Here is a 113,836-nt window from a genome sequence, read left to right as displayed (position 1 = left end):
ATAGTATGATGCTCAGGGCCCCATGAAATATCTTTAAGAACAAGGGAATGATCGGTTGACTTGCGGAGTTCCGCCAGTTCACCGTCATCCTTCTGGCTTCGAGCCAAGTCTTTTAGGTTAATTTCGCAGGGGAGTCGGAGGGACTCTACCCGCGACAAAGCGTCTGCGACTACATTCTCCGGGCCCTTCACATGCTCAATGCGTGAAGTGTACTGCGCAATGTAAGACAGCTGACGCAGCTGACGCGGAGAGGCTTTCTCGGGACGCTGTAAAAACGCGTACAATAGAGGCTTGTGATCTGTCACAATTTTAAACTCGCGCGCTTCAAGCAGGTACGAGAAATATTTGATAGCCTCATAGATCGCAGTTAATTCCCTATCGTATGCGCTACAATTCTGCTGTGCAGGGGTTAATTTCATCGAGAAGAAGGCGAGGGGCTCCCAGGCCGGGCATGTGTTCCCAAGAGGATGATTCCTCTGTTCAAGGACCGCGCCTATTGCAAAATCTGACGCATCGGTCACAAGCCTAAGCTCTGCCCCAGCACGGGGGTGCACAAGAAGGGTAGCCTGGGCAAAATCTTCTTTGATTTTGCCAAAGGCACGCTCCGCCTCGCTATTCCATGGAACTTCTCTCTTATCATTCCTCTTTGAATCAGAGAGGTAGGCATTTAAGGGTGCCTGAGTGGCGGCTGCCTTAGAAATATTGCGGTGATAAAAATTTATCATGCCCAAGAACCTCCTAAGGTCCACAATGGTCTTGGGTTTGGGGAAGTTCAAAATTGCCTCCACTTTTGATGCCGTGGGGCGAATGCCCTTGGCATTTACGAGATATCCTAGGAATTCTAGCTCCTGAACTGCGAAAACGCATTTGTCAACATTTAACCTGAGATGGTATTTTCGCAAGCGGTCGAACACCGTGCGTAAATGAGAATCATGTTCTTCCATCGAAGACGAAGCAATAAGAATGTCGTCTATATACAGAAAGACAAAGTCCAGATCCCCCAGCGCTCGATTAATGTAGCGCTGGAAGGACTGACTGGCGTTTCTGAGACCAAAGGTCATATACAGAAATTCAAACAGCCCGAAAGGGGTTGTAATAGCAGTCTTTTGCACATCTTCAGGGGCAACCGGAATTTGGTTAAACGCCTTGTGCAAATCTAGAGAGGTGAAGACTGATTTCCCCGCCAGATTATTTGAATAATCATGCAAGTATGGGGTCGGATATCTATCCGGAACGGTGATGGCATTGAGCTGCCTATAGTCACCGCAGACACGCCATGAGCCATCCTTTTTCTGCACCATGTGCATTGGACTGGCCCAGGGACTACTGGAGGGACGACAAATGCCGTTCTCACACCACTGTTTAAATTCCGGTTTAGCAGCAGTAAGTTTGTCCGACGCCAAACGACGCGGACGCGAAGATACAGGAGGCCCCTTCGTCAGGATGTGATGATACACTTCCGACGAGGAGGGTGGCAACGGGTTAGAACAACCCGTGATCTCCGGATATTCAGCTAAGATCGCAGAATGCTAGGATTTAGCTGCGCTAGTATGCACAGACTTTACAAAAGAAGCGTGATATCTTCCAAAGGAAGTCACGTTAGTTGCCTTATCGACCAGACAATGACTTTTTAAGTCGACAGAGATACCATAATGGTGAAGCAAATCCGCACCTATGATAGCGGTGGGAACGTTGGCAATACAAAAATTCCAACGGATCACTCGTCTGAGGCCAAGATCCAATACACGGAATGATTCGCCAAAAGTGTCGATCCGAGAATCATTGGCAGCGAGTAATTTCAATTGAGCAGGCTTGCAGCGTATCTTTGGATCTGCCGGAAGCAGTGATATGTCTGCGCCTGTGTCAATTAAAAATTCTTGACCAGAAATTCGGTCATGAATGTGGAGACGACGAGATTCCCTATATCCCCTACCAACGGTCTCCATGCGGGAGGGAGAATTTAGTTTTTTGACGCTGAGAATTCAGCGAACTTAGGGCATCCAGGTCTACAGGACGTAGGATTGTGCGGGTAACGCGCATGCGCTAAACACAACGCACCTTTCCTGGATGAAGAAGTAGAGAGTGAATTTGATGGAGATTTACTCCGGAATGGTCGCGGATGCAACGGCGAACGCGCATTAGCGCGAGCGCGGCCTGGATCTCTACTGCGCCCAGAAGGGGCGTATAATTTCGAAATAATCGATTTTAATAACGTTTCAATTCTGTGAAACTGGTTGTCCGATGATCTCGAGGGAACCGATGTGTCCTGAGAACACGAGGGAAGTGAAGTGTCCTGAATGGCAACACTCACCTTGGGCAACTCGCCTGACATTGCAACTAACTTGTCAGCTAATTCTGCCACTTTATCCAAATCGGTAAAACCAGTGGCAACCAGGATTTCACGCTGATGCTCAGTCAGCTGCTCTAGAAAAATTTGTTTGAGCACCGTATCGGTGCATTTACATGCGGCATTCAATTGGCGTAATTGCCTCAAAATCTGTGAGGGACGACAGTCTACGTTGACTTGCCCTCGAAGAAGTTTTCTAAGGTTCTCTTCATCTGAGGGAGCATAAACCTTGATAAGTCTCGCTTTTGCCCTCGAAAACATGTCAGAGTAAGGGGGTTCCTGCAAAACAATGTTGCTGATGTTGGCCATACCATCATCATCGAGGGACATGGCTAGATAATCAAACTTCGCCGTTTCAGAATAAACGCCAGCACGGCGCAACGACGCTTCAATCTGGTGAAACCAGAGAACAGGATTCTTCCTCGAGAAGGGAGGAATTTTAGGAATCTTAGCTACTGCGACCTGGGTAACCCCTTCAGACCCTCCCCTTTGGGAATTTACTGCTGAATTTACCCCTGACATAGAGGCTTTAAGAGCCGCTAATTCGCGACACACGTCTGCTAGCTGCGATGCGAGCAGAGTGGACGCATCGTTTTCGGAATCGGAACCTGACATGGTTATCGCAAATGCAACAGGACCTAACCTTACCTTACGCGCGAGCGTATTACAACCTGTCTAATGTCGCGCACAAGCGCGTTACAAATATTTGTGCTATTGAATTTATCGCGATAAAAACGCGAACTGGCAAAGCCAAATAATGGAATTTGCTTCGAAAGCGTTAATGAAACACTAGAATGAACGCGGACTCTAAAAAGATCGCGTAGAACGCACGAACTGTCACGCGATTCTCTAACCTAACCTCTTGGAACACCGCGAGCACACGCGCGCGGTTCACGAAACACGAGGACCGTGTACACATGTACACCGGTTAGACGCAGTTCAATGTTTTTTTATGCAGCAACGCACGCACACAGTCACTAGGCGCCGGTGTCGATGTACAGTACGGCTGATGACACCTCAAGGACAATCTCGCCAAATAGCAGGAACGATGTCGAGGTGTTGACAACAAACGTTGTCCTTGGCCGCAACAATGGCGGCTAACAGCTTGGTAACAGGCAGCGTGACGATGTTCATCAACAAGGCTGACTTTGAAGCCCAAGCTGGCTGAAAACGGTGAAACGACGAAAATGGCCGTCTGACTCAACCGTTGGTAGAATTACCCGCTGAAACAGAGTTTTTTGCCAAATAGCACGGCAGTTTTCTCACCAAAAAAATGCAAGATTTTCGCCGGCGCTCTTCCGTCCCGTTAAACGTCTGGATCCGAAGAACCAGGGGCGACGATGAAACGCTGCACACCTGTTGTAGGACCGGAATGGCCAGCCACGTGTTGTAGAATGCCGAGGAACCTCTTCTGCGGCGTATCGACGATGGAAACGTCGGAAGGCGGTCCTCGTAGACACGTTAATCGACGGATGTCGAATTCAGCTCCTCCAAGGAATTCCTCGATGTCCAGGTGTCGATGCAGACCTCCAGGAACACTCTCTTCGGCATGCTATGCACGATTCCACGAGACACAGAAACAGTGTCAAAATGGCCGACAACTGATCACGTCGGGGTCACCAATGTGGGAATGCGGTATGCAGTTACCAGTGTATGCTAACCACGGTAGGAAGGATGATGATTTTCAGAAGGAATTGGGAGAGTCCCACATACCTCTCCACGTGTTGGATGTGAAGGAAATTGAGAGTTACAACGAGGCTCAGTCACCAGTGTTTATTAACGATGACGGTCAATATAATCATCAGTCAGAACTATGACTGAGAACACACAATAGCATCAGAATGATGCAGGAGCAAACGCGTTTATAAAACTTGGCTAACACGCTGGAGTACACGCAGACAATGTTGAGCACGTCTGTACTCATTGAACGTTCGAACAGAAGAGAGCGAGCGTTCGCTGCGCTCAGCAATTTCGGCGGAAAGCCGCGAGTGCGCAGGCGCGGTACCCCACCAAGGATCGGGGTAAAGCCGAGCCCACACGTCGGTGTAGAAGACACTGTATCGTGTTAGCAACGCGCCCGCGCGCTACACTCACCAGCGTACCTTTACTATATCCGTGTGCGCTGCTTGTGCGCTTATGCCAGCCACAATCTATTTTTAGCACTTGCCATGTTGTATTGCTTTACGGCGGAAGCGAAACTGAAATTCGGCTGTCGAGCCGTCGAGCGTATGAATCGCAATCTGGAGCTAGCATTCGAGTCCCCGTGCAGCGGGGATTTTTTTTTTATTTTTATTTTTCATTACTTTTTTAATTACATATTTTAACCTTCCAAAAAAATAAAAATGTAAAAACTATGTTCAAAATATATATTCATTTTAAATAGAAACGTTTTGTTACTGTCATAATTGCATTAATAAAAATTGGTATATGATCGAGAACAGGTTGATGGTATTTATTTGGGCTGATTGGAGAATACGAAAATGCAGGAAGTATTTTTTAGTTTATGGATCAATTTGTAGATTTATTAGTTGTCAAACAAATAATAAAATAAATTGTATAATATATATAAATTGATTTTATACTAGCATACACAAGTTTATTTATTAAAAAATACAGTCATAACTATAATTATAATAGAATTTCATAAAATGTATATTGAGGTTATTGCAAACTCATCTTTTTTCGCAATGATGCTCTAATTTCATTGCTTCTCTCGAATGTCCATTTCCTTCCGAGACAGTGGCGTTTTTAGGTGTAAATAAAAAATGTTGATATAATTATATCAATTTTAAAAAATGTATCATAATTAAACTACAATTATTCTAATAACGTGGAATGTAGTACATATTAAGTTTTAGTTACCCGGATTTTCTTCTTCGACGTTAAGCACTCTTTACTGCTTCTCGTAATTTACGTATATGCAACATTAGGGTGGACCTTATTTTTCGACCATGAAATTTTTTTGGTCCCGTAAACCAGAATTGTGACAAATGTTGAGAAAATGGTCTGGAAAAATTTTGGGGCCGTTTGGATCATGGGAAAATGAGTTTTTAATGGAAAATGAGAATTTTTTAAATCATGACATAAATAGACGTTATGATATATCGTTGAATTTGTCTTTTTTCTCTTTAAGAATCCATATATAGCATAAACAGTTGTTGATAGAAAAAACATCCGTGACCTTGAAAACTTTAAATAATGACTTTGAAAAAATTTTTTTTCTTTGATGCTATATCCACCTCCTTATATATATACTAAAACTTTTGTTTGAAGAGTTTTTTCATATATGTATACATAACTGACAGAGATATTATATATAAATAAATTCATTAATACGCTCCAATCTACAAAGGAACAAGAAAGCGAGCTAATAAAAACGTGGTAAAAATAGTTCTAAAATCGGAAAAAGAAGTTATCATGAATAATAAGTAGTCTGACTGAAACATGGACTGAAGGTGGTCAATGATACCGCTGAACGGGGCGTTAAACTAATGGAGGATCATAATAAAATTTTATCTAGAAACAAAGAGGAGAAATAACATATGTATTGTCACGTTAACCTTTTTCCGACGAGCGGTTTGACCCGCGGAAGCCGGTTACCTTCGGGCCTTACAGGCGCTGAGACCAGGCCGCGTGCGAGCCGAGTGCACGCGGTCCGCCCGAGACAATACGAGACTCGAAGATTCGACGATTTCCTCACGAAAGCTAAAGGTTCGGGCGCCAGGCACCGCAAGGATGCCACACGAAACGCAAAGCACTGCTCGAGCTCGGAGAAGCCGAGGTCGAGAGCCGAATCTTCGAGATACGCGGATCGAAAATGACGTCGCGACTGGGCCAGATGGTTCGAACACGGGATGACTAGGACAGCCCTCTCGGCAGGACGGATCTCACAGGGAATCGAATAATCCGACTACGATATGGTCTCGAGCTATTTATTGCAGCAGTCGTTGGTTTACAAAATTAGCGGCCACGTGGCCGAGACCCGAGAGCCCGCGCTCTTCGTACAAGATAGCGAAAAGATGGTCGTTCGCCGCGCGGTTGTCCTACCGATTTCGCTCGCAACGATACAGCTGGCAATGACCGTCGTTTCGTTCGCAAGGAACTTCGGAAACGCGAGGCGCAGATGACCGGCGGACTGCGAGACTGCCGCGATGACTTCCGCACGTGAATCGCCCCGACGCGTACGTTATCGGTTACGCGATCGAACGCCGACGGACAGAATACGCGCTTCGACCGGAGACACAGGATTCGAGAAACGCAAATATACCGAATTGAATTACTCTCACGAACGCGACTCCTCGTAAGACACTCTTTCGCACGCAAGTTACAGAGGAAAACTCTCTCGAAATATTCCCGAACAATCTCAAAGCATCCCGAGATGAATGCGAGCGAATTATCGAGGACGGAACGGGAAGCGTTCGTCCTCGCACGACGGAGGTCGAGCCGGCGCGCAACGAAAATACCGAATGGATCACAAGTGCGACTTACCGTTTCTCGTGCTGTTTGTCGTTCCGATTCACTTGAACGGCTCCCGATAGAGCGTACAGCAAGCCTGGGCTCGGGTGGACGTAGTCCTAGGCGCACGGAAACCCTCAACAGGACACGCAATCTCTCGCGACGCAAGTATTACTTTTGTGGTACGCAACGCGTTTTCAATGGCAGACACGTGTGTGGTCTACGATAGCCAGCGCGACAGTGATCCATCGATTTTCGGCCGCCTAGCGGATCGAACGCGGTTCCCCCCACTCGACCGCTTTTCCGAATTGCCTATGGCGTGTTTCCACGGCGTGACTCGACGGCACAGGAGCGTACCCTCTTCGCGCCCTAGGGCCCCGGGAGATCACGAAATTGGTCAAGGAGCCTATCGCTCGACTTGACCAGCGGAGGGGCTTCCTCTTCTTGGCTACGAGGGCACCGACCCCGGGGCAGCTCTCCCTTGATGGGGCGAGACGACGTCAGGGTGTTCCGTCGGTCCGTATCGGACGAGATGTTCGCAAGCTGTTGTCCTGGCGGCGCCTCCGGTTTGCTTGCCGAGTGTCCTCGCACCAAGCTCTAATTTCTCGAAACGGCCATTCGCTTTTCCGTCGGGCGCTTCCTGGCCTTGGGGCGATTGTTCATTTCCCGTGACAATTCGGACGGTCGGTGGTTCCTTCTGCGCGTTCCATATACGGCCCTGAAACTTGCCGTCCTCGGCACGCGCGACAGATGTCATTAGGAGGTCCTCGATAATATCGGGATCTCTTAAAGGAGCGCTCTCGAATCCTGTCTCGGTACGTGTCCCGTTAGAGGGCGGTCCGGTCCTTTATCGCTCTCGAAAATATGCGCGGAATTAACGGAGAAGGGACGTCGCAAACGTTGCAACGTCACAGTATACTATAGATACTGTGATGGAATGTCGAAAGCAGTATCCTGACGCCACAAAGCAGAATTTGTCAAAGGATTTGTAAATATTTTTTAATATAGCGAGAAACACCTGATCAATCCCTACATGATGAATTGCATTTTTAAGAGGCATTGAAGACTGCTTATTAACTGAGAGTTATTAAATTTTTCATTTTCCTCAGTGCCGTCAAGTTTTTTCATAGAGTCATTGAAGTTTCCATTTTTCTTGGAGTTATTAAATTTTTCATTTTCCTCAGCGTCATTAAGTTCTTTATTTTTCTTGGAGTCATTGAAAAGTCTCTCTTTGTCATTTATGCGCTGTCGTAAAAAAAGTTCTGGTATGTTGCTAGTCTAAAAATATGATCAATGCTATTTTTCAGTTTCTCTAATAAATCTGCATTTGTCGAATTTTTGCGTGTTTTTCAGTTTGTGTAATTAACATTTTGTGTAATTAACATTTTGAAGCAAAAAATCGGGAAAAAATCTCAATTATCAATTTCAATTAAATGCAATTATATGATTAAATTAATGCAAGTAAATGGGAAAAATTGACCGAAAATTGAATGGCGCAACGGCTGTTTAAATAATTCGCCGTGGAGTGGAGTGGAACATTGTAACATGATACGGGTCGGGTCGGGTGTATCGGTGTAAAATAACAGAATATTTTTTAAGAATTATTATTTTATATTAAAACGTTTGTAGCTCATTGCAACGTCGACCGATTTTGACGAAATTTTCAGAATATGTTTAATTGACACAGATTTACAAAATGTATTTTTTAAATTTTCAATGTCGGCCCATATAAAGCTGTTGTAAAATTCAACTTTTAGTAAGTAAGTAAATACGTATTTATTTATTTATTTCAGCCTCGTGGCCCAGAAATTGGTCTTGGATTATAATTCTCGAAGCCATTCATCCCTCTATTTATCCGTTCATCCGTTCCTCCACCCATCCATCCATATCCCATGCCACATCAGATACCTTATTGTCTATGTTGATCTATCATCTATCCCAATGTCTCCCCGCTAATCCTGCCTCCCTCTTGATTATCCCTTGTGATTAATTCTTTCCTTTTTTTCTCTATACTCCTAAACCCATTCTACAATTTCTCCCACTCTTTTCTCCTGTACTATCTTTTCTATACCTATGTTAATTCTTTCTACCCCTTCACAGTCTTCTGCCAGGTGTTTTAGTTTCCCCAAGTGTCTCTCATTTTTTCTACAATTCCGATCAGTTGCTATTTTTGAAAAAATTATTGTCACATCCTGTACTAAACTAATTGTTCTAGCTTCCCAAAAAGTTCAAATCGTATAGTACAATATTAAAAAAGTTATCATTTTTAGAGCGTCCGAAAATTTTTGCGAGTCACAGTATGTACATATATCGCACAGAACACAATTCTTCTTTCTATTAAATCGCATTTCTTAGGTCAAACAATTGCGTTTTGTAATGTATAATAACATGTAATAATAAAGTAAAATGTGATAACGTTAAAAATTACTTAATATACACCAGCAGTAAAATCAATAAGTATAACTTTCCTCCTCACAGCAGAAACGTCGAAAAAATTTTGACAATGATGTCCCACAATAAAAAAATCTGAAAAAAATTGACGACACTGCCTGCTGTAGTACTTTATCAAGGAACCAAACAGTAGAATAGCATGTTTTCATATTTTCTAGAAATCTGCATTTTTCCGATTTTTGGGGGGTTTTTCATTGTTTACGACCACAGTTTGCAACCAAAAAATCTGAAAAAATTCTATAAAATGCGTCTTAGGATCCAAAATATGTAACATTTTTTTAGAATTTTAGAACGTATTTGAAACCGGAAAATTGCGCTCGACTGTGCAACAGACCTAACGGTTCTGGAGAACCGATTACACTGTCCAACACCAAAGTTTTCAATATACTGTTGGGTCCTTCTTATAGAGTTTTTTGCGCTGATTCCGAATCTGTCCTTAATTTTTCTCCTATACGCACAGTTTTTGAAAAACATGGCTTTGAAAAAAAAAACATATTTTTCAACTTTAAACAAATATTGTGGTTATTATAAAAGATATTGAATTGTTCTTTACAGCAAAAGATTCTGTAGACTTTCCCGAATACAGTGATATCCAATATTAATACATTATGATCGTTTAAACATGTTTAAACAATGATTAAAGACAGAGAGACACTACTTTTGCACCAATTTTTGAGGATATTTTTCAATTTATCTCAAAAAATTAGGGTCCAGCGGAAAATCGAACTATACCACGCGATAGAGCAGACTTTTATCTTGAGAAACCACCCTTTCAAGTTTGTAACGTCGACGTTTTTTTCGAACCAGAAAACAAAATAACTTCGCCCGACATGAGTCACAAGTGGCGCGGCGAGGCGGCCTTCGTCGCCGATTTTCACTTTTGGCCCACTGCAGTCCGCGGGGGTTGCTCATCACTGATTTAAATAAATAAATTTATATATTTTTCTATTTGTGAATTATATAATTCTAATAATTTATTGTGAAAATAATTGTTTAAATAAATGAAAACAAATAACAAATTTCTATAGATTATAAAAATCTATTTATTTTAACAATAAATTATAGAAATAACAATTCAAATAATGAATATGGATACAAATTATAAAAATTTATCTATTTAAACAATTATTTTAAATTATTAAAATGGTATTTCAAACAATAAATATAGAAACACATTATAAAAATTTATTTATTTATAAATTGTTTAAATAATAAATATTAGGTCGAACACAATATAGAATACAGAATGACAAAGAACCGAAATCCGGAACCGAAATGCTGAACCGAAATACATAATATCGGTTCTCCAAAATCGTAACCGTAACCGATATAAGCCAGAACTGCCAGCCAGTACCGATATTCTCGTAACAGTTATAAGTGTTATAACATAACATCATTTCGGTTCTTAATAACTATTTCAATCAGAACCGAAAAATAACAGTTTAAACAGTTATTTTCATAACCGTTCCAATCCCTGTCTGTAGGAAATTACCACTATTTTAATATACTATACGATTTGAACTTTTTTTGGAAACTAGAGCAATTAGTTTACTGCAGGATGTGAAAAGAAGTTTTTTAAAAAATTGCAATTGATCAGAATTGTAGAAAAAATACTAAAAGTTGCGTTTTACAACTTTTTAATGTGGGTCTATCTATACTTCAAATTTAAAAAATACGTTTTATAGATTTGTGTCAATTAAACATATTCTGAAAATTTCAGGGTAACCCTAAAGTTATTCTTCTAAATTTTCGTAGAAAAAATTGGTTTTCAATTTGGTTTAATTAATAATAACTGTGCCAAATAATATGAAAAAAATTGGAGACAGTAAGTACTTCCTCACATTAAATTAATTTCCAAGATGGTCGCTTTTCAGCTTCGATATAAAATCTGTGTTTCTTCGAAATCTTCCGGCTTTTTTATTTTTTACAACTAGAGTTTGCAACAAAAGCTCGGGAAAAATTAAAATACTTCTATGAATATAATTTATATTATTAGAGATTTGTATATTAGTTACATATTTTATATAAAACAATATAAATTGTATGTCCTAATCCTGGCCAATGATGATGTAGGATCTGATCCAGTCTAAAGATGATGTAGGATCTGATCTAGGCTAAAGATGATGTAGGATCTGTTCTAGGCTAAAGATGATGTAGGATCTGATCCAGGCTAAAGATGATGTAGGATCTGATCCAGGCTATAGATGATGTAGGATCTTGTCCATGCTAAAGATGATGTAGGATCTTGTCCATGCTAAAGATGATGTAGAAGCTGATCCAGGCTAAGTACTAGAGTAGGGGGCAGCACTATATGGGCACGGCCAAAACCCGGGCGTGAGCACTCTCATATACTCTCTGTTAATAGCATCTCGTCGGTGTCTTAAGTCTGTGAAAATAGTGTTCTATTGGTAACATTGGGTGTTGACACTGAATGGTAACGGGGCGTTAGCACACCGATACCGATGGAAATGGGGCGTTAGCGCACCGATACCGACGGACACCAAAATGCATTGGGTGTCAGGTCTATTCCTATATCTCGTCTGTGATACTATGACGACTATGACGTTCGCAATGTACACCTCTGTTGGTCGCGTTGCAACATGTTAGGTGGATTTTTAATTGTTAATAACTAAATAACAAAGCGGAAAACGCATTTTTTAACTTCCCGATTTCATAGGCAAGTTATTGTAATGACCCCGAAAATCGAAAATCGATTTTTTAGCAGATCTTCACGTTTCATGGTCTCATTGCAGTCATTTTAGACTATTTTCAGCAAAATGTTCGTGTGTGTGTGTGTGTGTGTGTGTGTGTGTGTGTGTGTGTGTGCGCGCGCGCGTATGTCCGTTTCTATGTAATCAAATTTTTCGTTAACGTTTTCAGAAAAAATAACAACGCGATCAGGATGATGAATGATGCAATCGATGTGCCCCGCTGTAACTTAGAGCTGATTAGATTTTGGTCCATTTTGGTCAAGTAGTTTTTTAGTTTTTTTAATTTTTTTCGAAAGAAGTTCATTCAACAATGCAATTTATACGAGAGAACGGAAAGTTTCCACCGAAGAAATAAACGTAATTACACAAAAAATTTTTTTTTGTACCTTATGATGATGTTTCTGCTTACAATAATCGAAAATTATCCCAATGCAAGAGTGAGTTAATCATCTCTACTCCCGAGAACACATTTTCAAAGAATATCGATGAAAGTACAAAAAAAAATTTATATTACAATCTTTAAAAAAACAATCGGTTCAAAACGAATTATTAACTGAGATTAAATTGAAAATTAATATAAACTATATGATAATTATTAATAACATTGATGTTGAAAACGGATTGGTTAATGGAGCACACACAGACATGCGGAATATTAAAATATATTACTTTCCAAGAAAATACTAAAATTCCGTCTATATTGTGGTTAGATTTTCAATTGGCCAGAGTAGGAGTGAAAGTAAGAACTCGTTATCGTGATTATATGAAAAATGCAAATATTGATCAAAATTTAACACCAATAATAAAAAAAACGAATCAAGTAAATATGTCGAGTGAGGAAAAATATCAAATCGCACGTAGTCAATTTCCAGTGGTTCCTGCTGAAGCGATTACGATTCATATGAAACAGGTGTGTTTCGTCGTCGTTCGGCTTCCTCGCGTTCGGGCTCCTTGGTGTTGAACAGCTCGCCGACCCAGGGTTCTAAACGACAAGTGGAGTGACGACGCGAGGAACGGAGTCGGTACGGGTGAAATAACTGAGACGAGTCGGTTGCGGGTAAATACATTATACTCGCTGCCTTTTGGACGCGTAAGCTACGGTGCCTCAGGATACGGTGCCTCAGCATACAGTGCGCGATGGTAATGCTACGGTGCCCGTGACTTTAGAACGTGTGACCGTGAGAGTGCTACCTTAACCTGTATGTGGCGTAGGACGCAGGCAGGATGGACGGGAGTAGAGTTAGATCACGACTGACGTCGTGATCTCCCTGCCTAGGCCGGGTTGTCGTGGTCCTTCGATGTCCGTGACGCACGGGTCATCGAAGTTCCTCCGGACAGTCGTTCAGGGAGTTCGGTCAAGGTGACGCACCTTGTCTGGCTCGACTGGCCTCGTGGGCGACTCGCCTCACGAGGGTGACTTTCTAGGCGGTTCTTAGGCGACGTCGAAGGGTGACGCACCACTTCTAGTTCGGCCGATTTCGTGGACGACGCGTCTCACGAAATATACCGGTGACGCACCGGGTATGTTCGAGGTGGAGTACAACTCGCACCAGCGGAGCGACAGAGTAACTGGACAGGAGGTTCTCCGACGAGGTCAGAGGGTGACGCACCGCTTCTTGTTCGTCGGCTCTCGGAGGCGACGCGCCTAACGAAAGTGACCGGTGACGCACCGGGTGTTCGAGGTGGAGCACGGCTCGCACCAGCGGACGGACAGGACAACAGGATTTCTTCGACGAAGCCGAAGGGGTGACACACCACTTCTTGTTCGTCGACTCTCGGAGGCAACGCGCCTAGCGAAAGAGACCGGTGACGCACCGGGTGTTCGAGGTAGAGCACGGCTCGTACCAGCGGAACCAGGATGCCGATAACGGCGGAGACGTGGACAACGGTTACAGGTAGAATACTCAGAGCACTGGAATATCGCACGAGGTGATTCCCGGATGGCTACTGGTAGACTCAGGTGCTTCTAGTCTGTTCGCGACGGCTTTTATAGGGACGTATACCTTCTTCTGAACAGTATTTTGGAAGTTTGATTTGGATTCCCGTTGGAATACGGGCCTGGGTGCGGGGTACGTGCGGTACAGGCGGTGTTGTTGTTATGACAGGAGGCCGGTGGTACGTTACTAGATTCGCGTCGTCGTGTATAACCGGTGGAGGTGTGACAGGGGTTTGTTCGTAACAGGCCTACGTTATGTAGGTCTGTTACACATAAAAGTCAGGGACAAACATACGAGAAAGTATGTTTGGATTTTAAAAAATCAGAAAGGCGAACTTTACAAATGTTGTATGTAGCACTGAGCAGAGTTTCAAAATTGAGCGGTTTATATATTTTGGGACAATTTAAATTAACAGTATCGAAGAAAACCAAGATCAATACTGCAAACCCGGCTAACGATGAATTGTATCGTTTGCGAAAAACTAAACAATTAAAATTATCATTCAATAACACTGTCCAACAAATTTCAACTTTTTAAAAGTATTTCGATTCCCACTATGCGATTCTTATAGAGTTTTCCGCGCTGATTCCGAATCTGGTTTTAATTTTTTTCCTATACGTCCAGTTTTTGAGAAAATGGAGTTTAAAAAAAAGACATATTTTTCAACTTTAAACAAATATTGCGATGTTATTATAAAAGATATTGAATTGTTCTTTACAGCAAAAGATTCTGTAGACTTTCCCGAATACAGTGATATCCAATACTAATACATTATGATTGTTTAAACATGTTTAAACAATGATTAAAGACGGAGATGCACCACTTTTGCACCAATTTTTGCGGATATTTTCGAATTTATCTCAAAAAATAAGGGTCCAGAGAAAAATTGAACTATACCACGCGAAAGAGCAGACTTTTATCTTGAGAAACCCCCCTGTGAAGTTTGCATGGTCGACGTTTTTTTTCGAACCAGAAAGCAAAATATCTTCGCCCGACATGAGTAGTCACCAGTGGCGCTCACCACCAGAACGGTCGTTCGCCGCTCCGTATCCCGTCGCTGCGCCGTATCCCGTCCCGAGCGCCACTGACGGAAACTCATGTCGCGCGAAGATATTTTGCTTTCTGGTTCGAAAAAAACGTCGACCATGCACGCTTCACAGGGGGGTTTCTCAAGATAAAAGTCTGCTCTTTCGCGTGGTATAGTTCAATTTTTCTCTGGACCCTTATTTTTTGAGATAAATTCGAAAATATCCGCAAAAATTGGTGCAAAAGTGGTGCATCTCCGTCTTTAATCATTGTTTAAACATTGTTTAAACATGTTTAAACAATCATAATGTATTAGTATTGGATATCACTGTATTCGAGAAAGCCTACAGAATCTTTTGCTGTAAAGAACAATTCAATATCTTTTATAATAACATCGCAATATTTGTTTAAAGTTTAAAAATATGTCTTTTTTTTAAACTCCATTTTCTCAAAAACTGGACGTATAGGAAAAAAATTAAAACCAGATTCGGAATCAGCGCGGAAAACTCTACAGGAATCGCATAGTGGGAATCGAAATACTTTTTGGCTGTTGGACAGTGTAATTTGGTCAATGAAAACGGATTAATAGTTATATGTATATCAAAATATTGGTACTTTGACAAGTAAATTAATTCATATAAATAAAGATTCATGGTTTCAGCGAAGCGATATATTAATTTTTAGTGAAACATTAACGAAAACCGATGATGAGTTGAATATTTTAAATTATGATATATTACTCCTATCCGACATTGACAACAACAACCGCGGATTAATTTGTTATGGAAAAACAGAATTATTAATAGAAAAATTATTTGTTGAACAGGAATTTAGTTCAAATGTGCATGTAGAACTGTTTACTTTTACAATCAGAAATTATTATATAATAAGTGGTTATAAATCACCAAAAGCTACTAATTCTATGTTTGGTAGCGTTGTACAACGAATAATGAATAAAATTACAATTGAAAGTGAAAACATTTTGATAGGTGATTTCAATTACAATATATTAAATTGCAAGGATAATGGTAATAATTATTTGATTAATCTTTTGAACAAGTACAATTTAAAAACTAAATTACCATCCAATAGTATAACGACCAATTTGAATACGCAAATGGATATCATTTTCTCAAATGTTGATGATATAGATTGCGGTGTTTATGAAACATATTTCAGCTATCATAAGCCCATTTATGCAATCCTCGATAAGAAGGTTGTCAAATATGAAAAAAGAAAAGAATCTAGAGAAAACAGATGTAACAATCACAAATCAAAAAATGAATTCTGAAAATTTTACAATTTTTGATGAATGTATAATGATCTCGGACCAGCATATCGAGCAAAATAATCATGAATATGCAGTGCCTGCAGAATGTTTCCTCAATGATGGTTATAACTATGCTTTAGAAACAGCCGAATGTAAAGAAGTCATAAAACCTGATTGTTATTTACAAGATAAACATATTAATTTATTTCACGACATTATGAACAGAAAACTAAACGAGCGTGGAATATACAATTTTGCTCAAGATACTGGTTACGTTCGAGCTTTTTTGAGTAATTTACAAGAGATCCCAGAACATGAGACGAATATTCCGATAATATACACTGGTGAAATTGGAAAAAAGGTAGTAGGACATTGGATTTGCACAAGATCTGATGGTAACGGCAATGTACACATTTATGATAGTTTTAATGCTAATCATTTGAACCATGATGTAATAGATTATTTGAATGCCCTTTACAAATATAATAGGAAATATATATTTCACAAAGTACAATATCAAAACAATGCGTTTGATTGTGGAGCATTTGCAATTTATTTTGCAACATTACTCTGCTATAACAAGGAACCAAGCGAGCAACGAGCATACGATGTTGGTTTAATGCGACGCCATATAGCAAACATTTCGATAAGTAGAAAACTATTGAATTTCCCTGAAAACGTATAATCTTCTTAAAACGTACACTTAATAATGATAATAATATACTGCAACTAACGAATCGGGAAGTTCTTTGTGTGGCTCGTGGAGAGTCATACACCAAATCAAAAAAAACATTAATAGCTATAGGTACTACTAGCCATGCGTACCACTAACCCTTTCGCAAGAGCAGTCCTATCCGCGAGCTCGCGAAGCGAGCGAGTAAAAACAACCCTACTCGCGAGCGAGCGAAGCGAGCGAGCAACAATAACCCTCTAGTTTATACTTCATTTTCGTCTTATATTATCGTCGAGAACCATCCCTTAAATTTTCTCCCACCTGTAGTCGAACACCCTGTATACAGGGTGTCCCAGAACAAGTGTCGTTCCTTGAAATGGGAGGTTCCTGAGACCATTCTAAGGGACATTTTCCTTTGCACCAATGTCAACTGCGGCTTTGTTTAGGAGTTATTAACGAAAAACACGGACCAATCAGAGCGCGCCCTGGGCCGCCACGCCGTCACGATGCGATGTCACGGCGTACCGCGACACTCGCTTGCCGGCGCGGCTTGGCGCGCCGGGCCAGGGCGCGCTTTGATTGGTCCGCGTTTTTCGTTAATAACTCCTAAACAAAGCCGCAGTTGACATTGGTGCAAAGGAAAATGTCTCTTAGAATGGTCTCAGGAACCTCCCATTTCAAGGAACGACACTTGATCTGGGACACCCTGTATACAGGCTACTTTTCCGGCAAGATTGTAGGAGCATGATCTACAAGTGAAAATACGAAAAAAAATGTTATATGACGTTTATTTATAAACGCTTTATTACAATATTATAGGCAAATATTGAATGTAGCCTGAATAGGTGCGGAGCAGCAGATTTAAAGCTGAATAATACGGAAGGTAGATTGTGTTTACTTTGCCTGTACTTACGACATATTTCTTAACGTACAAGGATTGTCATCACAGTTTTGTGATTCCTTACAATTCTTTATGTAACAAGTTTGCGCCATTTTTCTAAATTTTAATTTTTTCCAGCATCCCGATATCACAGAATTGTAATTGGCACAGATTGCATCGTCTGTATAATATAATTAAAGAAATCACAAAGTATCATGTCCATTACTTTTGAACTAACTTTTCATAGACAGAATTTACTTATCTAAAATATTTAAATCAGATTTTAACATCATATTGATGATTTTCATCCATTGAAAACAAATATCACCATTTTTATTCTTGATTTTCGTCTCATATTGTCTTGAAGAATCGCCCGTTAAAGGTGAGCGCATACTAGGGGGTCTCGGGAAGGCCGCGGATCGTCTCGGGAAGGCCAAAGCCACCGATGGACGACCATGCGGCAAGGGAGCAGGGCTACCTGCTGTGCGTGGCAGAAAAAAAGGTCTCCGTGGGCTCCCTACCTCTTTTAGGGAAAGGGACCATTCTTTCAGAGAGCCCTGCTCCCTGCTGTGGAGCCGTCGGCCCGCTAGAGATTTCTTCCCGCGTGGACGTTCATCGTCGGCTTTGGCCTTCCCGAGACCATCCGCGGCCTTCCCGCGACCCTCTAGTATGCGCTCACCTTAAATTTTCTCTCACATGTTGCCGATATACAGGGTGTCCCAAACTAAGTGTAAGTCCCGGAAATGGGAGATTCCTGAGACCATTCTAAGAGACATTTTCCTTTGCACCAATGTCAACTGCGGCTTTGTTTAGGAGTTATTAACGAAAAACACGGACCAATCAGAGCGCGCCCTGGGCCTCCGCGCCGCGCCGCGCCGGCAAGCGAGTGTCGGTGGTACGCCGTGACATCGCAACGAACAAGAGTTTCTCGATTATGTGAATGCTCTCCGATTTCAATGAGCTTTGGATATGTGGTCAAGATCATTATTTTGAACAACATTTCTCTTTAGACTTTTTGGCGATCGGCTTTAGTTTACGAGATTATCGCGAGAAACTTTACTTGTAAATTTATTATGGATGTTCATGATAGCGGACACGGACTGCTAATGTCTCCGAAACTAAAGCCGACCGTCAACCATTTCAAAGGAAAAAGATATTTAAAACGTCGAGTTTTATAACATTATTTCAAGGTCATTGAAATCGATGAAGACCCGGATCATCCTTACCCGACTTACGGCAACTTTACCCGAACGAGAAAAGAGGCAGAAACTGATTGTTTTAAAAACTTACTTATTCAGCCGTAAATCCATTTGCTGCTTCGACATGTGTGTCAATGGGTCAGTCGGTGACGAACTGCACAGGTGTCTTCAGGTATACGACAGTACCGCAATCCAAGGGGCGTACAGCCAAGTCAACGAACTGCACAGGCGGTGGTAGAAGGCCTAAGGGATGCGCGGTCAAGTCGACGATCCAGAATTTCACTTTCACTTTCGAATCGATAAATAATTCGTATGTTTATTTCACACAGATGCCTTGAAATTTCTCCACACTCACAATCACTGTTCACATTTGTCAACACATAGTTATGCACTAATAATAATTGCCATATCCCTTGTACTGCTGCACAAATCACAACAATCAGGTAATGCAATCACTAGACCGCGGATTTCATGCATTTGTAGCAAACATGAGTAGGTGCATTTTAATACAGTAGAGAGATTAAAATAATTTCAAAACACCATAGTATTATTTTCAACTTCTTCAAATGATCACAGTGAGAATCAAATATCTGTCTGGCTCCTGTCCCTTGTAATAGCGGCAGCCAACATTAATTTTGCATAAAGATCCGCAGTCTAGTGATTAGTTTAAATATCAATATCAAAAACACAGCTAATAGCAACCGTTAGCTTTGAATTGACAAGTCTTTGGAGATGTGCTCTCTACCGCGGCTCTAACGACACTGATTTTCCGCAACATTTTTCTAAAGAATTTAGGAAGGGCATTTAGAGTGTCGAAATTCGAAATGCACGCTGTAGCACGTTTACGAAAACGACGGGACGGTTAGACGAAAAACAGAATGCTAGAAGGACCGCTGTAAGATTTATGGCAAACACATGTTTAGTTTTTCCTGCAGATTGGGATGCAGAGTCAATGGGTAACCGCGCGATCGAAAACGTCATCCGTCCTTTTACCCAGCAAGGGGTAAAAATGTCAGGTCAGCGTAGAGAGCGTCCCTATTGTCCTATACCTTCCTTAAGAAACTTTCTAAAAGGACAGACGACGTTTTCGAATGGTTACCCATCGACTCTGCGTACCAATCTGCAGGAAAAACTAAACATGTGTTTGCCATAAATCTTACATCGGTCCTTCTAGCATTCTGGTTTTCGTCTAACCGTCCCGTCGTTTTCATAAACGTGCTACAGCGTGCATTTCGAATTTCGACACTCTAAATGCCCTTCCTAAATTCTTTAGAAAAATGTTGCGGAAAATCAGTGTCGTTAGAGCCGCGGTAGAGAGCACATCTCCAAAGACTTGTCAATTCAAAGCTAACGGTTAGTATTAGCTGTGTTTTTGATATTGATATATAAACTAATCACTAGACTGCGGATCTTTATGCAAAATTAATGTTGGCTGCCGCTATTACAAGGGACAGGAGCCAGACAGATATTTGATTCTCACTGTGATCATTTTAAGAAGTTGAAAATAATACTATGGTGTTTTGAAATTATTTTAATCTCTCTACTGTATTAAAATGCACCTACTCATGTTTGCTACAAATGCATGAAATCCGCGGTCTAGTGATTGCATTACCTGATTGTTGTGATTTGTGCAGCAGTACAAGGGATATGGCAATTATTATTAGTGCATAACTATGTGTTGACAAATGTGAACAGTGATTGTGAGTGTGGAGAAATTTCAAGGCATCTATGTGAAATAAACATACGAATTATTTATCGATTCGAAAGTGAAAGTGAAATTCTGGATCATCGACTTGACCGCGCATCCCTTAGGCCTTCTACCACCGTCTGTGCAGTTCGTTGACTTGGCTGTACGCCCCTTGGATTGCGGTACTGTCGTATACCTGAAGACACCTGTGCAGTTCGTCACCAACTGACCCATTGACACACATTTCGAAGCAGCAAATGGATGTACGGCTGAATAAGTAAGTTTTTGAAACAATCAGTTTCTGCCTCTTTTCTCGTTCGGGTAAAGTTGCCGTAAGTCGGGTAAGGATGATCCGGGTCTTCATCGATTTCAATGGCCTTGAAATAATGTTATAAAACTCGACGTTTTAAATATCTTTTTCCTTTGAAATGGTTGACGGTCGGCTTTAGTTTCGGAAACATTAGCAGGCCGTGTCCGCTATCATGAACACCCATAATAAATTTACAAGTGAAGTTTCTCGCGATAATCTCGTAAACTAAAGCCTACAGCCACAAATTCTAAAGAGAAATGTTGTTCAGAATAATGGTCTTGACCACATATCCAAAGCTCATTGAAATCGGAGAGCATTCACATAATCGAGAAACTCTTGTTCGTTGCGATGTCACGGCGTACCACCGACACTCGCTTGCCGGCGCGGCGCACAGTGGTTCCAAATCCCCAAAAGCTGGCCAAAACCCCTAAACGTACTTCAATTTTTCCAAAAATTGGTATCCCATGGTTTTCGGGTCCGTTGATTACGAATCTGAACTCAAAATTCGAAAAAACAAAATGGCGGCTCCAATATGGCGAACGCATACGTTAAAAAATTGTTAGTTCTGTTCAAAAATTAGTATACTATGGTTTTCGGGTCCGCTGATTACAAATCTGAACTCAAAATTCGAAAAAACAAAATGGCGGCTCCAATATGGCGAACGCATACGTTAAAAAATTGTTAGTTCTGTTCAAAAATTAGTATACTATGGTTTTCGGGTCCGCTGATTACAAATCTGAACTCAAAATTCGAAAAAACAAAATGGCGGATCCAATATGGCGAACGCATACGTTAAAAAATTGTTACTTCTGTTCAAAAATTGGCATTCCGAGGTGTATCGTACGTATTGCGACCACAAAGCACAAGAAGATGCTCGGAAACTCATTTGAGTTGCATACGATAATGCATCATCTGAAAAATTTTCCCGAATATCTGCTGTTTTTCTTCGCTTTGATCTTTCGCTGGAGGTTTCAAATTCTAAAGGACGGCCAATGATGTTCGCATGATTGTCGCTGTCTGCAGGTATACGGAATGCAACAGATACATTAAGCCACGTAGCAAACCTTCTAATAAAGGAATCTTCCGTTCTCTTTACACTTTGCCATTTTGTCTTAATTTTAGAAATTAAAATCCCTAATGCAGTCTTTGTTTCATGATTTACATCAATTTATTTCCCGTGCTGTTCGCATATCTGATTCCGAAGGTGTTCAGATATTATAGTAATATCACTATTCAAATAACACTTAATTATTTGAAAAATCTGTTTTCTCGTCAATCGGATTTCGTTATTACGAGACCCTGAAAGTAAATAATAGAAATCAATATTTGAAACATTTTATCTAAGAATTAATTAAAAAGTTAATTAATTACTTCTATAAATTAATTTACTTAGACCTGTCTGTCCCTTAAAGATCGCTTCCTCTCTAGCTCTCTTATTAAAACGTTTATATCTCGGTAACAAATTAACGCAAAATAATGTTATTATATTGTTTTGAAATTGTTTGAATGTCAGCTATAAGAATATATGAAAAAATAACCCTTTTTTTCAAAAATTGACCCGTGACCTTCGCAGGACGTTTCAAGGTCACTAATAAGTCAAACGCATACCATCGTCAAATGTGTTCCTTCAGACCGTAAAATTTTTATTTCAAACATTTTTTAGTATCATTCATACTTTCCGAGATATTTTGGTGAAAGCTAATAAAATGCTTACACTGAGCTAAATAAAATGGTGGTACGTGAGAAATGGCAGTACTCGGCAGTTAAGATTTTAGATTTTGCAAGATAATAGTATAATCTAAGACCCTATGTAAGTTATTTGCTGGAGGTGTTTGGAGGTTTTAACTTATCACTACATCTTTAAAATGTATGCGTCAAATTTTACGTTCCCCTTCCGTGTAACTGTTAACCGGTTAACATTAACAATTCATCACTAAAAATGATTGAACTTACCTCCACAAACTGTATCCATTATGTAGTATAAAAATCAGTAGCTTCCAATATAACTTATACACTTTGCACTTATATTTCGTACGTACGCTCACGCGCGTGAAAAATGCCTGTCTAACGAAAGCGAAGTTTCGACTAAACTCTGTCTCATGAGAGAAGGGACTCAATTCGCGCAGCTCGACTGAGGCAGCGGCTTGCTGCGAACCTCCGAACTCCCACTCCACTACCCACTCCCCACTCTACTCGACGCGAGTATTCATGTACACGGTGTACCGGAGTGAAACGGGTTAGCATGAAATGATTCGGAATGGGAAATCGGGACTATTTGCACGCGTAATAAATAATATATTTAATTTATTTGTATAATTTGTACATTTTTTGTAGATATGTGTTATTATATTAACACTTATCTACAAAAAATGTACAAATTACGATTTACACAAAAAGAATATGATTGAATTATGTAAAGACCCAATATGTTTTATTTAATTTTATATATAATTTGTACATTTTTTGTAGATGTGTGTTAATATATTGTATCTACATAATTTTGACATTTCAAAAACACTGTGCAAAGAGAACACAAAGAAAACTGTGGAAGCGTGCGTAATGCAGTACACCTGAGTACACCCGGTAGAACGCGAATGAGGCAGTCTGCAGCGCTGCGGCGCGTGGCGTCGCTTCAGTGCCACTGCGCGCATGCGTTGTGCATTGGGAGTACTACCAATCAGGGCGAACCTGCGCAGCGAACGACGTAAACTGGTCGTTACCCAAGTCCCTTCTCTCCTGAGACAGAGTTTACGATTGCAACTCAGGTAAAAAAATGCAAGAATTTTCCCGTTTACCCCACTACGGAGTCACTATTAGAGTAACCATCCCAATGGGTAAAAACGTCCTAGCTCATAATTCATTTTTGGGGTTTTGGCCAGCTTTTGGGCGTTTGGAACCACTGTGTGGCGCGGCGGCCCAGGGCGCGCTCTGATTGGTCCGTGTTTTTCGTTAATAACTCCTAAACAAAGCCGCAGTTGACATTGGTGCAAAGGAAAATGTCTCTTAGAATGGTCTCAGGAACCTCCCATTTCCGGGACTTACACTTAGTTTGGGACACCCTGTATATGTACTAATACGTCCTGAACTAGACCGGACCAGCATTTTTGGCGGAAGAAAAGTTGCAGCATATCTTAGTGACGACACGATGACCTAAAACAATTTTTCAAGAATTAATGTACGTAATCATTATATTATGTATATAAATATAGTTGGATATAACAATATAATTATTTTAAAATATATTACAAATACACAGGACTCGTTCCAAAACCAAAAATTAGTAAAATGGTAAGTAATACATGAAACAAGGAAGCTTTATTTACTTTTAATGTTGTAAATAACATTAAATCACTTAAGGATTTCTAAAATAAATTAGATAATACACCTTGTGTACTTACAAGTTTTTCAATAATGACAGGTAGCGTCAAAAATCATTTCTGCAACACATAAAATATATCCAAATTTGAAAATTCAATATTTGTTTCGCTCATACTTTTTTTTAGGGAGTGTTATCGGTATATATCTTATAATTTATAATATTATAATTTATAACATCTTACACACCCAAGTAGCCACGGACCTCCCCAAAACGTACGTTTCAGGTCCAGTTCACGTCCAAACGTCCTGCGTCCATTCAGTACTTCCCAAGAATGTATCTAGGAATTAAATTTTGGACGCTTTAGGAATGGCCGTTTCTTAGGTTTTACCAAAGGTCCCTAGGCCGGGTGCGCCGGACCAAAACTAGTAACTTCAACAGCGCCACTCGAGGTGAACTACGAAGACAGAGAGCAGATTTGTTTCTCGCAGGAAAGACACTGACAGAGACTATGAAACAGCTTGATTTTTTCGATCACGCGGGTAAGCCGCATTTCGCGAAGAAGCAATATTTTTTGATGCTCTTTGTGTTTAAATATTCTCTGCATTATTGCGGGGTCCCGTACAGAGCCCTTTTTTGCAATTTGGCTCTTGGAACCTTATAAACAACAAAACTGTACGTTTTTATAGAAGAACTTTTTTTCTGTGCACTTTTTCCAAATGCTCTTTGCGTTGAAATACTCCCTGTATTATTGCGGATTAGCATGCAGAGCTCTTTTTTGGAAAAGTTGTACAGAAAAAAAGTTCTTCTATAAAAACGTACACTTTTGTTGTTTATAAAGTTCCAAGAGTCAAATTGCCAAAAAGGGCTTTGTGCGGGAGTAGGCAATAATGCAGAGAATATTTTAACACAAAGAGCATAAAAAAATATTGCTTCTTCGCGAAATGCAGCTTACCCGCGTGATCGAAAAAATCAAGCTGTTTCATATTCTCTGTCAGTGTCTTTCCTGCGAGAAACAAATCTGCTCTCTGTCTTCGTAGTTCACCTCGAGTGGCGCTGTTGAAGTTACTATTTCCGCTCCGGCGCACTGCGGGGTGTTCGAGGTACCCCATCTGACGCCATCTCATCGACTACTGAAGCTGAAATCGCCGCCATTGCGCGATCAAAAAATGAAGGTACTATTTACACGGCGCGCAGGATATCGACAAAGTAGACGATGAATCCTGGAAATCCAAGATGAGGAGTGTTCTCGTCTGTAACGAGTTGTGACTATACGCAAGCGGCGAAGAAGTCAAAACGAAGGAAAACCGTATTGTGTGGGACAGAAAAGACAATTTTACCCACTCCCCTAAGATTGGAGAAGAAAACCAACATTGGTATGTAGATACAAAAAAGAATCGCTCTACATATTGAACATAAATTTATTACATTCATAGCTGTACATCTCATCCTATTACTGTTATTAGTATATCTTTTATCATAAAAACATATTTCATTTCTAGTTACTGCCTCCAGCGGGGATTTGCTGACTCTAAACAGACTCAGAGAGTTTGAAAGAAGACAGCAGGAAGCGGAGCCAAGAATTTGCAGCAGTCGGAAATAAGAAGCAAATGTACTTAAAATCTTGTTATGTTCGTAAATTTCCGTATAATCTTGTAAAATCTTGTTTGTTACATATACCAAATGCGAAAAAAATCATAAAATAAATGGAATTTTAAATAAATGTTGTTACTTCTTTAATCGTTCACAAAATGTCCGAATTTCCGGAGAACGTTACTTTCGAACAGTCTAAAAACCTCTTCTAGGAATTTCCGGAGAACGGTACTTTCGAACAGTCTAAAAACCTTCTAGGTATGTCGCCACCGTACGTTCTCAGGATATTCTACTTCGTAACATGACCATTCAGAGGCTGTTAACTAGGATATTACTAGCCCCTTACTAGGATATTCTGGACGTTTTCCGATCGTCCCGAACGTCCGAAGTAGACGTTCCTCGGACGAACATAGGATAGTCCTGTGCTCATTGGGCAATAACCCGTAAAACTAACCCAACTGAAAAATTCTGATACTATATATAGACATATCATGCATATATAGAAAATATAACTAGAAAATATAACCATAAACTAATAACCCAGCACAAATCACGATGGTAAACAACAGCTGAATTCTCGTTCCGTGCGCAATCCATTTTGTGTCCAATTCTACATGTGCGCAATTCATATTCTGTGGTGTGCACTCCCGCTGTGCGCCAAACAGCCGTGTGCGCAAAAGAGCTGTGTCCAATTGAGCGTGCGCCATCCCATCGTGCGCCATCGTATTGTGCGCCATCGAAGGCCTCTCACAGTGGGCACTACGGTGGGGCAGTGATGAGAAATTGTGCGCTTTTTTTGCTCGTGCACGACGATTTTAGCGTCAGTAAAGTACAAAGTTGGGCTAAAATGGAGTACCTTAGTCACCCCAATAATTTCGCAAAATTTGTTATAACTTGATTTTGAAATATGACTGTATAACAGTGTGTATTGTGAGACTGAGGCGCGTTTCTATGATGTGTGTGTGTTGGATGATTGCGCATGCGCCGCTGCGCGGGACAGATCGTCGCTTACCGGTTATATGTATATTTTATTCAGGCACGATAACTTAGGCTTAGAATAAAAGAAGAAGTCGTAAATTCTCAGTCAAGGACCTCTTGGAACTCCCTCGGACCTCTCTCTCGCTCGGTCCCACGACCCTTGTTTTGACGGGCCTTCACCCTCGCATGTACCCCACTCTCGTGCGCGCGCTATTGAGGCACCTCCACCACCAATCATCATCGAGCAGCAACCGAAGACGAGCCACCCGACAAATCAACGTTCAGCCGGAAGATCCGAATTTTCCTATTGGCTAAGGAAAAGGATGCTGGAAGAATATAGAAACTTCAGGACGAGGCAAATATGGGGCAGATAGAACTCTCAGATTATAGAGTCGACAACTAAAAGTTCAATTAAATAAAGTCTATATTTATCTTTCTTTACATTACATTGTTCAAAGTTATTTTTCTGCAAACCTTTGTGATGCCGCTGATCGGAACAGCGCCATTTTAGCTAGTATTATAGTCGCGTTACCGCGCGAATTTGAATCTCAAAGTAATTAGTAACCCGTTAATCGCAATGTCGTAGGCATATAGTTAGAGAATATTGCAATATAGGTAGAAGGTCACTCGAATAGGGAAAATACAGGAGAGGAAGGCCATCTGGAACCCAAAAAGGACGGAAACAGCTCCGCGGGATTAACACCCCTTAAGTGGAGGACAGCGAGGGAAGCGGACCCGAGGACACCACTCCAGCTCTCCAACCTTCGTCAAGAACGTTAGATCATAAATTTGCTTGAACAAAGGAGAAATCGAAGACCCGAGGATAGCTCTCCAACTTTCATCAAGGACATGGGATCGTAAATTTGCTGCCTTGAACAAAGGACCTTTTTTTAGGAGAAATCGAACAACGATGACCAAGCACGCGACATGTTTGTACACGTGCACGCTCTTAGAAAGTTGCCCTGGGCCACCCCTACGATGCCTTACGCACCGAGCGTGGGAAATTGGAACGCCCACGACATCTTCCCCCGCAAGATTACTACGCGACATCGACTTAGGGGAGGAGACTACCCTTCCGATTGGGCCTCACGACGCCCCACCAAAGACGCACCCTGGAACGAGAAGGCTGATGGAAGAAGCAGAGGAACAGAATGGCACTTCAGAAAATCCTCTGATCAACTGCAGACCACCTTCTAGCAAAAAGTTGTTGATTTTAAAACCGAAATATAGAGAAAAGTCTCTAATTTTACTTCAAAATTTCTCGCGTAAAAGTCATTTCATCAACTCCCTCGCTATCCAAATCGAGCCGCGTTTGGGAGTTTATACTTTATACTTTAGTATTCCAGGCGTTCGAATCCTTGCCGCGAAATATAGAGACATTATCCGTTCGCGCCACCTGGAGCCAAGATTAGCGGTTACGGAATCGAGACGAATATCACAGTGGTGACAGCGGTGGGATACGCCAACTTTCGAGTGCGCGCTTTATTTCAAACATTCGTGACTTTAAATTCGAACTGAAACAATAGTGCAAGTGAACAAAAGGTGCAGGTGGACTTTGAACTTTGAACTGAACTCAATCGACAATCGTGCCACTCTTCCCTCCTGGGTTTTTCGTGGTTTCCCCATGGAGCGACGGGTGAATACCGGAAGAGGTGATTATCAGCGGCCACGGAAGCTAGCCTAAAGCAACCCTGAAATCACTGGCAAAGGACGAATACCTGCTTACACCTGCCATCCTGATCGTTGAACATCCAACACCAATTCGAAGAAGAGAGCAACGCCTATGCGGACCTAATCACCCGGAATTCATCAGCACTGGACATCGTCAACCCTTCACCTCAACCGGAAGACGCGCGATCTACATTTCTATCTTGAGTGACCAGTTAGGATTAGACCAGTTAGGATTAGACTAGTTGTCATATTTAGATTAGGTAACATGAGTAATTGTAGCCGATCGACTAGCTCGTGGATTGTCGCGTGCCCGCAGGGAACTTCAGGATCCGATAGCTCCTCTGATTTCTCTCTTGATTTCAACCCTTCTCACGAGTCCCAGATCATTCCATTCGAAATCGATAGACCATTCGTTCGACCACCGGGACACTTACCTCCATCGGTTGCACCTGAACGGTACGAAAATTTAGGTATAGATGGTTCACCTTCAACCTCCGCTGCTTCTAATGCCGAATCCGACGCTGGGTGTCGAATTTCCTTAAAATTAGCTTCGGAGATCTTGCCTAATTTTGCGCATTTACCCCGAGACACACCCCAAACACCCTCCAAACGCGTATGTCTAACATATCCCAAGAACACGGAGAATCCGCACTCTAGTACGGAAATCGCGTTAATGAGCTATTAGACGACATACTCGACGCGATCGAGAGGGAAAAAAGGTCGGATATCGAGTGGGGTACGGACTAGGGCCATAGATAACGCCTGCAGCTGCTATATCACGGGATTGAGTAGTACAATCGAGACTCAGGTTCGTCAAAGAAAACCCGCGACTCTTCAAGCAGCCATCGATTTGGCGATGGACGAGGAGCAATATCAAAAGGATAGGGCTCGTGTCCGTCGAGAAAAACACGTGCGAAACGACTGTCGCGAGCGCGGCCCGGAATGAAAATTCTAGACGTGACGTTTTCGCGATAACGTAGAGACGATTCGGGTAAATGAAATCCGGGCAATACGAAGCAGAGAGGATCGTCGCTCGCCCTTTATTACCGTACCTGTCAGAAACTGGATCATGCATAGGAAAACTGCTGGTAAACGGAAAGGTCATAACGAGCTTAATTGTTTTACCAAGTGCCATTGGGAACGACGTAGTGATAATCATTCGTCATCATACATTGCACCTAGGCGTAATTTAAACCCAATCTCGCTCTTCGGGACAGCGCTACGAAGAGTGTAGCCCCATAAAAGCGTGACCCTACTCTACCAGGTTAGTTACTATCTCAGTCAGGACCGAGCAACGCAACCCTCCGTCATAATTTTAGAATTTTAGACCTTTTCTACAATAGTCGGGGGTATTTTCTCATCGACACCGGTTCACAATTAGATTTGATCAAAGAAAACGCGATTTCTGCAGAAGCCCACGTTGATACTAACATCGTTTACCATTTGAGTGGCATTGGAGCGGGAACTCGCTGGACCTATGGTAGATCACTCTCAATATGTTGAACGTTGAAATGAAATTTCAGGTAGTTGACCATGGTTTTCCCATAGAACAGGTCGAAATCATTGAAATGGCATTCCTTACAAAACAACAAGCTCTTTTAGCTTTTCGAGAAAAATTGCCGTGCTCAATAACCTTTAGGAATAAAGAAATCCCGTTTTGCAACCACCCTTCGTTTGACTTACCGCCGCGAACCAAGACATTAGTTAAAATTGCCATTAAAACCCGAAAAGGAAGAGTAGGCTAGACAAATAAACTGCAGGTCGGGAGTTGACATTGGAGAAGCTATTGTCTCGCAAGACAAAGGTCACATAAAACTGTTAGCCATTAATACTTACTTACGATGAGGTAAATATTACTTTACTGACGGTCGAATTGAAAGGTTTTGAAGTCCAACCCTCATTAGCTCGTTCAGCTTGGATCGGTAATCCAGGTATGGACGGCAAAGCTCTCTAGTTATCTCAAATTGAAAAGCAAATAAATCGTTCCAGGATTTATTAGGTAGTACCGTAGACTTATTAAAAATTTCGCGAAACGCGCCAAACATCCAATCACTAAATTGATGCGATGGAGAATCAAATTAAACGAATATGATTATAGTATACAAGCCGGGACGTATAAATTCTAACGCTAATGCTCTCTCTCGTAACATTCCTGATGAGGTTTTGCAACAAACCCCAGTAGAGCTCGAAAGGAATTGTCACTCGAGACGTCAGGAAAAGGTGCTTGTCTGCGCAAACAAGACATCGGTTACTGATTTCGAAGTGAGCGGCAATCCTAGTAAAATACCTCAATGTTCCAAATGTGAAGCTTCTATAGTCGCCTGTTTCTTTGCTAGCGAGAAACCGGCGGATGAGAAAGGAAATCTAGCCCAGTCGAACAACAAATCCGCATTCTACACCCAAACACTTGAGGGAACTACCCTAAAATCCTACAACGTTTGCATAACCATCAAACATGACGAGACTGTAAATCGTGTCCCAGGGAGTAAAGTGAGGACCCTTTCTCCCTGCAACGAGGGAAATCGTCCGTGACGCTCGCATAAAGCCTATGTGCGATTATTCCCGACGACACCCTACCCTCTGTGTGGCCCAATAGTGCGCGCAGACGAGCGTGGGACGAGAACGGGGATCACCTACGGCCAGAGCACACGCAACATTTTATGGAAATGTGTTTTACGGGATGTGGACCGGCTCGTGAAACTTGTTTTTAAAGCAGTCGTGAGTCTGACACCCTACTCCGTGCATGTGGCCCAATCAGTGGCGCACCCAGGATGTAATCTTGGGGGGGGGGCGAGTTGAACCCAGCCCTAGGTTTTGCGTGATGACCTTTTTTTTAAGCCAAAATATCTATCATCGGTACCCAGGGCTATTCCGCGATTTTAATTTTGGAAGCTGAACATTTTTTTCTTGGTGGGGGACTTGGCCCCCTGGCTCCCCCCCTGGGGAGACGAGAGCTTGGGACGAATGACCGCTGCCAGAGCCGGCTGTGAAGTCCTCCGTTCTCACATCTTTCAATAAAAGAGTGAAAAGGGGAGGAAGTGTTTCTGGATCCAGTGTCGGGTTGTCTACGATCCCCGTCGTTTTCAGAATATTCCTACTCCGCACTCGCAACGATGGAAAACGAGAAGCGATGATGAAACCCGTACTTGCAACGAGGGAAACCTCGCCTGTACGCTATGTCGGTAGTTCCAGTTCTGCGCGCAAATTCCCAGAACCGTCTCCATGGACAGGCTGCAGTGCACGCATCGAGGGAAGTTATTTATGGGACACGATCGACTCAAGTCGCAACCCAATTGACGCAAATCCTTGTTCGAAAGAGCATGACAAATCCAACCAAGATCTGCAGATCCCTATCCAAGATTTCGACACCAACAAATTATACACCTTAGCTTCCCCATGTTTTACCTACAATACAGAGTTCCTGTCTCTAAGAAGAGATCGTATAGTTCATTTTATTCCAGCTAACTACGAGTTAACTTCTGCTATCAGTAATGACTTACTTGAACAAGAGAGATTCTCCATCCATGAATTACACAATAATGATCAATTGTTCCGGAATCGCGGGCGAACCACCCCACCCCGCGCGGAGCCGCGAGGAGCTAACGCTCGCTCTGGAGAGTGAGTGAACGACGAGACGCGAACACGAACACATTGTATCTACACGCTCTATTTACATTTCACATTGACTGTTATATTCATTGTTTCATTCTGCTGTTAATTGTTGAAAGTGATTATTTTGTTGATTAAAATACAGTTTGTTGTGTTAAGTGCGCCTGAATCCCATCCAATTCTATCGCATCAATTCTGAACATCAATACTATTCAATGTGGTCGAACTTATCCCTTTCATTTATATAGTTAGCATTATGATTATATTATTATTTACTATATTTACTTTCCCTACTAGTTCGCACATGTTTTATATTCGATACAATAATATCTATTTTTATATATATGTAATAAATATTGCTATAACCATTTCCTACTACTAATAATATTATTATTGTTTTCACTATTATTGTTATTAATTTACAAGTTATATCGATATTTTTCCTTATTCCATAATAACCGTTAGTTGCTATTGTGGTATTTTGTTAAATATTTTAGCTACATTCGAACGTAGGGAGAATGTGCCAGCTCACTCGGCTGTCCAGGGTTTTTCTGAGCCACGAATGAACAACGCAGATACGGGTTAAACAGATCTCTTTATTATGGACCGAGGTCCTTCATCACAGCATGTACGTCGGTCGGTGACGTGGATATAAAACGTAGGGCTATCGCAAGTTATACATAAAGTTGCGGACGCGAAATGAACGAAACGTGATACGATGAGAACGCAGAACGACGCGAAATAACCGGAACGCAAAGTGAACGCGGCGCAAGATGAACGCGAAGGCAGTGAAACGCGGAGCGGATGATCGAACGCAACTTGAAGTTAACGGCGGAAATCGTATGACGGCGAACAATAGAGCGGGTAGTACATGAGACAGTGTATTCGACAATGCATCGGTATAAACGCGGGCGACAGTGCCTCGACGGCTCCCTAACGATCTCGACGCAGCGCGGTTACCGCAGTGACCATTTTATGGCCTTACAATGCTTCGCATGGTGCAGGTAGTCAGGAACGAGATGCTCGCAGTTTGTGCCGCCTGAGCGTTTTAGGGATTCCTCGTGCCGCGTGACACTTGAGGCGAAGAGTCCCGTGCCGTGTGACACTTGGGTCGAGGATGCCCGGTGGTGCGAGCCACTTCGGACGACGGAGATTTACGTCTCTCGCAGGAAGGGTCTCCCCGTGTTGTATGACACTTGGGGCCTTGGCGTGGTACGCAGGAAAAGGTTGGGACAGCTCGGGATACAGTCGTAGCATTCGAAAATCCTCTCTAATAGCCAGATCGTAGCTCGAACTGATTTGATGCGGCCTCCGTCGCCCTACTTATACGCCTGTCGCGATCTATTCACTAGCGAGAATCCGCGGCGTCGCGGTAGCCACCTCGCGGCCGCCGCGGGAAGTAGCGCTTCGCGGTTTCGCGTGGCGCGCTCGCGTATAGTGTATGAGGGAGATGTCTCGTGTCTTATACATCCCCTCCTACTTCGAGGCGCGAGACTTCTACCTGCTGTATTGACGGTCTGTCGACTTAACCTAATTTATAACTAACTTAACCTTCTCCGTCGGTGCCCGGATTGTTTCGACCTCCATCTGGGTCGGTGGTGATGGCGGTAGTGGCTGCTGTATCGCTCTCGACTGGTCGAGGTTGGCCAGCAGTTCGTCCAGGGCCCGCATTTCGTCCTCCACACTGAACTGTGGTACGGACGTCATGGCTGGTGGTGCCGGAGATTGTGCCGACTTCTGAGAGCTGCCAGACTCTTGTCTCCTCCGCGCTGTCTCCTCCATCTTCTCTAGTGTCGTCGCTTTTTGCGCGACGTAGCCTTCCACGGTGACGGATGGGCCTGCTGGTGCCACTTCGTCCAGTGGTCTCGGTCGCGGGGGTCGCACCTTGGCTGGTGGACCGCGTACCGGTGTTGGCCCTCCTGCTTGGCTGCCTGTTGGGCTGGGCTTCGTCCTGGCCTCCATCGGTCGTTTGGCGTTCCTGTCGCGACCTATTTACTAGCGAGAATCCGCGGCGTCGCGGTAGCCACCTCGCGGCCGCCGCGGGAAGTAGCACTTCGCGGTTTCGCGTGGCGCGCTCGCGTATAGTGTATGAGGGAGATGTCTCGTATCTTATACAATCATTACAATGTTTACATGATCAACGGGTCACGTGTGGTCACGCTCTCTTTCTTCATGGTCACGCTACAGGTGCAAAATTTCTTGCGCATGCGCGGGATTGTAACTAGAAAGGAACTAGAATTGAAAGAAAATATCACAAAGGAAATAATAATACGAAAACTGAGGTAAAGAAAAATATGTTTAATTTAATAATGTCGAATAAAATATAAAAAGAATAGACGAATGACTTAATATCATGTCTTTGTTCATCATTTCCAAATATTTATAAATTAAAATTATATAATACATATTCTGAATAGTATGAGCATTGAAAGCTTATAATGATGATAACACTGTCCAACACCAAATTTGATTTCAAAATACTGTTGGGTCCTTCTTATAGAGTTTTTTGCGCTGATTCCGAATCTGGTTTTAATTTTTTTCCTATACGTCCAGTTTTTGAGAAAATGGAGTTTTAAAAAAAGACATATTTTTCAACTTTAAACAAATATTGCGATGTTATTATAAAAGATATTGAATTGTTCTTTACAGCAAAAGATTCTGTAGACTTTCCCGAATACAGTGATATCCAATATTAATACATTATGATTGTTTAAACATGTTTAAACAATGATTAAAGACGGAGATGCACCACTTTTGCACCAATTTTTGCGGATATTTTCGAATTTATCTCAAAAAATAAGGGTCCAGCGAAAAATTGAACTATACCACGCGAAAGAGCAGACTTTTATCTTGAGAAACCCCCCTGTGAAGTTTGCATGGTCGACGTTTTTACCGAACCAGAAAGCAAAATATCTTCGCCCGACATGCGTTGACGCCAGTGGTGCTCTTCCACTAGCGCGGTCGTTCGTCGGGATACGGCGCGGCGCGCTGCGGTGAAACGGCGCGTGGCTATAAACGCGCAATTATATCAGCTTACTTATATGTAATATTTTATTAAATGTTATATTATTGTTATTTATTATTTATTAGTATATTTATTCTGTATAAATTATTTTATGTATTTTTTAATGTTAGTCTCTCGTGTATAGTATATTTAATACAAAAAATACCTTTTGTAACAAAAAAATAATTTATTCACACACTACACTATTACACTATTTACAATGCTAATATATATGTGTACACTATTCAGATATAATACACTACTAAAATACATATATTATATACACAACAACTAAAATACTATAAATGAAGAGCACCACTGGCGTCAACGCATGTCGGGCGAAGATATTTTGCTTTCTGGATCGGTAAAAACGTCGACCATGCAAACTTCACAGGGGGGTTTCTCAAGATAAAAGTCTGCTCTTTCGCGTGGTATAGTTCAATTTTTCGCTGGACCCTTATCTTTTGAGATAAATTCGAAAATATCCGCACAAATTGGTGCAAAAGTGGTGCATCTCCGTCTTTAATCATTGTTTAAACATGTTTAAACAATCATAATGTATTAATATTGGATATCACTGTATTCGGGAAAGTCTACAGAATCTTTTGCTGTAAACAACAATTCAATATCTTTTATAATAACATCGCAATATTTGTTTAAAGTTGAAAAATATGTCTTTTTTTAAAACTCCATTTTCTCAAAAACTGGACGTATAGGAAAAAATTAAAACCAGATTCAGAATCCACGCGAACAACTCTACAAGAAGGACCCGACACTATATTGAAATCACAAAAAAAGTTGAAATTTGTTGGACAGTGTAATTATAGTTTAAGTTCCCAAAATCGTTGCGCACAACCGTACTCACACTTTTACTAAGTTTCAAGAATGTCTACGAACTATGAATAACAAGATGATTAAATGAAGAATACACTTTTTTATTTTTACAGAAATAACTTAAAGATAAAATACTCCACGTACCAACTAACATTAATCGTCTAAATACAAATTGACATTTGATGGTATTCGATAGCTAGAACTTGAGTAGCATTGTCATTTAGATTCCACGAGTTTATTGCTTATCACTTAACTACCGAATTCAAAGTTTTAAATGTGATTGCAATACTTAGTTTATTCCCTAAGAAATTATACACACTCTAAGCCCGATAGAGTACGTACAAGGTAATTTGGAATGTGTGTGACATCACAGGAGCAGTCATTAGTGAGAAAACAGAGGTCTAATGATACTTTACTCTTAATGCTTTGTTTATACGTTAGAACAGCGACGAGCAACTGGCGGCTCGCGGGCCACATTCGGTCCTGTTGCATACTGCCGGGATCGGGCGCGGCGCGGCGCGCAGTACACAGTTGGCCAGGCCCGCGTTTTGTGGCCAAAAGTCAATGTTTCAAATTTAATGTATTGAAACAATTTTTCCCCTATAAACTGACAACGCTATAAAACTCCCAAATATAAATAATTTAAGTAATTTGCATTATTCGCGGAAGCTTACGGCTGCGTATGTATCTATTTGCATAAAGCAACAGCTACATACTGCCGAATAATGCAAACTACGATTGTGGCCTAGGTTGAATATTTATCTAGCGCTTTTGACTACTGAAAACCCCCATCGCATGCATTATCGAGAAATGAGAAGGCGCATCTCGTACTCTTGCAATCCTGGAAACGAGAGTCTACCCTTTAAAGCAATAAATTTGTTAAAGAAGCACTAGGAAATTGTAGCTTGAACACAAACTGTAATTGGAGCTGGCGACGCAACAAAGTATTTAACCCGTTGCTGTATCGTTTTCTTCACAGTTACAGTGATTAAAACGTCTTTATATCCAGAAATGTAGAAGAGAAGAGAAAATTTTCTGGCTACATTTATTTGAATGCTTAAACTTAAACATTGATTACTACTGAATAAAATTTTATTTCATTTAAAAAGAAATGCGTAACATTCATATTTGTTAGACTTCGTTTAAATTCTTCGTGACGAGTTGTGACTCGATAAAATACGAATACGGCAAGGGGTTAATATTGCATTCGTTGCGGACCGCGCGTAGTTTATTAGGTTTCAGCTTTTGGCCCACTGCAGTCCGCGAGTTGCTCGTCACTAGACAGCAGATCTTTATGCAAAATAAAAATGTTCTACCTGACTGTCAACGAAATGGAGTGAAATAGAAATTAACTTTTATTCTTAATATGTTTGATTAGGGTGGCTTTTGTTTTCGACTTTTGAATTTCTTTGATTGCACCTCCCAAAAAGTTGTTCCGCATAATTTAAAAAAATGTGTGCAAAGTTTGAGCTCGATCGGATAACGGGAAAACGTGCCCCAAATGTGTGGACTAAGGTCCTTGCCCACTAGACCGCACCGCACCAGTCAGTGAAGCCAGAATGAGCGCCGAACGGCGCTCATGTACTCTCCTCCTACCCCTTCCACTATTCCATTCCAGCACCGTGCGCAGGCGCAAACTCCACGGTCTCCTCGCGCACGTGCAACGTGTCTCCCATTCGCCCCACTCATTCCCCGTCATCAAAGAGGGGGTACATCATTTCACCGTGACTCCCCTCATCTGGCTACACTGGCACCCACTGATGCCAGAATCGCGGTACCGTGGTATTAAACCATAGCCCCACCAGCCCCCACTATGACCTACCGTTGCCCCTACTTTCCTTCTCCAACGCGCTCGCGCGCTACACGCACCAGCGTACCTCTACTATGTCACATGGTACGCTGGTGAGTGTAGCGCGCGAGCGCGTTGGAAAAGGAAAGTAGGGGCAACAGTAGGTCATAGTGGGGGTATGGTTTAGTACCACGGTATCACGGACCTGGCATCATTGCTGACACCAGCACTTTCACTGGCGTTCGCCACTGGCGCGGCTGTTCGCCGCGCCATAACCCGTCGGACGACCTAACCCAGACCATTCTAGTGGTGAGCGCCACTGAAAGTGCTGGTGCGGTGCGGTCTAGTGAGCAAGAACCTTAAAACATTCAAATAACTAATTTAATGCTCATAAAATCGTTTTTCTCGAATATCTTCGAAACTATTTACCGCGTCGAAAAATATGTTATAACAAAACCTGTAGATCTGGAGAGGCTGCGTCTTTTACGTCTTATTACTTTTTTCGTAAAACAAACGGTTTTCTAATTATTTGAAACAACTCTAGGGGGTGCCATCATAGAAATTTTGACAAAAATTTTTGACAAGTGTAAATAAGAGCCACCCTAATGTTTGATAGGTTGGTTGAAAATAATGTAACAGTATTTAATTTAATTAAATTCATCCGCTGTCTACTCATCGCTGCGTTCGAAGGATCTTATGCCATAGATCTCACATAGAACAAGAGATAAGGAGTCGCGGAGTTTCGCGGATTGGGCGCTAATTTCCCTTCCAACTCTCTCAAGGGTATCACATGCACCGCCTCATCATCGCATTCCAACCAAGTACTAGGATATTTATGACGCCTAACGCCGCAACAATCCATGCTGCGACAACCGACCCTAAATAACTGCTCCTTAGACTCGCTAGCACTCGGTTTACTTCTGAAGTATTTCAATATTCCAGATGCTTTGTCCGATGACAATGTATTCGTGTTCGTGCTGCTACTGCTATGACTGGAAGCTTGCCTCTTACTGTCCCTGTTGCATTGGAAGTACTCTGTAAACGCAGACTCGTCCGGTAGCCGCGTGTAAGCGATGTAGTGACCAGCTGTCATTGTGGCACCCTGGTGCATTATTACGGAGTAAAGTTTGTACACGTGTCGAGACTCTGACCTACCACCTGTAGCACGGGTTTGATCGTTGTTGCACTCTTCGCAGAAACATTGCAGGGTCAACGGCGTTGGCATGTGGTTGTTTATTTTCTCCATTGATCTGGAAAATCAGAGATATTTTTATTAGGTTGTCCCAAAAGTTTCTTTCGACATGTGTCTAGCGTCTAGCGTTCTGTGTAGAGGGTGTTCGGCAATTAGTCCAGTCAATGAATTCTCAAAAGGGGGGTGTAGAGGGAAATGGAAGGAACACAATTTTTGACTTTGGGACTTTGTCTTTTAGTCAATTTTTCAATTGTCAATTTTGAGTATTATCAAAAAATTTCCATCATATATGTAGATTCAAATTCAACTGTCAGCAACCCAATTTAAATCGAAATTCAACTTTCAATCTCATTATATTTAAATCTACATTCAAATTCAATTCTCAGCAATCCAATTTAATTTTACGGGTTAGCGACTTCAAATTTTGGGGGATTATCTTTCAATCTTAAAGCATTGTTCTGCACACGATTTCGATAAAAAATGTAGTGGGGCCACTGATAATGCTTATCTTGCTGGACCCTTTGTTCTCAGCAGAACACCTTGTACAGAACAAGAAATGTTATCTCACCCTGCCGCAGTAGAAAATCGTTTCAACTGCAATATGAGTAGCCTTGGTAACGACGGAAAGCAAACTGCTCGTCTAGCTTCATTGTATCGAAGACATCGAGCACACCAATACTTATCTCTACCCCAGAGAAGTTCGCTGGTAACTACTGCACGTTTGTACACTTCGCTGCTATCCATTGACTCAGCGTCTTCATCTAGAAATATGTACTCTTATGCTTATACAGTATTAATCTAATAGAGAGATAGTCATTCCATGCGAAATCAATCACTTTTTGACGTCACCCTCGTCGATTTTCGTTCGAAATTAGGGGGGGGGGGGTTAAGTCATCCTTTTGTCCGTTACGAATTTTTTTAGCAATGACAGGCCTTCGAAATTTGCAATTTTTGCCCATTTTGGCGAGAACGGGCATCACTAACGAATTTTTATCTCGGGAACTGTTTGTCCGACTGAGCTACATCGTTTTTTGTTTTATTCGTAAAGGATTGGGCTATTATAAAATAATTTGCCTGAAAAAATGTAAACAAATTCTTTTTTTACGTTTACTTCGATTTAAACTTGAAATTTCCCTAAATTAAAACATAAAATTTTCCTCCCTTGAAGAGGGTGGCGATTTGAAAATAGTGAATCACTTTGGAAAAATCTATACCCGGATTTGGTGGTCAAATGCAGGGGTTGAAAACAGTTATGATATCGATTCCGGTTCTTGAAACAGTTATGAGAACCGAAAAAATTTTATAACAGTTATGAGAATATCGGTTACGGTTACGGTTCCTGAGAACCGATATTATAACGGTTCTTTAACTGTTAGTTTTCGGTTCTGGATTTCGGTTTCGGTTCCGGTTCTTCAGACTTCTGAACCGTCCGAACCTATAATATGTCCCGTATCGGTCTCATATCGGTTTTGCAGTTCTGCAACTGATATTTTTTGGTTCTGTATTCTGTATCGGCTATAGTTCGGTTCTATGTATGGTATATGTATAATAAGTAATACGTATTGGTGGCTTACCGCATAAATGTTGTACGTACCATTACTATGTTTGATTTGGGCTTTGATTGATTACACTGTCCAACACCAAATTTGATTTCAATATACTGTTGGGTCCTTCTTATAGAGTTTTTTGCGCTGATTCCGAATCTGGTTTTAATTTTTTTCCTATACGTCCAGTTTTTGAGAAAATGGAGTTTTAAAAAAAGACATACTTTTCAACTTTGAACAAATATTGTGATGTTATTATAAAAGATATTGAATTGTTCTTTACAGCAAAAGATTCTGTAGACTTTCCCGAATACAGTCATATCCAATATTAATACATTATGATTGTTTAAACATGTTTAAACAATGATTAAAGACGGAGAGACGCCACTTTTGCACCAATTTTTGAGGATATTTTTCAATTTATCTCAAAAAATAAGGGTCGAGCGGTAAATTGAACTATACCACGCGGTAGAGCAGACTTTTATCTTGAGGGACCACCCTTTCAAGTTTACGTGGTCGACGTTTTTTCGAACCAGAAAGCAAAATATCTTCGCTCGACAAGAGTAACCGCCAGTGGCGCTTACCACTAGAACAGGTGTTCCACGGGATACGACGCGGCGCGGCGCGGCGAACGCCCGTTCTAGTGGTGAGCACCACTGGCGGCAACTCTTCCCGAGTGAAGATATGTATTTTGCTTTCTGGTTCGAAAAAAACGTCGACTACGCAAACTTGAAAGGGTGGTTCCTCAAGATGAAAGGCAGCTCCATCGCGTGGTATAGTTCGATTTTCCGCTCAAGCCTTATTTTTTTAGATATATTTAAAAATATCCGCAAAAATTGGTGCAAAAGTGGTGTCTCTCCGTCTTTAATGATTGTTTAAACGTGTTTAAACAATCATAATGTATTAATATTGGATATGACTGTATTCGGGAAAGTCTACAGAATCTGTTGCTGTAAAGAACAATTCAATATCTTTTATAATAACATCACAATATTTGTTCAAAGTTGAAAAATATGTCTTTTTTAAAAACTCAATTTTCTCAAAAACTGTACGTCTAGGAGAAAAATTAAGGCCAGATTCAGAATCCACGCGAAAAACTCTATAAGAATCGCATAGTGGGAATCGAAATACAAAAAAAAGTGGAAATTTGTTGAACCGTGTAATCAACCAGAATCCGAATCAAACATAGTAATGTATCGATGTCATACTAATACATAAATATGGTATGACGAATTTTTGTATACAATAAATAATGCTTGACTGTTTTTTGTGCTGTATATAGATATCACAGACATATCTACGTTACAAATGTATATAAACCAATATTTTTTTATAGATTATATGTCCCCGAATCTATTAGTTTAGTTTAGTAGTGCATCTTTTTCGGGAGCACTAAGGGCTCGTTCAGACACGACGGAATCCGCGCGTTTTCGACCGCGCGATTTGAACCGCGCCGACCTTATTTACATTAGCGTCTATGTATTCGTTCACACGCATTAGCGCGGTCGATCAATCAAAAACAAAAATCGAACGATTTCCGCCGTGTCTGAACTAGGACTAAAAAACCAAAATCGCGCGGTCGAAAACGCGGCCGATACAGCACCAGAAAATATCAGTTCCAGAACTGCAAAACCGATATGAGACCGATACGGGACATATTATAGGTTCGGACGGTTCGGAAGTGTGAAGAACCGGAACCGAAACCGAAATCCAGAACCGAAAAATAACAGTTAAAGAACCGTTATAATATCGGTTCTCAGGAACCGTAACCGTAACCGATATAAGCCAGAACCGATATTCTCATAACTGTTATAAAATTTTTTCGGTTCTCATAACTGTTTCAGTCAGAACCAGGCTTGCCATATTCCGCGCGGTACCAGGCCCCTTACCGCTGCGCCCCTCAGTAGATGTTATACACCAGAGTTGGGCAGGAATTAATTACATGAGTAATTAATTACATCTTCAATTACAATTACATGTAATTGTAATTGTATTTCTGCAATTCCAATTCCAATTACATGTAATTGTAACTGTAATTGTTAATAGCAGTTACAAGTAATTGTAGCTGGTAGCTACAGTTCCTTTCCAAACAGACGACGCTCGCGCGTCGCGCGTGAACATTCACACACCGCTAGGGTACTCTGGGTATTTCTGAGAAATAGTTTTTCAATATTTGGCTGCATGTTGCCCGTCGCATGTTGCCCGTTAGATGACGCTGCAGTCACGCCGACGTAGTAGCCTCTCCGACGGGCAACATGCAGCCGAATATTGCAAAACCATTGCTCGGAAACGTAAAAGAAGGACTTTTGAGGCAAACAATGGCATAGATTGATCTTTCATCTAGCGATTTTGACTACTAAAAAACCCCGTCCTTGCATTATCGAGAAATCAGAAGTTGAATCCCGGACCCTTGCAATCCTCGCGTACGTATACATGGTCTAGCGGTGTGTGAGAGTACCCTAGCGGTGTGTGAATGTTCACGCGCGACGCGCGAGCGTCGTCTGTTTGGAAAGGAACTGTAGCTACCAGCTACAATTACTTGTAACTGCTACTAACAATTACAGTTACAATTACATGTAATTGCAATTCCAATTACAATTACATGTAATTGTAATTGTATTTCTGCAATTCCAAATTACAGTAATTGGCAAGTAATTGTAACTGTAATTGAAATTACATTTTGCCCAACTCTGTTATAAACGGGTTCTAATTCACTTTTCACTTCACGGGAGAGCGGTACCGCCGAGCGGTATTGCACGAGCATATATTACGTCATATTTTTAATGGAATTATTGCATCATGTTTTTGGGGGAGGGGGAGGGGGGGGATACAGCCCATATCTTGAAAGGTGGGGGAGAGGGGGGGCAGTTTCCAGGTATTGCATTCGAGACCAGTTTCCTGGTATTGCCTGGTGAGGGGGAGGGGGAGGGGTGATCCTTGGGAACGTGTCCGAACGTGTTTATGTTTTCACGTCTCTACATGCAAGACTGTTTATGTCTGTCATCGCCATGCAGCTATCGTAAAACATTCATTTGAACGGAGTTCAATGAACGTCTTGTTTAATTTCATAAATATATACAAGGTCCCCTCTGAAAGATTTATGTAAGGGGACCATACAGCCAGTCAATAATTTTTCTCAACATCGATTTGTCGAGGACCAACGGTTTTTCTCACGTGCGGAGATTTCGATGAACGTATAATCTCACGAGTTCGTCTTGTTTAATTTCGTACAACGGTCCCCTCTTATCGATGTAGTGCAAGAGGACCGTGTCACTGTTTCTGTCTGCCATCGCCATACAGCCAGCTATCGTAAACATTCATTAAAAGTAGCATTTCAAATAATTTCATACATCTTTTTATCGTAGTTGGTTGGGGATGATAAGAATGAATGAACAGGACGCGATGGAACGCGAAGTCTGAATCGATGGAACTTCGAAATGAAATACGGAATCAAAACTGTATGAATACTGAAAAAAATGTAAACTGAGTTTCTCTTGAGATATATTTCTGTCAATTCTTCATCTCCGCTCTCTGTGTCTATCTCCCCGGTTATTACAATTTATGGATAGACCGTATGGTGATTATTAACTTCATCAATCGATTGAATCAGTCTTCGATTTTTCGATGATTTCTTCTTTTAATCATACACATTAATCAATCTTGACTAAAATTTTAATCGATTAATGCCCAACTCTGGGGTATTTGGCCGAAAATCTAGAAAGAAGTCAATTTCTAAATTTTTCCGTTTGTCATGGAATTTTTTCTATCCAACGTAGCTAAAGGTCGCTTGTAGTATACTTCATTGAAAGCCAAGAGATTTTACGCCACGCTTTATGAAACAGCATCCGTTCATTGGCAATTTTCAAGGGTTTTGAGGAAAATTGTGTAAATTCTTGTATTACAGAAGTTTTTCAGTTAGGTGTACAGACCACTTTCGCACAGATTTCATTTTGTTATCATTTAAATTAGTATAGTTATTAATATTTGTGAACATAATCAATCATGCTGTAAATTTTTTACGATTATAAAGTTTATCGACGATTTTGTTATCGAGCGGAGATTTCGACGAACGTCTAATCTCACGAGTTCGATGAACGTCTTGTTTAATTTCATAAATATACAACGGTCCCCTCTGAAAGATCTTCTTATCGATGTAATGCAAGATGTAAGAGGACCGTGTCGCTGTTTCTGTCTGCCATCGCCATACAGTCAGCTATCGTAAACGCTCATTAAGAGTAGCATTTCAAATCATTTCTTCCAGCTTTTTATTGTAGTTGGTGGGGATGGTAAGAATGAATGAATGGAACGCGAAGTCTTCGTGAACGTTCCATCGTTGCAAGCGTTTGTCGTGTTGAGATTCAAAGATCAACCATTTTTCCATACGTGACGGTTTTCACGTACTGCCCGTTGGACTTGTTGCGTGTGTGTGGAATATTATATGGAGATATTTTTTACATTAGTGGGTAGGTGTATTCATTATAAATTGCTCGTAACAGTCGTCGTATGAAGTTATACCATAAGAAAAAACGTCGACAATCAGGATCGCTATACGAAGTTACATCGCGTGTGTGTTTTTATCATCCGACCAGCCAACTTCGCGCATCCCCCTTTCTTCAACGGTAAGTACAATAAAAAAAATTAATAAACGATGTAAAATCTAGTGGAAAAAATTGTGGAAAAAAAATTTATATGCAAAGAGTTAGCTATGATCGATGTTTGTCACGACGGCTCGTTCGAACTCTTCGAATTTCGCTTGGGGAAGAACGTTGTTTATCCGACGCTGACAAAAAGTCTGCATGGTATGTCAGCAACTTCATACACGGGATTCCATTTAAAGATTTCGGCTATGAAAAATATCAACAGCACGATATATTCGAAGTAATTCAAAATTTTGTGCGCGATTATGCGAATCCTGTCGTAGCGTACAAAGGTGGATGTTTCGAGAGAGAGACATCCTTCGAAAAATGAAAACAAACTCGATAAATTTGGAAGATTTCAACTGTCCGAAATACGATGTACTAGTTCACGATCCCGTGTATGAAATTGCTGATGACGAACCGTGTCGACTTCACTGTTGGCAACCGACAAAAAACATCACATACCATTGCAGTCTGCGCGAAGTACAAACATTTCGAGCAGGGGTTAACAATTATAAAAACACGTAAAGTATCAGTTATAAAGACGCGACTTTGAATTTTTTCCACGTCAAAACCACAAACATGACACCTCTTTTTACGTTTTTTTTATTTTTTTCACACAGTGTTTCACAATGATTGTGAAATTGGAGATTGATTTTGGGCGAAGCGCGGTATGGACGTCTGAGGATTCGTCAAAGAATCGTCGCTCGAAGGTAAATAAATTTTCAAAGAAAAAATATCCCAAAGTATATAACATGATATACATATAACTGTCTATCTGTCTGTTCGCAGGAAACAAAAATAATGAAGACAAATGACAAGAAATTCGCTGCAATAATTATATTTTAATTATTTTTTAATACTTGTATATTTGTATAATTAAAGAGTAGATAAGAGTAACTTTTCACTAATGTAAAAAATATCTCGCTGTATAGGGAGGGGGCGATATTATTACTGTAATTGTTTTCTTTTTAATAAATACGAGTTAATTGTATGAGTAGGAGGACGAGGCGGAGGAGGAGGATTGGTTTTAAATAAAAAATAAGATCTTTCTTATAATTTTTTTATTTGATAAATTATGAAACAGCTAACGAATGAACAGTGCGAGGCACTTATCAACGCGGCGCATTGCAACATTTGTGAAAAACCATGTGAGGAAAAGGATATACGGGTGCGCGATCATTGTCATCTAACAGGACGATATAGAGGCCCCACGCATCAAGATTGCAATTTAAATTACAAAAATTCGTTTTGCATTCCCATAGTTTTCCACAATTTATCCGGGTACGATTCACATTTCATTATCGAAGAAATAGCTAATGCGTTTGAAGGTAGTGTCAACGTATTACCAATAACTAAAGAAAAGTATATTTCATTTACAAAAATGTTGAAGATCAGCAATCAGATTCGCGTAATTGTATTAAATTACGATTCATCGATTCGTACAAAAATGTTTGAACACAAGTCTCGACAAATTAGCATCTTTCCTCGACACAAACAAATTGACAATTTTACGCGTTCCGAATTTCAAAATCTTTCCATAGAAAATTTCATGTTGTTGACGCGAAAGGGTGTCTCTTTCCATACGAATATCTCGATTGCGTAGATAAATTAGACGATCTTTGTTTGCGAGTCATTTTACAGTTCGTTGACAGGCGAAACCGTATCCGAACGTGATTATTAGACTGCGGATCTTTATGAAAAATAAAAATTGTCTTCATAAATTGCACAACATAGGAGCCAAATAGAAATATAATTTTTTCTCCAATGATATTAATTAGCTGAAACGAGTACATTGATATTTTTAAATCCTGTTAACCTGTCCACTGCTTTAAATTGCACATACTCATTTTTGCCATAAATGTATAAAATCCGCAGTCTAGTGATTATGTGCATGCCGAGAATGTGTGGAAGCGTTTCAACACAAAAAGTTTGGGTGAATACAGCGATCTGTATTTGAAAGCTGATGTTTTGTTACTGGCTGATGTTTTTTAAAATTTTCATAAAAACTTGAATTAAGAGCTACAGTGTAGATCCACCATATTATTACACTTTACCAGGTTTCACGTGGGATGCTATGCTAAAACATATAAAATTAGGTTTGAATTATTAACACAGTGGGCCGGATCGAGAAATTTAGTGACATTTCACGAAAGAGTCGACTCTCTCTCTCTCTCTCTCTCTCTCTCTCTCTCTCTCTCTCTCTCTCTCTTTCTCATATCGATTTCTAATAAATTTATATTGCCTCCTAAATGTCCATCAACATCGAAGCTGAAAAAATTAATGTTCGTTCACAAAAACTGTAGTTAATATAAATTCACAAAGATAGACATTTTGGGATGCAGTATTTTTCAGCCAAAAAAATTGCTTCTTTTCATCGAGGTGTCCTGATTACCCTATTTAATATTTATTCTGGGTCTTTTGTGTAAATGAAAAACAGTCCTTTGCGGTAACAATTAACGCCGTTAGTTGAGGATGGTTTCTCGCAATGTATTAAAAATTAATATTTAATGAAATGAATAAAATCTATATACTTTCTTAGAATTTGCAAGGTGTATTTTTTAGAGGACCTAACTGGACCTAATCGTATAAACAGATCATTTTCATTAGACCTTCCGCTACATATCCCCACAAAAAAATCATATCTGAACCGATCCGATCTTGGAAATTATGATTGTTTAAAGTTATCGGGGACGTCTCACCTGACGCATAGCAACTCACATACATTAAATACCATCCAAATATGAATATTTTTGCAATTGCATTAAAAGTTCGTACCTACCTAAAACAAGTATGTAATTTTTAACAATAATATAGTTAATCTATTAATTTTATTGTTAAAAACATAACGAACGGTAATAATATAACTGGACTAAGAGTTTCATAGTTTTCCTTAGTGAGTATCACTGTTTTTGGGTAAGTATATCTGTCAATTTATCTATGCAGATAAAGCAGTATGTTAATTAGATTACATTTTATATCTGACAATATTTGTTGAATATAATAATTTTAATCTCAGTTTTTATGCCTGCAGATATCCAGAAGCTGCAGATTTAATAATTAATTAAACTAAACAAATTGACCAAAAGTTTACCTGTGAACATCAATTTAGAAACGTTTTGCTAAGATTAATTGGCTTATCTTTTATATTTGTTATATTTTTGTTCATATTTTCATCTTTTATAAACACATTACACATACATGAAATAATACGAAATAACAAAGGTTGTAATATATAGAATGAACATGATCTTAAAACAATTAAATTGAAAAAATTATTTATAATTATTATAAAAAATATCTTTTGACACGCTTGTGAGGCGTTTTTACCTCCTCGAATTTATATTTTACGCATTCTATAAAACATTACATGTATGAAATGTAAACATAAAATACATGTTTAGTAAGAGTAAAAAATAGTTTGGGAGATTATACTTAAACAATTTTATTTTAATACAAAAAATCAATGAAAATTAATTAACAATTATTGTTTAACAAAATAAAAAAAATTTTATTTGTTAACAGTTAAGATTGACTATTTTTTAAATGAATTTTAGTGCAAATTTCATCCCGATATCTCTTATGGTTGTAGAGTTATAACAAAATGTCACTAAATTTCTCGATCCAGCCCACTGTGAGTCACCATGACTCCGCGAATACATAGGATTAAATACCCTGTTTAGAACAAATGCCACTAACGTTCTTGAAAAGAAATTTTGTACAAATTGATGAACAACGCGGTATTCGGTAAAACTATGGAAAAATGTTTGGAATCATGTAGACGTAAACCTCGTGACACGTTGGGGATGGGCTACATGGTGCAGAGGCAATGATCGCGAAACCAAATTTTCCATAAACGCTATGCATTTTCCGAAAACTTTTTTTCAAGAAACCAATCTATGTGGGTATGTGCATATTAGATATATCCAAAACCTGCTTGTACGGATTTGATCATGAGTACATGGTTCCTCGATATGGTAAAACCTGTAAGGTAATGTACACAGACACCGACAGCATAATTTATCATATTATGTGTGAGGTCATTTATGAAACCATGAGACGCGATATTAACTGTTTCGACACAAGTGATTATCGATAGAGAATAGGTATAATTTCCTACTTGTAAATAAAAAGGTTCCCGGCTTGATGAAAGACGAGAACAATGGGATGATAATGATGAAATTTGTCGGACTGAGAGCAAAAATGTACACATTGCGTGTAGATGGAAAATCTGATACAAAAAAAGCAAAAGGTGTAAAGTCTAACGTTGTAAGGACAACAATATCGTTTGATGATTACATGGGATGTTTGCAAGATGAAATTGCTATGAGTCGTACACAGACATCCATACGATCGAAATTGCACAAAGTGTTCGACGATCGGCTGGAGAACTTCGGAATAAGCTTCCAGGACAATATTAAGAAATTACGTGTAAAAGAAACGCGTCGACCAATCTTGAGAGAGAGAGAGAGAGAGATCCATGGATATGATGTTCAACCGTCATATTGCATACTGTACATGCGCTATAGCTGTACCTGTACATGCACTATACCTGTACATGCGCTATACCTGTACCTGTACCTGTCTGTAGCTGTTCCCGTACCTGTCTGTAGCTGTTCCTGTACCTGTTCATACCTGTCTGTAGCTGTTCCTGTACCTGTCCATACCTGTCTGTAGCTGTTCATGTACCTGTCTATACCTGTCTGTAGCTGTTCCTGTACCTGTCCATACCTGTCTGTAGCTGTTCCTGTACCTGTCCATACCTGTCTGTAGCTGTTCCTGAACCTGTCTGTACCTGTCTGTAGCTGTCTATAGCTGTACCTGTATCTGTTCCAGTACCCGTCTGTACCTGTCTGTACTTGTCTGTAGCTGTACCCGTACCTGTTCCTGTACCTGTCTGTACCTGTCTATAGCTGTCTATAGCTGTACCTGTACCTGTATTATCGATATTAAGTAGCATCCATCGAGTCATATCAAGTTACCATAAAACGGAACACGTTCGAACTTCGCTCAACACGTGTGGTCCACAACCGCTTGTGGTGACGTCACTTCCCGCGAGTTGATGTGGAAGTTACCTCCTCGTACCCCCCCCCCCCTTTTCGTTTCTTTTTTTATATTTAGGGGTACAGACAGGTACAGATAGGTACAGACGGGTACAGGAACAGATACAGGTACAGCTATAGACAGCTACAGACAGGTACAGACAGGTTCAGGAACAGCTACAGACAGGTATGGACAGGTACAGGAACAGCTACAGACAGGTATGGACAGGTACAGGAACAGCTACAGACAGGTATAGACAGGTACATGAACAGCTACAGACAGGTATGGACAGGTACAGGAACAGCTACAGACAGGTATGAACAGGTACAGGAACAGCTACAGACAGGTACGGGAACAGCTACAGACAGGTACAGGTACAGGTATAGCGCATGTACAGGTATAGTGCATGTACAGGTACAGCTATAGCGCATGTACAGTATGCAATATGACGGTTGAACATCATATCCATGGATCTCTCTCTCTCTCTCTCTCAAGATTGGTCGACGCGTTTCTTTTACACGTAATTTCTTAATATTGTCCTGGAAGCTTATTCCGAAGTTCTCCAGCCGATCGTCGAACACTTTGTGCAATTTCGATCGTATGGATGTCTGTGTACGACTCATAGCAATTTCATCTTGCAAACATCCCATGTAATCATCAAACGATATTGTTGTCCTTACAACGTTAGACTTTACACCTTTTGCTTTTTTTTGTATCAGATTTTCCATCTACACGCAATGTGTACATTTTTGCTCTCAGTCCGACAAATTTCATCATTATCATCCCATTGTTCTCGTCTTTCATCAAGCCGGGAACCTTTTTATTTACAAGTAGGAAATTATACCTATTCTCTATCGATAATCACTTGTGTCGAAACAGTTAATATCGCGTCTCATGGTTTCATAAATGACCTCACACATAATATGATAAATTATGCTGTCGGTGTCTGTGTACATTACCTTACAGGTTTTACCATATCGAGGAACCATGTACTCATGATCAAATCCGTACAAGCAGGTTTTGGATATATCTAATATGCACATACCCACATAGATTGGTTTCTTGAAAAAAAGTTTTCGGAAAATGCATAGCGTTTATGGAAAATTTGGTTTCGCGATCATTGCCTCTGCACCATGTAGCCCATCCCCAACGTGTCACGAGGTTTACGTCTACATGATTCCAAACATTTTTCCATAGTTTTACCGAATACCGCGTTGTTCATCAATTTGTACAAAATTTCTTTTCAAGAACGTTAGTGGCATTTGTTCTAAACAGGGTATTTAATCCTATGTATTCGCGGAGTCATGGTGACTCACAGTGGGCTGGATCGAGAAATTTAGTGACATTTTGTTATAACTCTACAACCATAAGAGATATCGGGATGAAATTTGCACTAAAATTCATTTAAAAAATAGTCAATCTTAACTGTTAACAAATAAAATTTTTTTTATTTTGTTAAACAATAATTGTTAATTAATTTTCATTGATTTTTTGTATTAAAATAAAATTGTTTAAGTATAATCTCCCAAACTATTTTTTACTCTTACTAAACATGTATTTTATGTTTACATTTCATACATGTAATGTTTTATAGAATGCGTAAAATATAAATTCGAGGAGGTAAAAACGCCTCACAAGCGTGTCAAAAGATATTTTTTATAATAATTATAAATAATTTTTTCAATTTAATTGTTTTAAGATCATGTTCATTCTATATATTACAACCTTTGTTATTTCGTATTATTTCATGTATGTGTAATGTGTTTATAAAAGATGAAAATATGAACAAAAATATAACAAATATAAAAGATAAGCCAATTAATCTTAGCAAAACGTTTCTAAATTGATGTTCACAGGTAAACTTTTGGTCAATTTGTTTAGTTTAATTAATTATTAAATCTGCAGCTTCTGGATATCTGCAGGCATAAAAACTGAGATTAAAATTATTATATTCAACAAATATTGTCAGATATAAAATGTAATCTAATTAACATACTGCTTTATCTGCATAGATAAATTGACAGATATACTTACCCAAAAACAGTGATACTCACTAAGGAAAACTATGAAACTCTTAGTCCAGTTATATTATTACCGTTCGTTATGTTTTTAACAATAAAATTAATAGATTAACTATATTATTGTTAAAAATTACATACTTGTTTTAGGTAGGTACGAACTTTTAATGCAATTGCAAAAATATTCATATTTGGATGGTATTTAATGTATGTGAGTTGCTATGCGTCAGGTGAGACGTCCCCGATAACTTTAAACAATCATAATTTCCAAGATCGGATCGGTTCGGATATGATTTTTTTGTGGGGATATGTAGAGGAAGGTCTAATGAAAATGATCTGTTTATACGATTAGGTCCAGTTAGGTCCTCTAAAAAATACACCTTGCAAATTCTAAGAAAGTATATAGATTTTATTCATTTCATTAAATATTAATTTTTAATACATTGCGAGCAACCATCCTCAACTAACGGCGTTAATTGTTACCGCAAAGGACTGTTTTTCATTTACACAAAAGACCCAGAATAAATATTAAATAGGGTAATCAGGACACCTCGATGAAAAGAAGCAATTTTTTTGGCTGAAAAATACTGCATCCCAAAATGTCTATCTTTGTGAATTTATATTAACTACAGTTTTTGTGAACGAACATTAATTTTTTCAGCTTCGATGTTGATGGACATTTAGGAGGCAATATAAATTTATTAGAAATCGATATGAGAAAGAGAGAGAGAGAGAGAGAGAGAGAGAGAGAGAGAGAGAGAGAGTCGACTCTTTCGTGAAATGTCACTAAATTTCTCGATCCGGCCCACTGTGTTAATAATTCAAACCTAATTTTATATGTTTTAGCATAGCATCCCACGTGAAACCTGGTAAAGTGTAATAATATGGTGGATCTAAACTGTAGCTCTTAATGCAAGTTTTTATGAAAATTTTAAAAAACATCAGCCAGTAACAAAACATCAGCTTTCAAATACAGATCGCTGTATTCACCCAAACTTTTTGTGTTGAAACGCTTCCACACATTCTCGGCATGCACATAATCACTAGACTGCGGATTTTATACATTTATGGCAAAAATGAGTATGTGCAATTTAAAGCAGTGGACAGGTTAACAGGATTTAAAAATATCAATGTACTCGTTTCAGCTAATTAAGGGGGCCGTCTCCTAGCAGATGACGGTCGCGCGTGAACACTCACACACCGCTAGAGTACACTCACACACCGATAGACCACGTATACGTACGCGAGAATTGCTAGGATCAGGGAAATGCGTTCTGATTTCTCGATAATGCAAAGACGGGGGTTTTTATTAGTCAAAATCGCTAGATAAAAGATCAATCTAGTGCGCTGTTTGCTTCAAAAGTCGTTCTTTTACGTTTCCGAGCAATGATTTTGCAATATTCGGCTGCATGTTGCCCGTCGGAGAGGCTAGTACGCCGGCGTGACTGCAGCGCCATCTAACGGGCAACATGCGACGGGCAACATGCAGCCGAATATTGCAAAATCATTGCTCGGAAACGTAAAAGAACGACTTTTGAAGCAAACAGCGCACTAGATTGATCTTTTATCTAGCGATTTTGACTAATAAAAACCCCCGTCTTTGCATTATCGAGAAATCAGAACGCATTTCCCTGATCCTAGCAATTCTCGCGTACGTATACGTGGTCTAGCGGTGTGTGAGTGTACTCTAGCGGTGTGTGAGTGTTCACGCGCGACCGTCATCTGCTAGGAGACGGCCCCCTTAATATCATTGGAGAAAAAATTATATTTCTATTTGGCTCCTATGTTGTGCAATTTATGAAGACAATTTTTATTTTTCATAAAGATCCGCAGTCTAATAATCACGTTCGGATACGGTTTCGCCTGTCAACGAACTGTAAAATGACTCGCAAACAAAGATCGTCTAATTTATCTACGCAATCGAGATATTCGTATGGAAAGAGACACCCTTTCGCGTCAACAACATGAAATTTTCTATGGAAAGATTTTGAAATTCGGAACGCGTAAAATTGTCAATTTGTTTGTGTCGAGGAAAGATGCTAATTTGTCGAGACTTGTGTTCAAACATTTTTGTACGAATCGATGAATCGTAATTTAATACAATTACGCGAATCTGATTGCTGATCTTCAACATTTTTGTAAATGAAATATACTTTTCTTTAATTATTGGTAATACGTTGACACTACCTTCAAACGCATTAGCTATTTCTTCGATAATGAAATGTGAATCGTACCCGGATAAATTGTGGAAAACTATGGGAATGCAAAACGAATTTTTGTAATTTAAATTGCAATCTTGATGCGTGGGGCCTCTATATCGTCCTGTTAGATGACAATGATCGCGCACCCGTATATCCTTTTCCTCACATGGTTTTTCACAAATGTTGCAATGCGCCGCGTTGATAAGTGCCTCGCACTGTTCATTCGTTAGCTGTTTCATAATTTATCAAATAAAAAAATTATAAGAAAGATCTTATTTTTTATTTAAAACCAATCCTCCTCCTCCGCCTCGTCCTCCTACTCATACAATTAACTCGTATTTATTAAAAAGAAAACAATTACAGTAATAATATCGCCCCCTCCCTATACAGCGAGATATTTTTTACATTAGTGAAAAGTTACTCTTATCTACTCTTTAATTATACAAATATACAAGTATTAAAAAATAATTAAAATATAATTATTGCAGCGAATTTCTTGTCATTTGTCTTCATTATTTTTGTTTCCTGCGAACAGACAGATAGACAGTTATATGTATATCATGTTATATACTTTGGGATATTTTTTCTTTGAAAATTTATTTACCTTCGAGCGACGATTCTTTGACGAATCCTCAGACGTCCATACCGCGCTTCGCCCAAAATCAATCTCCAATTTCACAATCATTGTGAAACACTGTGTGAAAAAAATAAAAAAAACGTAAAAAGAGGTGTCATGTTTGTGGTTTTGACGTGGAAAAAATTCAAAGTCGCGTCTTTATAACTGATACTTTACGTGTTTTTATAATTGTTAACCCCTGCTCGAAATGTTTGTACTTCGCGCAGACTGCAATGGTATGTGATGTTTTTTGTCGGTTGCCAACAGTGAAGTCGACACGGTTCGTCATCAGCAATTTCATACACGGGATCGTGAACTAGTACATCGTATTTCGGACAGTTGAAATCTTCCAAATTTATCGAGTTTATTTTCATTTTTCGAAGGATGTCTCTCTCTCGAAACATCCACCTTTGTACGCTACGACAGGATTCGCATAATCGCGCACAAAATTTTGAATTACTTCGAATATATCGTGCTGTTGATATTTTTCATAGCCGAAATCTTTAAATGGAATCCCGTGTATGAAATTGCTGACATACCATGCAGACTTTTTGTCAGCGTCGGATAAACAACGTTCTTCCCCAAGCGAAATTCGAAGAGTTCGAACGAGCCGTCGTGACAAACATCGATCATAGCTAACTCTTTGCATATAAATTTTTTTTCCACAATTTTTTCCACTAGATTTTACATCGTTTATTAATTTTTTTTATTGTACTTACCGTTGAAGAAAGGGGGATGCGCGAAGTTGACTGGTCGGATGATAAAAACACACACGCGATGTAACTTCGTATAGCGATCCTGATTGTCGACGTTTTTTCTTATGGTATAACTTCATACGACGACTGTTACGAGCAATTTATAATGAATACCCCTACCCACTAATGTAAAAAATATCTCCATATAATATTCCACACACACGCAACAAGTCCAACGGGCAGTACGCGAAAACCGTCACGTATGGAAAAATGGTTGATCTTTGAATCTCAACACGACAAACGCTTGCAACGATGGAACGTTCACGAAGACTTCGCGTTCCATTCATTCATTCTTACCATCCCCACCAACTACAATAAAAAGCTGGAAAAAATGATTTGAAATGCTATTCTTAATGAGCGTTTACGATATCTGACTGTATGGCGATGGCAGACAGAAACAGCGACACGGTCCTCTTACATCTTGCATTACATCGATAAGAAGATCTTTCAGAGGGGACCGTTGTATATTTATGAAATTAAACAAGACGTTCATTGAACTCCGTTCAAATGAATGTTTTACGATAGCTGCATGGCGATGACAGACATAAACAGTCTTGCATGTAGAGACGTGAAAACATAAACACGTTCGGACACGTTCCCAAGGATCACCCCTCCCCCTCACCAGGCAATACCAGGAAACTGGTCTCGAATGCAATACCTGGAAACTGCCCCCCCTCCCCCACCTTTATTCCGTATTTCATTTCGAAGTTCCAGCAGTTAATCATTAATGGAACGTTTGCGAAGACTTCGCGTTCCATCGCGTCCTGTTCATTCATTCTTATCATCCCCAACCAACTACGATAAAAAGATGTATGAAATTATTTGAAATGCTACTTTTAATGAATGTTTACGATAGCTGGCTGTATGGCGATGGCAGACAGAAACAGTGACACGGTCCTCTTGCACTACATCGATAAGAGGGGACCGTTGTACGAAATTAAACAAGACGAACTCGTGAGATTATACGTTCATCGAAATCTCCGCACGTGAGAAAAACCGTTGGTCCTCGACAAATCGATGTTGAGAAAAATTATTGACTGGCTGTATGGTCCCCTTACATAAATCTTTCAGAGGGGACCTTGTATATATTTATGAAATTAAACAAGACGTTCATTGAACTCCGTTCAAATGAATGTTTTACGATAGCTGCATGGCGATGACAGACATAAACAGTCTTGCATGTAGAGACGTGAAAACATAAACACGTTCGGACACGTTCCCAAGGATCACCCCTCCCCCTCCCCCTCACCAGGCAATACCAGGAAACTGGTCTCGAATGCAATACCTGGAAACTGCCCCCCCTCTCCCCCACCTTTCAAGATATGGGCTGTATCCCCCCCCTCCCCCTCCCCCAAAAACATGATGCAATAATTCCATTAAAAATATGACGTAATATATGCTCTTGCAATACCGCTCGGCGGTACCGCCCTCCCGTGAAGTGGCGGTACCGCTCTCCCGTGAAGTGAAAAGTGAATTAGAACCCGTGTATAACATCTACTCCCCTCGCCCATCTGCCGGGCTAAGCCCGCCTGGGGCACTGGCGAGGAGTGGGGCAAGCCAGGCGGGCTTAGCCCAACAAATGGGCGAGGGGCGCAGCGGTAAGGGGCCTGGTACCGCGCGGAATATGGCGAGCCTGGTCAGAACCGTTATATAACTGTTTCAAACAGTTATTTTCAGAACCGTTTCAACCCCTGGTCAAATGTCCCCCCGACGGGATTTTAATCGAGCTTGGACCATTTGACAGCCTACCCAAAAAGACTCCTCTCTGTCAAGTTTCTGCCCCATATCTCATCTGTAAGGGTAGTTCTTTAGTTATCGAGAAAAATCGAAAAAACTGTTTATGGCCCATTTTCCCTATTTATTGCCAATTAAAACTTCTGAAAAAAATCTGACACATTTCGAATACCAAGCCAAATATTAGGTATCATTTCCAGATTTTTCCGTTGCAAGCTCTGCTTGTAAAAAATGAAAAACACGAAAAAATCGAAAAATTGCAGGTTTCATATAGAAATCTAAAAGGTGCTACTCCAGATCCAATTCCTCTCCCGCCACCCCTAAGCTGCCGAGTAGTTATTCTCGTACGATAGTTTAGCGGTTTTTAGCCATATTGCCACCGCCACTGCCGCTCTCCCCGGTAACCGAGGTCAACCAAAATTTTTATTTGAACTAGATATAATATCAACTAACTCTCATGTAAAAAGCAACTTTCTACCTAGCCTGGAACCTGAGATAAAAATACCCCAAAAACGCATAATTCTTCGAATATATATAGGAGAATCATGTAAATTCTAACCCACTCCCAGACAAGCTAGAAACTTGAAATTTTGGAATCAGGTGTCTTTTATATCCAAACCAACAGGAAAAATCGAAAATCCCGAAAAAAAAATTTTTTTCGAAAAACCCGAAAAATTTTTTTTTCTTTAAATCAAAATACCACATACGCCATGTGGTTGGGCATACCCTATATGTTTTGGCCTTTCGAAAATTTCGTTATTTTTGCGATAGGACGCACCGTTCCCGAGATACAGCCACGTGCGTGTTTTAAGTGAGATGCATCATGCTATTTTCTACAAATTAACTTCCGTCTATGAATCCTCCGAATATCTGGCCATTTCTTACAAAAATAACATGATATCCAAACCAAAACACTTCGTGTAAAGGTTGACCAAGTTCCCCGGCCCATCCACTTCACAATCAGTGATATGAAGCATGGACCAAGTTCCTCTCGCCTATCAAAGTTGTGATATGATGGATGGGCCAAGTTCCTCTTGCCTATAAGGGCTGTGATATCGGGAAAGACCAATTCCCAGAGGCCAATGATTGTTGCACTTACCTAATTCAAACTTTACAACCTAGGGAACTTGGCGTCTGCACTGGCACTAATATTTTGACTTGCATGAGAAAAGTTTATATCCGGATACGGCGCAGAAGGAGACGATTCTGCAGAAGACGAAGCAACGGCAGATTTTAACAAATTCATAAGATTTTTGCTTGAGCACTTGGTCCATCCATCATATCACAACTTGGATAGGCGAGAGGAACTTGGTCCATCCTTCATATCACTAAAGTGGATGGGCCGGGGAACTTGGTCAACCTTTACACGAAGTGTTTTGGTTTGGATTTAATTTAGCAATGAGATATTACCGTAAGTATTCTGCTCAATTTTTTTCAAATTCCTGAGAGTGGTGCGTCAGAGTTAAAAAAAAGTGGTTTTTATTTTTTTTTAACTACGACGCACCACTCTCAGAAATTTGAAAAAAATTGAACATAATACTTACGATAATATCTCATTGCTAAATTATATCTGAGGTAACACCTTTTAGATTTCTATATGAAACCTGCATTTTTTCGATTTTTTTCATTTTTTACAAGCAGAGCTTGAAACGGAAAAATCTGGAAATGATACCTAATATGTAGCTTGGCATCCGAAATGTGTCAGATTTTTTCAGAATTTTTAATTGTCAATAAATAGCAAAAATAGGCCAAAACTGGTTTTTCGATTTTTCTCGATAACTAAATAACTACCGTTACAGATGAGATATAGGGCTGAAACTTGGAAGAGAGGGGTCTTTTTAGGTACGCTATCGAATGGTTCAAGCTCGATTAAAATCCCTGATCGATTTGGCACGGAATGACCCAAAGCTGATTAATACCACATACCAGTTTCATTCGACCGGTCAATGTCAATAGGCACACAGATATCACAAAATGTTTCCTTTCGTTCCGTAACGTGTTCACACTCGAGACATGTAGTACGCAGAAGACTGACACCTTCAAAGTCTTCGGAAATAAAACATTTTTTGCTTTCCGGCCTGTGACTGTTTATATCTCCGTTACTTTCCAGAAACTCAGAGTGGCCGTTCTCGTACGGTCTAGAAGACACCGATACGCCGTTCAAGCTCGACTGTACAAGGCAAGAGGCACTTCCTCTTGTCGTTATCTTTTTCTTTTTCCTAGATTTACAAATACTTCTTTTAGCGGAGTTAGTGCACTCCGACTGTATGTCCGATGAATGTTCTACAGAAAAATTTGACAATCCGTTGTTCTGACCGAACTGGCTCTCTCTGTGTCGAACCAACAATTGAAATGTTTCTCTGATGTTGTCCAGTAAGCATACTAACAGTTCATGAGCATCTTGCTGTTGGTTCCCTTCGAAAATAGGATTCACCTCTCTGAAATGAAAAGAAAAAAATTGGACCAAAATCTAATCAGCTCTAAGTTACAGCAGGGCACAGCGGGGCACTGAGAATAGTCTAAAATGACTCCAATGAGAGAGAGAGAGAGAGAGAGAGAGAGAGACCTTGAAACGTGAAGATCTGCTAAAAAAACGATTGTCGATTTTCGGGGTCATTACAATAACTTCCCTATAAAATCGGGAAGTTAATAACGCATATATGACAATACGTTTATTAAATTGTACACATCATAAACACTTCCAAACTTCTACTAAACTATAAAACTTCAAGATACTTCAACCAGCAACAGAGAGAAAGAAAAACAGAATTCCCACAATTTGTTTTTCCTAATAAATATAGAATTGAATTTATAAATGTATCTAAATACATATTATTTGAAAATAAAGCACCAATCTCCCTGACAAAATAGGGAAATGAAAGTTTCCGGCCTCAAATTCTTACAATACTCACTGATGAGAAAAATAAAAAATTCTTGATCAATCTTGAACCTAGCCGATTAAGATGGTCAGAACTGCTCTTAGAGTTTTTTCAATGGCTATTGAACCATTCCAAAGCTGACCAAGAAAAACCCCTCTGAGTAAAATTTCAGCCCTCTAGCTTCCCCGTGAGAGTAGTTACAGGGTAAAATAGATTTTGCGCTTTCCGGCGCATTTTCCGGTCCACAAATGCGTTCTAAAATTCTGAAAAAATTTGACACATTTCGGATCCCTAAGACGCATTTTTGGGAATTTTTTCAGATTTTTTTGTTGCAAACTGTGGTCGTAAAAAATGAAAATCCTCAAAAAATCGGAAAAATATTTTTTTCTCAAAAATATGGAAACATGCTATTCTATTGTTTGGTTTCCTGATACGTCGACAGTACATGCATTATGCTGGAGTTTTATAATACTTTTTATGATTCAAAACTATTTTTGTATGTATTTTACTTAAAAATGTTACTTAAATATTTTTAGAACATTAAAAAAATATTGTTAAACTCATATGAATAAAGGTCTTTGCAGACTATACCGACACGGCGGCTACCTGCAACGGACCGCTAGGCCGTTTTGGGTCTCTCCTCTGTATTTCAATGGGGATGCGGATACTAGGCCGTACCGACGACCCGCCACATCCCCATTGTAATACACAGCGGCGCGGTGCAGGTAGCCGGCGAGTATTCCGGCGATGTTGTAAGTAAGCGTTGCGAACATTCAGGTATACATACATACAGGGTGTTTACCTACAGGTGGGAGAAAATTTAAGGGGTGGTTCTCGACGATAATATATGACGAAAATGAAGAATAAAAAAATTGCGATTTCGGCTTTGTTATTTAGTTATTAACAATTAAAAATCCGCCTAAAATGCTGCAACACTTCTAACAAAAGTATACGTTCCGTACGTCAGACAGGCGCGCGACAGTCTCGTATCAAGTGATAAACGCATGCATACCTTGGTTCTCATTTGGGGCCCCAGCGAGGTGAAAATGTTTAAAAAATCGGTGGACGACATTGAACCTACCTACTCGTTAAAATCCACAAGGGCATTTCTAATATCCGCCCTATGGAATTATCGAGTAGAAGGGATCAATGCCCTTTCACTTTTAAATTCTTCTCAAACATATCCACAAATCCTTATCCTGCACAGTCCTGCAGTCTTGAATCAGCGTGCATACGGATGCTAGCTTGAACGGACGATTCTTCTCGCACGCGTCGAAGATTTCCGTTCGCAGAAATCGCATGACCTCAAAGATATCCTTCCTGTCTGTGAGCGAGTCTCGCGACGTAAATAAAGTTCAATAAAGTGCAGTGTTTCAACATTAAAGGATTACCAGTTCTTTACATTCTCCTCATTCCCCTCAGTAAACTTGTACTCTCTGTAAACTCGTAGTGCGTGTGTATGATATTGTAAATAGTGCTAGAGCGTTTATTCCAGTATATTAGGTACGGTGTTATGAACAATTATAGTGCAGGATAAGGATTTGTGGATATGTTTGAGAAGAATTTAAAAGTGAAAGGGCATTGATCCCTTCTACTCGATAATTCCATAGGGCGGATATTAGAAATGCCCTTGTGGATTTTAACGAGTAGGTAGGTTCAATGTCGTCCACCGATTTTTTAAACATTTTCACCTCGCTGGGGCCCCAAATGAGAACCAAGGTATGCATGCGTTTATCACTTGATACGAGACTGTCGCGCGCCTGTCTGACGTACGGAACGTATACTTTTGTTAGAAGTGTTGCAGCATTTTAGGCGGATTTTTAATTGTTAATAACTAAATAACAAAGCCGAAATCGCAATTTTTTTATTCTTCATTTTCGTCATATATTATCGTCGAGAACCACCCCTTAAATTTTCTCCCACCTGTAGGTAAACACCCTGTATGTATGTATACCTGAATGTTCGCAACGCTTACTTACAACATCGCCGGAATACTCGCCGGCTACCTGCACCGCGCCGCTGTGTATTACAATGGGGATGTGGCGGGTCGTCGGTACGGCCTAGTATCCGCATCCCCATTGAAATACAGAGGAGAGACCCAAAACGGCCTAGCGGTCCGTTGCAGGTAGCCGCCGTGTCGGTATAGTCTGCAAAGACCTTTATTCATATGAGTTTAACAATATTTTTTTAATGTTCTAAAAATATTTAAGTAACATTTTTAAGTAAAATACATACAAAAATAGTTTTGAATCATAAAAAGTATTATAAAACTCCAGCATAATGCATGTACTGTCGACGTATCAGGAAACCAAACAATAGAATAGCATGTTTCCATATTTTTGAGAAAAAAATATTTTTCCGATTTTTTGAGGATTTTCATTTTTTACGACCACAGTTTGCAACAAAAAAATCTGAAAAAATTCCCAAAAATGCGTCTTAGGGATCCGAAATGTGTCAAATTTTTTCAGAATTTTAGAACGCATTTGTGGACCGGAAAATGCGCCGGAAAGCGCAAAATCTATTTTACCCTGTAACTACTCTCACGGGGAAGCTAGAGGGCTGAAATTTTACTCAGAGGGGTTTTTCTTGGTCAGCTTTGGAATGGTTCAATAGCCATTGAAAAAGCTCTAAGAGCAGTTTTAACCACCTTAATCAGCTAGGCCCTCACCTAGAATCTGAGATTTGTAGTATTCATTTCACCGAATTTAATAACAAGAAATGAAATGAATCTAGTTTACAACGGAATAGAAGTTTGCAACTTTACTTCGGAGAATCCAAGCTCATCGACAATGAGAATGAAATGAATAATGAAAGGAAACTTTGTACGTTTAAAGTACAAACGAAAAATTGGGTATAAAAATTGATCGTCTCTGTCAAGTTTCTAGATATTTCGTAACACAGGTTTCTCGGTCTCAACTTTGATAATTTTTTTTTCACTCCAGGACATAATGATAGCACATCGTCTATTTTTTTCGCATTTGGTAGAATAAACTGAAGAAAATTAATATTTTAATATGTCAACATCGTCTGACGTGCCTGTATGTACAATGTACTGAAAACGTAAATGTTGTAGTCCGCAAATGGAACAAAATGATAGCACAAGTAGCAGATTTATGTTTCTCAGTTGTATAGAAGTTACTGAAGAGCACATATTCATTGCAAAACGTAATTGATAAAGTGTGTACTACCTTCCCTTGTGCTTATTTAATAAAAGAACATATTAAAGTGTTAAGAATGGGTCGTGGAAAGTCGAAAGAAACTAAGCCCCGTTTCACACTTGAGCGGACCGTCCGCGCTCCGCGCGCGGAGCAAGTTACCTGCAATGTTATGGGAGCTTTCACAGTACAGCGGACGGTCCGCGCGCGGAGCGAGCGTCCGCACGGCTCCTCCGCGTCCGCGCCACAGAGTTCCATGTAATCAAATGTAGGCTTTCACAGCCAAGCGGACTCCGCCGCGGAGCAAGCATCTATATAGTACTGTTGTGGCGGCCATGGCGCGGGTCTATGCCGCACAATGGGACAAACCGATAATTCTGTGTCAAAATCAAAAAACTTTTGATAGAAATGAGATAGAGCGATGACTTTTTTTCAATTAAAGCTGAAACATTGCAGAATATGGGAAAAATAGAGAGATTATGGTACGAACGTTTTTTAAACTCGAAAAAATTCGTCAAACTTGCACAATTTCAAGAAAATTGTGGTTTATCCAATACCATGCGCGGAAAATTTTTTTTTTGACATGCTATACATAATTTTCAGTAGATTTTTTCAGGTTGAATTCAAATCTGGTCTCAAAATTTATCTACGAAGTCAGGATTTTGCAAAAATCTATTTTTGTGAACAAAATTAAGAAATCATTTTTTCGTTGAAATAACCCACCAGTTTGAAGGTATTTGGAATTCTCATATATAAAACACAATAACTGTATACTGTATGAATACTGAAAAAAAATTAAACTTAGTTTTTGTTGAGATATATTTCTGTCAATTCTCCATCTTCGCTCTCCGTTTCTATCTCCCTCCTGATTACAATTTATGGATAGACCGTATGGCGATTAACTTCATCAATCGATTGAATCGGTCTCCGATTTTTCAATGATTACTTTTTTAATCGTACACATTAATCAATCAATCTTGATTAAAATTTTAATCGATTAATGCCCAACTCTTCTGCAACTCTCCACAATTTTTCCAATTAATTCTTCAAATGATCGTATAAACATACGAAAATAATTAAAAATTTTGTCTTCGTTGTTACGTAAATCTACGTATAACGAGACAAACGCGCCTTTTAAACTCCGCTTAGCAATAAGCGGATGTACCCAGTATCGCCTGTTCGTTAGAATTTCTTTTTTCTATTTTTTTTATTTATATAATGAACAGCAACAACATTAAGCAGTAATTCTGTCATACGTGAATAATACTACAGGCTATATACTATCGATTGAAGTTGCATGTGGACTGCGGACGCTCCGCTTGACTGAAAACAGTGAAAACAGCATCGACTCGTCCGCGCTCCGCGGTCCGCGTGCGGACAACACCACCTATATAAGGGGGAACTATACCCTCGGATTGTAACTAGAAAATAACTAGAATCTTACTAGATTTTGGGTCGAAACATGGGTTTGCGCGCCTCGATTTTTTGTCGTTATTTGAGCATATTTTGAGCTGGGTGAGGACTCAATCTGTAGAGGAAGGTTAAATACAGGGCGGTCTTCTCATGATTTAACGAGATTATGTTTATATCTAATAATATGAGTGCCCAAAGTAGAGAAAAAATCTAGAAAAATAACCGCAGATTTCAATGTATTTTTCTGTCTCAAAGAGACTTTTTTGACTGATATGACGAGAAGAGCGCCTTGTAATGAACCTTCCTCTATCAAATGAACCTTTGTGCAGCTCAAAATATGCTCGTATAAGGTCAAAAAATCGAGGCGCGTGATTTCATTCACATTAGCATAGATTTCCCTATGAAGGCAGAGGTCCTCCCGGATGCAGAGCCAGTCTAGAGCCAATTTTAGTGCAGTTCGTTTAGACGAGATGGCGCCTAATCAGGAAGACTGTCAATCAGTGCTGCGATATTGTGCAACATTTCACTGCTGCACTGCTGTCATCGTGGAATCATAGCAAAACTGACACAGATGAGTTAGATATTCTCATCGGTGGCACTAATATTAGTGCGAGCTGCCCTGTGTAACGGCATTCGCGACGAGCTGAATAGAATATGGAAATAGGAAGCAACTCCATCTCGTGTTCATTAGGCAGTTGCGTGTTTATCAATGTTACCAAACTTTTTTTTTGCACAGAGGTTTATAACATTGATAAATAGTTATTTTCTAGTTACAAATCGAGGGTATAGTTCCCCCATAATAAAGCCAAACAGCTCCGAAAAAATTAGCCTGTGACGTCATACAAAAGAGGCCTAGCATCAGCACCACCTGGTGGTGTCCAGCTTCGTGCTGTCACTTTTGATTTGTTATACGTATACATATTTTACGGCTAATTGCGTATTACGTGTGGTTGGAACGACATTTTGTGATATTTATAGTCGTTTCAATCGTAAATAGTTATTATTAGTTAAAACTGGTTAATAAGTGTTGTGTATCTAAGTGTAATGGAAAATTATCTGCCGGTGACAATTCAAAATTATATGTTTTTAAATTTCCGCGCGACGAAAAGGTTAAGCAGAAATGGGTAAACGGTATTCATCGGAAAGATTTCTGCGTCTAAGAACATTCCGTAATTTGTCATCGACACTTTGCGGAATCAGACATTGAGTATACTACAATGGCAGTGTGGACTGGAAGACTGGAAAAATAATAAGAGCTCCTCTGGGCAAGCCTCGAATAAAGAGTGGTGCAGTACCCTACATCTTTCCAGAGTTTACTCCGTATTTAAGCAAACGAAGAAATCACAGGGATCCCCATCTGAGAAGAAGACCAGACGAGAAGCTGTAGCCATCCAAAATGCATTGGTTGAAAGTGAAAAAACTGCTGCAGAACATACAAAACGTTTTTTCTTCAAAACTTTTGAAGAACTATGCCAAGCAGCCAAATTGGTGAGTATTAATGAAAATTGGACTCTTATGATAAAAAAAGAACACGTTGTTTATCTTTATTTAAATGTAGAAGACATTACATGCATGTAATGTACAATTAAAATTGAATTGTAAAATTGCCAAATTGTAGATCCATTAGCTCGCGAATCAATAGAATCGCTGGAGCTCCCCGACGCGATGTCGGCCCGCACACTGTGCAACAGTGTGTGGAATCGCTGATTATTTCAGCAACCGAAAATTTCTTACTTTCAGATTCGTCTTCCTTGGACACAGCTGCCTGTATTTATCAAATCGACGGGGAGTCCCAGTCCGTCCGACAACACATCTCAAACCCAGAATGTATACACAATTATACGAATTTATGTATTATATATTTCAACAGTTTATTCATTTTTACTTTTGTCACGTTACAGATGAGATTCATGCAGACTAGTTGGAATATCGAGCTGTGTCGGTGTTTGCAAGAATAAAAAATATTACAATTAATATACCAAACAATAATGTCATTCAAACTGTACTCTGTAATATAATGTAAATTACGTCCAGCTGTGTAGGCCCCATTTAGGGGTCCGCGTAAGCTCAAATAAAAAAAATGTCTATTTGTGTTATTTTTTGTGTATTGATTGAAAAATATGCAGCTGATGGTTTAAGAATATTAAAAAATATTATTCTAAATGATTATTGTCTATGATTATTGTATACTGCAGCTGCAAATTTTCAGAATAAATCTGTTGAAAGGAGAAATATAGGAAACGTTCTACATGTTCGTGTTCAATTATTTCATATTCTATTTTATGTTAAAATGTTATGTTAAAATTTATCTTAAAAAGACCTAAGCAGGCAAGGGCCTGTTAGCATTGTTTCGTATAGTAGAAATGTAGATTTATAATTTCTTATGTACTTCTTGCGTGATATTTATATGTAATATACAGGGTGTCCCGGAAATAGGAGGTTCCTGAGACCATTCTAAGAGACATTTTCCTTTGCACCAATGTCAACTGCGGCTTTGTTTAGGAGTTATTAACGAAAAACACGGACCAATCAGAGCGCGCCCTGGCCCGCCGCGCCGCGCCGCGCCGCGCGGGCAAGCGAGTGTCGGTGGTACGCCGTGACATCGCAACGAACAAGAGTTTCTCGATTATGTGAATGCTCTCCGATTTCAATGAGCTTTGGATATGTGGTCAAGATTATTATTCTGAACAACATTTCTCTTTAGACTTTTTGGCGATCGGCTTTAGTTAACGAGATTATCGCGAGAAACTTTACTTGTAAATCATGGGATCGATATACTACTAGCTTCTATCCGATTTCAATGAGCTTTGGATACGTTGTCAAGACCATGATTCTGAACAACATTTCTCTTTAGACTTTTTGGCGATCGGCTTTAGTTTACGAGATTATCGCGAGAAACTTTGCTTGTAAATCATGGGATCGATGTACTACTAGCTTCTATCCGATTTCAATGAGCTTTGGATACGTTGTCAAGACCATGATTCTGAACAACATTTCTCTTTAGACTTTTTGGCGATCGGCTTTAGTTTACGAGATAATCGTAAAAAAAGAGAAGAAGCAGAAACTGATTGAATTAAAAGCTCACGTATTCAGCCGTAAATCCATTTGCTGCTTCGAAATGTGTGTCACTGGGTCACTCGGTGACGAACTGCACAGATGTCTTCAGGTATACGGCAGTACCGAAAGTCAAGGGACGTACGGCCAGGTCGATGAACTGCACAGCCGGTGGTAGAAGGCCTAAGGGATGCGCGGTCAAGTCGACGATCCAGAATTTCACTTTCACTTTCGAATCGATAAATAATTCGTATGTTTATTTCACACAGATGCCTTGAAATTTTTCCACACTCACAATCACTGTTCACATTTGTCAACACATAGTTATGCACTAATAATAATTGCCATATCCCTTGTACTGCTGCACAAATCACAACAATCAGGTAATGCAATCACTAGACCGCGGATTTCATGCATTTGCAGCAAACATGAGTAGGTGCATTTTAAGACAGTAGAGAGATTAAAATAATTTCAAAACACCATAGTATTATTTTCAACTTCTTAAAATGATCACAGTGAGAATCAATTACACTGTCCAACAAATTTCAACTTTTTAAAAGTATTTCGATTCCCACTATGCGATTCTTATAGAGTTTTCCGCGCTGATTCCGAATCTGGTTTTAATTTTTTTCCTATACGTCCAGTTTTTGAGAAAATGGAGTTTAAAAAAAAGACATATTTTTCAACTTTAAACAAATATTGCGATGTTATTATAAAAGATATTGAATTGTTCTTTACAGCAAAAGATTCTGTAGACTTTCCCGAATACAGTGATATCCAATATTAATACATTATGATTGTTTAAACATGTTTAAACAATGATTAAAGACGGAGATGCACCACTTTTGCACCAATTTTTGCGGATATTTTCGAATTTATCTCAAAAAATAAGGGTCCAGCGAAAAATTGAACTATACCACGCGAAAGAGCAGACTTTTATCTTGAGAAACCCCCCTGTGAAGTTTGCATGGTCGACGTTTTCTTCGAACCAGAAAGCAAAATATCTTCGCCCGACATGAGTTGTCACCAGTGGCGCTCACCACCAGAACGGTCGTTCGCCGCTCCGTATCCCGTCACTGCGCCGTATCCCGTCCCGAGCGCCACTGGCGGAAACTCATGTCGCGCGAAGATATTTTGCTTTCTGGTTCGAAGAAAACGTCGACCATGCCAACTTCACAGGGGGGTTTCCCAAGATAAAAGTCTGCTCTTTCGCGTGGTATAGTTCAATTTTTCGCTGGACCCTTATTTTTTGAGATAAATTCGAAAATATCCGCAAAAATTGGTGCAAAAGTGGTGCATCTCCGTCTTTAATCATTGTTTAAACATGTTTAAACAATCATAATGTATTAATATTGGATATCACTGTATTCGGGAAAGTCTACAGAATCTTTTGCTGTAAAGAACAATTCAATATCTTTTATAATAACATCGCAATATTTGTTTAAAGTTGAAAAATATGTCTTTTTTTTAAACTCCATTTTCTCAAAAACTGGACGTATAGGGAAAAAATTAAAACCAGATTCGGAATCAGCGCGGAAAACGCTACAAGAATCGCATAATGGGAATCGAAATACTTTTTGGCTGTTGGACAGTGTTATCTGTCTGGCTCCTGTCCCTTGTAATAGCGGCAGCCAACATTAATGTTGCATAAAGATCCGTAGTCTAGTGATTAGTTTAAATATTACTATCAAAAACACAGCTAATAGCAACCGTTAGCTTTGAATTGACAAGTCTTTGGAGATGTTCTCTCTATCGCGGCTCGAACGACACTGATTTTCCGCAAGATTTTTCTAAAGAATTTAGGAAGGGCATTTAGAGTGTCGAAATTCGAAATGCACGCTGTAGCACGTTTACGAAAACGACGGGACGGTTAGACGAAAAACAGAACGCGAGAAGGACCGCTGTAAGATTTACGGCAAACACATGTTTAGTTTTTCCTGCAGATCGGTACGCAGAGTCGATGGGTAACCGCGCGTTCGAAAACGTCATCCGTCCTTTTACCCAGCAAGGGGTAAAAATGTCAGGTCAGCGTACCATCCCTATTGTCCTATACCTTCCTTAAGAAACTTTCTAAAAGAAGGACAGACGACGTTTTCGAACGGTTACCCATCGACTCTGCGTACCAATCTGCAGGAAAAACTAAACATGTGATTGCCATAAATCTTTAAGCTGTCCTTCTCGTATCCTATTTTTCGTCTAACCGTCCCTTCGTTTTCGTAAACGTGCTACAGCGTGCATTTCGAATTTCGACACTCTGAATGCCCTTCCTAAATTCTTTAGAAAAATCTTGAGGAAAATCAGTGTCGTTCGAGCCGCGGTAGAGAGAACATCTCCAAAGACTTGTCAATTCAAAACTAACGGTTGCTATTAGCTGTGTTTTTGATATTGATATTTAAACTAATCACTAGATTGCGGATCTTTATGCAAAATTAATGTTGGCTGCCGCTATTACAAGGGACAGGAGCCAGACAGATATTTGATTCTCACTGTGATCAGTTTAAGAAGTTGAAAATAATACTATGGTGTTCTGAAATTATTTTAATCTCTCTACTGTATTAAAATGCACCTACTCATGTTTGCTACAAATGCATGAAATCCGCGGTCTAGTGATTGCATTACCTGATTGTTGTGATTTGTGCAGCAGTACAAGGGATATGGCAATTATTATTAGTGCATAACTATGTGTTGACAAATGTGAACAGTGACTGTGAGTGTGGAGAAATTTCAAGACACACATTTCGAAGCAGCAAATGGATTTACGGCTGAATACGTGAGTTTTTAATACAATCAGTTTCTGCTTCTTCTCTTTTTTTACGATAACCTTGTAAACTAAAGCCAATGTTGTTCAGAATAATGGTCTTGACCACATATCTAAAGCTCATTGAAATCGGATAGAAGCTAGTAGTACATCGATCCCATGGATTTACAAGTAAAGTTTCTCGCGATAATCTCGTAAACTAAAGCCGATCGCCAAAAAGTCTAAAGAGAAATGTTGTTCAGAATAATGATCTTGACCACATATCCAAAGCTCATTGAAATCGGAGAGCATTCACATAATCGAGAAACTCTTGTTCGTTGCGATGTCACGGCGCACAGTGGTGCCAAATGGCCAAAAAGCGGAAAAAAATCTATAAAAACCAAACCATCCAACAAATTTGCTTGAAAATTTGTGGAAAGCATGCCACAGGTACAACGGTTATGTGGCAAGAAAATAAATATTTATTTATTTATTAATTAATTCATTTTTTCATTAAAATTTTTTTTTACTTGTTTTACTGTTCTCCGATTTTGATGAAATTTAAATATGTTATAGATTTCAACATTTTGAACAACTTTTTCCTTTTCCAATATAGGGGGGTCGCTTTTAGTTTTCGAGATATTCGCATTTTCGTATGCAGGAACTGACCAGGAGCCGTAAGAGCTGTGTATACATACATATGTGTACATACCAAGATTTCCACCACTTTTAACCACTTATACCTCGTGTGTATGTTAATCAATTTCGATGAAGTTTTCAGTATATATATAACTAACATAGATCTACTAAACGTATATTTTAAATTTTCTATACGGTGAGACAAATAAAAAAAATTTTTAAACTGCCTTTTTTTACGTAATTGCTATTCTTTCAAAAAATTTTTTGCACGTTACTTAGTAAACAACTGCATTTAATTGATCACAAAAAATCAGATCGTTTGGTAAAAGTTTAGAAAAGTTATTCCGTTTTAAAGAGCGTACACGGATACATGCGACTGACTATAGTTAGAAAAAATTGGTCGCAGAGCCAGGTTCGCAGGAGTTCGCAGCCAAAACCTGGTTGGATATGTACTTTAAAGTGTGTTGCATGATTTGCAACAAGTTTTATCTTGGCGCTTTTTGGCGCAAACAAGTTATGTCAAATTCAACTTTAATTATACTATTCAAAATAGCTCTTTTTCAATTTGTCTCTTTTAGATAAATAAATGACACTTACATTAATTAAAGCTACGTTAAATAAATCATCTATTATAAACACAATCAAATTATAATATTGTTCAAGTGTTATAATGTTTTAGATTCTTGTGGCTGCGTTTATACGTAGACGCATTTATAAGCCAAAATCGCAGGTTTCCTACTTCCAAACTTTCATGTCATATTATTCATAGAAATAAGTGATACTTATAAAAAATTTTTATTGGTTTAAATTCTGCAACTATATAGTAAACGAAATTGCAATGAAAAATCTATGTACCTAACATTCGAAAAATTGATTTTTTTCCCTGCTCGCACCACTGTGCGGCGTACCACCGACACTCGCTTGCCCGCGCGGCGCGGCGCGGCGCGGCGGGCCAGGGCGCGCTCTGATTGGTCCGTGTTTTTCGTTAATAACTCCTAAACAAAGCCGCAGTTGACATTGGTGCAAAGGAAAATGTCTCTTAGAATGGTCTCAGGAACCTCCCATTTCCGGGACTTACACTTAGTTTGGGACACCCTGTATATCATAATTTTATTAAAAAGCAGATGATTTGTATTATATTTTGTAATAGTGAGAAAGGATTGAATATTTTATTTTTTTTTGTTATTATAAACTAAATGAAATTATTGCTTATAAATATGTATATTATTTGAGTGAATCGTGAACGTCGCGCCTCTTAGCGATGACGTCACAGCGAAGCTGTTTGGCTTTGTTATATAGGTGGTGTTGGTGCGGAGCGCGGACGGTCCGCTCAAGTGTGAAACGGACCTTAGTGAATGTGAAATACATACGATATTGAAGTTAAGGGAAGAACAATATTGAATTACAATTACACAAATATCAAAAGTTGTAAATAGAAGTACAGTTGTAATTAGAAGTAAATAGAAGAAAAGTTATTATGAACTTGTTAAAAAATCCTGAAAATTACGGGAAAAAGACGAGTTCTGGGCGCCCACAAAGTTTAACTGCCCGTGAAAAACGTGCAATATTGAGAGTAGCATCAAATTCGAGGATGACTACGAAACAAGTCGCAGAAAGTGACGGTGTAAACACTACCGCAAAGAATTTACGTCGTGTTTTACAAAAATGCAAGCATTTAGCGCGAAGAAAATTGCAGAAGAAACCTTGCTTAACGGTCATCATCACTGTTTTTAAATGCGTGTTCATTGCCATATTCACTTCTAGAGGAAGGGGTATTAAACAATTTAAATGAAAAATATATACTTCATTTTTTCATAATTAGTAGACTGCGGATCTATGTGCAAAATAAAAATGATCTACCTAAATCGCAACTAACTTGAGCGGAAGAGAAATTTATTTTCTTTCGCAATATTTTTGATAGGTTGAAAATAATGTAATAGTATTTTCAAATACTTATGTTATTTAGACTAGGTTGCGGATCTGTATGCAGAAAAATTGAGGGGATGAAATTGAAAATTGTTGTAAAATTTAAAAAACTGACGATGCCATAACATTCAATTTAGTTTCTATCTCTTGCAATCGATGCAGAGAATTTTTATTTCGCATAAAGATCAGCAGTCTAATAATCATTAAGAGAAGATATAACATTCAATTTAGTTTCTAATCGATGTGATTCTGTTTTCTAAAGCCTATAGCAATTTAAATGAATATTTATAAGTTTCAAATAATTTTCGTAATTATGAAAACATTACACACGTTGGTACTAGAATGTATATGTAATTTAATTTTCAACTCTAAAAGATGTAAAGAATTAAAATAAAATTAAGGGAAGTTATAACGCAGACCATTTTTATTTTGCATTGATTGTAGGAAGCAGGAGTAACAGAAATAATTATTTAAATAAAAATAAATTTTTAAAAAATACCAAGTTTTTAAAACGGACTAAAAAGTATAAAATAATTTAATCTAGAACCATACAGATTCCTAACCTCGTACAAATAGTCCTGAAAATTTGTGATTGTGAATTTTTAATAGCTATGAAAATACTTGTAAGATTTAAAACGAAAAACGTGGGGCGCAAGATAATATATACATAGTAAGGAGTGTAGAGAGTAGCTACCGCTGAGAAAACTCGCACAACAGTTCATATCATTTGCAGTGCATTAGAATTGCTAGTGATTTAGGTGTTCATGCATCAATTATCTATTTCATGCGCCCCACGTTTTTCGTTTTAAATCTTACAAGTATTTTCATAGCTATTAAAAATTCACAATTACAAATTTTCAGGACTAGTAGTAGTATTTATTTATTTCAGCCTCGCGGCCAAGAAATTGGACTTGGATTACAAATCTCTGAGTCATTCATCCCTCTATTCCTCCATCCATCCATTCCTCCACTCATCCATCCATATCCCATGCCACAACAAATGTCTTCTTGTCTATAATCTATGTTGGTCAATCTAACTGTCCCCCCGTTAATTTTGCCTCTCTCTCTTTCCTTTTGATTATTTCATTCCTTTTTTTCTCTATACTCCTAAGCCATTCTACTGTTTCTCCCACTCTTTCCTCCTGTACTATCTTTTCTATACTTATGTTAATTCTTTCCACCCCTTCACAGTCTTCTGCCAGGTGCTTCAATTTCCCCAGGTGTCTCTCACATATCCCGCACATTCTCTCTTCCTCCTTTCTCCAATATTTGTTCCCTTCTTCCATATTTCCACATCTTGCTCTCGCCATTAGGCTCTGACTGTCTCCTTCTCCTTTCTCCTCTAGATACTTTGGTACCCTAGCTTCATATATATATTTATATCTATCACAGAACTTAGATGCCATTATTTTATTATATTGCCACTGTCCCTGCAATTGTCTATCCTTCTCCTTCAGGGTCTCGATAATTGCCATAGTTTCTTTTCCTTCCCTTCTTTCTTTTTCTATTCCCGCTTGACTGTATCCCTTGTCATTTAGGTACTCCATCCTCTCTTTGCTATTTCTTGTTATCTCCCCCATTTTTTCTCTTTCCCTCAGGCATTCTTTCACCAGAACTCTTCCTTCCGATCCCTCCACTCTTTCCTCAAATCTTAATGCTTTCTCTGCTGCTCTGATTCGTATCTTCTCTCTCATGGTTTCTCCCAGCACTATGTAATCTGGTGTCGTTCTACCCATTTTCAGACTCCATTTGATGTATTTTGTTTGTATCTTCTCCAGTTCCTCCCTTTCCTTCCACCCAAATATTTCTGCCCCATACATCATTATCCCTCCTACTAGAACGTCAAACAGAATCATTCTTTTCTTAAATTCATCCCTGAACAATCTTTCACCTATGCCCCACACTTGTCCTAATACCATATTTGCTAGCTTCGCTCTTTCTTTAACATGCCCCGTTATGTCCCCATTCCTCTGCAATTTTACCCCCAAATATTTAAATTCTTGCACTTCCTCAATTTCTTCTTCTCCCCACTTCCACTCCCTCTTCTTCTTGCTCCCCCTACCTTTACCAAACACCATCATCTTTGACTTCTGTGCATTTAATACCAGCTTTTTCCTTCCTAGGTATGTCTTCAGCCTTTTCAACATCATCTTCATGTCTTCTTCCCTCTCCGCAATCATCACCACGTCATCCGCATACCCTAGTGTCCAGAATTTCTCCTTCCCTACTCTTGTTCCACCTACCTGCACCTTTCCCATCTCTGGTTCCAGGTCTGATAGGAAGATTGAAAATAAGGTGGAACTTAGCACACACCCCTGCCTGACGCCCTTCTCCGTCCAGAATTCCTTCGACACTGTCCCTTTCACCCTGACTACATTTGTCACCTCTTCGTATATTTCCTTTACTCTCTCTATTAGCCCAAACCTTACTCCTCTTCTTTCCATCGCTTCCCACAGCTTCTCTCTGTCCACGCTGTCAAAAGCCGCCTTTAAGTCCATGAAGAAAGCATACATTTTGCCTCCCTTTTTCTGTATTTCCCTCTCTACCACATGTTGCAGGATGACCACGTTATCCATAGTTCCTCTCTTTTTTCGGAACCCTGCTTGTGTCTCACTTAGCGTACCCTTTTCTTCGATGTCTTCCATTATCCTCAAATTTTCAGGACTATTTGTACGAGGTTAGGAATCTGTATGGTTCTAGATTAAATTATTTTATACTTTTTAGTCCGTTTTAAAAACGTGGTATTTTTTAAAAATTTATTTTTATTTAAATAATTATTTTCTGCTTTTTAGTTTTGTATGTGTGAAATTTTACAATCGATTTTGAACATTTTGATGGGATTATAACAGAGAGATGTAGTAAATTTCAGACGGTATTGCGACGCGTCATATCGAAAACAAACGCCGTGGTAAAATGTCAAAGATGAAGGTTCAACGGAGAGTTTCGGTGTAACTGTTCTTTCGCTCGGTAAACAAACATTATAGTATAATCACACACACAGTGTTGGACAATAAATAAATTTATTTAAATAAATAATTATTTAAATAATGATTTAAGTAAATATAGCCATATGAGGGGACCAAACTCGGATCACTTTTACCTTGACATATGTTGTCAAGGACACCATTGTGAAGAACTTTTCTTAATAAATTATCCGTCGCTCGGCCTTAGTTCCCGAGATATTCGCGAAGAAAGAATGATTCGAACAGCTAGTTTGCTTACGAGCTACTACACCCACCCATCACGGATCACCTTGACATTGACATATGTTGTCAAGGACAATATTCTGAACAACTTTTGTGATTACATCTACCCGGTGCTCGGTCTTAGTTTTCGAGATATTTGCAAAAAACTACTGCGAATATTGTATTTTCGTATGCGTGGTCGGGCGGCACTCCCCCCCCCCACCACCACCACCTACCCCTAACTAATTCTGATCTCATGATTTTCCCATTACTAGTTTAAATTCTGTATGACGGCTATATAGAATGAAAAGATTATGCGATCAGAATTAGTTAGGGTTAGGCGGTGGGGGGCGGAGAAGGCCGGCCGTTAGGCCGGCCCGACCACGCATACGAAAATGTAGGAGTAGTCTTTCAAAACTGAAAGCTCACCCTATATATCTATGGTCAGAGTGTGACCCTGTTTTTTCTCTCATCTCAGCAGCGCGTTTACAAGCAATATGTAAACCAACGCCGCGCCGGGACAGACTTACGTTACCGCGGAGCGTGCAAGAATACGAAAAATTCAATACAGTATTAGCGATAGTTTTTTGCAAATATCTCGAAAACTAAAAGCGGACCCCCCTATATTGTAAAATGAAAAAGTTGTTCAAAATGTGTTGCTGTATAACATATTAAAATTTCATCAAAATCGGAGGACGCAGACCTGTTCCCAATAATTACCAAATAATCTTTTATTTGCAAATAAGAAATAATAAATGCATCATTTTTGGAATTGTTTAAATAATTTTTATTTAAATAAAAAGTTTAGTTATTATTTGCAATTAAAATCACACGTTTATATATTATTTGAAATAAAATTTGCCCAACACTGGCGTCATATCGAAACGCCGCACGGTGGGTATACAAATGACTTACCTCGCTTCAAAAAGAAATAACTTTCGATAGAAATGAGGTAGAGCGATGAATTTTTTTTAAAATTAAAGCTGAAACTTTGCAGAATATGGGAAAAATAGGGAGATTACGGTACGAACGGTTTTTAACCTTGAGAAAGTTCGTTAAACTTTCACAATTTCCAGAAAATGTGGTTTCTGCGTTACCACGGGCAGAAAAATTTTTTAAAATTTTTGCTATATATCATTTCCCGTAGATTTTTTCACGCTGATTTCAAATCTGGTCTCAAAATTTGTCTACGACCTCTGGTTTTGTCAAGAAATCGATTTTTGTGAACAGAACTAATGTAATCATTTTTCGTTGAAATGATTTGATAACCCACTAGTTTGAAGGTATGTATTGTATTCTCATATATAAAACACAATAAAATTAAACATAATGAAGTATTTAAACGTTTATTTGCCGTATATCACTTGACGCGCGCACGCGAACGATCACCCGATGTATCGCTGCGATTGCCGCTGGCACTCCTTGTAGGCTATGTATGACTGTAATGTAATTTAAATTCGACACAGTCATACATAGCCTACAAGGAGTGCCAGCGGCAATCGCAGCGATACATCGGGTGATCGTTCGCGTGCGCGCGTCAAGTGATATACGGCAAATAAACGTTTAAATACTTCATTATGTTTAATTTTATTGTGTTTTATATATGAGAATACAATACATACCTTCAAACTAGTGGGTTATCAAATCATTTCAACGAAAAATGATTACATTAGTTCTGTTCACAAAAATCGATTTCTTGACAAAACCAGAGGTCGTAGTCAAATTTTGAGAACAGATTTGAAATCAGCGTGAAAAAATCTACAGGAAATGATATATAACAAAAATTTTAAAAAATTTTTCTGCCCGTGGTAACGCAGAAACCACATTTTCTGGAAATTGTGAAAGTTTAACGAACTTTCTCAAGGTTAAAAACCGTTCGTACCGTAATCTCCCTATTTTTCCCATATTCTGCAAAGTTTCAGCTTTAATTTTAAAAAAAATTCATCCCTCTACCTCATTTCTATCGAAAGTTATTTCTTTTTGAAGCGAGGTAAGTCATTTGTACCCAGTGCTATGTTTAAAATTTCAAGCCTCTAGCTCATCGGGAAGTTAGTTTAAAATCAATTGCAAAATTTGCCACCGAACAAACAAACACACAAACAAGAAAGCGAGCTAATAAAAACGTGGTAAAATTGATTTCACTCCTTAACGACTTTGTTACGTTAAAAGCAACATTACAATATTCTTGAATTCTTTAAATCTGTTACCGTTTTATGTTTTCATCCAACCAATTTCTTCATAATAATTAGATAGTGACTAAATGCTACATAATAAATATGTACACTGCCGCTGAAAAGTCTGTGAACAATACGTTTAATTTTTATATGAATATCTGATGAGTTTCGTTCAATTTCATGCAGTCTAGTTTACATAGTACTAAAGAATACATGTTAATAATAATTTATATAAATTTTTCAACCCTCGTATCGATAACTGGGTGCCCATTTTAAATATATTTTTAAAACTTCTTTAATACACCTTTGTCGATAAATAAAAAAATTATTTTTGCAGTCTAGTTTACAGAGTTAATAATCATTCTTTAGAGAAGTGTCAGATACTGCATGCCTTTGCTAACTTATACCTGCTCTAGCAGTCTTCCTTACAATAAGGGCCACATATACGACAGTAGTTTTCCAAACGCAGGGTTGTCCCCGATCATAAATCTCAACCATCCTCTCCAGTTCTTTCTCTCTCTTTCCGTCCTTCTATTACAACCGTATTCCTTGAGCCGTCCTTGACGTAGACGAAAACCAGACGTCCTGACCAGCGACCATCCCTTACTTTAACTCTCTATTTTCACTTTTCCTCTCCTACAACTCCCCTACAATTCCCCTACTCCAAACACATCCTTCCTTCCTTTTTTCCAGCATCCTTACTTCAGAAGTTATCTGAGCTTCAAACCGTCGACATCGTAAAGAGTAAAATAAAGACCAGTAACATTCTTCCAAACCTGTTCTTATTCATTTCGGGATCACGACAGAAGATAGCAGACCACGCCAATGGATCATCGTAAATTGAAACAGTATTAGCCCTACCGTAGAAACTTTTATTTATTCAATAGATTTTAATAATTATATTGTACACAATTTGGTATTATTACAATAAATTATACTGCAACAAAGTGTACACGTACTTTTGAGCGGAAGTGTATATACAAGAATAATGATCATTTAAGTTACAGTCGGTGTACAAAGTATTCGTACACATTTTAAAAACGAATAACTTTTTCAAAATTGGACCCAACAGCTTGAGTTTCTTTTAGACGTTAGACAGATCGGTTTACTAGCTAATGTGTAAATAATTTGTTTTTAAACTGTTATTAACCGCAATTGCGGAGGAAATAGTAAAGGTGACGGTTTTTAAATTGTATATCTGCGCCTGTAATCAAAATTTAAAACATGTATTTTGTAAATCTAAGTAAGTTATATACGTGTACAAACTTTCATTGAAATCGGTTGATGCATAAAAAGGCTATGGGCATTATAAAATGTAGAACTATTTGAATTTATAAGGTTTTCGATTCATTCAAATCGCAGATTCTTACAATTTCTCCTATTTTCAATCAATTATATTTCATAAGAACTTTGATTGATTTCGGCGAAACTTTGTACATGTATATAACTGACTTAAATGTACAAAATACATGTTTTAAGTGTTGGTGTAAACTGTAAACATTAACGTGAAGATGTACGTCGTGTTTTACAAAAATGTAAATTCATTTAGTGCAAAGAAAATTGTAGAAGAGACCTTGGTTAAAGAAGGAGCATAAAGCGTTCCGCTTACAATTTGCCGAAAAGCATATAAATATGACGACAAAGTGGCAAAGAGTCATATTTACTGACGAAAAAAGATTTTATTTGGATGGTCCAGACGGCCTAGGATATTACTATCATGATTTGAGTGAAGAACAGCAATTTTTAAGCCGTCGCCAAATGGAAGGCGGCTGTGTGATAATTTGGGCCGATATTGGATATTGGGGTAAAACAGAAATCAAATTTATAAAAGGACAAATGAATAGTGAACGGTATATTGAAATGATAAATGAACAACTAAACATATACGTTGTAAGAATTGCTGGAAATAAATCTAGATGCACGGTAGTGCACCAGCCAAGTTCCTCGCACTACCTCCCTTTACACGAAACAACTTAGCCGTTTTTTAGAGGCTTGTAATTCGGCACTGGAGGCAGATGGAGAGATGACACCGACGAGATACTATTAAAGACTGCCAGAAAGGACTGAGCGTAACCAGCAGTGTGGCCAGAATGAAGTTGGTTTCAACTTCATTTCCCCCTCCAGGCTCTCCACCTTATCCCCTTCCACTATCCTATTCCACCGTTCAGTCCCTATCGCGCACGCGCAACGTGTCTTCCATTCCCTAGTAGCATTTACGGTTGGCGATTCATTGGGCCTACGTTGGCGGTTTGCGTTGGGCAACCGTTAGAGATGTCGCTCTTTTTTGCAGTTGGGCCAACAGTCAGGGCCAACGTTCAGCTAACGTTGCGCCAACGTCGGACCAACGGTAATACCCAACGTAGGGCCAACGGTAATACCCAACGTAGGGCCTACAATACTTAAAGCCAACTAGAGGATTTTTTGTGTAGGGTCAATTAATTATATACATATATATATATGTGTGTATTATGAGTTTTTTATTTTTTAATCTCAAGTATTTTGTAACAAAAACGTAACAGAACACATAAAACGGATTTCTCACATACATATGTGAGAAATGTATACATATTACAGACATAAACGCGCGCGGCAGCGCGCGCACCAAGTTCCCCTCCCGCCACCTCGAAGCTGCTGAGTAGTTATTCTCGTACGATAGTTTTGCGGTTTTTAGCCATATTGCCACCGTCACTGCCGCTCTCCCCGGTAACCGAGATCAACCAAAATTTTTATTTGAGCTAGATATAACATCAACTAACTCGCATGTAAAAAGCAATTTTCTACCTAGCCTGCAACCTGAGACAAAAATACCCCAAAAACGCATAATTCTTGGAATATACATATATAGGAGGATGATGATCATGTTAATTCTAACCCACTTCCAAACAAGCTAGAAACTTGAAATTTTGGAATCAGGTGTCTTTTATATCCAAACCAACAGGAAAAATCAAAAATCCCGAAAAAATTTTTTTTTTCCTTTAAATCAAAATACCACCTACGTCATGTGGTTGGGCATACACTATGTATATGCTTTGGGATAAAGCCTTTCGAAAATTTCGTTATTTTTGCGATAGGACGCACCGTTCCCGAGATACAGCAATTTTTTAATTTTCAATTTTTTTTTAGAAAAATCAGAAGGCCACATACGTCATGTGATTGACCATACCGTATATGCTTCGCATAAGGTCTGTCGAAAATTTCGTTATTTTTGCGGTAGGACGCACCGTTCCCGAGATACAGCCATTTTTTATTTAAGACTAGCTCGGCTAACCATCCCCACCACTTCCGTTACGCATTTTCATGTCGCGAATTCCATGACGCGGATTAGGCTTACACCCTGCCAAAAGAAGTTTCACTTCAAAAATTCCTTACAACATTTAAGTAATTAAGTGATTCAGCGAGAATTCTAACTTTGCCATTTGAAGAGCCAGCAAGTTCAAACTCGACATTTCATTTCAAGGCTGTCTGGATTACGCTAATCAACGGACACCTTACAAATAAATCTTGTGTGTAACAATATTGCAATATACTGTGCGTGTCTTAAGTCAGACGCATCATCATGCTATTTTCTGCTTAACTTCCGTCTATGAATCCTCCGAATATGTGGCCATTTCTTACAAAAATAACATGATATTCAAACCAAAACACTTCGTGTAAAGGTTGACCAAGTTCCCCGGCCCATCCACTTCAGTGATATGAAGGATGGACCAAGTTCCTCTCGCCTATCAAAGTTGTGATATGATGGATGGGCCAAGTTTCTCTTGCCTATAAGGGCTGTGATATCGGGAAATATCAATTCCCAGAGGCCAATGATTGTAGCACTTACCTAATTCAAACTTTACAACCTAGAGAACTTGGCGTCTGCGCTGGCACTATTTTGACTTGCATGAGAAAAATTTATATCCGGATACAGCGCAGAAGGAGACGATTCTGCAGGAGACGAAGCAACGGCAGATTTTAAAAAATTCATAAGATTTTTGCTTGAGCACTTGGGAATCCGGATATAAACTTTTCTCATGCAAGTCAAAATAGTAGTGCCAGCGCAGACGCCAAGTTCCCTAGGTTGTAAAGTTTGAATTAGGTAAGTGCAACAATCATTGGCCTCTGGGAATTGTTATTTCCCGATATCACAGCCCTTATAGGCAAGAGGAACTTGGCCCATCCATCATATCACAACTTTGATAGGCGAGAGGAACTTGGTCCATCCTTCATATCACTGAAGTGGATGGGCCGGGGAACTTGGTCAACCTTTACGCGAAGTGTTTTGGTTTGGATATTACATATTACAATAGCACGATTTCTTACATTACATATTGCACATTAGTAATATGATACATTCATATTACACCTCTTCAATAGTTCTGATAATTACAACAGCTCCGCTTAAGAGGGATCCGGACATTTCGTCGAAGGACATTTCGTCGAAAATCGAATTCGGACATTTCGTCGAAGTCATTTCGTCGAATGGACATTTCGTCGAAAGGACAGTTGGTCGAATGGACATTTGGTCGAATGGACATTTCGTCGAAAGGACAGTTCGTCGAATGGACATTTCGTCGAAGTGACATTTCGTCGAAGGGACATTTCGTCGATGGGACATTTCGTCGAAGGGACATTTCTTGACCCAAGTTTTGGTTTTGGTTTTAGTTTTGGTTTTGGTTTTGGTTTTGGTTTTGGTTTTGGTTTTGGTTTTGGTTTTGGTTTTGGTTTTGATTTTGATTTTGGTTTTGGTTTTGGTTTGGTTTGGTTGTCAGGCTGGCCCTTCCCACCCCTCCCCTGTTTTCTCTCTGACACCACACACACACACCCAGTGCTTAACACGCACCCAGTATTTTTAAAAAGAAGGTTTCCGTTAAGAAATTAACATTTGCACCAATTTTCACTATCATATTTGTAATCAGCACGTGAAAATACGTAAGAATCTAGAGTATAATTTAGAAACAGTGGGTGCGTGTTAAGCACTGGGTGGGTGTGTGTGGTGTCAGAGAGAAAACACGGGGGGGGGTGGAAAGGGCCAGCCTGACACCACACACACCCACCCAGTGCTTAACACGCACCCAGTGTTTTTAAAAAGAAGGTTTCGGTAATTATTTACAAAAGCACCACCCTCTCCGATTTTGATAAAATTTATATATGATATAGATATGGACATTTTGAACAACTTTTTCCTTTTCCAATATAGGGGGGTTTGGGCAACCAAAACCAAAACCAAAACCAAAAACAAAACAAAAAATTAAAACAAAAACTTGGGTCAAGAAAGTGGACGAAATGTATTTTCGACGAAATGTCTCTTCGACGAAATGTCTCATCGACGAAATGTCACTTCGACAAATTATCCATTCGACGAACTGTCCTTTCGACGAAATGTCAATTCGACCAAATGTCCATTCGACCAACTGTCCTTTCGTGGAAATGTCCATTCGACCAAATGTCCATTCGACGAAATGTCTTCGACGAAATGTCTTTCGACGAAATGTCTTTCGACGAAGTGCCCTAGATCCCCGCTTAAGATGGTGAAACAAGAATCGGATAACGACGTACTTAAAATACACTTGTTTTTCGCAGTTATAGATATTAGCTAGATCATGGCTGATGATCCAACGAACACTTGTGCATCAATAAAATCTGGAAAATGACATAGAAATTAATCTTACAACAAGAAAAGCAAAAGGAAACAAAATTGTTAATTGCAATTGAATGCATGCATAAATTACACACATTCTTTAGAAAGTATCTACAATACGTGGTAACACGTATAATTAAGTATTGGTATAAATTATTGTTAAACTAAACCACTCATTACTATTAATTTAACAGTATACTTACCAATATTTGGCATAGCTGCATCCATGGCTAATGTTCTACCGAAGGATGATGCTGAATTGAATTAAATTAATGGTGTTGAAATGAATTCCACCACTTTGTACATTATCAAAATTTTTTGTTAATGAAATGAAATAAAACACGCGACACAAAGAACGACCACTTCGACAGTTCGACAAATAGTGAAAATCGACAAATACCAAATGACGATCGACGCTACATATATCTTGAACGACGGGTATTCGTCGTTGGCCCTGGTTGGCCCTATGTTGGGTATTCGTCGTTGGCCCAACGTTGGGTATTCGTCGGCAAATTGACGTAATTTTTCGTCGTTGGCCCTACGTTGGGGATTTGTCGGCAAAACCACTAGCCATGCCCCACCATTCCCCAACAAACTCCCAACCGTTGGCCACCGTTGGCCAACCGTAAATGCTACTAGAGTTCGCCTCACTCTGTCTCACTCTGTTCTCGTCGCGCAACGTGTCACATATTACTCTGGTCATCAGAGAGGGGGTACTTGTATTCCCCCCGATTCCTTTTCGATTACCCCCTGGACACACTGGTAACCAGTGATGCCAGAGCCGTGGTACTGTGGTACTAAACCATACCCCCACCATAGCCTACTATCGCCCCTACGTTCCTTTCCAACGCGCCCGCACGCTACACTCACCAGCGTATCACTCTACTGTATCCGTAGAGGTACGCTGGCGAGTGTAGCGCGCGAGCGCGTATGGTTTAGTACCACGGCTCTGGCATCATTGAGCGTAACCCTGGAGGGGTAAGGCGAAAGCGCGAAAGACGGAAGGGGTATCAACTTGTCGGCCATCTTGTATGGGACCACAGTGTGGTGCGCTCTATAGACGACTTTAAGTACTAGTGTAGCGTCTGTAGCACGTGGTTTGTAGAATATACGCGGTCGCGGTACGCCAGAACCGTTTTGTGCCAGTACACGTGCGGTAAAGTTGGTGAATCGTCGTGGCCTTGTGTTTTCTGCGGGTTGATACACATTAATTTGTAAAAATGCCAGTGTGTATTGTGGAAGGTTCTGTTCCATGCTAAAAATGTAGTACAGACGCTACACTAGTATTTAAAGTCGCCTATGGAGCGCACCACAGTGTGGTCCCACTCAAGATGGCCGCAGTTAACCATCCCTCCCCGCTCGCGGCACGCCCCCTCTCATCCATAAACCTACTTTACGCTCAGTCCTTAGCAGGGTAGCGTTACTCTAATAGGAGAACTGTTAGCAGAAGTTTAATACTGTAACACAAAATAAAGATGTCACTACTTGCAAGAGCAATTCTCAAAGTGTCCGCCAGATGGAATTGATGATAGTATTTTGGTGCACGTTAGTGCACGTTGTAAACAAAAGTATACGATCTCAATGTATTAGGTTGGAAAGTTTTATTATTCCGGTTGAATAAAATTCTGGAGCCTGGAGGTGACAAACTCGTTGAATGCCGTTTCAGCATCTCTCTGGGATTTGAAGCATTTCTCACGCAAGAAGTTGTCGAGATGCTTAAAAAAGTTGGTAATCGGTGGGCGAGAGATCTGGTGAGTATGGTGGATGAGGTAGAGTTTCGTAGCCTAATACGTTCAACTTTTGAAGGGTCGGCCGTGCGTTGTCGTGGAAAAGGATAGGACCATTTCTGCTGACCAGTGCTGGACACAAACCTTGAAGTTTCTTGTGCATTTCGTCGATTTGGTGGCGGTACTTTTCAGCTGTAATGGTTTCACCAGGATTCAGGAAGCTGTGGTGAATCAAACCGGCCACAGACCACCAAACTATCACCATGACCTTCTTTTGGTGCAACTGTGGCTTTGGTAAGTGTTTTGAATCTTCGTCGTAGTCTAGCCACTGAGCCGATCGTTGATTGCGCAAAGGAAGGGCAGATGACCCTCGCGTTCTACGATATGTTATGCGATATGCGATGTATGTTGTATGATCTCGATGTATGTTCTGCGATATGCGATGTGTGTTATGCAATGTATGTTATACGATGTTGATGTGTGTTATGAGCAGAGTATGGCAATAATCAACTAATATTTAAAAATGACTAATGGTCATCAAAACTTTCTGATTAGTTAGTGATGACTAATTAATAATATTAATGTATGTTAATCGCATAATAGTGTCTGATGACTAAAGATTGGTGACTGATCATCAACTACTGATTCACTAATAAGCTGTAGCTAACGATTACTTAGAGCTGTGACTAACTGTCACTAACTGTTCGGTGTCGGTCGACGATCGAAATCACCGAGATCCGGAACCGCTCAGACGTGAGCGCGTGAGGAACACGAGAAGGAGTTTGACTCGACGGATGAGGCGATTGATGAATGAATCTGGCTTGATTCACAAGTCATTGTGCACTTTATTTCCGAACGATGTGGTTTCCAGAAGATCGCGAACCGTTACAGTGAAAATCGTAATAACGGAACTGCTTGTACAAGTGCGAGTTAGAACAGAAGTAGCCGTGGTCGAAAGACGAATAATCGCAAAGACCGAAGAGAGCCTTTTAAATTCTCTTCGAACGACACGCGGGGTCGCACGCGATTGGATTATAATCGATCGCATGATCCTCGAAAACGACTGTTCGAGATTCAAATTAGAGATGTTTACCGGTAACGAGTGTCGATAAACACACCGTGGCCTCGCGAAACGGTAACGATTGATCGCTACTCGACTCTAAATATAGACCATAGAAAAACATATCGAACGTCGATCGACAGTCGGAGTAGCGACCAATAAATCCTCAAATTGAATCCCGAACACTAACTAATAAAAAAGTTTTGACTAATGACTGTTTTGCTATAACTAATATTCAAAAAGACTATTAGTCATTTTTAAATATTACTTGATTATTGCCCTACTCTGGCTATGAGATATACGATGTGTGTTATACGATGTAGATGTATGTTCTGCGATATGCGTTGTGTGTTATGAGGTATACGATGTGTGTTATGCGATATGCGATGTATGTGGATGTGTGTTATGCGATATGCGATGTGTGTGGATATGTGTTACACGATCTCGATGTGTGTTACGAGATATACGATGTGTGTTTCACGATCTCGATGTGTGTTACGAGATATACGATGTGCGTGGATGTGTGTTACACGATCTCGATGTGTGTTACGAGGTATACGATGTGTGTGGATGTGTGTTACGAGACATACGATGTGTGTTACACGATCTCGATGTGTGTTACGAGATATACGATGTGTGTGGATGCGTGTTATATGATCTCGATGTATGTTCTGCGAGTTGCGATGTGTGTTACGAGATATGCGATGTGTGCGGATGTGTGTTATACGATCTCAATATGTGTTACGATATATACGATGTGTGTTACGCATCCACACACATCTTATATCTCGTAACACACATCGCACACGCATCCACACACATCGTATATCTCGTGTTACACGATCTCAATGTATGTTCTGGGAGTTGCGATGTGTGTTGTACGATCTCGATGTGTGTTACGAGATATACGATGTGTGTGGATGTGTGTTATACATTGTTTTGCTTTTTATTGAGCCAGTTCATTGTTAATTGCTGTGATATGCATTTGATGTATTCTCATTATGAAAAAGTTTGTAAATAATGTTTAATTTGCAATATTTGTAATGAAACTGTGTTATCGCGCTTGATAATATGATTTCAATTTATTAATAAGTAGAAAATTGTACATATACTGTTTGTAAGTGTTATAATATTCAATATACTGAATTTAAAATGCATTAAAATGTTTTAATTTGTTTCATTTTCAAATAAAAATTATAAATTAGCAAGGAATGTGTAGTATGGATTTAAAATTCCCGCGTTTACCCGTTAGTTGTGTAACACAAAATTCAGATGGCGTTCGATTTCCGTGCTTGTGGAATTGATAAGGACACGGAGCAGGAATTAGAGAACGCCACGTTGACGGACACAACCGTTCCACACGGAGTCTCGGAACGAAGAGAGTGAGAGGGTTCGGGGCAGTGATGTGATCAGACCCACCGTAACTCGCGCATGCGCGGCCAAGACAGTACCGTATCTACAATGACGCAGCCGAGCGGCCAGGGCCTTGACGCCTTGAGGCAGTTATTCTGGCGGGAATGTACCAGTGTTATTGGCGGGACGACTGATGGACAAGAGACGATTATGTATTCGTTTGCGTAGTTATTGCAGTGCTCTTTCCCTATCCCATCCTCAAAATAAAGAATAAGTTTCAATTATAAAAGTCTTGCGGGGTGCTCAAGCTACACGATTTTATCGAAATAGTTACGCTACTGAGGCTGAAATTGCCGCGCATGCGCGAGTTACGGTGGGTCTGATCACATCACTGGTTCGGCGGCGCCAGCGGCTTCCGCCGATCCCCACTCTGCACATATATGGGAGTGGGGGAACCGAGTCCCCACATGCTAACAGAAAAATACATTGAGTGGCGCTACCCTGATCCTTAGGTCCGTGCAGAGGGCATAAGGGGCTAGTATACCCTCGATTTGTAACTAGAAAATACCTAGAATCTTACTAGATTTTGGGTCGAAAATATGGGTTTGCGTCCAGACGTTGATTGACCTTATTAGAACAAATTGTGGGCTGTGTCAGGGCTCATTCGAAAGAGGAAGGTTCAACGCAGCGCGCTTTTCTCACGAGGTTAACGAGATTATGTTTATATCTAATAATATGATGGCCCAAAGTCGAGAAAAAATCTAGGAAAAAATCCCGCAGATTTCAATGCATTTTCTGTCTCTAATAGACTTTTTTGACTTATGAGATGAGAAAAGCGCGCTGCGTTGAACCTTCCTCTTTCGAATGAGCCATCACACAGCCCACAATTTGTTCTAATAGGGTCAATCAACGTCTGGGCGCAGATCCATGTTTCGACCCATTTTTCTAGTAGGATTCTAGTTATTTGCTAGATATTTGCTATTTACTAGAATCTTACTAGATTTTGGGTCGAAAATATGGGTTTGCGCCCAGACGTTGATTGACCCTATTAGAACAAATTGTGGGCTGTGTGAGGGCTCATTCGAAAGAGGAAGGTTCAACGCAGCGCGCCTTTCTCATCTCATAAGCCAAAAAAGTCTATTAGAGACAGAAAATGCATTGAAATCTGCGGGTTTTTTTCCTAGATTTTTTCTCTACTTTGAGCCATCATATTATTAGATATAAACATAATCTCGTTAAGCTCGTGAGAAAAGCGCGCTGCGTCTAACCTTCCTCTTTCGAATGAGCCCTCACACAGCCCACAATTTGTTCTAATAAGGTCAATCAACGTCTGGGCGCAAACCCATATTTTCGACCCAAAATCTAGTAAGATTCTAGTTCCTTTCTAGTTACAAATCGAGGGTATACTACCCCCATAAGCTGGCGTGTTAAGGGGGTAGTATAGGCTCGATTTGTAACTAGAAAATAACTAGAATCTTACTAGATTTTTGGTGGAAACATGGGTTTCCTGGTTTTCAGTTAGTGTCCTTATTTGAGCAAATTTTGGGCTGGGTGAGGGCTCATTCGAAAGAGGAAGGTTCACCGCAGGGGGCTCTGGTCATGAGGTTAACGAGATTATGTTTATATCTAATAATATGAGTGTCCAAAGTAGAGTAAAAATCTAGGAAAAAAACCAGCAGATTTCAATGCATTTTTCTGTCTCCAAAAGACTTTTTGACTGGTGGGATGACCAGAGCCCCATGCGGTGAACCTTCCTCTTTCGAATGAGACCTCACCCAGCAGAAAATTTGCTCAAATGAGGACACTAAGTGAAAACTACGAAACCCATGTTTTCGACCAAAAATCTAGTAAGATTCTAGTTATTTGCTAGATATTTGCTATTTACTAGAATCTTACTAGATTTTCGATCGAAAAAGTGGGTCTGCGCGAATCGGTTGTTTGTCCTTATTTGAGCAGATTTTGGGCTGGGTGAGGGCTCATTCTAGAGAGGATGATTCATCACACACGGGTCTGGTCATAATATAAGTCAAAAAGTCTATTAGAGACAGAAAAATGCATTGAGATCTGCTGGTTTTTTCCCTAGATTTTTACTCTACTTTGGACACTCATATTATTAGATATAAACATAATCTCGTTAAAATCATGACCAGACCCGTGTGTGATGAACCTTCCTCTTTCGAATGAGCCCTCACCCAGCCCACAATTAGCTCAAATAAGGACAAACAACCGATTCGCGCTAACCCACGTTTCGAGCCATTTTTCTAGTAAAATTCTAGTAATTTTCTAGTTACAAATAGAGCCTATACTACCCCCTTAAAAATGAAACACAAATTTCAGCGCTCTCTGTGTCCCGGGGCCGAACTAATGACAGTATATGTTGGAATTTATAAATTGAAAAAAATAATCTACTTTTATTTAGTAAGTAAATTCAGTTTGTTTGACTCTCGAACACCTATATAAATGAACATTGTATCAATGCTGTCTACGACATGAAACTCTCAACTCTTATCTGTTTCTTAGATCGACGTCTGTTATTTTCTGGAGCGATCCTCACTTCTGTCATATCTGTCAATTAGTAAAGACGTGCCTCACAACGTGTCTTCTATATATTTAATAGAATAAATTCTATTTCATATTTGATCGTGAGTGATTTATTATATACCCATATTCCAATAGTATATATGTATAGATATAAAGCGGTAGACGGTTAGAAAAAAAACCAGGGGTTGAAAACAGTTATGATATCGATTCCGGTTCTTGAAACAGTTATGAGAACCGAAAAAATTTTATAACAGTTATGAGAATATCGGTTCTGGATTTCGATTCTGGATTTCGGTTCCGGATTTCGGTTCTATCATTCTGTATTCTGTATTGTGTTCCGTCAGTTCGGTCTTATATATTTATTATGTAAGTACATATTTTTCGTTATTTATAATTTAAACAATCTTTAAATAAATAAATTTTTATAATTTATTCCTATATTCGTTATTTAAATTGTTATTTCAATCATTTATTGATAAAATAATTGTTTAAACAAATTTTTATAATCTAAACAAATTTTTATAATTTGAACTATATTCGTTATTTGAATTGTTATTTCAATAATTTATTGTTAAAATAATTGTTTAAACAAATTTTTATAATTTGTTTCTATATTCGTTATTTGAATTGTTATTTCAATAATTTATTGTTAAAATAATTGTTTAAACAAATTTTTATAATTTGTTTCTATATTCGTTATTTGAATTGTTATTTCAATAATTTATTGTTAAAATAATTGTTTAAACAAATTTTTATAATTTGTATTTTCAATAATTTATTGAAATAACAATTTAAGTAACGAATATAGAAACAAATTATAAAAATTTGTTTAAACAATTATTTTAACAATAAATTATTGAATAACAATTTAAGTAACGAATATAGAAACAAATTATGAAAATTTGTTTAAACAATTATTTTAACAATAAATTATTGAAATAACAATTCAAATAACGAATATAGAAGCAAATTATACAAAAATTTGTTTAAACAATCATTTTAACAATAAATTATTGAAATAACAATTTAAATAACGAATATAGGAATAAATTATAAAAATTATATTTATTTAAAGATTGTTTAAATTATAAATAACGAAAAATATCTACTTACCTAATAAATATATAAGACCGAACTGACCGAACACAATACAGAATACAGAATGATAGAACCGAAATGCGGAACCGAAATCCAGAACCGAAAAATAACAGTTACAGAACCGAAATAATATCGCTTCTCCAGAACCGTAACTGTAACCGATATAAGCCAGAACCGATATTCTCATAACTGTTATAAAATTTTTTCGGTTACCATAACTGTTTCAGTCAGGACCGTTATATAACTGTTTCAAACAGTTATTTTCAGAACCGTTTCAACCCCTGAAAAAAACTGTTTGCCATAACAGAATTCGAACCTCGGTCTACCGCTTGGTAGTCCAACTCTTTGGCTGATTGGCTCACCGACGATCAGGGGCTGTCGACTCCTTTGTTAAAAAGTGGCTAAGAATTTAGTGACGTTCCTCGGTCCTTACGCTTGGTGGCAGCACAGTAGTGGCCTGGCGGCACCTGGCGGTGGGAATAGAAACTGTATCCCCACTTCACCCCACTCTTTGCTGGCGGCGTCGGTTGGCGTCGGTTTTTTTTATATGCAATTATATGATTGCAGTGGATTGCAGTTACTTTTTGGAACGAATGGAAAATCCACAAAACAGGAGGAATAACAAGCAAAAAAGGATGCCAAGGCGCAACTACAAGAAGAAGAAGAATGCAGAAATAACGCAACTGCAAATTGAATCAGGGAAATGTCTACTATTCATAACCATTTCCATCAGTATACATTTCTATTTTTAATAAATTATATAATTCAATTATCTTATTCTTATATGATTGCAGTTACTTTTTGGAACGAATGGAAAATGCACGAAACAGGAGGAATAACAAGCAAAAAAGGATGCCAAGGCGCAACTACAAGAAGAAGAAGAATGCAGAAATAACGCAACTGCAAATTGAATCAGGTAAATGTCTACTATTCATAACCATTTCTATCAGTATACATTTCTATTTTTAATAAATTATATAATTGAATTATCTTATTCTTATATGATTGCAGTTACTTTTTGGAACGAATGGAAAATCCACGAAACAGGAGGAATAACAAGCAAAAAAGGATGCCAAGGCGCAACTACAAGAAGAAGAAGAATGCAGAAATAACGCAACTGCAAATTGAATCAGGTAAATGTCTACTATTCATAACCATTTCCATCAGTATACATTTCTATTTTTAATAAATTATATAATTGAATTATCTTATTCTTATATGTTGCAGTTACTTTTTGGAACGAATGGAAAATCCACGAAACAGGAGGAATAATAAGCAAAAAAGGATGCCAAGGCGCAACTACAAGAAGAAGAAGAATGCAAAAATAACGCATCTACAAATTGAATAAGTTAAGTGTCTACTATTCATAACCATTTCCATCAGTATACATTTCTATTTTTAATAAATTATATAATTGAATTATCTTATTCTTATATGTTGCAGTTACTTTTTGGAACGAATGGAAAATCCACAAAACAGGAGGAATAACAAGCAAAAAAGTGTGTATTATTTATGAAGTTGTTATGAAGATGTTATTGGATGTTATATTACGAATAAGTATGTTTATTGGGAATAAGTATGTTATATTGCAATAATAATAAATATGTACACATACATAACCGTTGTAAATTAATTTTTCTAAGAAACCCAATTCATAACTATAAATAGCTAGCGATGAATACGATTACACGTACATGCGAGGTTAACTATGTGTGAGTACACGTTTGTGTGATCACCAACATACATATACGTTTTAGTTCGGTTCGACCCATCTTTAGCTGAGAGGGCGCCCTGAACAGTGGTTCAAAAAAGTGCCAGAGTCGACACCCCCTGCCGACGATCTTATGAAAACATCGAAAATTTTGGTATATGTATTGTGGGGTTCGAATAAATTAACATTAGGTCTAAGAGCGTCTAGCTTTAAGTATTCTGTATCCTGACCATTTGGGACACAGATGGTTTGCAGGCGAGCGGCGATGGCCTGCAGAACCGTGTCCCAAACAGTTCCAAACCTTCGCGGAAAAACCGTTACGTTTATTACTCAGGTATAGATCGCGGGGGTGAAGTAAAAGAACGACTGGCGACGAGAGCCCTTGACGAAGGGAAAATAGGCAGAGTGGTTCTGGAAGTCAGAGCGAGTAGATCGAATAGCACAGCGTAGAACAGCGTAGTACCGAGTGGACTTCTTCTTTTTTTAGTATCGTTTGTTCTTAAATAAAGTATATTTCCTTTTACGTTACCTTACACGCGAACTTGATTTCCACCAAAACCTTCCAATTCCCACAATCATTTGGGGGCTCGTCCGGGATTGAGTGAGCAGTGAAATCAAGTAGTGCAAGTGTAAAAGTGAGATATACATATAAGAACTGAACAATCGTGTGGACTATTTAAAAAAAAAAAAAAAAAAACTGCGGAGCGTAAAAACCTGCGAAGTGCAAAGTCGTGAAATCAAGTGTACAGTGCACGTAACGCGATGAATACCGCGCCAAGTGAATTCAAAGTGACGCAATTGAAAGACATTTTGAAAGCGAGAGGCTTGAGCACGATCGGTGTAAAACAAGAGTTAATTAACAGGCTTATGGAGGACGATCCGTCAGGCTCGTGGATAGACGAATATAACAACGATATCGCGAAGGATGATCCGGGGTCACCAGCAAGAGACATCAAAGAAATGGAAGTTCTTAAGAAAGAGAAAGAACTTGCGGAGCGCGGGGCACTGCTTGCGGAGCGCGAGATACAGTTGCTGAAACGAGAGGTAGAGATGATCCGCGAAATGCAGAGACTGAACATTGAGGAACCATCCACATCACGAAATGCAGCAATGTATCCAGGTCGGCATGGTCCGGTAATAGTGAACGAAGCAATGAAAGCGATGCTGAACTATTTCGACGGAAACGGCGAAACTTTCGACGCTTGGGAGAGACAGTTGACACTACTACGAGCAACGTACGGCCTAGACGACAACACAACAAAATTATTAGCGGTATCACGGCTGAAAAATCAGGCTCTTGAATGGTTTCATTCGAAGCCAGAGCACGTCGGAATGACTGCTGACGACCTTGTGAAGGCACTGAAGGACATTTTCGGTGACAGGCAGAACCGAATAGCCGCAGGGAATTCGAGAATCGAATATGGAAAAAGGAGGAGACGTTTGCGGAGTATTTCCACCGGAAAACAATTCTGGCAAACCGCATTCGAATTGATGAGGAAGAATTCATCGAATACTTAATCGACGGAATACCGGATTACCCGCTGAGAAATCATGCGAAACTGCAGAAGTTTAAATCGCAGGCGTCGCTATTGGAGGCGTTTAAGGGAGTGGTTTTGCCCCCTAATACATACAGAGGTACGAGGTACAATGTGGATGTACCAGAGCAGAATTGGCGAAGAAATACTGGAATACAACGCGCCGAAATTGGAACGCAGCGGCCCGACAGTGGGGTGCAACGTTGAGGTGCAGCAGCGTGGAAAGCGGTATCTGGACCCCGCCGATGGGATGAGATCCAACGACAAGACAACGCGCCCCGATGGCGAGATGACGGGATTCAGCGACGCGACGACGACGGTCAACGACGGGCTCACGTGGTACAGCGACGGGACGATGGGATGCAGCGACGTAACGAACAATACCAGCGACAAGCAGCGCGGGATACAGCGCCAGGAAGGTGTTACAATTGCGGAGGTCGCGATCATTATTTCTACGATTGTCCATTGAGAAGCAAAGGGTCAAAGTGTTTCGAGTGCAGAGAATTTGGGCACGTTGCGGCAAACTGTCCGACAAAGAAAACACCGGCAACCGAAGAAAGCCTGGCCGTGCGACAGATACCGCGAAATAAGTATTATAAAAGCGTATTTATTTGCGAGCGTGAGGTAAGTGCTTTGATCGACACAGGCAGCGATTTATGTTTAATGCGGTACGATCAATATAATAAGCTTAAACCTAGGGTACCTGCGTTGAGGGATAGCGACGTTTATTTTCGCGGCATAGGCTCGAACACGAATAAAGCGGTCGGCGAATTTAGTACCGAAGCGCGAATAGACGGGGATACCTACCCGATAATAATTCGCGTAATACCGGATCGGTTAATGGCCCACGGATTCCTGATGGGAACGGACTTTTTAGACGCGGTAGAATTGACCGTTAAACAAGGGGAGATAATTGTTCGCAAAATAGAAAAGAGTAACATTCCACACATTTCCGATATTAACTTAGAGCACGAGGTTAATGGGGTAGATATTTCTTACATCGCAGACGCTAAACGTAGACAAACTTTAACTGAAATGATCGATACTTATGATCCTATTGCGACGCGCGAGACCGATATAAAAATGACGATCATATTGAAAGATGATGAGCCAGTATTCCAACGCGCGAGAAGACTAGCTCCGTCGGAAAGGGATACCGTTAATGCGCAGATAAATGAATGGTTACGCGATGGAATCGTTCAACATTCGCTTTCTGAGTACGCTAGCCCGGTAGTGTTAGTAAAAAAAAAGAATGGGGCTACGAGACTTTGCGTCGATTACCGTCTGTTAAATAGAAAAATTGTTAAGGACCGATACCCGCTTCCCCTCATAGAAGATCAATTGGACCTACTACAAAGCGCAAAAGTATATAGTACACTCGACCTTAAAAACGGGTTTTTCCACGTCAAAGTGAATAGGGATAGTCGTAAATACACGTCCTTCATTGTGCCCGACGGGCAGTACGAGTTCTTGAAGGTCCCATTCGGCCTTTGTAACTCGCCATCGGTGTTTCAAAGATTTATTAACTCGGTATTTAAGGAATTAATTGCGAAGAAAGTAGTATTAATCTATATAGACGATATAATTGTTCCATCCATAGACTACGAGAGTGGATTAAACAATTTAAAAATCGTGTTGGATATCGCGAGCGAGGCAGGACTATTAATTAACTGGGACAAATGCAAATTCTTACAATCTCAGGTAGAGTACCTAGGTCATATTGTAAAGGACGGTACGGTTCGTCCTTCGGAACATAAAACCGAAGCAGTGGCGCGATTCCCGAAACCAAGGAATTTTAAGCAAATTCAGAGTTTTCTAGGACTTACGGGCTATTTTAGAAAATTCATACCACATTACTCACTGATAGCGCGACCACTTTCCAACCTATTAAAATCAAATGCGAAATTCCAATTCGGTAGTGAAGAGGAGCATGCGTTCGAGGAGTTAAAAATCACCTTAGCTAGTAAACCGGTATTGAAATTATATAAAATCGGCGCAGAAACGGAATTGCATACGGACGCATCTAAAATAGGATATGGAGCAATATTATTTCAAAAAAATGATTGCGATGGTAGGTTACACCCAATATATTTTGCGAGCGGAAAAACAACTCCAGCGGAAGAGCGTTATGCGAGTTACGAGTTGGAAGTTCTGGCAATCATAAAATCCCTAAACAAATTCCGCGTCTACCTATTAGGGATACCTTTTAAAATAATTACCGATTGCCGAGCGTTCGCCTTAACAATGCGAAAGAAGAATCTGTGCGTCCGTGTCGCGCGATGGGCATTGTTACTGGAGGAGTTTCAGTATACCATAGAACATCGTCCAGGTAAAAACCTTATGCATGTGGATGCCTTGAGCCGAAACCCGCTTCCATCGTGCATGCTGGTGGGCGAGAGCGAAAACAGCATAGTTACCAGGCTAAGAAAAGCACAACAGAAGGATCCAGGTATCCAAAAAATGTTTGAATTGGTAGAGTCAGGACAGGCCGAGGGTTTTACGATAAGGGGTGGCATCTTATTTAAAGAAATCGGAGGGGACATACGCCTTTTAGTGCCAAAGTCAATGCGGACCCAAATAATAAAACGCGCCCATGAAAACGGTCACTTCGCGTCCGGAAAAACCGAGGCATTGTTGAAAAAGGACTATTGGTTTCGGAATATGAGGGAGAAAATAGACAAGGTACTGAGGAACTGCGTTGATTGTATACTTGCAGAAAGAAAGCAAGGTAGGCAGGAAGGATTTTTGTTTGCGATAAACAAAGGCGAAGTACCGTTAGATACTTTCCATGTGGATCATTTAGGGCCGCTCCCGTCGACGAAGAAAAAATATCACTACATTTCCGTTGTTATAGATGCGTTTTCAAAGTTCGTGTGGCTTTACGCCACGAAAAGTTGTAATGCGGCGGAAGTTATAAGTCATTTAACAAAACAAGCAATTCTTGTTGGAAATCCTCGAAGAATTATATCGGATAGAGGCGCCGCGTTCACATCGATTGCGTTTGAGGATTATTGTAAAAACGAGCGTATAGAACACGTATTGACCACTACAGGCACGCCGCGGGCCAACAGTCAAGTAGAGAGGGTAAACCGTACGCTCATACCGTTATTAGCAAAACTATCAGCACCGAAAGCTGATGAATGGTACAAATACTTGGACCGATGTCAGAGATGTTTTAATACAACCCCTAGTCGAAGCATAAGAATGACACCATTTCGTGTATTGTTTGGGGTAGACCCTAGATTCCAGGACGATCCTCGGATAGTCGAATTGCTCGAGTGCGAATGGGAAAATGTATTTTTAGAAAATCGAGACGAATTGCTGGAAGAGGCGCGGCAGAATATCCTCAAAATTCAGCAAGAGAATAGGAAGTCTTTCAATAAAAAAAGAACCGAGGGTAGGAAATATCGAGAGGGCGACCTGGTCGCAATTAAACGAACCCAACAGGGTCCAGGTCTAAAATTCGCATCAAAATACTTCGGGCCCTACGAGGTAACAAAAGTGCTACGGAACAATTGTTACATTGTAACAAAAATCGGTGAACATGAAGGACCACGTCAGACATCTACAGCCGTAGATTATATTAAACCATGGGTGAGTGAAGACAGTGATGATCTGTGCAGTGACACTGAAGAGACTTGTGATGGACAATACGATATCTGAGGTCAGATATACTTGCAGGATGGCCGAGTGTGGGGTTCGAATAAATTAACATTAGGTCTAAGAGCGTCTAGCTTTAAGTATTCTGTATCCTGACCATTTGGGACACAGATGGTTTGCAGGCGAGCGGCGATGGCCTGCAGAACCGTGTCCCAAACAGTTCCAAACCTTCGCGGAAAAACCGTTACGTTTATTACTCAGGTATAGATCGCGGGGGAGAAGTAAAAGAACGACTGGCGACGAGAGCCCTTGACGAAGGGAAAATAGGCAGAGTGGTTCTGGAAGTCAGAGCGAGTAGATCGAAAAGCACAGCGTAGAACAGCGTAGTACCGAGTGGACTTCTTCTTTTTTTAGTATCGTTTGTTCTTAAATAAAGTATATTTCCTTTTACGTTACCTTACACGCGAACTTGATTTCCACCAAAACCTTCCAATTCCCACAGTATCGCAAAGAATGACTCTCGCGTAGCTTCTGGGCGATAGGCACACGCACGCAAAAACTGCAGCGACACCAACGCCGCCTATGTCTCGGGGCCGAAACATAGTGGTTGAATTCAGCTTAAGGGGGAACTATACCCTCGGATTGTAACTAGAAAATAACTAGAATCTTACTAGATTTTTGATCGAAACATGGGTTTGCGCGCCTGGATTTTTTGTCGTTATTTGAGCATATTTTGAACTGGGTGAGGACTTATTCTGTAGAGGAAGGTTAAATACAGGGCGCTCTTCTCATGATTTAACGAGATTATGTTTATATCTAATAATATGAGTGCCCAAAGTAGAGAAAAAATCTAGAAAAATAACAGCAGATTTCAATGTATTTTTCTGTCTCAAAGAGACTTTTTTGACTGATATGACGAGAAGAGCGCCCTGTAATGAACCCTCCTCTATCAAATGAACCTTTGTGCAGCTCAAAATATGCTCGTATAAGGTCAAAAAATCCAGGCGCGTGATTTCATTCACATTAGCATAGATTTCCCCATGAAGACAGAGGTCCTCCCGGATGCAGAGCCAGTGTAGAGCAAATTTTAGTTCAGTTCGTTTAGACGAGATGGCGCCTAGTCAGGAGGACTGTCAATCAGTGCTGCGATATTGTGCAACATTTTACTGCTGCACTGCTGTCATCGTGGAATCATAGCAAAACTGACACAGATGAGGTAGATATTCTCATCAGTGGCACTGATATTAGTGCGAGCTGCCCTGTGTAACGGCATTCGCGACGAGCTGAATAGAATATGGAAATATCAAGCAACTCCATCTCGTGTTCATTAGGCAGTTGCGTGTTTATCAATGTTACCAAACTTTTTTTTTGCACAGAGGTTTATAACATTGATAAATAGTTATTTTCTAGTTACAAATCGAGGGTATAGTTCCCCCTTAAGGGGGTAGTATACCCTCGATTTGTAACTAGAAAATACCTAGAATCTTACTAGATTTTGGGTCGAAAATATGGGTTTGCGTCCAGACGTTGATTGACCTTATTAGAACAAATTGTGGGCTGTGTGAGGGCTCATTCGAAAGAGGAAGGTTAGACGCAGCGCGCTTTTCTCACGAGGTTAACGAGATTATGTTAATAACTAATAATATGATGGCTCAAAGTAGAGAAAAAATCTAGGAAAAAAACCCGCAGATTTCAATGCATTTTCTGTCTCTAATAGACTTTTTTGACTTATGAGATGAGAAAAGCGCGCTGCGTTGAACCTTCCTCTTTCGAATGAGCCCTCACACAGCCCACAATTTGTTCTAATAGGGTCAATCAACGTCTGGGCGCAGATCCATGTTTCGACCCATTTTTCTAGTAGGATTCTAGTTATTTGCTAGATATTTGCTATTTACTAGAATCTTACTAGAAAAATGGGTCGAAACACGGATCTGCGCCCAGACGTTGATTGACCCTATTAGAACAAATTGTGGGCTGTGTGAGGGCTCATTCGAAAGAGGAAGGTTCAACGCAGGGCGCTTTTCTCATCTCATAAGTCAAAAAAGTCTATTAGAGACAGAAAATGCATTGAAATCTGCGGGATTTTTTCCTAGACTTTTTCTCGACTTTGGGCCATCATATTATTAGATATAAACATAATCTCGTTAACCTCGTGAGAAAAGCGCGCTGCGTCTAACCTTCCTCTTTCGAATGAGCCCTCACACAGCCCACAATTTGTTCTAATAAGGTCAATCAACGTCTGGGCGCAAACCCATATTTTCAACTCAAAATCTAGTAAGATTCTCGGTATTTTCTAGTTACAAATCGAGCCTATACTAGCCCCTTAAGGGGGTAAATAACTAGAATCTTACTAGATTTTGGGTCCGAAGCATGGGTCTGCTCATTCTAAAGAGGAAAGTTCATCACACCACGCTCTGGTCTTAAGGCTAACCCCTTAAGCCCCCTGGGTCCGTGTTTTGGCATTATTGTGGCAGTATTTAGAACTTTTAGCGCTGTGGTATATCAGATCACTGTAACTTTCACGCTATCCCCGCGCCCATTTACTGGTCCCGCTGAATAACACAGGGGCTGGCAGTCTTTAATAGTATCTCTTCGGTGTCTTTGATACCTACTTGATAATTGATGAAATTTCAACAAAAATTGATGAAATCCCAACAAAAACATCCTGTAAACAGGAGCCAATAAGTTCCTATGGCCGTAAAAAGTTGTGAGATCAAACAAAATACATACGGCCAAGTTCGTTAGTTTAGAAATACCTCTTGCAATACTGAAAAAAGCGTTTGTAGAAATTAGTTTTAAAGAACGCTATTTAATTTTTAATGAATTACATGGAGGGCTAAATTATTCAAACTTGACCGCTACCTAACACCTTTTATGGCCATTGGTTTAAAAAGTAACGGCCATGTTTAAATAATTTAGCACTCCATGTAATTCATTAAAACTTAAATAGCGTTCTGTAGGATTAAGTGGATTCGAGGTAGAAATCAACTTTGCGTGTCCTATGCTTGACAGGAGTGAACTCTTTATTTGTTCTCAGTAGCTACAAGTTGTCTCGCTGTGCGCTCGGGCTAGACTGACTTTTTGTCGTCCGTCTTCGATGCTCGGTAGCTGCGATTTTCTTCAAATCGTCCTGATTGGCCGGGCCTGTATTCGCCTTTTACGGCCAATCGGCTATTTTCTCGGGGACTCTCTTTGCGCCTCCCTTATTCCTTGCGCCCTTGGCGCGCTTTGTCTGAACGCGGGGGCGGTCCCAGAAGTTTGGTAATGTAACGGAATTTCCTACGGGCCCGCGGTTCATGACGTGTCCGGCTATCGCCTACCTGCCTAGCTTCGCGGTCCCTTCGGAATCTCGAGATTTACGGCACCCGCACTAACTGTTGGGGCCGAAGGTAACAGGGTCTAACTACCAAAACGTGATACAACAAAGACTCTAAAACGCTCGCTAAGACGAGTAACGGCTTTCCCAAAAACAGCTGTGTGCCAACGGGTTCCATAAATTCGCTCGACCATTTGCACGCCAAATGCTACTAAATGTACGTGCCGATGGCCGCTACAGTTCTTTTAAACTAATTTTTACAAACGCTTTTTTCAGTATTGCAAGAGGTATTTCTAAACTAACGAACTTGGCCGTATGTATTTTGTTTGATCTCACAACTTTTTACGGCCATAGGAACTTGGCTCCTGTTTACAGAATGTTTTTGTTGGTATATTTTACAACAAGATAATGCCGCAGTCCATGCGGCGAAAGCGGTAAAGAAATACTTCAACTTGAAAAATTATTCGTGTTTTCATTTTGGACGAATGGAAGAATATTAGCGAAAACAAAATTAAAAAATTGTATAAATCTTTACCAAACCGAATGATCGACGTCATTACATTGATTTTTATCGATTAATTCTGTTATATTTCAAGTTTTTCGTTAAACGCGCTATCATTTTGTCCCTCTATATTTCGTTAATAATTCTACTTCTTTAAATAAAGATAGATAAGTTGACGAATTCGTTAACTTTAAGCTTTCGTCTCATTTCATTCATACACATGTTGGGACATGACGGAAGCGACGCAACCCGTTGACAGAGATGCGTAACGCTTGTTTATTGTAAAAGACAATTATGTTATCTCTTGGAATTATACGTCTGCGTAGGATTAAAGTTTAGTTTTAAAAATAACGGTTTGGGGATTTCGTTTATGCGTTTACGGTCGAACAGCTGAGAGTCAGATGCTTGACCGTATCTTAGTAATTGCCCAGCGAAAAGGCAATAGAACGTTTCCCGTTTACCTGGATCCCTCTTCGTGCGCGGCGCAAGGAGAGATGCGAAATAGGGTCCCTGAAAAAAATGGGCTGGGGCCTTGTTGAACGTGACCACGAGGGGCAGAATGTTTTTGGCTGCGCTACAGTGAAGAGCGTTTGACTTTCGTAGACAGCTAGTCATCGCGAGTGGAAGCGAAAAGAGTCATACGCGAGATCGTGTAAGGAGAATCTGCCAGCCTCGTGGGCTCGTTGACGTGTCTCGCCGTTGCGCTACGGGTCGAGGATTGTGGTGTTTAACGGTGATCGTTGTTTCCCGGTTTATTTAATTCCGCGCGTGCGAAGACAATGAGTGATCCGGTGGAGAACGTCTCCGGTCAAACCCTAGTGGGCCCGATGGAGAATCTTACCAATCAGCCTCCGACATACATATGTAGGATTTAAATCGTAAATTGAATAATACGATCGTAAACTCGAAATGTTTTAATACGAAATTTGAATTATAACAAATACAACTAATTAAATTATCCCGTCTGAATCTCCGTCTGAGATCAAACACGTCTTTTCGTTTTCGTACGTCGAACCAGAATGACCAAGAAATCGCATATTACAAATATGAATAACGAAATCGAAAAACATAATAACAGATATCGAATCGTCGCGTCGTTACAGTTACTAACGTCGTGACATTCGACGGAATTCTCGCCGCTCAGAGATGGCATCTCCCTACAGTTAAGAAAGGCACATCGCAAATATGTGTATAAAAAAATTGAATTTGTAATGTTTAATAAACAGAAATTACATTAATTTCAAAGTAGTCACAAGTTGCTGCTCTTTGTTAAGTAAAAATAGAAAAAAATGATAGAGGAAGAAATCGTATGTCATAATACGTCCTAACTTCCTATGACCTTATTTTGCAATTGCAAAAGTGCAAATCTTCTTTAATGCAATCCAATTTTTTTAGTCAAACTATCTCTTTTATTATCCTACGTATAAAAGTACTAACCCAAGGTCATCGAAATGTCAATACTTCACGAGATATTAGATATTTTGTGTCAGAAACGTACTTTATTGCAAGAAGTGTTCGCATGTTCCACCATTGCACTTTAAACATTTTCTAACACGTTTTTCAGTTGATTTGCATTGACATTCATGATTTTACTCAAAAATGATACAAATTCAAAGGTCTATAAGCATATTTATGACGGATTTCAAAATTTAAGTTTCTCCTTCCTAACCTAACCTTAGAAATTGCTCTACGATTTGTTTTTGCAGTTTTATCGAACTTTGAATTGTAGATGCAACGCCAGATGAAATGTAGCATAGCATAAGCTATGCCATAAAGTTTTCATACGACCGAACATAATTTAATAAAACAGCTGAAACAAATTCTTACGAGTCATTGAGTCATTCAAATCTACAGTGGATTCAATTTCAAGAAAAATATTCTAACGATTTTACAGAACTTTGAATTTGAAATACAAACGACTTTTTGAAAAAATTAACTAAGGGATGAGAAAGTAGAGGCTTTGTCAATACTTAACGAGATATTTGACATTTCGTGTCAGAAACGTACTGCGTGACTCCCATTTGACTCGCAAAAGGCTCAATTTGACTCGCAAAAGGATCAATTTGACTTGCAGAAGGGTCAATTTAACTCGCAAAAGAATCAATTTGACTTGCTAAGGTTGAAATCGATTTGCAAACGGTTCAATTTGATTCACAACAAGGTGAATTTGGAGTGTAAAACCTATAAAAGGTTGAAATTGATTTGCAAAAGGGTAAAATTGATTTGCAAAAGGTCCAATTTGATTTGCAAAGGTTGAAATTGATTTGCTAAAGATTCAAGTTGATTCACAAAAGGATCAATTTGACTTGCAAAGGTGCAAAATGCAGTTCATTTGCAAAAGGGCAAAATTGATTTGAAAAAGATTCAGAATTTTTACAGAACATTGAATTTGAAATATTTCTTAATTTTCGTCAGCGAGCGTTTGGAGCTATTCTATATAAACATTTAATTTAGTGTTAACAGTGCATACCTTAGTGCTTGTAAAAACGCATCCGGCTGATATGGTTCATTATTTTCTCTGGCTTCGGATGCACGCAACGCTATAAACAACTCATGTAATTTCTCTGTGGCTATTTGTATCCTGTGTTTATTGTTGTTTCCAGTTGGTCCAGCCAAAGCTAACAAATCCTTACTACTCCAGCTACGACTGCCGCTTGACATAAGCGACATTCCAGTTCTTCCCAAAGACGACGACTTTATCTACAACAAAAATATTGTTACAACGCACTCGTAATTAAATCATTACTCGTTTATATCACGATGTACGATAAATTCCTCTGGCGAAACTGCATATTAGGAGGAAATCTATATTATTAATCATATATCAATCATTTTTATGCATAAATATTGTTAATTTTTTTTTAATTTATTAATTTCATTGTTAAATATCATTTTTCGCGAATAATTACCATTGTATACAAGGTGTCCCACGCAACTGGAACAGGCTGTACCTTCTAAATGGTAGGGAATAGACGAAAATGTTATAAGAAAAAGTTGAATGGCATCAGACGGTGCATACTATGCAACTAATTTTATGCACTTTTGTGCATCGGTGCATAAGAAAAATGCAACTGCACTTTTTTTTTTAAATGGAAACCTACATTTTTTACTGCACCAATCGATGCAGTTTGTTGTGTGCTCTACATAAAAGTACTAACATATTTATGCTCTAAACTTATTCGTTAGGAGTTATCAAAGCTAAAGGTTCTCTGATTTATAATGGAACATAACGTAGATACTCCGGAATACTTGCCGAGACCGAAATAATTCAGTGAACTTATAGCTTCGATAACTTCTTAACAAATAAGTTTAGGGCATAAGTATGTTAGTACTTTTATGTAGAGCACAACAAACTGCATCGATTGGTGCAGTCAAAAATGTAGGCTTCCATTTTAAAAAAAGTGCAGTTGCATTTTTCTGATGCACCGATGCACAAAAGTTCATAAAATTAGTTGCGTAGTATGCACCGTCTGATGCCATTCAACTTTTTCTTATAACATTTTCCTCCATTCCTGACCGTTTAGGAGGTACAGCCTGTTCCAGTTGCGTGGGACATCCTGTATACATTAGTAACCAGATTTAGATTTTTCTAAAAAATATTGCCATGTGCAACTCTTTACATTACATAATTAAGACATTAATTGTAGAGCAGCATTGCGATAATAATCCTGTATAATGGAAGCTACTCACAAAGATATACGCATTCTTTCTACATTTAATAAAGTAGATTTATTTTTTATGTAAATTTTTAACAGTGGTTTTATTTATTTCTTGCGTATAAAACTTCAAAGTAACATATAACAAAAACGACGAAAAATATCCTGAGATTCTTATATATTTGGATATATTACTTGTTATAGTTTAGGAATTTTATAGTTTTGCTTGCAACTAACTGCTAAACTTGATTTTATAAACTTTTTATAAAGTGCCTGCACCTTTCCTTTAGGATCTATTGTGGAAAACTTGATAGTTTCTTTTCAAATTTATTCGTTCTATTGTTAAATTCCATTTTCTGCGAATAATAACCAATACACACATTAAATTTTGATTTTTGTTTTATCATAGCATATATTGACATCTTCAATTTTGAAAATTCTTCAACAATTTTCAATTTTATCTTTCCCATTTTCCTATAAATGCATAAAGATCCGCAGTCTATCATCGCACACACTTTAAATCAGAATAAAACTTTTTATCGATGGACCAAACGACTTCAACTTCTCTGTAGGGCTAGAAGGATTAGTTTAACAAATCACGTCTAATGAATATGTTGACAAAATGTGTTTGTTCGGAATTGTGAAAAACAATAGTGAAACTTGATGTTTACAGCTTTCCTATCCGGGCTAGATTCTGAGAATTTCACTGAAATCGGTTAACCGGTTTGCGAATAAACGATCAAATGTGGTAGAAATTGCAATTTTTCATGATTTTCGGCCTTAAACTGCCATTTTCACCACTTTTTCCAATTTTCAACTTTATTGATTACTAGACTGCGGATCTTTATGCAAAATAAAAATTGTCTGCATGGATTGCAAGAAATACAAACTAACTTGAATGTTGTTTCTTCCCTTAACGATTATTAGATTGCGGATACTTATGCAAAGCAGAAATTGTCTGCATCGATTGCAAGAAATAGAAACTAAATTGAATGTTATTTCTTCCCTTAATGAATTTAATAGAGGAGAAATCAGATATTGACACGCACACATCTTCAAAATTCTTCAACAATTTTCAATTCGTCTTCTCATTTTTCTATAAAGGCATTAAGATCCGCAGCCTAATCATAGTTAATTTACACAAGGTAACCAAAGGTTGCCTGTATAATTTTCAAACTTACTTTAGTTTGAAAGTGCTTGTCGTTTAAGTTCGACAAATCAGTGGCCAGATGGTGTAAATTATGTAGAAATGATGGTGCAAATCGTAAAGTATATATCACACTGTTCAAGAAACATGTATTTCCTAGATTGCACAAAGTGGCTATTCGCAATCCCTCTGTGCCTCCGTTCGACATGCTGTATCCTCCGTCTTGGTGATTGTTTATTTGGTTGCGATAACCATTCAACATTTTGCTTGTATCTAGACAGCAAATAATTATGAAATCTTGTACATTGAATAGGCATACAAAATTACAATGTATAAATAAAGAAATAAATACTGACGTCCACATACTAATCTTCTACAATGAACAGATACATATGTGGTCTGTCCAGAAAGTATCCAACCTTGTGCTATAGCGGGTGGAAGTATCATTCCTGCTCGATATCAATGGTGCCCTTCAAAGTATTGTCCGTTAGAAGCCACAACTTTCATCCAGCGATCCTCCCACTTACGGAAACACTCCTTAAAATCATCTTTAGGGATAGCGAATAGCTGCCTCGTCATATTCTGTTTTATTGCTTCTACGTCCGCGAATCTTTATCCTTCGAGAGGGTTTTTCATTTCAGGGAACAACCAGAAGTCACTAGGAGCTAGATCAGGACTGTACGGGGGATTGTATCAATGGTTTCCGAACAAGATTGCCCCAGTTTCTAGCAAAATTTAATGCATATCCGTTGTTTCACACGTTCAATCATTATAATACACGACGCTTGCTTGACTGAATGCTTACAAAACTGAGTATCGTTTACAAATGACAGCACGCAGAGATTTGTTGCATGGGTAGACCACTTATTATAAGGTCACCTCTAATATAAACATGCGCTATCTGCCTTGGCCCACTTAGAAACGAAGATAGAAGCAAATGTTGGATACTTTCCGGACAGAAATGATAAATTACAATGTATAAATACAGAAATAAATACTGACGTCTATGTACTAATCTTCTACAGTGAACAGATGTACTACTAATCTTCTGCAAATGAATAGAGATATAAATTGATCTAATATGAAAAGATACCGATGTCCACTTACTATATGGAAAAGTTACTCTGTTCAAAAGGCTCTCTCCGGTTGACACGTGAGGAACCTTGGAGATGTTAACAGAAACAGCACGTTCTCGGCCAGAAAGGGACAAACACAACTTCTTTCTTGGAGGAACCGAACGTTTATCCGCGTCTTTCTCTGTGTCTAATACTGTCATTTTCTGCTAACCTAAATTGCAACAGTAAATTACAAACATTAAATAAATACATATTGAAGTACGTAATATTCATATATGTACAGTAAAAATTACAACTGAACAAAGAATAACACACTTAAAATAAAGAGAAACATAGGTTTTTACAGTTAAAACTTGCTTTAATCAATTTAATAGTAATGTATGTATTTATATTTAGAAGTATTTTTTCGTTCATGTGAGAGCTTTTTAATGTATATATAGATTTATTTATTTATTTCGTTATATTTGCGATCGTTCATTACATTTTTATAATATCTAAATTATGTTAGAGACAGTGTTTGTGTAAATGATAGAAATTAGAAAACAAAAATAATTAGTATTCAATGTTAAAATAATGAACATTCACATCTGATTAACAGTTAATATTCTTTTGTAAATACTACATTAAGTTGGATATTAATTTCAAGAGTTGTTTCGATCTGCACTGTTTTTCTTAAATTAGATATCTACATATATTAACTTTAACCCTCCGTATGCTACAGTATGCTATGCCGGAGTCATTCGTGACGTGACTGGACACCAGGGGGCTTAAGCTGCCGTCAGAGAGGATATGAGAGTGCTCACTGGTGCTCACGCCCGGGTTTTCGTTGCCACCGGTTTAGTGCTGCCCCCTCTAAAAACCTTAGCCTGGACACCGACGAGATACTATTAAAGACTGCCAGCCTTACGGGAGTTGGCGAGCCTAAAATTTTTTTTAAATGTAAAAACTATGTTCAAAATATGTATTCATTTTAAATAGAAACGTTTTGTTACTGTCATAATTGCATTAATAAAAATTGGTATATGATCGAGAACAGGTTGATGGTATTTATTTAGACTGATTGGAGAATACGAAAATGCAGGAAGTATTTTTTAGTTTATGAAACAATTTGTAGATTTATTAGTTGTCAAACAAATAATAAAATAAATTGTATAATATATATAAATAGATTTTATACTAGCATACACAAGTTTATTTGATCTTCTGTCTTCCTATAATAAAAAAATACAGTCATAACTATAATTATAATAGAATTTCATAAAATATTGAGGTTATTGTAAACTCATCTTTTTTCGCAATGATGCCCTAATTTCATTGCTTATAAAATGTATCATAATTAAACTACAATTATTCTAATAACGTAGAATGTAGTACATATTAAGTTTTAATTACCAGGATTTTCTTCTTCGACGTTAAGCACCCTTTACTGCTTCTCGTAATTTACGTATATGTACATTAGGCTGGACTTTATTTTTCGACCATGAAATTTTTTGGTCCCGTAAACCAGAATTGTAACAAATGTTGAGAAAATGATCTGGAAAAATGTTGGAGCCGATTGGATCATGGGAAAATGAGGCGCAGCAAATTTGAAAATTTTGAATTTTTTAAATCTTGACATAAATAGACGTTATGATATATCGTTGAATTTGTCTTTTTTCTCTTTAAGAATCCATATATAGCATAAACAGTTGTTGATAGAAAAACATCCGTGACCTTGAAAACTTGAAATAATGACTTTGAAAAAATTTTTTTTCTCTGATACTATATCCACCTTCTTATATACTACAACTTTTGTTTGAAGAGATTTTTCATACATACATAACTGACAGAGATATTAAGGGGCGTAATTTGCATTATTCGGAAGCATACAACTGCGCATATGTATAGCTATTTTCATAGCTACATGCTGCCGAATAATGCAAATTATGCCTCGTAAACGAAAAAATAGGACTTTTGAGGCAGATAGCGCCCTAGATCGATGTTTTATCTAGCGTTTTTGACTAGTGAAAAACCCCGTGTTTGTATTGTCGAGAAATGAGTAAATGAATATTTTGCAATCCTGGAAGTCTCTCTACTCCCTTATAAATAAATTCATTAATATGCTCCAATCTACAAAAGAAAAACAGTTATAATATCGGAAAAAGAAGTTATTATGAATAATAAGTAGTCTGACTGAAACATAGACTGAAGGTGGTCAATGATACCGCTGAACGGGGCGTTAAACTAATGGAGGATCATAATAAAATTTTATATAGAAACAAAGAGGAGAAATAATATATACTATACAAACTGTGATGGAATATCGACAGCAGTATCCTGACGCCACAAAACAGATTTGTCAAAGGATTTTTAAATATTTTTTAATATAGAGAGAAACACCTGATCAATCCCTACATGCGATTAATTGCATTTTTAAGAGGTATTGAAGACAGCTTATTAACTGAGAGTTATTAAATTTTTCATTTTCCTCAGAGTCAGTAAGTTCTTTATTTTTCTCGGAGTCATTAAGTTTTCCATTTTTCTTGGAGTTATTCAATTTTTCATTTTCCTCAGTGTCATTAAGTTCTTTATTTTTCTCGGAGTCATTAAGTTTTCCATTTTTCTTGGAGTCATTGAATTATTGCCATACTTTACCATATTGTAATCTTCTAGGTGTATTGTATAACTTCCGTAAGGATATTTTAATGATATTATCGATACATATCTAAGTTCATTCGGAGAAAATTCGTTAAAAAGCTAGAAATATTGTCTTTTAAGTTTTTCACATTAAACGTGCATTATTCAAGCTTTAATACATATAAAGAGCAGGCACGTGTTTGGCGAATATACCTAATGTAGTTCTAAAAAAACCAAGTATATTAAAAATCACGTTATAAGTTAAGAAAGAAAACCATTATTACCATTATCTATGTCATAAGAACGCAGAGTATTTGAATCTCGGATAACGCAATAACTCGTCCGCCCGAACTTGTTCGATTCTTTTCGTACCCACCCGACGAATTCGAAGTCGAATCGACGGGCCGCCGGACTTTCTGCGACCCGACCCGACCCGAACCCGAACATCGAGCGGCCCGCACATCCCTAAATTATTGATAATTATAAATATATTATATTAAATGACCTATTATAATAACCTATATTAGGTAATTATTATCACACTTTAAATAAGTAAATATGGCTCAAATTGTGCCGTATTTAGGCTCATTTTAATTAGAAGAATCTCACAAATACGTTGGTAATTCCGTAAAAAAAGATTGAAAAATAAAAAACTTTCCTATGTGCATTGATGTAATCGGTACGCAGCCTTTTGAACTGTGTCGGCTGCCTCGTACCTCAGTCCCTCTTTGTCGTTTACGCGCTGTCGTAAAAAAAGTTCTCGTACATATGTTGATAGTCTAAAAATATGATCAATGCTATTTTTCAATTTCTCTAAAAAACTTGCATTTGTCGAATTTTTGCGTGTTTTTCACTTTGTGTGTAATTACCATTTTCAACCAAAAAATCGGGGAAAAATCTCAAATATCAATTTCAATTAAATGCAATTATATGATTAAATTAATGCAAGTTAATGGGGAAAATTGACCGAAAATTGAATGGCACAACGGCTGTTTAAATAATTCGAAGGACTACCTCGTCCGGCTAGGCCCTTCATTCCAAATTGTAATATTCCAATATTCCAATATCATTTTCAATATTTCAAGTACTATTTAAAACTATTAATGAGTTTTAATAACAAAATATTTTAAATAGAAAACTAAATTTTGACAAATAAGATAAGATTATAGCAAGATTGCTATAAATGTCGAAAACTCGAGTCTGGCCAGATATGAGACATTCAATTTTCAGGAAACACTATTCTATGATGACGAACGGAGAAAAGGGAAGTGAAGCTCGAGGGCTTCGGTCGCCGTGGAGTGGAGTGAAACATTGTAACATGATACGGGTCGGGTCGGGTATATCGGTGTGAGACTACTAAATCAAACAACAAAGCTTAATTATTTATCATTACTTTTTTATAGGATTTTCCTTAACATATTTGGTGAATTTTGTTTCTTTTTATGAAAATGAAACCAAAATTATATAATTCCGATGATATTTGCTTATGCAATGAGCGACGCAAGTTTCGGACACAATGAAGGACAGCGTGGGGAAAAAAAGAGACGCGGAAAGTCCTTATTCTTTTAAGGGGGTAGTCTACCCTCGATTTGTAACTAGAAAGGAACTAGAATCTTACTAGATTTTGGGTCGAAAATATGGGTTTGCGGCCAGACGTTGATTGACCTTATTAGAACAAATTGTGGGCTGTGGGAGGGCTCATTCGAAAGAGGAAGGTTAGACGCAGCGCGCTTTTCTCACGAGGTTAACGAGATAATGTTTATATCTAATAATATGATGGCCCAAAGTAGAGAAAAAATCTAGGAAAAAATCCCGCAGATTTCAATGCATTTTCTGTCTCTAATAGACTTTTTTGACTTATGAGATGAGAAAAGCGCGCTGCGTTGAACCTTCCTCTTTCGAATGAGCCCTCACACAGCCCACAATTTGTTCTAATAGGGTCAATCAACGTCTGGGCGCAGATCCATGTTTCGACCCATTTTTCTAGTAAGATTCTAGTAAATAGCAAATATCTAGCAAATAACTAGAATCTTACTAGAAAAATGGGTCGAAACATGGATCTGCAACCAGACGTTGATTGACCCTATTAGAACAAATTGTGGGCTGTGTGAGGGCTCATTCGAAAGAGGAAGGTTCAACGCAGCGCGCTTTTCTCATCTCATAAGTCAAAAAAGTCTATTAGAGACAGAAAATGCATTGAAATCTGCGGGATTTTTTCCTAGATTTTTTCTCGACTTTGGGCCATCATATTATTAGATATAAACATAATCTCGTTAACCTCGTGAGAAAAGCGCGCTGCGTCTAACCTTCCTCTTTCGAATGAGCCCTCACACAGCCCACAATTTGTTCTAATAAGGTCAATCAACGTCTGGAGGCAAACCCATATTTTCGACCCAAAATCTAGTAAGATTCTAGTTCCTTTCTAGTTACAAATCGAGGGTAGACTACCCCCTTAAGGGGGTAGTCCACCCTGGATTTGTAACTAGAAAATACCTAGAATATTACTAGAAAAATGGCTCGAAACATGGGTTTGCTGGTTTTCAGTTAGTGTCCTTATTTGAGCAAATTTTGGGCTGGGTGAGGGCTCATTCGAAAGAGGAAGGTTCACCGCAGGGGGCTCTGGTCATGAGGTTAAC

General features: G+C 39.2%; 2 protein-coding genes and 3 long non-coding RNA genes across 11 annotated transcripts; 2 read left to right on the top strand and 3 right to left on the bottom strand.

Annotated features, from left to right (window-relative positions):
• Positions 1-21,296: 21,296 nt before the first annotated feature.
• On the bottom strand, positions 21,297-24,781 carry LOC143219750 (uncharacterized). Its single transcript, XR_013011444.1, has 3 exons — positions 24,511-24,781; positions 24,345-24,383; positions 21,297-24,096 (listed from the first exon to the last, which is right to left on the bottom strand). It is a non-coding gene; the product is annotated as an uncharacterized LOC143219750 (long non-coding RNA).
• Positions 24,782-36,735: 11,954 nt separating this feature from the next.
• Positions 36,736-109,432, bottom strand: Usp1 (ubiquitin specific protease 1). 6 transcript variants are annotated; one of them, XM_076445611.1, is made up of 7 exons: positions 109,284-109,432; positions 108,616-108,795; positions 107,543-107,781; positions 105,176-105,405; positions 59,407-59,918; positions 39,501-39,693; positions 36,736-38,990 (listed from the first exon to the last, which is right to left on the bottom strand). In XM_076445611.1, the coding sequence occupies exons 2-7, from the start codon at positions 108,782-108,784 to the stop codon at positions 38,435-38,437; spliced, it is 1,899 nt and encodes a 632-aa protein (XP_076301726.1). In that variant the 5' UTR covers positions 108,785-108,795; positions 109,284-109,432; the 3' UTR covers positions 36,736-38,434. The 6 variants fall into 6 exon arrangements, with proteins under 6 accessions (XP_076301726.1, XP_076301727.1, XP_076301729.1 ...); XM_076445612.1 differs by having other exon boundaries at positions 109,274-109,424; XM_076445614.1 differs by having other exon boundaries at positions 109,170-109,369.
• Positions 44,400-47,552, top strand: LOC143219735 (uncharacterized). The gene is made up of 3 exons (XR_013011443.1): positions 44,400-45,095; positions 45,737-45,826; positions 45,906-47,552. It is a non-coding gene; the product is annotated as an uncharacterized LOC143219735 (long non-coding RNA).
• Positions 53,931-56,383, bottom strand: LOC143219734 (uncharacterized). The gene is made up of 3 exons (XR_013011442.1): positions 55,711-56,383; positions 54,980-55,069; positions 53,931-54,900 (listed from the first exon to the last, which is right to left on the bottom strand). It is a non-coding gene; the product is annotated as an uncharacterized LOC143219734 (long non-coding RNA).
• LOC143219749 (uncharacterized) lies at positions 92,459-95,360 on the top strand. 2 transcript variants are annotated; one of them, XM_076445629.1, is made up of 4 exons: positions 92,459-92,957; positions 93,053-93,174; positions 93,269-93,389; positions 93,485-95,360. In XM_076445629.1, the coding sequence occupies exon 4, from the start codon at positions 94,515-94,517 to the stop codon at positions 95,268-95,270; it is 756 nt and encodes a 251-aa protein (XP_076301744.1). In that variant the 5' UTR covers positions 92,459-92,957; positions 93,053-93,174; positions 93,269-93,389; positions 93,485-94,514; the 3' UTR covers positions 95,271-95,360. The 2 variants fall into 2 exon arrangements, with proteins under 2 accessions (XP_076301744.1, XP_076301745.1); XM_076445630.1 differs by lacking the exon at positions 93,269-93,389.
• Positions 109,433-113,836: the final 4,404 nt, after the last annotated feature.

The sequence above is a fragment of the Lasioglossum baleicum genome, unplaced genomic scaffold, assembly GCF_051020765.1.
Source record: "Lasioglossum baleicum unplaced genomic scaffold, iyLasBale1 scaffold0065, whole genome shotgun sequence".
Classification (NCBI taxonomy): Eukaryota; Metazoa; Arthropoda; class Insecta; order Hymenoptera; family Halictidae; genus Lasioglossum; species Lasioglossum baleicum.
The sequence above is the reverse complement of the archived record's forward strand: the minus strand, read 5'-3'. Positions and strand labels throughout refer to the sequence as shown.

Coding starts and splice junctions, on each gene's coding strand:
- LOC143219749 (XM_076445630.1), top strand. CDS start 94,515: ATGAATACCGCGCCAAGTGAATTCAAAGTGACGCAATTGAAAGACATT.
- Usp1 (XM_076445611.1), bottom strand. CDS start 108,784: ATGACAGTATTAGACACAGAGAAAGACGCGGATAAACGTTCGGTTCCT. Junction 107,782..108,615: donor CAGAGTAACTTTTCCATATA/GTAAGTGGACAT, acceptor TTTGCTGTCTAG/ATACAAGCAAAATGTTGAAT. Junction 38,991..39,500: donor CGATTTTCTACTGCGGCAGG/GTGAGATAACAT, acceptor CTGATTTTCCAG/ATCAATGGAGAAAATAAACA.